Below are 142,976 nucleotides of genomic sequence, written 5' to 3' on the forward strand. Positions count from 1 at the left end.
ATCTAAATCTACAATATTGTTTAAAAATATGAGCTGCAATAAATAAACAGCAGAATTAACTTGAACAGAAGGAACACTTGAGTACTGTAATGAGTCATAGTAAAGTTATTTATTGAACCTTTTAAGGCTTAAATTTTATCAGATAGCCAAAAACAATCAAAAATTTCCCAGTATTACAAAGAAAATGTACATACAGTAAATACTGACACCCAAAAAATATTGTTCCATGCCATATTCCAGCTTTCATATGTTGAACAATAAGTAAATATAGTAATTATCGTGGCAGGTCTAGGGCAAAGTATATTTGCTCACTACTGTACTTAAGCATTTGTGTTGCCAAGAAAACCGGACTGTTACACGTTTCTCTGGCATGGGCCCAGAACTCACACGCTGCTTATCTTAATGAAAATGACATTTATCTGGCTTTATGTACTGAGTCAGAGTCCAGTTTAACTATGCTACAGCTTCTACTGTTACTGCTGCAGCACCAAAAAGAGTCATAGGCATGTTTTTACATACAAGTGTAAAACTGTGGCCGGTCAGTCAAAGGTTTTATAATATGAAGTTTAAAACTGTAAAAAGTAGGTATGACTGACCAGTGAAAAGGTAATCTTCAAAAATACGGGGGGCTCATACGATTAACCAATATATTAAAACTAATCATTTTGTATTTTATGAATATTTTAAGAATATGTTCAAAACCAGGGGCGGTCAAAACTTTTTTCACTGAGGGCCACATATTGTATAATATAATTAATGATTCAGATTATTGGACCGGGCCACCACATCTTTAGTAAAATTTAAACATGTAAGACCTCTATCACATTGCAGAGTTTGATATTGAGGATATGATGGTAGAATTTTAAATAAGCAGTAATAAGTAACCCTTAATATCATTTGGGCCAATCCAGCAGGACAGAATTTGGTCTGTAGGCCACATATGCCCCCAGCTATAGTATGAAATTAATTTTATAAATATTATATATTATATAAATTATATATTATACAAATATCCGCAGGGTGGCTGGGCGATCCCTTAGAGATAGGGTGAGGAGCTCAGTCACATAGGAGGAGCTCGGAGTAGAGCCGCTGCTCCTCCACATTGAGAGGAGCCAGTTGCGGTGGCTTGGGCATCTGTTCCGGATGCCTCCTGGGCGCCTCCCTCGGGAGGTGTTCCGGGCATGTCCCATCAGGAGGAGGCTCCGCGGAAGACCCAGGACACGCTGGAGGGACTATGTCTCTTGGCTGGCCTGGAAATGCCTCGGGGTCCCCCCGGAGGAGCTGGAGGACATGTCTGGGGTGAAGGCAGTCTGGCAGTCCCTGCTCAGATTGCTGCCCCCGTGACCCGGCCCCGGGTAAGCGGAAGAAAATGGGTGGATGGAAATATTATTTAAAGATATTGTATGCAACCACTCAATTTGGTCTTACTCGGTCCTGTAGGTCATCTCCAGTACTTAACATTTAGGAGATTGTGTCAAACCAGGTTGGGCTGTTGTTTTTTTCATTACACTACTAGAGTGGCATACCTTTTTCACTGTTTATCCAACTATTCATGCAAGGCAGACATAAATCCAGAGCAGACTGGATAAATATGGGATAGAGTGGACATTAGTAGGTGTTTTAGTGCTATGAAGTGTGTAACTAACCTTGACTGACAGAAGTCTCTGCACTGCTGATCTGCATCAGCCACACAGAGGCAGCGGGGAGACTCAACAGTTTCCCTTCGAATTCGCTGTGAGGCTTGGTAAATGGACATCCCATATGGAACTGTACGTCTGAGGAAAAACAAAGAGAATATACTAGTGAGTAGGTAGACTGCACAAGTAAAATATGCTTTAGTGCCATGTTTGTCCCTGACCACATGCAGGTGTTTCATTAGGCGAATTTCAACAACAGATGGAGGAGGTTTGGATTAGCAGTAAAAGTGAAATATGTGGAAATATAAGCTAGTTCATGTCCTGTAGGTAAAACTGTAAAAATGGGGTTCAACTGTGTCATTGTAAATCAGTGGCTCTACGAATAATGTCTTGTTTTGATGTTTAGCTGCAGACAAGTCAAGACTGAGCTATGCAATGTACTGAGGTCATGGCCGCTGTTGTGTCTGGGTCAAAAGTACAGGAATACATAATATTATCATGTGTAGTATGACATTAAAATTGTGCTAAAGTTAGATATGAAAGCAGTGAAACACTAATGTAGTTTGTGTTCCTGGTCATTGGTGTTTATATATTATATTTTAAGAGGTTTTCCATTACAAATACATGAATACTTATTTGAACTTATAGTCCATTATAATTTAATTGGGCAACAACAATACTTTTTGTGCTGCTCTCAAGTTTGGATAAACTGAAATGGTTGTGTCAGGAAGAGGCTCTCTAGTGTCAAAGTGTAACTCAGATTACTGACTGTGACTTGTGATCTACATACTGTCAATTTGGCATATTTTGATTTGGATAAATATAATTATTCTGCTACCTTGGCAAAATTACATCTACACATATTATAAACCTATGAAATATAGAAATATTTAGAAATATCTAGAAATATTAAATCATTGTGAAATACTGATGCTATGCTCTTGATTGATCTTTTGTAACTTGTATATTCCACAAGAGATGGAAGATGAAGCAAAAGTGGCAGGGCTAAATCTAGTCAAAGCACTCACAGAAGTGCTTTGTACAGACTATTGATCCTACTGTGCTTTTGGGTTTCAACTAAATGAAAACCATGGCTTTCACCTTTGAAGACAGACAATAACAAATCCCTGTTTGTTCATAAGTCAGGTCACTCAGGTCATCAGATAATACCGACTTCTGATGGAAAACAATGTGGCCATTAAGGGGTTGTACTTCTGTTGTTACTCACGGCTTTAATACTTGAGCACCAGTGGTATAGTGTTACACTATACATACAGTATATGAGGATGTTGTGGTGTGGTGCACGACCATTTGCTTTATTTTAGCACTGGATCATTTTCTTACACATACAAAGAGAAACTGAAAAAAAAAAAAAAAAAAACCCAAAAAACCCTAAAAATTCATTTGACACATATAAGAAGTCTGCTATTGGCAATTACAAATTTTCTGTTCTGTGATAGACACAGCACTAAAAGATACATAATATAAAATATACTGAGTTAAAAATGGACTTGGTTATCTGAATGAGATCAATTACATATTCAGTACAGGAAATTCTGTTTGTACATAACTACTACAAACAGTACAACATCAGATCATCAGATCCTCTCCTTGCATCACCAAACTGATACAATAGTATTTAGTAGTTATAATTTCTCAGTGTTTGGACTCTGTCTGTATTGTTGTATCATTCAATAGTCTAGATCAGGGATGGGCAAACTACGGCCCGGGGGCCATATGCGGCCCTTTAAACCTTTTAATCCGGCCCGCCGAACTTGAATAAATAATAATAATAAACCTTGTTAATGTTTTATTTTTCCTGCATTTCCGGCGTTTCCCAGTAGATGGCGCACTACATATACATTGAGGTGCGGCGGCTTCTGTTGACCGCAATGCTTTATGGGAAAGTATTGACAGGAGTCATTTTCAGGCGGCATATTCGGACCATGAATGAGGTAGAAGTGTTAAAGACATAAGACAGCACTAATTTTAATATTAATGTGTACAAATTAAACTTCAGTGCTGCACTATGCCATCTGTAGAAACATGATAAACAGACCAATTAGATTGCAATTACTTTGTGTGACAGTGTCTTGTGCATCACATGTTAACTCCTGTTATGTGGTTCATTCAGAGCTGCGAACACCTGTGATGTTTGCTAATGAAAGGGCCGTACGAGCCAGTGCCAAACCCAACATATTCCAAAATGGCCGTCCATTCCAATTAATGCACTTAGCTCAATGGCGCATGATGATCCTAGATTAGCCTAGCATGGCTAGGTACTTCCGGCAGCTGTGGGCCGACCGAGCATGCGCAGTAGTGCTCCTTTCTCCCGCGGGCACACGCGAATGCACGCACGGTGCGCGGGCTCGTGTGTCATGTGATCGCTTTGACGAATCAGAGCGAGAGGAGCTAAAGCGGAGCAGAGCGTAGCCGAAGCTAACCAATATAAACTGTTTTTTTAAGACAAGTGAAGGATTTTGAGCTGAGAAAGTTTATGATCTAAAAATAGGTAAAAATCGCCAATAAATCCGATATTTTTGAAAGCTGTAGATGACCTGTCAGACGAACACGAGGATTTTTTCTGCTGAAGTTCCAGTGAGTGACACGTCAACTGGAGGCAGCTACAAGCAGCAATACTGTATCCACCTATGGTGGATACAGTATTGCGACCTTATGCAGCCATTCAAACTGACCCACAGAACTTGACCAAATTATAATAAATAAACCGTACTGCTGTTTTATCTTTCTTGCATTTCATTACATTGTATTAGGAAGTTCTGAAGGTTTGGTTGAACTGCGCGTTAGCATCATTATGTGACGTGTACGCGCTCTGTCTAAGTGCTCGGGACACATGTTTGTCTTTGGTGTACAGTGGGGCAGACCTCATTTCACTTTTCATGAGTTCTGGAACTTACATGTCTAAAAGTTGCAGCGCGTGGTGCAGAATACGTCCTACATGAGAGTAAATACGAGCGCAATGGAGTCGGGCTCTGAACACGTCATGTCCCGTCTTCTGTCCGGCCCTTCAGTTAAATTTTAGAACCCTATGTGGCCCCCGAGCCAAAAAGTTTGCCCACCCCTGGTCTAGATGGTTTAGGTTGGTTTTTTTGGAGAATCTCTGTCAATACGGGAACTTATAAAAACAATCCTAGCCACTGTTGCATGGTATGTAACATGTGAGCCCTACGCTACTGTGTATCCAACCACAAACATCAACCACCACTTCTGATTGAGTTATATTACATTTCAAACTTTTATACATATGCAGTGTGAAAAATCAATAATATTCAAGTCCTTGTAAAGAAAAAAAAAAAGCCAGAGTGTCTAAACTTGCCGTTACAAGGCGTGTTGTTTACCCGTAACAGCTAGCAGCAGTTTTGGCACAAGAAAACAGGCAATGCAGAAACTATGTAACAGCGTCTCTCTGCCAATGATTGTAATATGCGGTTAGAAGTGCCAAAGCATGGTGCTGTCAATCAAACTAAAAAGGTGTCAAAAATGTATTTGAAAACCTTCAGCCAGTAAATGATGTTCATTCCAGACACATTAAGGTTGTGCACCATAAAACCTGCGACTGAATGTACACTTTGCTCTGTGTGAACAAGGATTAATCATCACCTTTTCATATTCTAAAAAATGCAATAAATTCACACATCAGCACATAAAAGATGACACTTATTATTACTGATGACACAGTTATTTTTTTTTAAATAGGGGAAAGCCATACAAATTTCTGTATACCTGTTTAGCCTGCAAGTTGAATCTGTTATAGCGTGCCCCAGAGAAAATGTGTTGAAGGAAAAAGTACTTTAATCAATAGCTAGACTCAATTATTTCCAGTCTATATATTTTTATTAGTATTAAATGCCAGATATGTAAAGAGTGGGCACAAATAGTCTTCCATAAAAACCATAATGATTAATGTAACCAACTCCAACAGCTATGCACAATGGACAGCAACAACAAAAGAAGAAATAGTCTGAGGGTCAACAGTCAAATGCATATGTTACAGAGATTCTTTTCTCTTAGAAGTTTCTAGTCTGTCAAAATCTCTCCAGTGCTCCCATCTGCCTCTGCATGCTCAGATAAAATGTACATATGACAGCTGTGTAATATTTGATTGATGATATGTCTTATATTTTCTTTTGAAGTTTTCAGTCTGCTTTCAGTGGTCACACTAGCCCAAGTACAACTTGACCCCTGCGCTTTAACCCCTCAGGCTCTGTGTCTTTTGCACTGGACCTGCTGTTACTTGAACCCTGACAGTGTGTTGCGCCTCGGGGAGCTACTTTGAGGGCGTGACTATAATGTACTTATCTTGAAACCAAAGACCCACCTCTTAATTTGCACAACCAAGATGCCAGGGTGATTTGTCAAAAGCTGTAATTGGCACTCTTGCATTCCAACTTAAACAAAGAACAGCATTGCAACCTGTTGACAGTTTACTCATGTGGAAAGTGATAGTAATAACATAGTAGTATACTTACTCTGGAGTGTTCACCCAGATGATATCAAGATGGCAGTAGTAAACACATTCACGGTCCATATAAGAATAGCAGGTGCAGCGTTTGACTCTTGGCTTTGCATCCTTTATCTGAGACATACCAAAATCTTTAGATCCCCCAAATCCTGTAGGCCTATCATCTGGGATCGCCCCTACATTGACCTCAGGGATGATCTGGCTGTGGGACATCCAAGCACCTTTGAGTGGACAAGACAAGTTAGAAAAGCAAAGAATTAGCAGATCGCATATCAATAGTCCTCAACCTACCTTGTAAAATTAGAAAGAGCAGTATCTTGAGTAGCATCTTTGAAGGGGTCCTTGTGATGTTAAATAATAATCCCATGCTTTTCCTGAATTAGTCTCCTACAAGTATCGTGCAAGACTCCACTGACTTGGCTGTCTGCTTGTAACCCATCTCCTGCTATTATTCCTTAGGCAAAAATTGTAATTGTCCTCACCAAATTCAGTTCAAATGGTCTTGTGTCATAAATGTCAAATAGCAGAGGCTTTATAAGTTAGTAAAAAAAGAACAGATGCAAAAAATGTCTTAGTTAAAATAGTATCCTGGGAGGAGATATGAAGGGATGCTTCTTCAAACTCACTCTGTTTGCACTAAGGAGATGAAAGGTTCAGGATTTTTGGGGGAAGTCTAAAGTCCACGCCCACACACACTCCCTATGTAAAACACTGCCCCTGACACAGCCTCACACAGCAGCAGTTGTGTCTATAGTGATGGATGACATCGCTGCTCAGGTTGCGCAACAGCAGGAGACCCCTTCAAACCACAAGTGTTATGTTGAGTTAGTACCAGAGTCAAGCTTAAGTCAGTGGAAAAAAGCATAGGTTTGACAATGGCATATCTTCATATTCAAATGCGAATAAGTTAGTGTTTGCTCTCAAGACAGAAGTACGTTTTTGTCAGCATCATCAATTTATTATGTCTTTGTGTCACTCAGGTATTCAGTAAATCATTACACTGGATCATAACTGACAACAAGAATGCTTTTGGTCAGCTTTTCACAATAAAAGCACTGTACCCTATATAAGCTACAATTATATAAATAATCACAATAAAATAAAATAAAATAAAAAGGTTGTGCACCCTACTTATTAACAAAACTTTACATACACTATACTGTAATGGCGAATCAAGCCATAGAAACCTATTACATAAGATAGCCCCCTATAGCCCCCCTTGGGCTGTAGTTTCTGGTTTAGAAATACCAATATCACTAACACCGGAGCTAAAAGGCATATCATTATTCCTTTTAGCACTGAGTGCTTTGCATAAGTTTCTAGGAAAACATGATCACAGCAATTCCTTCATTGCCTTGGTCCACATTTGTCAGGCACAGTTTCATGACAATCAACAGAGGGCGCACTTGTGTTGAGTGTTTTGCTTTAGGTTAAAACTTCATCTTAAGTCTTTCCATTACCCAGGTTCAACTAATGATCATGAACAATGAAATGTGATGATCAAGATGATTTTCTAGATATGCTTTTTACATCTGAACAATTGTATTTTTCCACTTTTTCCATTTACACCTCACAGTGAAAAATACTAGATATTTATACATTTTGAAAATGTATAAAAAAGTGGAAAAGGTGGTACTGCATATTCCACAAAACAATTTAATACAAGATGTGCTACACTGATTTACTAAAATGTTTACCTTTCAGATTTATCTGAAATCTGATGCAAACAGCAGTTTCTCCAAATGGCATTTCAAAATGGCAGCAGCAGGTGAAGTGTAGTTTAATTTATTAGTCATCTTTGGCAGACAGAACCAGAAACTGTTAAAAAATGTCTGACTGAGCACTGAACACTTTACCTGATTACTTTCATGAGTGTATACACTGTTTTTACAGACTAAGAAAGGGGCATGATTGAGATGAATGAGAGCCATTACTGTCTAATTTACTACTACAATAAAGTATAAAGTATTAAGGTATATTGCAGTATTAAAATGTCAAAACAGTAAGGATGGGCTTCGACTGTATTGACAGAGTTAAAAACTAAAACAGAGGAAAAAACAGTGCTTCTCACAGCTTTGACTTCAATCTTTGAATCAATTATTTTTCTTCATCATACATCTGATATGTCAAAAGTATACTTTATATCTAGACTACCTTTGTGATTAAGCATCATACTGTCCCATTCTTTGTTATGGTGTAAAGCAAAAGTCTGCGTTTAAGCCATGGTCTAAGAGTGTTTAGTGCTTTGTGTGGAAAATGTACAGCCTGTATGGTATTGTGAGTTACATTTCAGATATAGTGCTTGGAATTACAGTATATTATGCTTTGCACATTTGACAAGCTTCATAAAGAGCTACTGTTGGACAAACTACTCACACTGATGCTAAAGAGTGGTAAATACATTTGGGACTGCTGGAAAAAAGGTTGCCACTTTTTCGACCACCACAAATTACTAACTGGCACACATCCCCAAGGACACAATTTCATAATATATTGACCAATGGCAATGGCAAAAATGACTGTGATTTTATGGAATGAATAAAATCACCTTTATGATACAGAAGAATAACAGTATGTTGACATGTTGTTAATATGTACGAGCTTTAGACATGTTAGCCTTCAGATTGCTCAGTTCCTCAGGGCAGTGCTTCTGAAAGTGCAACAAAATCATGAGGCAGGAATGTTTCTAAAAACAGTCAAAGTCAATGATGACAGATAAGACATACTAAATCACTCAACAGCTAACAGAATGACAGGCCGGGTGCTGCACTACCACATCAATTTAAAGAAGCATACAAGTTTATTATATTATTTAAAATTTAATTAAATCATTACCAAATTAGATTTAAGTGGTGATGAAGACTAGGTGCATTCCTGGCAATCTCGGTGGTCTTAGCACACTGTTAAGGAACAGATTAGAACTGGATTGTGGTTTGAAGAAAAAAAGTCAAAGAGTGAAAATCACTTCCAGACATCCAATCTCTACAAATCTTTGACTCAATTACACTTGGTTTTATGTGATAATTGTGGTGTGGAGGGTGAGTCCAGAAGTGCAGGTTGATATGTTTTGCTGGCAGCACATTTTATGAGAGTTACTTTACAGCTTTGTTTAAATCAGTGTACTGAAAACAAACCATCTTCATGAAGCATCCAAAACTAATTTCCTCTTTCTTTTCCTTTTTCCTGCAGCATTCATTACATTGATATTATGCCAGAAAGCAATGTAAAGTACCTCTCGTACATCAAGAACTATTTTTACTACATACATCAGGAGTCCTGCACCCGGTCTCTTTGCGCTTACTGAGTTATGCCTGATATGCCTCTCCATCCTAAATCTGCCTGACTTTTAACTGCCCTCTGGTCCCTTCCCAAATTCCCCTAAGGCAAAGCTTTGGTGCCATACCCCAAATCACTGGCACATTCTCTGAGCTGGGAAACCGAGAGAATTCCTGATAAATGAAGACCATATTCTGTTTTTTTTTTCCTGACCAGAGTTGGGAGATAATTACAAACTTCACGGTGTGTGGGTTTTCGCTGACACTTGATGCATCCTCACATCCGGCACTTTTGTTAAGACCTTGTTATAAGATCTGAATTATTATTTAGTAGAAACAAAGAAGCTGTTCTGGATAAAATTTGAATTGTAGCATTACATTTTTATGCCTCGGTTTAGCATTGACTTGGTGGAAATAGGATAAAAGAGCTTAACATTTCATGGTGTAAATAAATGTTCTTATAGAATGCACTTGTGTGTGTATAAAATGAATTTGTTGGACATGCCTGTTGCCTGTATATTTATTTAGTGTCTAGTGCAACCAATAAAAATCACTATTGGAAGTTAAAGCAGCCATACCATGTGTACTTCCTTTTCTGTAAAGGACAAAACACAAAAAGCGGCAAATACAAAAAGCATAAAAGCTAGAAAAGTCTAGTTTAGTGTTTGGGGATATTTAACAACAAAGTTACAAATTTTACTACTCATTTTAACCCCTTATACACAAAATACAGGACACAGCATGCGGTAGTACATGAAGTGTTGGTTATAGCAGGTGATCTACAGTCCTGGTGTAAAGATGACTTAGCCAAGAGACATGTGCAAAGGTCATCTTAAGTAGGCTACCATTTTTATTGTTTTTCTTGGCCTCCTGTACTGTTTTATCAGAAAACACTTTTGTGGTCCAAAGCCTGGTGATTTGCAGACCTATTACGCTTAGTGTGGCCCAGAGTTTAAGCGGAAAGAAAGAAACAACAAACAGGTGGCATTAACATCTCAGGAGCCCTGCCCAAATAAGCCTGCAGACATGGAGACAGTGAACCATGTAAAATGTTTGACTCACGTCAAAAGGGTGAGAAAATGAAGAAAATGCAGTGAAGAGAAGAAGGGCACTTTGATGAGATGTTGCCAGAAAACAAGATGTTTTTATTTCATTCATATTCAAAGTAGCTAGGCACTTCACAGGGCTGTGGAGGATTTGATCACCAGACATTTAACAATCACAAAGTTACCGGTTCTCCCTAATTTTTTTACTTTCTCTTCTCCATCCAAGAAAGGGGAGAATTATAACAAAATATACAATATATTTATGTGCATTTACACATTTGGGGCTGCAAGTATCCATCTGACATGATTAGTTTGCTAATTGATTATAGTGATTATTCTTTTGATTATCAGCTTGTTGTTTAGCATGCAAAAGGCGTGAATATGCCAATTTTACAAAATTTGATTCAGATGAAATTAAAGTAATGCCAATTGATAATATTTACAGGCAATAGGTTTTTCATCAAAAATACAAAATGTACACATTTCCTGTGTCATGTGTATGTAATTACTGCTCTGTGAGGGTTATAAAGCCTCTTTTGTCACATGGTATTGGAGTCCATGCATACACTAGATAACATACTCTAGATATCAGCTATTCAATTGCTAGATGATAATATCAATAATTTTATGATTAACTTGCTTCAGTCCTAAAAAACAGAAGATGTAAGCCCTTCAGATCAGCAGAGCAGAGGTGGTTAATGTAACAAGGTTTAAAGAGAAAAAGCTATACATTTTTAATGAAATGGGGTGGTAGTACTATTTGAGCTTTGGCAACAGCAGGAATAAATAATCATTTCTATAAAGTTTTTTACACTGAAGGCTATGAAGAAGAATTCTTTCTTTCTGACCGTCTAGACACAAGGGTCATTTGTTGGACACCAGCTGTTCAGATCTGAGGACAGAGTTGAGGAAAAGGTGGTACTGATCTACTCTTCCAGATGTATTTTCCACATTATATTTTACATTTAGCTTACAAATTATGTTTTCACTTTTTGTATATAGAATCAAAATCAAAATCCAAAAACAACAACATAAATGAGAGGATAGTGTAACCCAATAATTTTTTGATTTTTTTGGTAAGATACCTATGGAAGCCCATTTCCGCCAGTACATTTAAAAAATAAAAGCTTCACAGGAAGTCATAATTATAAGTTTAAAAGTCATAATTATGAGTTTAAACGTCATAATAACAAGTTTTAAAGTTATAATTATGAGTTTTAAACCTGTAATTATGACTTTAAAACTCATAATTACAAGTGTTAAAGTCATATTAATGAGTTTTAAAGTCATACTTATAAGTTTTAAACTAATAATTACGTTTTAATATTAGGTTTTAAAGTGACTTTAAAATTGTAATTATGACTTTCTGTAAGGCTTTTATTTTTTTATTTACTGGCGGAAATGGGCTTCCGAACCTGAGCAGCACTGATGACATTAACCTTCAGATGATTTCATGACCTACAAATGTACAAGTAGAAGACAATAAATGCAACATGAAACAGATTCCTGGCAGTTTCTGTGCTCTGAAGAGCTCTAAAACGTGTTTGAAATGAATGATTAATTTTGAATTTGTGTGCAATTTCATGTTTGGTTTTATAGGGATAGGGTGGGGGTGGGGGTTGTTGGGGTTGTCAGGTGTTTGTGGAGGTGAGGGGCTGGGTCAGATCTGGTCTTGAGGTGTTGTTCAGTCAGCGGATTTGTCCTACACTTCTGCTCCTGTCTGCTCCTCCTCATTGAGCCTTTGAGCTGCTCACTGCTGAAGAGCTCCTCTGCGTCCATCAGATAGACCCAGGGGGTCTATTAGAATCTAAATCTGGATCGTGCCCCCGCTTATGCTGTGTAGATACAGTGTACAGTTATATAGATATCTATTTTTTCTTTTAAAAAGAAGCATTTCTGGAACAAAATTATTCCCTGATAGTGGGAAAGATGGACTGGTGTGGGTAGTGTTGTGTTTTAGTTTTTGTTTTCCTCGAGTGATACAGAAAAGAGGGAGCCGCTGTCTGTGTGAATATTCATGTACTGTAGCATACATCATGTATGCATGCATGCCAACATACATGAACATTGAACATGAACATTCTGTGAGGACCCTGGAGGGTCCTGGGGGGTTGTGGCCCCGCTCTTATATTAGAAGGGCCTCAGAGGGCCTGGCAGGGTCTGTAGATGTCTCGTTTAGATGCTGCGGAGGACGTGTGGTTTTACCACAGGAGGAGAAAGTAGGATCCAAGGTAAAACTAGATTTTACCCTATAGTGTGTACATTCCATACACAAGATGAGTACAACCATACACCTTTTAGTTAATAATCAATAATAACAAAAAAACAGCAAAAGACCTCTTGGCAATGCCTAATCTCATATGATCTCAGAAGCTAAGCAGGGTTAGTCCTGGTTAGCACATGGATGGGAGCTGGGTATATCAGGTGCTGAAAGGTTAAGTTTGGACTAAGGCAGATGCATTTACCTCAACACAGGACTTCAGTGCCACCAAGTGGACATTGCTGTAGCATCAAAAGTACACTATCTTTAAATGTGTGAGTCAAGGTAAACGCATGCCTTTGTCCATTTGGATCTAATAGAAAATCAAAGTGTTACCATTATATTCGAGCATTTCCACAGAGCAAAGCCATGTAAAGTGCACTTGTGAAAGTCTCTAGTAAATTGGTTAATATGGCTCCTGATTCATTCATCAATTCAGCCTATTATTTGCAATCAAAAAGTAAAACCAAGGAAGTAAAATCAAGTCTAGTAATTTTTAAATGACATTTGCTGTTTTATTTGTGGGCCATGAGGCACATTCTGTAACTGAACTGAAGATACAACACTGTACTCTCACATATTCACTTGTGTGGTGAAAAGATTTGTACATGAAACACTACAAGTGTTTTGATATATCTTCAATAACATGTCCTTTCTTAGTCTAACCTTTTTTATTTAATGCTCACTAACCACTCTTCATAATTTAGCCCATCCTCTAACTAAAGTAACCATTGTGACAGTTTCTGAGGCTGTTGTTCTATTGTTCGCTTCATCTACAGAAATGTCATTCAAGTTTGGCAGTCAAAGTCACTTTGAGGATAAAGATGGTATAGAAGAGTAAATTATAAAAATGCAATAGAGATGTCAAAGATGTTTTGAACAGAAATAACAGTTTGCCCAAGCTGAAACCACATTCTTAATAAAATTTGCTGAGATTTTTTTGGATCATGACTGTTAAGTTGGCAACAGTACTTTTAGGTGACTTCTAAAGCAAAGCAATGTGAATGCGTTAAGTACTACAACAATATTATTTGAAATTATTTGAATACAGAAAATTGACTTACAGTTCAAACAACGCAGCAGAGAACACCTAATCTACTTTGAAAATAGATGATTGAATCCTTCTAGAATCACAAGCTATATAAAAATAAAAAGTGCTCAAGCTCCACACAGACACATATCAACACTAGAAAAGCACTCAGAGAGCGCAGACCTCCGCCAAGGACTACCCCCATTTTTTATATAAATTGCGATAAAATCAGTCTTCTGGATCAGATCCGGATCAGCCTTTGGAATATGAAAGAGGATCCCATTGTCCATCCCTGAGTCAAAATTCATGGGGTTTGGTCAATAATTAACCGAGATATTGAGAAACAAATTTTTTGGCCCCATTTACCACAATGTTAACTAAAAATTCAAAATGATCCAGAATCCAGGATTTCTTCCGGATCACCCCCAAAATGAAATCAGTTCTTCCTTTTCACATTTCCAACAAATCCTGAAAATTTCATCAAAATCAGTCCATAACTTTTTGAGTTATGTTGCTAACAGTCAAACAAACAAACAAACAGACAAACGCCAGCAAAAACATAACCTCCTTGGCGGAGGTAATAACACATCCATCATGTGTAAATGCAGACAGAGTGCAATGACTGGCAAAGATGGCTTTATTTCTCTAAAGTTTTGTTTAGCTGGAAAACAAGATCATAAATCAGTGGCTCCAAATAATTCCACCTCACCCTGTCTACCACCTTATCTAAACATTGTGAAATTCACTTGTTTGACTGTACATGGGTTAACATTGTTAATTCAAAATTTATGGTAGGCTACACTTCATTTTTTATGGACAGGTGTTAACTGATGGTCCTTTTTTACCCTTGTAAGCTGGCAGAGGTTGTTCAAGAGTGGATTGATTCGTTTTAGCTCAACTGTCTTAAAATATTTGACCCAGTTCAGTGCCAGTTTGTCAATAAAAAACAATGACTTTTACACATTTTACAACATTTATTTGGATGTTTTCATAAATCAAGTGGTACAGCACAAGAAAATGTTCAAGACGCTCCAATGTAAACACAAGTGTCTTATAAGACGTCAAGTATGCAGTGGAAAATGGAGGTGATGCAACATTATCTGTGGTGGCACCCAAAGGTGACATGTGACAGTTCATTCAGTCAATCAATGGTACAGCTGAAGACATAAAATATACATTCATTTTCACATTACATTAACATCTTAAGTGTGCAATGATGTAAACAACATAAATGACCAAATGACCAATACAAGTCAACCACAACAATTTTCATAAATATAACTATGATATATAAAAATTGGAAAAATATGCATTTACATTTGTAGCAAACATTACACGGTCTTCAATAAATAGAAAGAGATCGGCTGTAGGCAAAATACAGTTTCAGAGACTACAATTCAAGCTGTTCAAAGATGAAAAGCCCTTGTAACAAAAACTGTAAAACCAACCATTGCACTGGGACTTTTGAAAATCATTACATAACTGCAGCAAATGACGTTTACTGCGCCTCATTTTGAAATTTATTTTAAAGCACGAGGCCCCAAAGAAAGTAGAGCAACAACAAATAATGTACATTTTAACACATACATTCCCACATTCAAAACTCCACTAAAACAGCTACAGTTGCTTTGGATGATGAATGAAATGCTGTTACAATGTTGAATGCCACAATTAGGTACTTATGGTGAAAGAAGTTATAGCAGTAGAAGTATTGAAGCTTATTAGTACATTAGTTCAATAGAATATACATTAGTAGCATACACAGAGAGAAGACTGAGAGCAAAAGCTTTGTACTCTGGGTTTGATGTTTCCTGTACATGACCCGTTAACTAAGCATCTATTGTTAAGTGAATGTTTTATGATGTTATTTCTTGGTTGTTATTATTATTATTATAGCTGCTTGTCCTTTGAAGTTGTGACCTTTAGAAGGCAGTGGAGACTACTGACTGGTTTAGACTGCTGTACAACAGTTACAATGTGTTAGTATCATACAGATTACACAAAAAGCAAGCATAGTTTCAAGCTGTACCAAGTAACCTCTTTGTGATGCTATAGGCATGGGAGAACTAATGCATTATTATTAGTACTACTAATGTCAGCCACAAATCCTACATTTATCACCAACCTTCACAATAAGGTAAAGCCTCTACTACTTTACTTCAGATTTGCTCAGTCTATTATCTAAACATAAAATATTTATATTTATGAAGGAATAAAGAAACAAGACTTAAAGAAGGATTAATACTATAGTAAGTTAAAAACATAAGGAGACAAAAAAGAATCCTGCAACCTATAAGTATTTATTGGAATAATATATTTACCATACACCAATCAAAACAGATCTATTTGTCTTAACATAGCTGTAAATGTGCTGCCGTCCCATGCCTATAGAGCACAATAAACCAAAGAGATTACTTTGAGACAAAGTGCACATTTTTAGTTTTGCCAATATGCTTACTACTTAGAGGTGCTTTGGAGGACTGTGGCTCTTTAGCCGCTCTTTTTATGGCAGTTTTGGTAGGCTGACCCCCTGCCTCTCCTCTCTGCCAGTCCTTCTCTACCCTCTTTGCAGTGAGGACCTCTCTCTTACTGGCAGCAAAAGCATGTTTCTCAGCACTTGTGGCTTTAAACCCAGCAGGCTCCTTCTTCACATCCGTCTCGGAGTTGGCCCGCACACGGCTCCTCCTCACAGGTGCCCTCTTATCAGTGCCACCATCTTGGGATGGTTTCCGTGCATTGCCGGCTGCCTGCATGTGTCTGAGATGGCTCTTTGCTGCAGATGGGCTGACAGGAGTTTGAGGTCCACCAGGACTTCTGCCTTCAGTGGAGTTAGTGCGTGTCTCACTGCTGCTTCTCTTGATGGGCGCCCCAGGTCTGGCTTTTCTCTCCATTAACGGGCTGAGTCTGGAGTGGCGCTGGTAGACATAGGCAGAGCAGGTACCATTACACAAAGGATATCGGATGTGGCAATGAGGGCACACAGGCAACCGTGACGCAGTGGCGGGAGATGGTGGGTTGTTGACAGGAGTGAATGGGAATCCTCTCTGGTTATGACGAACACCTTTTGGAGAGTTTAACCGGGATGAAGGTGCAGTGTGGGGTCTGGGCAGGTGAGCCAGGGTAGCAGAGGGGAACCCCTGAGGTCTCTGCCTTGTTCCAGGAGGACGACTACTTTCCACTTGTACTGTTTGGATTTGAAGCCACTCTAGCTGCAGCAGCCTCTCTAGATACTTCTCTAAAGGCCCCACAGGTTTTGGTCGAGGTGCACCACGACCCTCTGTGTGAATGAAGACTGCAAGCTGTCTTAAGCTCCAGCTGTTAAATGGAGGAGGCAGGAAATCTGGGTAGCTGTAGTTTGTTTTGTCATAGTCATCTTCTTCGTCATCTGTTTCGGACCCTCTTGGTCCCGGGAAGTCTGGAGGTAAGTCGAGGGTGTTGATGACTTCAGCGCGGAGATTGAGATGAGGAGGGGTGCAGGGAGTACAGGGGGATGGCAGTATAGGGAGCCTTTCCGAATCAGAAAGATCACTGGCGCTGTCTGTGTCGTCCTCCTTCTGGTTGTAATGTCGCTGAAGGGCCTCTGGGGTGGGGACAGGAGAGTGAGTGAGAGGGTGTGCTGGCATCTGACGTAGGCCTGGAGAAATTGGTGAAAGGGGCAAGGACAGGGCACGTCGATTCTTCCCCATCGCCCCACATTTCTGGTTCATATCGATGCTGCATTGGGACAAACGCTGGATTTCTCGCTTTTCCTCTTTTCTGTGAGACGATGAGTGCTTTCGGAGTTGTGGTTTTATAACTCCTTCATCTTCAGGGCTACGAGGGGAGGGAGAGCATTACCAGTAGAAGACATACTACAGGTCTAATAAAAGAGGTCAGGGAGTATGCCTGCACAATATAGTAAATATCACTGACATACATAGCTGAATGTGCTTTTTAGATATGCAACATCTTTGCCACAAACAACCTTTTGTTTAACTATGTATGTGGCATTTGATAGACATGGTCAGACATGCTTGGGATGTTGTATTTATTATAATTACCCTATTATGCAGGCTTCATAAAGTAATACTTAAGTGTGTAATGTACCTTGACAGCTTGTTTGTGTTCTTTGAGGCTCCAGACTTGAGCTTCACACCCTTGGAGTGTGCACCCTGTAAAACAATTACGTGGAAAATTAGCTCTCCTTTTACAGTAACAGTATAACCTACTGGAGGCCTTAATTACACACAGAAATAATGTACCTTTTGCACTGGTGCCACTGGGTCCTTTTCCTGACCTGGTCCTGGGAGGCCGTTTTTCACTGTCGATGCTTTCTTCACCTTGTTGCCTTTCTTTGAACTGTTGATACAGGACAATACAACATCAGCAACATTTGCTTTTAATACAGGACGTGATGTAACACTGCTTCTTCACTCACCTGGTTACTGGCCCCGCATTTTCAGTATTTTTCACCCGGATCTTATCTTTGGAAACAGCGCGTTTGAGGGTCGTGCCTGCTGTGCGCTCCTGCATGATGGGGCCCATGATGCAGGTCGCCAGCTTGGATGTTGTTGCGGAATCCAGTACAAATGAAAGGGACTGTAGCTAAAGAACCCAACCTACATCTCGGATCGGATACTCTATTCTCATAATTAGGCTAAACACAACCATTTCCCCTAAAGTGCTGCAATGCATCATGCGCAGATACAGAGTCAGGTGGATTCCCGCTGCAGGATGGATGGATAGACGCGTCTCGTCGCTCAGTCGCCGATGTCTTGCTTCGACACCTCTTTTCGTCTCGTGTTAATGCTGCGGTTTTAGTAAATGAGCCGGTAACACCAAACCTGTATGTTCCCTCCCGGTGACATCCTGCTCGCGATTAAAAATGCACGACAGGGAGCAGCAAACCGCGCATACGCTTTGTTTGGCCCTCTGTCAGATAGCTTTGTTTACCTGCAGCTGAGTGGCTGACTGCTGGCCACATGACAGCAACTATGAATCATGGGAGTTGTTGTCCAGATAAAAGAAACAGACCCAAAACCGCAACATACCGATGTACCAGAAGGATGTGGTTAAAGATTTTTAAACATCAAACACTAAAATGATAATTCTAAAAGGTAAACATTTTCAACGAAAGCTTGTAAGTGCACAGTGAGAGAGTTTGTCTCTAAAATTCCTCTATTTCCCATGTCGCTTTTGCAAAATTCAGTTCCGCGTTAGCTCTCCACTGCCAGTGTCCATTTTTGTAGATCTACAATTCAACATACTTAGAACATGAATGTGTTTTCTCTGCACATGTTTCTTATGAATCGGGTTACGTGAACGAGAACATCGGTAGACGCACGATGGCGCACAGACGCACTGCACAGACACATACAATACAACTTCTTTAAATGGAGGACCGAGCTCAGAGTGTACCTTTGACTTAGATGATACTGTCGCATGATCACATTGCGGGTGAGGCTTGCTAACATGATGCTCATTGACATTTTTCTTGTTCAAACGTTGACGCGATTGTTTGTATAGAGATACACTATATGCAGCCAGGCACGTACTCGCCTGGGGAGTGCACGCCCACATTTTGTGCTTTCACTATATTAACAAATCCATTAGTAGCATAACTGTTAATTGTAATTCTTTACTCATTTCTAAAATCTATACATTATATGTATTACTTTAGTTGTATTTATATATTTTAATGTTTTACAGGTGAGAAGCGCAGCAGCACCTGACAGTCTAACATGCATAAAGACTGGTTTATTGGACACCAAAGAATTTCCCCCTCAAAATCTGAGCAGCAGGACTTGTCAAGTTCCTCCAGCACTGCCCCCAGACCCAGCATGACGATCAACTTGACTCAAATGCTACGTGCAGAAAAACCCAATGCTGAGAGAACACCAGTGCCAATACGTCCCCCAAGCAGAACCACTGTGCCAAGGAAACATGACCCTCACCTCAGCCTTTCCTGTGAACCCACGCCAAAACCTATCATCCGCCGGTCACACTCTCTGCCTCCCTCCTCTGAGAAGAAGACACAGTGTAAAAATGTAGGCGTGAGGTTTGTTGACTCTTTGGGCCTTGATTTGGAAGATGTTCGACTTTTTAAAAAGGGAGATGACCCCTCGGTACCCCCTCATGTAACTTTTAGGTTACTTATGGGTGCTGAGTTGGCAGATGGAAAGCATTTAGAAATCTCCTTACCATATTTAAAACCAGTGTTTGATCAGCAACCGGGTGACGATCCACATTTTCTCCATCGCCTAGAACAGCAGAAAGTCTGTTTAGATAGAGTAATGTGTTTTGAACTTGGCATTATTGGGGATGCTCAGGTTCTCAACTTAAACTTTGAGAAAGAAGTCATTGCTCGCTATTCATTTACTGAGTGGAAAAGCAGCACTGAAACTCAGGCGACTTGGGTGTCATCTATCACCAAAATGTTAGAACGAGGGGGGCAGTTAAGTTGTGATACATTTCGCTTCCACTTGCCTGTTCCTCCGTTCCTTCAGCCTGGTGCTGTGTTGGAGTTTGCCCTCCGATACAAAGTCTGCGGTCGTGAATACTGGGACAACAATAATGGGAAGAATTACAAATTAGTTTGTGAGAATTATAAACTGTCAGTGCCCCGAGAGTGTGAGGATAGCATGGTACACTTCATTTAAGATGCTGATTGAAGTAGCAAAACAAAAAAGCACTATCTTAGCGCACTTTAAGGCCAAAAATTTAATGACTGTTTCCTTCATATTTTTTATAATTGAATTGTAGCACATGATTATTATGCCTTCATTTGTTTGATGTTTTTATATTGCTGCCATTTTGCACTAAATGTGATCAGCCACTACTATACTCATTTAAGCTCAGTTTCTCACCAAAAGGGCCCTGAACAGTGACAGTAAAATCAAGCTTAAATGCAATAATTGAATCTGTGGCACTCAAACCATATTTCACAGTGTTAATATGCCTAATACATTGTTATTCGTGTTCACATTTGCTTAAAATAAAACTTAATAACACATTACAGTTTGTGTCTTGATTCTATTTACGCATGCTTTTCTTGCAAATAAAAAGCTTACCATGATGCTTGTCTCTCCAACAGCACAGTGCTTACTGCGTGTAATAAATCATAGTAATAACGTAAAACAGCCTTCAGTTTCCAACAATACTCAACAAAGACTGCTACTGCTGCTAACCAGCACCATGCATCTATTCAAATAACACACGGACAGCTCTGTGAAATCTTTTGGCCTTTTGGGGAATCGCGCTCGTTCCGTAGGAGTTTTTCGCGCTAAATCGCAGCTGCCCAATCAGAGCCGTTCACTTGTAGCGGTACCGCTGCTACACCGAACAAAATGCGCTGATTACAAGTGTTTCCTTTTGGATTACTTTCCTTTTGTAAGTAGAAAAGGTTAAGGCATCTAATAACCGAAATACTATTTTACAGTTTTAGAAAGCTATACCAACATATAACTGCTGATATAAAGAGTTACTGTTTACTTGCGCATTAGCAGCTGTCATTTGATATCAACGTATCAGACAAGCTAAAGCTAAAGCTAGCATTTTTAAACAAAGGAATTAGCGTTATGTGAATAGTTTACTGTTAATTTTCAAATATAATTGTAGCCTAAACAATGTATACACGTTTTACACAAAATGTATAATTTCTGCTGCGGTTGATGATGCTCTCTCATTCATAATGATTACTTTTCTGTTTAATTAGTTAACAACTAGCTTAGGTAAAGTCAGCTAATTTCTGTCTTGCTTATTCTGCATAAATTAGCATGTTTGGTTGCTCTTTATAATAGGCAAAAGACTTAAATAGGCAAAAGACTCTAAAGTGAAGGCACATCATTTCAAAAGATGTCACTCAGCCAAAGCAATCGGGTATGTAAATTAATGTACCAATGGTTGAATTATGACAGTAATGCAACCACTGTGTAGCATCTTTCTTGTATGTTTGTGTTTTGTTTTGTGTAACAGTTAGAAACGATCCTTGAAGTTGCTGCTCAAACCTTGCATATCCAGACACTTAATGGTTACCTACAAAGGGATTTTGATAAAGGCATCACCATACAATGTTCTCAACAGATTCTTAACAAACTAGATAAATTTATTTGCAAGGTGAGATTAGTTAATGAAATTAATTGAATAAAGGTATTGAAATGACTGTATTGACATATGGTATTCAAAATACAAAACTAATTTCTACAGAGTTTAGAACAGGGCAATTCTCCAGCTGCCAGTTTGGGTTTTACTGTTATTTACAAATGTGGCAAAAACCTGAAACTACCTGGAGGCCAAGGACTGTCTGCACTAATAGCAAATGGATTGGTTAAAAAGATAAGTATTTATGTATCTATCCTATTGTTCTAATAACAAAAGAATAGTACATCTACATTTGCTATTTTTGTTTTCTGTTATGCACATGTTGCAGTGGTTTGAGAAGTGCCGACAGTTGTGGGTTCTTGGTGGTTCTTTGAGGGATGAGCTCTTGTTAAATCTAGCAGAGGACTTCTTTGATGCTTTAATGGTAAGCTCATATGAATTAAAGTGTATAATATTACAGTAATATGTTTTGTTAATATTTCCTATTATGTTTCCTTTATTTCTCGTTTTGTAGGAGGTTCATGATTCGGGAAATACAGGTATGAATAAGTTGCTACATGTGGTATATTCTATCTACTCAGTAAGTTTAGATTCATTATTTAGAAAAAAATATGAACATTACTAGAAAAAAAGTATTGGTTGTCTATGTAATAACTACACATATGCGAATCTTCATCGGACAGGAGCCGTTACAGTTACAGAGTCCTTTCTCTATCCCATTGGTCACATCGCTGTTGACCCCCGAATCTACATCCTGATTCAGAAAGAGGTTAGAAATGTGTTATTAACTACAACTTTGTGAAGATGAAATTTAGATGTTGTGTGTGAATCTATGTGTATTGTCCCATTTGACTATAATTCAGTATATGAATATATTAAATACACATTTGTCCAAAGGCAATACATAAGTTCAACCTAATTTTGAACAAAATCCCAATTGAACTGAGGAAAGATGGGAAGATTCTGCGGTCACAGGAGGCGGCAGATGTCATGTATATGATTAACTAATCATTTTAAAGATACTGTTACTATAGAGGAATGCTATTAACATGATAATCTTCATTCTCTTTGGGTTGTACAGGTCCAAACTGGCCAGTAGGATATTAGATGGTGGTGGTAAGTTGTCAAGCTCCATTTTTTATGTTTTGTTTTTTTAATGCATGGAAATCTTTATTATTATTATTTTTTTTTAAATAATGGCCACAGTCCTGAAATTGGTCCTGTAACACACTGTAGTGGTGATTAAAGGTTAACATGAAACTTGCAAGACTTTGTGATATCTGAACTCAGAAACTAAAAGTGGTTAAAGGCAATGGAAAGTAGTCTAAGAAACCTCATGAGAAAAATATCTTTGAAACACTGAATTGGAATGGTTTTGTTTCAGATTATGACTTCCAGACCACTCTGATGGAGGCTTTGTGCCGAATGGCCACATGTGAACAGAGGAAGCAGCTAGCAGATCACTGGTTCACCATGGAGCACGTGTCTGCAGCATTTGTCAAAATCAGAGACAGCGAGTTTGAGACGGTATTTAGATGTCTTTAGGTTATATTTTTTAAGAGCAAAGTTGCATTGTATCTTCTAATTGATTTCAGGATTGTCGTAAGTTTCTCAACATGGTCAATGGAATAAAAGGAGACAAAAGAAGGTGAATGGACTGTAATGCAAATATGATTAGATTTGCAAATATTGTCAAATTCAACAGCTGTAATTTACTCAGTTTTGGTCTTTTCTAAGTGTTTTCTCATACCCATGTTTGGAAGTATATCTGGACAAAAATGAGGTTAGCATGGCATCTATGTTTTTTTTTAGGTGTTTATTGCACCTTTTAAAATGATAATTTTTCTGTCTTAAAATAAGTTTTAATAAGTTAATGTTCCATTTGTCCATTATTCTGTTATTAGCTGTTGATGCCAGCTGATGAGAAGCTGGAGGAATTCTGGATTGATTTCAACACTGGCAGCCACAGCATCTCCTTCTACTTCTCTTTGCCCGATGAAGACACACAGGTGCAACAATATTGAAGCATTTTGCAAAATAAGTTAGTTACACTTAGAATTTCTTCATATTTAGGAAGGACAGTGGGAAATTATGTGTATAAATGAGAATGAAGTCAACAGTTACACTGTCAAAGGTAATGAAGAAAATGGCGGATACATTTGTTTAGAAATTATTTAGACTGTTGTTGTTTTGTTTTTGTTTAGAAGAGGGCAAGAGGAGGGTGCTGGAGCTGGACCTGTCTGAGGTGGTGGTCATGGGCTCTGTAGAGGGGTCCTCTCTTACTATTCACTTCAGCTGTGGTCTAGAAATCCTGCCTGTGGTTCAGAATGTTTTTGGCCACAATAAAAACACGGTAGGTCAACAAAACATGTGCACACTGTCTACCGTAGTAGCCGTACTAGTTGGGAAGAGATTCATCTCCAATTTCTTTCTCCTGAGCAAAAAGAGAAGATCTCAGAAAAATAAAAGAAGAAAAAAAAAAGTATACAAAAATAATAAAACTATTGGTTGGTATGATGTGAACCAATACTTTATTTATAGAGTTAAATTGAATTGAAAAAATACAACATTTTGGGGGGGTTGTGTCTGAGTAAACCTTGACCCTCACTTTGTTTACTGATCAGGTCTGGGTTAGTCAAACGTCCACGTGCTTTAGTTTACAGTTGTAGCCCCATTTGACCTCAGATGTCTTTAGTAATAGATCACTGTCTCCAAAATTAAAATATTTGAAAAGGTGTGAATAGACATGTGATATCAAGCCAGAATGCATTTAGTAAGTCATCAATCACTCAGCCTATGTAAGTATTCCTTGTGTAATGAAATTCATAACATATTTGTGTTGGTGCCAGGTCTGCCTCGTGTGAGTTTGTATGATCCAAGGGGCGGGTTCTAGGCTTGTTTGAACATGTGCTGTTTGTCTCAGGCTTTTGTAGGGAAGACAGGAACGTCTGTGGTGAAGACAACCGTTAAAGTGCTTATGGAGAACAGTGCCACCTCTCAGGTAAACAATGTAACAGTGGGCCCTTATACAGTATTTACAATAAAAAATAAAAGCTTACTTGTGTCATAACTTTTGAGTGTCAAAGTATATAATTATAATGAATCCTTTGCTCTCTCAGATTATCCCTGAAAGCCAGATGTCCCTTAGGGAAAGTGACAAAAATGTTGCTCCCATCAAGGTAAACTGCACTCATAACAAATAATAAATTACTAAATAGTGGGTATATATCATGCCACAAAATATAAACAAAAGGGCTGAAGTATTGATACCACAGTTACATTACAAGCAATACAAACCATTGTAGTTAATATGACAAACACACTGCAATAACAAATTTATATTATGCAACTGCAGCTCCCCATATGCAGTTAAGATTATGGCCAGAAGATGGCAGTGTAAGAAAAGGAAAACCAGCTGTTGTCAACAGTTTTATCAAAGTGTAGAAAAATAATTTGATTGAATTTCTTACCTATTGTAAATTGAATAATCTGAAAAAAAAAAAAGTTATTTATACGCCATGCAATAACATGTAGATGGTGCATACACATGCTAACAATGAATGTTACTTTTGACAAATGTTGTTTGTGACAGATGAAAACTCCAGCCAAAAGGAGGCTATCTGAGTCGATCACCTACATCAGCAGCAGTGGAGGTGGCAGTGCCAGGTCTGTCTCTACTGTTCTGCCTGCAGGTGTGTAACTTTGGAGCTGTTAAATATATCATTCATTATTGTGCTTTACCTTAAAAATTATATTTATATGTATATGTTTAAAGGCAGATGTAAAGGGAAGACCTCTCTGGAGATGGTCTGCTCTGTTGAAAGACCAGGACCTAATTACTTTGCTGAATTGAAAACAACAGCAAAGACTAACTCCACCCCTATCACTGCCAGAAGAGACAGTGGAACCCAACAGGTTTTCTAATCAATTATTTTTTACACCGCCAGGCTAAAGTTATCATGCAATTCTTCAATATATGTTTCTGTTAATATTGTAATTTTCAGAAGTATTGAGACTAACAATCATGAAAAGCACACATTTATGTATTGGCCACTTTTTTGTTTTTATGGATTATAATGTGGAGAACAAATGATATAATCCTCTTCTATTTGTGAACATCTTGATAGCAACAGATTTTACTCTTTACTGTCTTGTTTGTGTTTATTCTAAAGAACATATCTTTAACAAAGGCAAGAAGTACAGTTTTATCAGGACCAAGTGAAGACAAGCCTCCTCTGGGTGTGTGATCTGTCTATAATAAACTTTAAACCAACAATAAAATTTTCATATTAATTTAATCTTTTTTCTTTCTCTTACAGACAGTACTTTTGTGCCTGACTCACAGCCCACAACTGGCAGAAACATGTAAGTATTATGAAATGTCTGTAATGTATGCAGATGTATTCAATCCGTGTGAATAGGAACTCTCAGTCTTCTGGTGTTTCATTTTAGTTCATCAAAGTGGCACAAATATTCTGTCTCTGATATGCTGATGATGCCAACACAGAAAATGTGCTCCCTGCCAATATCTGGTAAGAACATAAAACAATTAAACATTATTGGACATGACTATGATGTTTTGGTAAGCAAACACAAAAATTACAAAACATTATTTTTCTGACTGAAACTATATAGTAATCTGTAATGATTAAAACAAAAAAAAACAAATTAAATGTCCAAATATTGTTTATGACTAATACAGAAATAATAACTAGACAATGGAAAAGGTGCAGGCGGTAGAAAACTAGACAAAGCCTGTACACTTACTCCCAAATTTTATTTAATGAGTGACAACATTTCTATCAATACATCTTCCTCAGGTCTTCCTCACGGTTCTCTCCGTGTGCCACTGTCATATACATTCAGCCCGCTGATTGGCTGTCATATCCAAGAATGAGCCACAGGAAGTGTACACAATATAAACTGTACACGAGGCAACCATTACCCAGGTCTAAGAAGTACAAAAAAAAACAACTCATGTTTGAAAAACTGTCTTTGATATATGCAAACAATGTAAAGGCGCAGCTACTTATACTTACAAGCTGATGACCTAGAGCAGGGGTCTCCAGCCTGTAGCTCGGGAGCTACCAGTAGCTCTCCACCTCCTTCCATTTCGGAATTATACATATTGCCCTGAATAACTCAAATTTGATTGATTAAATATGCCTAATTTGCTTTGTAAATGTATAGTTTTGATGGCTCATTTTGTACACTGATAACTGGATAATGGGTTATGTTTTATAGAAGTCTTAACTGTACCTCATCTTTGGCTTACCATGGCTCTTATATTTACAACATTTCTGGCGACCGCTAAAATGAGTAACTCTCTGGCATTGATAGCATATCACATATAGCATGATAGCATATCACAAGACGAGTGTCTCCAATGCACAAAAGTCAAACTGCTCAAACGGGAAGACATTGAAAACATCCTAAGAAAGCACTGGTACATTGTAAATACAGATCCATCATTGCAAAATATATTAGATTTAGACTTAGACAAACTTTACTGACTTTATTGAAGGGAAATTATTTGTACAGAGTAGTTCACTTATCACAATATATAATAAAGAGAAAAAAATATTAATGGTTATAATAAATTCTAAGAAGTAGTAAAAAAGATAGCAAGAGACAGGTGTGAAATAAGACATAATTATGCAAATGTATATGTACAAGTCAATAGAAAAAAAAAAGAGGTCATAGGAAGACAATGATATGATTATTGACAGGACATAGGGTTATCTGTTACATAAGGGTGAGTTCAATTCAAGGAGGCTCCATCTAGCACAGAAGACTAAAGATCTGAACAAGGAGCAACATTAGAAAAGGGGACCTAAGAAATCCTGTAGTTGCTCAGATGTACTGGGATAGAACAGGTGAAGAAGAAGAGGGGATATCAACAGGCTATCAAAAGTTTTTATATTTATTCCCTAAAAATGCTGGCCCCTGGTTGCTTGAATCAGAAATATGAAATTAATCACTTCTTAAAAATTTGTATTTATTTTTATATATATTGTATTTACTTTCCTGATGACAACTATTGAGTGTGGTATTATGTACAGTTTATATCGTGTGTACACCTCCCGTGGCTCATTTGCCAACCAATCAGTGGGCAGAAGGTATTAATGGGGGTGGCACACAGAGAGAACCATGTCCTGAGGAAGATTTAATGATCTCATTAAATACAGTTTGGGAGTAAGTGTTCAGGCTTTGTCTCATTTTCTTTGTCCACTGTAGTGGCTAATGTCAGTGATGTGTGCAGACCTACACTTCTTGTGTTAAAAGTGAAGACTAAACCTATAAACAAACTCAAATTAGATTTAAATTGCTCAACTAAATGTGTAATACATTAAATAGAATACAACTAAATTATTGTAAGTTTATTTTGATATCAATAATATTATCACATTTTGCAATAATATGTAATAGATATAATAGCAATAGTACTAGTAATAGTTTAAATCTTTTTTAATCTTTCAGTATCTCCACCAAGTTCAGCCCAAAAGCAGGCGTGCCCCTCTTCTGCACAACAGACATCTGCTTCATCCTCTGGCCCACTCCACCCTAAGCATCTCCATGCCAAGCTCACCAAGCGCCTGCAGCAAGTGCTGCATGAGAGGAACCAAGACGCCCCTTCTCAAAACGCCGTGGCCCAAAAAAGAAAAATGTCTGACACCAAAGAGGACTGGCAAATCAAGAATCCGACTGATGAGTGTGTGGGACTTGCTCTTAAAGAGAAAAAGTCTCAGAGAAACAGCAAAGCCAAAGCAAAGGGTAAAATCAAGCCCCAAATGGAGGAAGAGGGTGTTGTGAAAGCTCTAGGGAAGGCTGCAGAAGAGAAGATGTCCATCTCAGTCAAAAGTGCTGCTGTTTTGAGTAAAGAAAAGGTACAATATTACACAATACAAATATGGGGGGTACATCTTTGACACATAAATCTTTTTCCCAGAGAGATGAGGAGGTCACTGGTAACATGGTGAAGCACATCTCCAGTTATTATGAAGGCAATTCGCTGATCAAATTGAAGGGAAACAAAATCAACCAGTGTCTAATACCACCACTTATTGACAGGTAATTGCATTAATTACAGAAAGTTATTGCATACTACAGACAATATAACAATGAATTTGTGTTTTCTTAAAGACCTTTTTTCAACATGAAGTGGCACACGTCAATGGTAAGTGAGTTTATTTATTTGTATGAAAATGAGACAATGTAAAAGGTAAATATTTTGTTTTTGTTTCAGGGAAATGTCAGAACTTTGGCCAAGTCAAACAGCAAACACAGCAAAGAAAACAACAAGTCTACAAGACAAAGGTAACATTTTAAGTGAATCATTTACTTTTTTTCTGAAACTAAACTTTTCTCTTGTTGTTCAGAAAAGATGTTTTTGCCTTCAGCGTTGATACACCACAAAGTATTGGGGTAAACAGTAATACTGATTTTAAAAAAATTTGTATTCATCTTGTTTAGGCATAACTGAAATCTTTTATTACAGAGAAACAAAGCCATCACATCCTCTACATGCATCAGGTATGTGTTACATAAATGGTATAGTTTTTGCATTTTGTTTGATAAGCTTCACTTGTTTCTATTTTGTACAGAAGTGTCACAGATGAAGAGTCAAGACTTCCCAGCACAAAGAAAAAGGAACAGCCACCCCCCAAAGTATTCTCCTCTATATAAGTCTAATTTGATTTGGTGCATAATCCTGAAACTATCAACAACAGCAAAAAAGATTTCTGTAAATGTGATATTTCTTTTTTAGGCCAAGCGCTACGTGAAGAAGCATCTGTTCAGTGACACTGACACTGACCGCGGCACCACAGATGTTAGCTGGCTAAGAGAGTCCAGCAGAAAACCCAAACCCAAAGTGACCAAGTACCCCCGAGCTGCTCCTGCTAAAAGTAAAGTGGTACCTGCTCTACCATCATGTGAGTGTTAAGTCACAAACCACACAATTATCCCATCCTCAAATGTGTATAACTTCTTTTTTATTCCAACTATTCACCGGATTTACCTACAGCTTCCCCTGTACCTTTAAAAGACAAAACTAATGTGAAATCAATAAAGGTAAAATCTGTTCAAAAATCTGTCAAACTGCAGTTTTCAAAGTGACCATTGGTAGTCACTGTTCTATAATAGAAGGCTGTGGCCAAACCGCAGCAGAAAAAGGAGAAAGCTGCTCCAGCTGTGAGAGAAGCTCCAGCTCCCATCAGGAGGCCCTTTAGAGCAGCAGCCCACACCTCTAAACACTACAAGGAGACAGACAGCGACGAGAGCCAATCAGAGTCTGAGCTTTTCAAGGCAAAGCTTTTTTATTAGTAATTTTATAGTACTAGTAGTTAATTATGAGGTTCAAATAGTGCAAATATTAAAATACAGTTCATACATCTATTTTTCAGGTCATAAAATCAGATAAACCCAACGAAATTCAAGAAACAAACAAGAAAATGAAACAGCAATCTAGAAGCTATGTTGAGCCTGAGAGCAACAACAGCAGCCAGTCAGAATCTGAGGAGGAGCAACCATCTTTTTCAAAGGTAGAAAGGATTTGTCAAATGGGCTTATATTCAAAATTACTTGATTTGCATTGCCTTGTGATTACAAATAACCTGCATATTTATTAGATTATTTTGTAAAAAAAAATGTGAAAGAGTTTACTTTCAGTTGTAATAAAATAAATATAAAATGTTTGCACAAAACCTTTATCGTTAACTCCATACATTATTTTTGTGTGTGTGTGGAGAAGCAACACACCAACACTATTGGCAATTGTTCATTTCACAAGTGTTTTACAGACATTACAAGACTTATTGACTGCATAACCTATTGTCCACTCAGCTTTTTAAAAATAAAGACTAGGACAAAGTCCATTAGCATTAACCTGTCTAACTTATCTACTGTGACTTGAAAGATGTGCAAAGGTCAATAGTTAGTTATAAATGTATTAATACTTGCAGGTGTCATCAGCATTCCTTGGGGGTCTGATGCTAATTGTAGGCACTGCTCTGACGGCTCTGTTTTACTAGTTGGACTTTGTTTTAACACAGACCACAAAGAAATTTTAACTTGGAATTACAGATGATTTTGATTTGAGCTGTTAAAACAGTCCCTATCAAATAATATTACAGTTAGCCATTCTCGTTCTCCCTTTTTTGTTGAAAAACAACACTTTTGTTTTCTTTTAATGCCTTATTCTAAACTTGAGTAAAACTAGTATGAAGGCAGTTGTCCAGGGAGGAATATTTGAACTGAGGGTTGATGAAAGAGAAAATGGGGAACACTGTGTGGTTGATGTTGGTGATCACCAGCTGGTCCAGAGGGGTGAGCTACGACTGTGTGCATGTGAACATTTTGTCGAAGTTTGTTGCCCCTTTGCCGCACACTTTGGGTTTGAATGGCGGCTGGATCTCTCGGTTCTGGAGGAGGTCCCAGTTGATGAGTCGGAAGAAGGTGTGCTTCCGAATGTCCTGCTCATCAGTCCTTTACAAAGATTTACTGCTTCATGGAAAAGAGCCCTGGGATACCACACAGTGGACTCCACAATGGACCTGAACAGGTCATCTTCATTTTCTCCAACCAATGGAGACTCTCCTACCAGCATTTCATAGAGAAGCACTCCATATGCCCACCAGTCTAATGACTGTCCATATGGCTGGTATTTAATGATCTCTGGAACAATGTAGTCCTGGTACCACAGAAGGTGCACGTAGTTTCTCTGCATATTCTCCTTGCATATGCCAAACTCTACAGTCTTGATGTGTCCCTTGGAGTCGAGCATCACATTGTCTAACTTGAGATCTCTTTAGATGATCTCTTTACTGTGAAGGAAAAAGAGACCAAGGGCAGTCTCTGCTGCATAAAACACTGCTCCTTAAACTTGCCAACTTGTTGTATATGGTACGTCAAATCTCCACCATTTACATATTCCATAACAAAGTACAGACAATCCACTGTCTGAAAGTACAAGTGTAGGTATGAGAGGAAGGGCGGTTTGTCCTGGAGGGCTAGCACCCTCTTCTCCAGCACTCAACATCATTCTCCTGTATCACCACGTCTTTCTTCAGACTCTTTATGGCATACAACTCCTCTGTGCCCTTCTTCTCTGCCAACATAACTTTGCCAAGCACAGTAAGGAAGGAGAAGTCACTGAGTTGGACTTGGTTCATGATGGCAGAGGGCAACTGGACGGTGGAGTCAGTCTTTCCTGGGCTCATCTTGACTTTCTCAAATTTTTGCCTAAGTTGCTCATTTCCATCAACTTCCTGTGAGATTGGAACATTGTAATACTCGCCCTCCTCCTGGGACAATAACTTATACCAGCCACAGACTGGAGACTTCAAGAGCTCTGAGACTCCAAAAGCCAGGGATGCCATAAAGTCATTCCTGGTGCCACGGTCCCAGTCCCACATTTCGACAGTCTGCAGTCCTTATTTGATGGCTTCAGTTCAGAAGTGAATGTCTCGTTCCATCTCTGGTTGAGGCTGGAGGGGATGGTTTTGGTCTTCTGCTTTGTCTCATTTTTGGGGTCTGGTATGAGTTTGAGTTTAACATATGGATCTGAAAGTCCATTAGGGTCCATGGGAATGAGGTTCTTGCCCTCGCCAATTGTGATCTGCATTTTATGATCACTGACCTCCACCTTCAGGAAGATTCTGCCTCTCCTCTCAATGTGGTTGGTCCCACACATATTGGGCACATTGGTCATACACTTTTTGTGTTCATTCATATCACAGGAGTCACACTTCATCCCTTGGTGACCACACAGCAGCGACCCACAGTGGTCACAGAATGTGGCGCTGCCATAGATGTGCATCTTGAACTTGTGCTTTGCTCGAAGGTCATCTGTGTCAGGCCCCTCATCTGCCCCCGGGCAGCAGAATATGACAAGTTCATGGCACTGCTGGTGGACCACAAAACCACCACCACTCTGACCTGCAGCTGTTGGTACGAAGGCAGTGGAGAGTTGACTACAGTCACTGTCCCTGTGACTGAGGGTTTTTTCTGGCTCCGCGTACAGTGTGCTCTACAGCATCACAAACACACACTGATCCAGTACCACTTCAGCTTCATATCTGAACATAAAGTTGCAATGTTCTATATGTTCCTAATGGTGGAATATTTTGACGTTATCATGACACAATAATTAATGCATACAATAGCAAAATATTGTCTGAAAATTGCCTGCCTGTGATCAATTTAAGTGTTTATGGTTCTGTTTAGCTAGTTTATCACTGTAATTTTTTGTGAGATACAGTACAAATCAGATCACTTATTGTAGTTCCAGCTCAGCTCTAGTTCAGATTAAAGTCTAACAAAGCTTCAGAACAGAGCCTACAGTTAACATCGCACAAAGAAATCATGATTTGTATAAGTATCGCACTGTTGATGACATCAGCTGCAAAGTATTAATAGTGCTAATCTGAGCAATGACTGTGGTGTTATATTTTTGCATATCATTTTATTTTGTGTTTCAGCCAAACTATGTTGTAGACGAGATACCAAAACAAGAGAAGAAATTAAATGTGAGATCAGAACAAGCAAAGAAAAAACTAAATGAGGAAAATAAGTATCACAAAGCTTCGATAAAGTCATGTGAAAAGGTGAGCCTATTTTTGTAAGTTGTTTTGAGCATACTGTGTTCAATGTAAATGTTAAATATTGTTCTCAGCAGCAAAGTTTTATGAAAGGACTTTTAACTACAGGCTTTGCCTGTTTGTTGCTAGCATTGTGGGCACTGATTTAACTTTTCTTCTTGTATTCTCCACTAAAGCCTGTAAATGTTCTTAAAGAAAATGCCAATAACTCGACCCAGAAGAATAGAGCCCCAGTGAAAGAACATAGTGGGACATTGAAGGAGCCCTGGGCCCAACGCCAGGTCCTGTCCCCACCCCCTTCTTTTATTGAGAGGATGAGATGTAAGGCCAGTCACACAAATCACTGTTAGGTCAAACTCAGTCATTTTATTGTCCACAATATAAAAAAACTACTTATAATTACTGATGATCTGTATTTCAAATTTGATAAATATTCAAATAGTTTTGTTGCTGACCATTTTTTATATAGAAATGAGAAGAAATTTATTTTATGATGACCATAAAAATGTATATTGATTGGAGATTAGCTCTATAAACCTGAGAGTTAATGTTTGAGTAGAACTAGCCATATTACATATAGGTTTCTAAATTAGCCTTATGGTACTATTCAGAATCAGGTTTCAGAAGAAACTGGGTTTCTTGTTATCTAAATGGCTGTATTCACCTCTCACCTTTAAACTGGATATGTATCATGTATATATTGACCCCTGTGTCCACCAGCTGTTTGAGCATCTGTGCTTATTTTCATTTGTTGCAGCTGCAGAGCGGTCAGGCCCAAGCTTTGATTTGCCCTGTTCCCCAGTTTTGAGCCTGCAGGGGTCCCCTCTCACCGTGTCCCCAAACCCTTATGCCCCATCCCCCCTCATGCCCACCCTGTTGCTGCCCAAACTGCGCTCCACAGTTATCAGTGCAGAACCGTTCACAACGCCGTCTTTCTACAATGCAGAGAAGAGGAGCACCACGGGAATACAGTCCAGCAAGTCTGTGACCTCACTCTCCTCACTCAACCACAGTGGCCACAGCAAAGCCTGTGGAGCCATTAGAACCAAAGCAGTCCAGGTAAAACTACATACTTTAGATTACTTTGTGGTCTCATTTCCAACTCATGAATAGGAAAATACCAGTATTTTTAACATTACAGTTAAATAATAACACAATAATAACACATTCTATATTGTTAAGATCCTGGGTTTACAACATGTTTTTATTGACTAGGGGACTGCATAATATATATATTTTTTTGCTGCTTTTCAGTCCAGCCAACATGCAGAAATTACTTTTATTAAGCAGATTTAGCTTGTGTTCATATTTACACAAACACCACATTAAAATTGGTGTCTAAATCCAGAGTCTAAAACTGGAATTATACCTGAACTAGATCAGGACTAAATCAGGAGTAGAACAAGACCAAACCAAAGTCTGTATCCGAAATAATCCAACTTCAAACCAGGACCAAACAAGTACAAGTAATGTTAAACTTTTAAAATATTATGATAATAATTACATAAAAGACTCATTTGAATTTCATTTTACCACTTAGATTAGATTGATTAGATTAGAATTGGCCTCGGTCAAAAAGAGTATCTACTCCATCTTAAAAACCTGTGTCACATTCATATATGACTGTAGAAAGTTAGCAGATACTAGATAGATATAAATGAGATGGATATTATAGTAGATGCGAACAGATACTATCCTTATATTTTATTTCTGCATCTTTTTTTTTTGTTACACACCCTCTCTGTGGTATATTGTCAACTATTACCTTGGTTCCTAACATGTGCCAGATAAAAACGTAGATTTCTACCAAGTGGAATGTATAACGTCTGACAGCACAGTGTGAATAATGGCCACAAGAATGAGCTGTGAATCACTGGATGACTGAAGCCTTCAGAGCAGTAACCTGGAAACTGAGGAGTACAGGCCCATGACCCAAACAGAGCCGGTCGAAATTCCCACACCAGACGAGATTTCACGAAAGTTTCTGCTGCTAAGCTGTAATTATGTATTAGACACATTCTCTGAGGAAAACAAAAAGTTGATTTTGAGTGATTGAAATGACCTACATAAGTCAGACGTGTCTTTTAATAGCTTCTCCATTTTTTTCAGCAGAGCGTAATATTGCATTATGGAAAGCTTTTACCCTTTTATCATTCACTATTACTAAAACTTGTGTGGCCATTACTTAACAAACCCGTCATAACCCATTTTTCTGTTTTATATTTCTAGAGTCCGGTGCAGCCGGATGTGTTTTCTCAGTCTCCTCTGTCTCTGTCGCGGCCCTTAATGACATCCACTCTGGTCAATCAGGACCAGGCCACACTGCCCTCTCTACCCCCCTCAGTGCCCCCCTCTCTGCCTCCCTCCCCGCTCCCAGAGGTGCATAGCAGCAGAGGCTCTCAGCACAGCTTGACTAAAATGTCTCCTGTCTCTGAGGTCTCTCTAAATTTTCAGTCCAGTAAGTCATCATTTACAGGCAAGGTTGTGGAGAAAGCCAGTGTCACTTTGAGGACAGAGGTATGTTGGATAGTAATTACTTCAAACTAACTGTAACTACACTAATTTACACCACCAATAAAGTCTAAAGTTATTGTGGTAAAAGAAGACAACTTTAGGTCACAGTATGTGACCTAAAGTTGTGTATGAAATGTAATTACAAAGTTTGTACTTGAGGTAGGTAGGAGAATTGTAATAAGTGTAGTGTAAAATAAATGAAAAAAAAGAACAAAGCCAGTACTGCTCAAATAGCTATGTTTAACTAGATTAATTCTAACTAGATTAATTCACATGATTTATAAAAAGCTTTAGTTTTGTACTAAGAAATTTGCAAATTCATTGTTGTAAAAGAATAGAACAAACCCATTAACAGATTTGATGGTTTTGAAAGACCATGATTGCTAGACAAATTTCACCTTAAAAATAAGACCCAGACAGCCATCTACAACACAGCACAACTGTTTACTAAGCAGTAATGGAAAGCAATTTACAACAAACAAGCTTCTAATAATACATACATATGTGACACCTCTGTTAGTCTTATTCCCAAAAAGTGTTGTTTTTATCAATTCATAAATGTAACTCAGCATGTTTCTTCTTTAATTGAATATTTGTTTGTCTTAAATTAATAAAATGTGTAACTTCAGAAAACACCATTAAGGAATGAAAGCCTCACCTCTATGGAGGATGTGGCATCAGGTAATACTTATAAATAAACTTTCTTCTGGTAAATAGTAGCTTATGCAGTTGCTAAACATAGCATTTGTGCCACAGGTCCCAGTCGTAAGAGACACAAGTCATACTCCTCGTCCAATAACTCAGATGAAGAAGACAAAGAACAGATGAAGAAAAGCAAAATGAGAACACAGCACTCTCCTCGAATGAAACCTAGGAAACTCTTTAAATCTGGTCAGTCTTTTCACCTTATTATGACCTTATTTTCACCTAGTTATTTTCCCATTCACTGCAGTGTTATCAGGTCAAGTTCCTTAAAGGTTTTATATGTAATGTTTCTGGTTGAGGGTCCGCCACCTGCTTGCTCCATGAAGCTGTTTAACTTAGCCTGGAAGTTCCAGAGTTGCCAGCTGTGGCATCAAATGTTTCTATCTCCAAGGACATAAACAGGTGACATCACAGATCAGTGTAAACGGGGGTGACCTGACTCACAATAAGAAAGCATGTTTATGTTTGTTTTTAACAACAAAATGCCTGCAATGAAATTAAGTAATTGTAATAGGTAAATTTAATACCATACTGTGGAACATTCCAGGCAAAGCAATAACATATTTATGGAGACAAGCAAGTAGCAGAAAAGTGGCATAGTGTACCATAAAATACAGTATTGTTGTAATCATAAGTATTCTTTTTGTTTAGTTTTTTAATAGTACATTGCCTCTTCAACCATCATCATTATCATAACATAATCACATACACATAAAATAATATATATTTTCACTTTTCCAGCATGTAAAGCTCAAGATCTGACAGAGAGCTGGAAAGACCAAAGCACCATAGAAGAGGCCAGCAGAATGAGCAAGCCTAAAGCTGCAAAGAAGAAGTCAGCAGAGGGAAACGTCAGTGTTAAAAAGAAAAGCGAGACATACATTCATGAAGACACAGGTAAACAAACTCAGACTTAAATACTCATTGTTGAGAACATTTGTTGAAACATTTTTGACTAAGGCTGTGTCTTGTTGTGTTCTAGTTTCAGCTGAGCACGGTGTGAGCCAGGTTCTGTCCTCCTCCTGCACAGTGGTCAGTGGACACTGGGATGCAGATGTGGAGGATGGCGAAATGGATGAGGATTTGGACACACCCGGACTGAACCCACGAGAAATGTGCCGAGAGTTCTCCTGCAAACTTCAGCAGAAGTTTAAGGTAGGACACTGGGCTGGTACAATGGGAAGCAATAATATGAATGCAAGTGAGAAACAGGAAACATATTAATGTAAACTGTAAATGTAAAAGTTACCATGTATTTGTGCATCTTATACACTATGAATTTTAGTACAATTTATTCTGTAAAAATGACCAGTCAGTGCCTATACCACCAACTATGGACCACTGATGACTTGCTGACTTGTGTTGGACACTCCGTTTACTTGAAGATCCAAATAGAAAGTGTTGTGGAACCACCAGACAAACTTTTTATTATAAATCATAAATCAAATGTTTTGCACTAGTCTCAGCTCTTTGATCCTGTTGTTCTTCCTGTTTTCACATGTGTTTTCTTCAGAGTCGATTCAAGATGGTGGAGGTTTACAACAAACACTCTTTGAAGACGGTCCAGCAGCAGATTTCAACAATCAATTCTGAGGTTGCCAAGCACAGGTTTGTCCCAGTCAATATTTAACAGTGTTTGTCTCTGTGTTTGTCTCTGCTCCTTCTTTGCTGTAATGTCCCTGTCTGTTTTTAGGGCGCAGGGGCTGGAGCAGGTGCAGAGGGTTCTTTTGGAGGAGGTCCATACACTGGAGCAGAACGACACTGTGCTGAAAAACATGGAGAACGACCTCACTGTGGGTCCTTCCGCCTGACACTGACTCACATGTCTCGTACAGCCCAAACACATGGCACAGATAAGCACACATATGGGAGACTTGCATAATAGTGATTTCAGGATTATTTGGTTACCAATATTTGGTCATCAATAATCGGGATTATAATCATATAATCATAAGAACTAAAAATAATATTTGTGGGATTTTAAGTAGTAAACCTAAATGCAAACTGCTCTTTATCTGTCATTTTAACTTCACATTTACTAGGGGCGTGGTAGTCAATTAGATAATGTGAATGACAGCAAAATAAGATTTTCACTGTTGTGACCAGAGCAGACATGACTAAAGAGGGTTTTCAGTGACTCACAGAAAAGTAGATTGTAGATTCAGCCTGTACATAGACTGGTGTAAATTACAGTATATTTCGTCATGGTAAAATTTTAATTTTAATTAAATTCAGGATTCATAATAAATTGAATCTGCCTGGCTTTTGAATTGACTTGTTTGTCTGCAAAAGGCTAATAAAATACTATTGTGAGACCTCCGATGTCAGGTCAGGCGAGGATTTAATACAAGTAAAGCTAAAGTAACAGCATTCTCTTTGTTTATGCTCATTTGTTTATATAATCTTTGGGAAACTGTGTATTTGATCACGATCTCCATTTTCAGATGCACTGGAACAAGCAGACCGTGGCCTTCTGCTCTTTACAGAAACATGAGAAAAGAAGGTAAACTTGGATGTGGTTCAGTCTGTTGGAGCACAGTGTCAGGGCAGGTCCCACTGACAGTGAACTCAAACACTCTGTCGAAGCATGAATAGAACTCTTGTAAAACATGGATTCAAGGAATTAGCTGAAAAATGTACTTCTCCTCAACAAAAGAGTTCAGCATCCACTGGTAGCTGCTATTTTGGGGGAAGGATGTGGCTCATACTTATTCTTATGACAGGGAAATTAACAGAATATTTAGTTTAGTAGTTAGTGTTTGTGTTCCCACTACAGATCATTAAGTATCTCAGTCTATACCACATCAAATATATGCTCCACATCTTTTTTTATTTTTTTAATAGTTTTGCCTCAGAAATGCTGTTCTTTGAGGGCCCCCTAAGACATATTGGTAAAGGTAATATATGGCTATTTAAAATGTTAACATTAACTTCGACTTGAAGGTACATTATGTAACTTTTCTGATTGGAGGGTGTACGACCTGCTTGTCTCCATAGCAATGTTACTTTTTTGCCTGTAGTGCTCCACTGTATAGCATTAAACCCATCTATATCCATGAGGACAAGCAGGTGAAGCTTCTATACAGTAGCTCAGGTGAGCTGGTCAGATCTGTGAAGAGGCGAGTCCACTCACAGTGAGAATCCATGTTATTTTAACTATTTTAACAGTAAAACTCTGGTAATTGAATAAATGCAAGATATACATGTTTAATGCTTTGCTGTCACTGTGGAAGATGCTAGGTGAAAACAATGTACACATGTGGTGTACTCTCCTCCAGAAAAGTTACATAGTGTGCCTTTACTCTCACAGTTTTTTAGGATTTTAATGAATTAATTAATTTGGCTTGAGACTCAGTTGGATATAGATGATGCAAAAACCCACATACCGATGCTAAAGAAGTTAAAGTTTTGCGTTAGTCAGTCAGATTTTATATTTGATGTTACTTGGTGAATGATAGTTTGATAAAATGTTTATGCGAATGTCTAATCAAGAAATAATAAATTAATTAATTAAATAAACCCATTGAACACTCACATATAATTTAATAAGAAGAACTATAAATAATAAAATATAACCCAAACTCCCCAGACCATAAGTGCTCAAGGACTGTAGCTTTTCCCTCCTGATTTGAGCTCTGACTCATGGACAGTGAGTCACAAGTCTGTTCATCTGTTCAGTATTGTCCTGTCAGCTCCCTCTATCACTGTTTGTGTCTTCACATTTGTCTGGTTTATCTGCTACTTATGTAAAGTTGGACCTCGGGGAAGTTTCTTGGCCTTTTTATCATGTTGTTCACTTGCAGAAGCCTGCCTGTTGTGTAAAAGTCCAGAAGTGTGAAAAAGAAAAAAAAAGAAAAGTCATTTTAATCTTATGGATTTTTGTATTAAGACTGAACTTTTAGGCTTGGCATGATAATTATTATATTGACTTATATATATATATGTGAACAATAAGTACAAGTATAAACAATATTTTTTCAGACTCATTAATCGCGTGCAGCTTTTCTTTGCACTAATAGGGCATTTGTTGTAGAATTAGGCCTGTGTAATAACATTTGAGCTGCAGTTGCTTGAATAATTAACATCTATGATATAGTATACATAGTATGTGCAGTGGGGCGCCAGTGGCAAAAAAACTGTTGTTGTGTCCTTAGGCAAGACACTTCACCCACATTGCCTATTATAAAAGAGGTGTGAGCGTGAGTGATGGTGGTGGTCGGAGGGGCCAATGGCGCAGATTGGCAGCCTCGCTTCCGTCAGTCTGCCCCAGGGCGGCTGTGGCCACAGTAGTAGCTTACCACCACTGAGTGTGAAGTGATTGAATAATGAACTGTAAAGCACTTTGGGTATCTTGAAAGACGCTATATAAATGCTATCAATCAATATCAATCATAGTAGAACTAACTACTTAAATGTTTTATTGGGCTATTTATCAGTAGTTTAAATGCGTTTCAATGTTGTGATGTTTTTCACATTATTGTGACAGACCTATAAACAATTACATCACGTATTTCTCAATTGCTAGAGTTTTAGTTTTGACATACTAAATTTCTTCTTCAAAATCTGATTGGTTTGTCGTTTCGATGTAAATTGAATACAATGGCCCATTTTGAAATGTACTGGAGAAATATGCACACATTTTTCTCATATTTTGTGTCCCTGTATTATGTGTGTTATGTGTGTGTGTTATGTGTGACTTTAACTTCACTTGATCTGTTTTTTTTTTAACCTTGTACAAAGAATGCATTTCCATTTTTTGGGGCTTGCATTGTGATCTTGCTTTTCATTTCTTCTTTTCAGAAACGATGTTCTGAGAAAAACACTGCAGAACGTGTGTCACAGCCTGGAGTACGAGGAGCGAGTTTTCACATCCCAGGTCTGGTCTGGCGCTTCACACTTACAGCCTCTTATAAACGTGTTGCCTACATGGTAATAATAGTCTTGCAATTAGCTCTTGAGACTTGCACTCTAAAACTGAGTCTTTATAAATATCCTACAACATCAACACCTCTGATGTGACGTTTCCCCCTTAAAGGCTCAACAATTTTGGGCACATTTCTGGCATTACAATTAGATTTGCAGTTCATGTTTTAGTAGTAGGAGTCTGTTCACATTTTAAACAAACACAAATACTAAAATAGGAACTGACTAGACTAATACATTTCTAATACTAATCACATTTGAGAACAAAGGTATGGATTTTTATGCAGAATATGATTTTTGTTTGTGGAAGAAATTATAGTACTTATAGTACTAATTACAGCCTTTTCGATTTCCTAATTGCGTCCATTCAAATTGCGATTTCAACTTGATTTCGATTTATCTTGCAGCTCTTGTTATTAGCTATAGGACGTGATTCTTATCTAATGGTTTATTATTATGTCTGAGTTCTGTTCAACTGGAGCCTGAGTTCTGCATTGTCACCGCTGCTGTGTGTTTTCAGATGTGTCTCATAAGGAAAGACATGAAGTCAGCTCAGGACAGACTGCTCACTGAAATGGTAAATATCTTTTATACATTTCAACACATTATATGCGTCATTCAAATGTCAAGATTTTTTTTTTTTTATAACTTTAGAATACAATTTTAGATGTGGCCATTTTGTTTGGCCATATGGTATTTAATGATCCAGTAATGTATGAATCAAGATGTAGCAGGTTGATTGTAGTCATAGTAGTCAAAAAAATTGCACTTCCTAAATTACACTTTAGGAAGTCATCACTGCAGTCATTTCCAACCAGAGGTGCAAGGACCAGAATGATCACATTTATAAAAATGTTTGTAGTAATTTAAAGCAATAAAATAACATAGCAATAATAATAAAAGTTTAATAGTAATAAATGACTATTTCCTAGTGAACAAATTACTATTACTAAAGGATCCCCAGTACACATCTTATGGGGTACTCAGAGTGTGGGACCAAGGTGTAAAAATAGTATGTTTTTGCAGTTGAACAGTTTTAAAGATCCTACTGTACTGTACTGTACTGTACTGTACTGTACTGTACTGTACTGTACTGTGCTTACATTTGTTTTTGTAATACATTATTATTGTTATAGCCAGTTAACAATTATATTACCTTTTGTAATTTTCTGAGCCTATCATTTACACAGTTTTCTATTTCCTGTTTATAGCACGAGAGAGAGATACAGAGCATCAAGAGAGGTCTACACGCCCTGTTTTTTCCTGATGCAACCAGGTTTTAACGTGAAAAATCCCTTTGAGCTTCTCCCCTCCAAGGTTTAGTAAGGCCATGTCCTTGCAATGACACAACTGATGGTCTGCCTCAAATATGCAGTTTTTATTTGAAAAGAATTATCTGGTATTTTTACGAAGTATTCACACAATCTTTCATGTTTTAATGTTCGGATTTTATTACATATTTTGGTTGCTCTGGTTTCGTGTTATCTTGATAATACAACAAATATGTGTTACTGCAAGTAAAAGTGAGGATTCTAATGGCCTGTTCTGTGACTTGAATATAGTTTATTCATATATTTATGCAAATAGGTTATGAGAGAGCTAATAAATTTAATCTGTAATAGTGTTTCCTATGTTTGCATTTTAATTGAGAGTTTTAAGAAAGAGACACAATTCTTACAAAAGATCTTGTATTTTGAAGACAAGTGGTGCTTACAAAGGTATTCTCTTTTCAGTAAGGACATTGACTTTGTCCCAATCATTGACATACTGTATGTACAGTTCATATCAAACCCTGTCCCCATCAGACTGCACAGTTCTCACAGTCCCAGTGACACATTATTCAGGTAAAAAAAGTGAAGCTGGTCACATGCACAACTTCGTCGACTACACGGATCACGCCGCCTCGTCAAAGGAGTCCATGAAATAGTACAAAATGAACAACACTGACAACACTGTATCCCTCTGCCACAGAGGCAGATGCTCCTTCAGTCCATTGAGTGGCAGCTTTAAGTGGTCTCCAGGACACTCTGCCACAAAACCTCCTCCTCTTCCTCAGACCCTGCCTCCTTATGGTACAGCGGCTAAGGGCACTAGAGGAATGCTAAAGACACCGAAGACAAGGAGGCTCCAGGCTCTTTGAACTGTCAGCTCTGAGCAGCCTTCCACAGCCTCAGAAAACCTCTAAGACCTGCATTTCTTCACAGAAGAAAGCTCTGCATTCACGGTCGGTGGAACCTGCAACAGAAAAATACAAATATATTATGTTAGCATGTTGTAAATGCAGCATACCCTTCACAGCATACAGTTATAACCTCAGCGGTTGTTCTATTTATAGAACTGTGCTCATAACATTAAGAGCCGCTTTTCTCATGTGCTCTTGATCATTGTTCCATGTCATTGTGGACCTCTTGCCTACCGCTCAGGCTTAGCCAAGGACGCTAGCATTCTATAATCTTTCTTTGTTCAGCTGAAGGAGATCTCCTAAGGACACCCTCTACCACCCCCATCCTCCTCTCTAGCGCCACTCCCATCTATGTTTAGCTACACGCTGCTCTTAGACTAGAAGAGGGAGCTAAAAATAACTCTCTGTAGCCAAGAATAGATCATGCAAACATGCCATTGAACACATAAACACTGCTGTCCAGTCCGCTGACCTGGTTAGATGTTTGCTGGATGCGTGCACTTCCATCTCCGTGCTTTTGAATTCGTTCAGCTCTTTTCTGATTGCCGCCTGCAGAAAAGAGGAACAGAGCTTTAGTGAATGATACTACACAAAACAAAACACAGTCAAGTGAAGATGATAGTCAGTTTATGGGTGAGTTTGAGGCTCAATTTGTGGATTAGGCAAATAAAAGTACAGTTGGGGTCAAAAGTCAAAATTTTCCCTGAGGCCCTACAGTCATCCTTCATATTGTTTCCTCATACACTGGGCCTTACTTAACAGCTTCATACTTGTTCAGTAATATTGGGTAGAGACTGACCTTATCAGCTGCTGAGAGCCGGGTCCAGGGCTTGTCTGCTCTCCGGTCGTAGTCCTGAGCTTTGGCCACTTCCACATAGTCACTAAAACGGATTAAAATCTTTCTGTCTCGCAGTTCGTCCACTGTCGGCCGCTGGTTTAACTGCAGAAAAAATGAAATTAATTAGTGTAAACATTCACCATATGATTTGTCATAGTTATTTCCAAAAATTGTATCATGGTACCTTTCTATTTAGTCTCTGTTTAATCTCCCGTCTCTCCTCTTGTTCTGTCTGGTCGTTCCTCTCTGAAATCACATAAGAACAATTTGTGAGAATCAGAAATTCAGCTATACAACATTACATTTCCACTGTGTCTATAACTATTAACATGTTAAAGTCCAATTTATTTGAGTGTGGATTCATGTGGCTTTAAGAATTGAAGGTCTCAAAACAATCTGTCATACAGTTTTAATGTCCTATAGTTCACCTCAATGCTGTGAACAGTGCGCACCCATGCGTACTCCAGCTTTTGAATTATGCACCATATTAGCCACCATAGTAAAGGCAAAGTAGCACAATTTAAACTCCATACACTTCTTCTGTTGCAATATCAGTAAAATGTAAGTTAGCAAAATGTATTATTACTCACGTTTGAGGATGTTCCGACTCTCCAGCTCCTCCACATTTGGTCTCTGGCTCAGCCGCCTGCGGAGAAACACCAGAACCACGTTTTGAACCATTTTGGACTCTTGGAGGTCCCACTTCTTCTATAGCCTGAGTAGTACTTCTTTCCTAATTGTACGCGTCCGGCAAAGGAATCTCCTATGTCTCCACCTCGCATCCAAAGCGCGGCTGTGATACTTAGGCAGAGGCACTCCCCACATCTGGATAGTTTAGCAAAGAACTAATCTCTTCTGTTTTAAGGCACGTCCTCGATGTAAAGGCATTACAGAAGAAACAGTCCCCTGCTCCCAGATCCTCTCTCTGCCGCTGCTCTAGCTTTTTACTACGAGTCCTGCGCTCCGGGAGCTTTTGAAGCGGGTCGTGAGGATGGGCTGCCCTAGTCTCCCTGGTTACTGCATACATAATGAGCACTGGGTGGAGCTAGAGAGGCATCCCCAGCCCCTGCCTGCCTTTCTGCTGCTCTGTCTACACTGGGCTACTAGCACACTCGCTCACACGACTGTGAGGTAAGAGCTCTGCATTAGGCTGCAAGTCACGCTTTCTCAGGATTTCAGCCATTTTGGTAAATAACTGAGCCACTTTGGCAAAGAGAGTATCTTATAAGAACAGTAGCATAAAATATATATCAAATGATAATAATTATGAAACCACCCCAGTTCAAAATGTAGCCTATACACATATTCTTCAGTTTTAAATAGCATATAGTAGGGCACTTTATCAAATTTAAAATTGCTAATTAAAATGTAAATGATTACTTCATTCAATTGCAGAAATATAACTCTGATCTACTTAGACTTTATAACATAAGTGTCACAAAACATTACTATACTAGGTCTGTACTGTCTGCCCATCTTTATTTTCAAGTAAGTTATTTTTGAAACAATCGTGATTTTAATTTTGTGTCAGACTATAATTTTTAGAATTTGCAGTATTACTTGAACATTAAGCTTTGACTAAACACATTTTATATAGAAATTATATCAAAGCCCAATGTACATTTGTTCAATTATGATCCAAATGGGCTACAAATATGGCTTTTCTAATATTGTTCTTTCCCTGTGGAGACATTACCATCCCACACATTTCTTCCATCTTGTCACTTGTTGCCACTTTAATGAGGTTACCATGGCAGCGCTGCCTTGAAGCTGAGAAAGACTTATTTACAGCCTAAAATAAGATGGGCCTATGTTTTTTGCCATTTACACTGGATGGGTGTTAAGTCAATTTTAGGCTACTTTAACAATACAGTATAGTCAAAAATGTCATATAATTGTTAAGTATTAGGGAACAACTTGAAATTATGTAACTCATGTCAAAGTGACACTCGGCCTTGAAGCTAGTTACCTTCTTCTCTTGAATCGTGATGTTACCATCTATTTATCCTTCTAATCACTATTCTTTAGTCTATATTATAGGTAGGCTTTTGTGTAAATAATACAAAGTAGCACAAAGTATATTGTAAGGCTGTTTTAAAATTACATTTAATTACTTCTTCCACTGGCATAAATATAGACTTAGACATAAACTTTGATCCACAAGGGAAATTATTTGGACACAGTAGCTCACACATTATAATATAATAACGAGTAAAGAGTAAAAATATAAATGTAATAATACATTCTAAATAAGGAGCACAAAAGATAGCAAAAAGATATATGTGATATATAGCTAAAATTAAAGGTGAATGATGTAACATTCCTGGTGGAGGGTTTGCCACCTGCTTGTTTCCATAGAGATGTTATTGCTTTGACTGGAAAACTATGTCAGTAAAGTATCTCCATTGAGACAATCAGGTAAGGTACTCACAAAAAGAAAGCATACTGGTATTTTACAGAAATAAAAACACCAGTAACTAAAAGCAAATACATGGTGCTGTGCAACTATTCATCAGCACATAATGTTCAGAGAGATTTAAGTCAGTGTTATTTGTCTGTGCTTTTTGTTTACAAAAAGTCCTGGCACACCTCCACTTCCCGTACCCCTTTACAACCCTAAATAACATTTGTTTTAAGTCTGTCCAGTTGCATCCTGTTCAAAGCACTCTAAAGGACCCCCAAACCCAAAGTGTCTCTTGTGTGAACTGGACTTAAAATGAATAATAAATGCAGGTGCGCGGGCTGTCCCGGAGCACACCTATGAAGGGCAGAATGTCACATCACAGCAGGTCCTCTCTGCGCCTTCATCCTAACAGTGCAATGGACACTTTATAGTTGTGTCCTTGGACAGCTTCAAAGTTAGGTCACACTCACAGGACTGGACACGTGCCAATAACATGATACAGATGATGATAGATCAGTGAGAATGTATCAAGATAAGAAATGTGTGATCCAGCTTTTTCAGTTGTGATACCGATTCCAATACTACGGAGAAACCGATACTAGTGCAGCAGTTAAAAACATTTTAACATTTATTTCCTTAAAACTAAAATAAAATAAGACAAAACTGATCCAAATGTGTTATGGAGCTGTTATTTCTCTCTCAAGTAACTACAGAACAGCTTTAGAAATAAAAGTTCAAACATTCTGAGACTTTCTGAGACGACTACACCCAGTAATTAATCTTATTACATCGATTTACGTGTCCAGCCAGGATATCGGCTGAACCGATATTTTGAAGCTGACATCCGATTCAGCAAATTTCATCACTGATCCCATCCCTAATTAAGATAATTAAGATTTTAAGATTTCAATATTTCACAAACATAGAGTATACAGCATAGAGTGTATGATTTGCACTGTCATTGGTGCCACTTGATATAAACGTAAAGGCACTACATAGTCTATATGTGTATAGTATAATGTAGTATGTATTTAAGCAGTGGTTCTTAACCTGTGGTACAAGTACGAATGGTGGTACACAATCTCCATCTTGTAGTATGTGGATTCTTTTGTAGTTCTAGTAGAAACCTGGATTAGTCCTGTTATAAACTTGCTGCAGATCTGGTGGTATTATGAAATCCACATATTTTTGTAGGTGGTACTACTCAATGGTCTATAGTCAATTGCTGTACAGCAGGGATCTTCAACCTGTAGCTCCGGAGCTACTAGTAGCTTTACACCGCCTTCCAAGTAGCTCACCATGGGATTTCTGAATTATACATATTGCGCTGAATAACTAAAATCTGATTGATTCAATGCCTATTTTCTTTGTAAATGTATAGTTTAGATACCTAATTTTGTTCACTGATAACTAGATAATGGGTCATGTTTTATAGACATCTAATTTTACCTCTTTTTCAGCTCACCATGGCTCTTATATTTACTACATTTCTGGTGACCGCTAAAATTAGTAGCTCTCTGGCATTTTCATTTTACAAAATGTAGTTCACAGGAGGAAAAAGGTTAGAGATCCCTGCTGTGCAGTATATTTGTCCTATAACAAATGCTACTCAATAATATGGCTTCATTTACACGTTTCCAATAGTAGCCTATAGTCCATGACACTGATTATTCACTTCTATAGCCACAGTTGCCTTGAGGCTGATTGACACAGAAATGGCTATCAGTCTGCTCCAATGGTCTCTCCAATCACCAATACACATATTAGCAATATGATAATCTTGCCTAAGGACACAATGAGTATGCAATGTTAGTAATGGGCATTTAACAGGCAACCTTGTAGACGCTGTTTAAATCCAGACTCAAAACATTTCTGTTTAACTGTGCATATAACTGAAAGGTTTTCAATCCGCACTCCTCTCTCCAATTTATGTCTCTCTTTTTTAATTTTAATCTTCATGATTATTTATGTTTTGATTTGTTTTTATTATGATTTTAATGTATTTCTTATTCTGTAAAGCACTTTGAATTACTTTGTGTACGAATTGTGCTATACAAATAAACTTGCCTTGCCTTGCCTTGCCTTGCCTTGTGTTCAGTAGGAGATATCTATACCAGCTGAACTACTGCAATGAACAATTAAGAACGTATTAAAGAATTAGTAGTATAGGCCTCCAGCAGGAGATCTTACATTGTGTTTTCTAATTAGAGATTTGTTCATTTTATTACCCCTCTTTAAATCAACCTATATTTTTCAGTCTAGGGTAACAAAACTGTTTACTGGAATTTATGGCTGGTGCTATTTTTAGCCACTCCTAACATTGTGTGTAATGACTCACTGACAAATAGGTCTTTGTTAATTAGCACATACGACTGGACATCCAAGAATACTGTAAGTAATTACTTGGTGGTGGTCTCCAGTGTATTTATGGTAAATATGAGAAATCTAAAAATACATGCAACTAAAATAAACCATAATTTCTATTTGCAGATTTTACTCATCACTACACAGAAGGAGGATAATTGGGTGATAGGAATTTCACAAGGGTCCATTTGAAGTGGTCACATATTTGTGAGGGGGGAAACCCCAAATTTCCACAAGAAAAAGGGGAATTCTTAGAGGAATATGAGAATGCTTCTAAAATCATTGGATTTATTGTGATCTATCTATTCTACAGTATTTTTTCTCCTGGCATACACTGGGCTTGCTGGCTTTTGATGTTCAAAAGATAGGCGTAATGCAGGGTTTGTTTGTGGTACATATTTTCAAGACCTGAGATCTCTAGTGAATTTAACCTTCATGTCTTGGGTTTGTCGTTTAATGTTATGAGATATTTTGTTACATCTGTAATACAGTAGAATGTTATTGTGAGATGTACTCTTACTTGAAATGGGCTGTCAAAAATAATTGTAATAATTAATACAAAAAAACTGTAGAGAAAACATTTGAAAAAGTACAGTATTGATACATTGCCTGATAAATCCTGATGATATCTCTTTTTATACAGGCAGATATCACCCTCGGTCGCGCCTCAAGCCCGGTCAAACCCAGATTTATTATTTTTTTCTCTAGATTAAGAAAGTTTAGTGCCTCGCTCATGAATTCTACAGAAATCTGTGATGTTTTTTCATTCCCTGTGAGATTTCTTTCCCTTTATTTTTTTTTTTTCTGATACAACAGACAGTGCTCGTCCCTGATTGGCTAATCCACCTCTCAATCAGGGCCGTCTGAAAATGGGGAGATTTACTGGTTACCAGACTCACATTTCATAAGGTATAGAAGAAGTGTGTATTCTGGATCTTAGGCAAATTGATACATAAACAATATTATGAATAGTTTTATAGTCTTGATTGATATCAGACATAAGACCTACTACTATTTTATGTTGAAAATTCCACATGATTTTATTCTATCAAAGGATTTTATTTATCTATTTAATTTTTATTTTGACTGTGGTATTGACATTTGTATTGAGTAATGAGCCTTATCCTTTAATAATATTTTAGTATTGGGACAGCACTACTTGTAACATTGATTTCCCTTGTATTCTTAGTCCTGTTTCGAAGTATTGACAGTGAAAAGCCTTGCCTCTCAGTGAAGCCCCCTTTTGATCATCTGAGATCAAGTTTGTCACGTTCAAAGCTCAGTTTGTATGAAGCACTATCAGCAGGTACGTTTGACAAACCAACACAAAGCTAAGTGTGTCCTGTAGTGTTGACTGTTGCCTTTTAAACTGATGAAACAGAAAATCACTGTCAAAGCTCTGGTGGATTCAGTGATCTGTGTTATTGACCAGCGTTACCGTAGCAACAGCACTGGTCTCTTTCTCCCTAGTAACACACTAATGGGGATCTCACTATCACAAAGAGACCGGGGCGTCCTTATAAGAGCTGCTATTTAGAGAATAGGTTTCTTCAGTGGGTGGCACAGACAATAGGTCCACGTGACATTACAATCCCTGTGTTCCAATGGTAGCAATACTATTTTAAAATCTATTCCAAAGAACAGAAATTTTTACAAAGAAAATAATTTTTAGAGAAGACAGAATTTGAACTCTCCAAATGCAGATGTTTTGACCAGGTTTTTGGATTCACATATTGGTACAAACTTAGAGCTAATCACATAAACAAAAGCAACATCTTAATTAAACAGATTTATTATATTTTTGCTATAGCTTCAAAAAGTGGTGACATTGGTCAGTTAGTTTCAAGTTCGTAATTCAGCCCCTAATAATAATAACAATAATAAAACAAATCTGGTTTAAAATAGATGTTTGGATGTTTCTTTTAAAAATAGCAGATTGCCCTTATAACAAGCCCATACCCTCCATCCGAGACAATCAAATTCTAAAATATAACTGCAACCATTAGTGCCCATTACAGCCTCATTATCCCTGCTCTGCTACATAGGATCATTTGTGGTACTCGGCACTAAAAGTTGACTCACTGCACTATTTCACTCGCTCATCACTTCCCCACATCCGTACTGGGTGTGTAAGGTATCCCCAGAATACCAGGAGGATGACGCATTAGGGTGTCTACATAAAAAAAAAAAACTAAACAAAGCCCTGACAGAAAGTAGCACAAAAAGATGAAAAGTGGCGTGTGGGCGTGCGGATGCTCGCCTTGTTCCTCTTTTGTTTTAGCTGCCATTTGCTCAAAGACACCATCAACGGATTTTCTGGAGATTTCTTTCAGTCTATTGTCAGTGGTGATTATTTCTGCTGGTTTAAATCCCGACAACACATTTGCAGAGAGAGAGGGAGTGCTTATGTGTGCATTATTGAACAGGCTAAAATTAGAAACAGTACAGCTCCACCGGGCAGCAGCCAACAGCCAGGAACTAAAGATAGAAAAGGTCATCTGTCAGAGCCTCAATGGAGTGATGAGTTATCATTATCAAATTGACTTTCTGCTTGATTGGTGCTCCATTGTAACAGTGGGGCATCGTTGCTATAGTCACTCATAAACTCAGAAAACTGCTATTGAATTCATGCTGGGAGCCATGCAGTAACTGCACAAGCATAAATTGATAGATTGTTTTGTCATTTAGCACCAATGCCCCTAGGAATTGAGCTCTGTTCGGCTCACTGTCCGCCTACACGCCATGGCTATTTTTAGACCGGGTTTCCCTCTAAAATGGTGCAGTGTGCCAGTAATGCGCTGTACATGAACATGAAAAAGCAATATCTGGATTCACTGGAACACAGGACCTCTCTATCCTCAGGGGCTGATCTGGTCCACAAAGGTTTTCCATTGAATTATTGGCTGGGTGTGCTCAAATATAGCAATCATGCATATGTATGACTACTGGTTAGGGGTGTAACTATTAAAATTTTTGTCCAATGATGGAGTGTGTACATGAGAAAATCATTGATCAATATGCTCTGACAGTTATGAGTATGAGGTAGTTCGTATTAATATCCAAGGAATAAAAACTCATTAAAGTTAATGTCACAATTCTTGGAAAATGTATAATTGAAATTGTTCTTTTTAGTCACGGAATAACACTTTTTATATCTGGATGGATTAAAATAGATGGATGTTCACTGCTATTTTTAGCTTCACTGTACACTACATTCTTGCATTTGTTTCTATGGCAACATGATACTGTACATAGTGTCTTCTTTTCATTAGAAAACACCAGAGAGAGAAAAGTTTGCTTGTTTCCTCATGTTTGTTATAAAGATGATAAACAATTATTACATAATTATTTATTTACCAATTTGCCACAGATCATAACAAAGCATACACTGGGGGCATATTATATTACTATTATCATTCAATAATTGATGAACTGAACAATCATTTAAATTCTTGGATGTACAGTCTGTATTTATCATTGGTACTTTTGCCTTATACTAGAGGGGAAAATATTGTTGTCTTGTTTTTCTGCACCATGATAAGATTTGAGCTGTAGAGGGTTGAATGAATAACTTGATGATGACTCATTATAGATGTAAACATTTCATTCTGTTATTAATTTATTGTAGTTCAGGTTTTTCACTCATACTGTATATATGCAATATTTTGGGGGGTAATCCTGTTCAAGGGTTATTGTGTCAGTGGCATACATTCATTTTGATATTATGCTATAATTGTTATAATAATATAATTCATCATCTATATTTCCTTCAGCAATTTATTGCAGTTCGGATTTTTTTGTGGCAGGCCTGGTTAGAGTGGTGGTTTGAACTCCATTTGCCTATTGCATACTGTTGTTCTGTCCTTGAGCAAGACACTTCAACACCTTGTCTCAGTATGTAGTGTGTGTGTGTGAGAGAGGATTAGAGGGACTGATGGTACGGACTGGCGTCATCAATCCATCAATCTACACCAGGGCAACTGTGGCTAGAGTAATAGCGTAAAAGTGAAAAAAATGTGCATTTTCTGTTTCAGCAGAGTATGAAATTAGTAATGCACTAAATTCTAAAACAATTTTGAGCTTCTTTTAAAAACAACATGCATTACTATTATTATTATCATCATTATTATTATCATCAGTATGCATATATTAATAAGTATTTTTATTCTATTAAACCACAAAGAGGAGAAATAGCACGTACATAAGGTCTGTCTATAAACCGCTGCAGCCTCTTACATAAGCCGACATCAGGCTCCATCGCACTTATATGCAAAGTGTTTGTCACACCCATATTTCCTCCTGCGTGAGAATATGACACCTTTCTATTCTTCCCTAGAACTCTAAAAATAGCTTTGGTGCATAGTATCTTCAACAAATACCTCGAAGAATGAACTGTGATCAGCAAAGGAGAGGAGGATAATGGTACAGCAGTAGGTTATGCAACAGTGTGGTGAGCCCCTGTTTGGGACAATGGTGTGAAAGAGCTGAGGTCCTGTGACACACTCAGACTGGGCTGTCTGGACACAGAGTTTTTCCATTGGTCGAGAAAACAGACTGTCTTTCTGTGTCTTGTACGGAGGCTTCCTGGAATTTGTGTCCTCATAAAACTTGTTGCACTTAAGAAGCTTTGAGACCTAGTTGTACTATTCTCACAGGGAATGATGTCAAAAGTACACGCTTGGTATTGGAGGGTATTTTCCAGTAATATGGAGAAACTTCCAGCACTAAACTGACCATTTATTTTAAGAAAAGCTTCTTGGTTCTTAGCTCAACACCTCTGGGAAAATGACTCCCTATCCATGGAGTTAAGACTTTGAACATTGTCACGAAATATATTATACAACAATTTAAATTTAGTTTTATCTGAAAGTTAATTGACATATTTTTAAATATCTCAAACTATAGCCTACAATGCAATATTGTCCACTAATTAGCTGAACACATAGATTAGAGTTTTGAAGGATTTTCAGAATGGAACAGGTAGATCACAATAAAGTTAGTAGTAAATTGTATAGTTATTTTAAATCTAATTGACAATGAGCTCTATAAAACTGTATATTTAAATATGGCATCATTATCATCTGCCATCACGTTAAATTGTATGTTTTTCATACTTTATTCTTAGTGTATGAAAAAAGATATTTAGGTAATGTCAGGGTGAGTACATGCTTTTTTCAGATTGCTTGAATACCAAAAAAAAACAAACCCACAAAGGTAAAGTCAGTACAAATCTATGTTATTGTAATGTTTAGTCTTTTAACATACTGGCCCAATTTAAAGTATTGCCACCACAGTAATAGCTATATTAGTCCTAGTTTGGAGAGAGATAAGGGGTTTTATTGATTGTACTTGATAAGTGTTACACCAGAGCTGGCATAATGTTCTTGACTGTTCTACCAGAGCTCAGAGCAGTGGCAGACTGTGCAGCATAAATCAACTATGATAATCTCCTCACCCACCTCCTCCTACCGTGAACGCTTATGCAACTTTGATGGAAATTAGAATAAAGCTGAACCTTCTACTAGAAAATCTTGTAAGAAAAATTAAGTATAGTCTGTGGACAATGTGTACTTAAAGGTTCACTAAACTTTTGAAGTAAGAGTCTTTCATCTGCTTGTCTTGTGAAGATGCTGTTACTTTGGAATATTTCAAAGTATGGCACTAAACTTCTGTCTTCATGGAGACAAGCAAGAGACACCAAAAAGCCATGTTACAGGAAAGGTCTGTGGAGAGGTGACCCCACACACAATAAGAATACATGTTTTTAAGGTCATTTCTTGAAACAAAGAATCTGTAATTGAAAACATGTAAGATTGATACGTAACTCATAGAGTGTATATATAAATGGACGTAGCTAATGTGCTAGCCACTGCATTCTAAATAGTAAGTTAGCATGGGGGCCCTTCCCTGGCTCCACTTGACTTAAATTGGAATACTGTGTAAAATGTTCATATTAACCCACTCCACATGATCCTCGGGTTTTTATTTCGCTATTTTGTCTGTTAACAAATTCCTACTCCTAACATGGAGCTTGGCTCTAAATTCGTGCTTGTAACAGTTAGTAGCTTCGTGACCTTCATTTGAGCGGAGCCGAACACTATGGGTGACGTCACACTTGCTTACTTGGCTTCTTTATACAGTATATAGTTTAATTTCATACTCTGGCATGCAATAGCAGACACCTTTCTAGTTCAGTTGCATAGTGCCCCTTAAATATGGCCAATTACAAATGGCAATTTTACCTTTTTTGAAAGTGTGTGTGACAAAAATTCCTAGTTTGTACATGACGTCGGCAGAGTAAGTTTCAACTAATTTATCAGTTTCAATATAACAGCCAAATTTACCACTAATATAGTAACAATTACTACTACTCCCACTTCCGACTTCCTTATTGGACTATGTGGGTTTTTCACTCTCCAAACCCACGGATGGACACATGGTGAATACTAGAACTTACTTGGCAAGCTTCATCTCGATCTGTTGGCGTATTTCTTGGCGTTCTTGGTCGCTACGTGCAGGGAAAATGTTCCTGTCCTCCAATTCCTGTTTGCTGGGTCGGTTTCGTAGTTTCACAGCCAGTAGCTCCTTCCTTAACCTGCGAGGAAGTGTGCCTGCACCAAACATGAGAAAAGTTTAGCTGCAAATAGGAGACTTGTGATAGATGTGTGAAGACTCAAAGCTGCTCATAGCACCAAGAATTTGCAGAATATACAAACTTACACTCAAAACAAAAACAAGAAGTCCATTTGTAGCAGTGCAAATACATCAGAAAGTCATATGTTTCATGCTACATCACTGATTATTAGATCTAGGTGCACAGCATTAAAATGAACAGTTAATGTTGTAAGTATTAGTAACACTTTTTAGAGTGTCAGAACTGAAAACTGTGAAATTTGTTTTGGGATAGAGAATAGGATTGTGAGTAAACAGTACTGCTTTTATAGTAAAAGAAGGCTTAATTCTGTTAACTAGACAACTTTTTAGAATGAATACATTTCATCCAAGCATCTTTTTAAATATCTTTCTGAACAGATGGGCTAAGTACAATGCAGTCCTAGCTGTTTACAGTAAGAAGTATCTGTTATTAAGTTAGTATATTGAACTACTTAAGTGCAACTTAAAGTGAACTTAAGTGAAAACTGTTGCTTGTCATATATTGCATCATATGAGTCAGGTGACAATTGAAAAAGCTACTTGAATGAGTAGGCTTATTATTCACTCTGAAAACTGTCCACTTGAAGGATCCTGCCTTGACAACTGAGGCAGGATTAACAAAGGGTTTAATAACATTCTCAATAGTTTTAGTTTGATATTAACGATTGACCAGTGATAATTATCAGTGTTTACAAAATTGAGAGTTGTAGGTACATTTCCACTCTTATATAGGGCAGCTAGAACCATATGGTATTAATCCACATAATAGTTTATTTTTACAAATTTCACAGTCAAAATAGTTTACTTTGCATTTTTCTTTATCAAGAGAACACTTCACAAATATGCAGTAAACTGAAACCCCTGAATACAAACCAGAGATGACGGACTCGTTCCAGCTGTCCAAGTCAAAGGGCAGGCCTGAGGTGATGGAGAAGCAATGGTCCAGCCGAACGTTCTCCTTGTTCTCCTCCGCCTCCTTCTTGGGCCAGTCCGACCCCCCAATACAGCCTCCGCCCATAGGCCCCGAGTGCTGGTTCTCAGAGCTGCAGGAGCGGGACAGCCGGCCGTCCGAGCACCACAGACTCTGTTCACATCCCTCATGGACACTGGGGAGGTAAAAATTATTTGATAAATATTATACTAGCCTAACATTTCAAAATTATAGGTTGAAGATACTGATGATTTATGATTTATTTTGAACATGCATAGAAAAAATTTATCATGAGAAAATAATGAAGGCAATAACATCATCTGATGCTGGTGATCACATACGCCATAAAGAAACCCAACAAATAATGATTCATAAAGTTATATCTAAATAAATACATACATGTTCAAAAAGGAATGGGTCGAAGTATACACGGACTTAGTCCCACCCTTTTCCCCAGTGTTCAATAACAACTGATATCAGTTGATGCATTGTTATTTTATGTAAACCTTTTTCATGCAATATTATTACATTTTTTGCTTTAGAAAACCTCTAAATCTTTGTTTTTATAATTAGTTTTAATACACATTCCTTTAATTACTGGCAAACTGTTCCATAGTCATATTCCACATACCATACCACTAAAGCTTTTTTTAGTTGACCACATGCTCACGGATTTAAAGTAAATTTTGCTTCATATTATGAACCCTTTCCCTCTCAATAAAACTTTGTGGGCAGTAATAAGGCTATGATTTCCTCATTCCTGGTTATGTATTGGCATTCCTGTAGTAATCTATTATTACTAAATGAATTCTAATAATAACCCAGACACCATTTAACTAACTTTGTAATCTGCCTCAGCAGTTCAGTGTTTCTATAACATGATTTTCTGTGTTTTGCCTCACCTCTCTTGTCTGTTCTTAGAGGCAAATGCTCTTTGCAGTTCCTCCATGATGCAGCTAGGGGGCATGGGAGGGTGGATCATGTTGAGGTGTGGGGAGCCTGAGGGGTTGCCAAGGGGCCCTCTTAATGGCAGGGGCATCGTCACCATGGTTTCAGGGGGCCGGGGTGGTGGCTCTTTGGGCTGGAGGTAGGAGTTTGGCAAGTGTGTGGGCAGCGACATAGGGCCAGGGTCTGTTAAAAAAGAGATTTAATATGAAATTCAGAAATGCTTTAAAATAAGTGAAGTCGATAACTGAATGAGGCCCACCTTCCCCTGAGCTGTGCTGGGACACTAGTTTGGGAGGTACTTGTGGAGGTGATATTCCTGTTGTTACTTCCTGCTCTGCTGGATCCTCTCCAGGCTCGGCCCCATCTTGAAGCCCATCAGAGAGCTCTCCCACTGGGTGCAGCTCGTCACCCCGGGCCTCCTCTGGGAGAGCCATGTTCTCCTCCACACAGCCTCCATCCTGCAGTGGACTGCTCACTGCAACAGGCATAGAGCAAGTACTGAGACAAAGAGTACAGTAAGGCCTAACATGTTTAGCCTGATATAAAAGAATGGTGATGATGTAAACAACTATACAATTTGGCCAGACAAAATATCTAACAGTGGCATTTTGCGTAGTTTTCAGCTCAGCTTCCACTCATGAATTTGTTTCTCTAATATTGTTGGTGTTTACAGTTTTTAGTTAAGTTTAAGATGCACTTGGTGAAGGAAAATCAGCTGTGTTACATGCACAATTGCCCCACAATCCTGATGTGATATGGTCCAGCTCTAAAGAGCATTACTGTGGTAGAGAGGAGTGGGGAATGTCAGTCCAACATAAACACATATACTACTTCTGGTCTAAAACCATCTGGAAACATGACAAAGCCATTGTTTCATCACAGACCCACAGTTACAGTAACAGATTATTTTCATACCCTTTTGTGCCACCTCCTCCGATTATCAGCGCAGCAAGCTGTTGCTGCCTATTATATAATATAGTTTGTCATAAACAATATGAAATATACTCTGAATAAATAAGTAAAGCCACAATATTTTTCTCAGAATCAAATAAAAGCATGTTTTTCATTTTGATTGTTTTTGTACCGAAAAGATCACACTTTGTGTGAGTGGGCTTGCCTCTCCAAAAACCTGACTCTTATTTAACCTCAGCCTGCTTGTTTCCATGGAAATGTCGTTCCTTTAGCTATAATATTCCATAGTATGTCATAAACTTATGTCCATGGAAAATGTTCAGAAGTATGGTTTTAACTTTCATACAGGTGACATGCCACCTCCAGAAAGCTACATACTGTGCCTTTAAGAGTAATGAAAATGGGCTTTTTCTAAAGCCGTAAAAATACTATATTTTAAATCTTATTCAGCGCCACTGTTGCACTGCCTGTTTACACTACTGTATGCGAGGAGTACATTTTATTCTCTTGTCTCTGCTGCCCTCTATTGGTCACAGAGCAGAGCATCTTTGCCAGTCGTCAATTTAGTCTCAGTTAATATTATACAGTAATATATATATAATGTGTGCATCATAATATTTTGCATTAACACCACTTTAAACACACTTCACACACTCTATTTCTGCTTTGTTTTGTTTGTCTTGTTTAACTTTGACTGTACCTGGAGAGAGATGGTTCTCATCAGGTCCTAGATACTCCACACTGCTTACTGTGAGGTTAGCACCCAGAGGACCCCCAAAGCCCCCGAGCAGGACCGTCCCATCTGAGCAGCAGCCCTGGGTCGGCGAGGAGGAGTCATGGCACAGAAGACTGCTGGATAATGCTACATCTGTAAGAGAGGAGATGGTCAGTGTCTATTAACTACACATGCATAGCTAGCTCAGCAGTCAGTACAATGCGATTAGAACACACAGCTAATCGAATCATGGGCTGTGTCAGAAACTACGCCCCATTTACAAAGTGGTCAATTATATTATAGTGATGAGGCCACTTGGAGCAGTGGTTTCACATACCACCACCTGGGATACTGGTCTTTAAATGCATTTACACATCTAGGCCTGACACTACTATAAAACCAGATTATATGAACTTTTTACTGTTGTGCAATATAAATACATGCCCTTTTTTTTATTTGTTTACACAAAAGTTATGAAGAAAATGCTCATATAACAACATAGTATATATGGTGTAACTTCCTTTTGAATAGGAAGAGTAAAGACACTGACAAGATAAGAACAAATTGAAGTATTATTGAAATGTATGCATTTTTATAAGATACTCAGACAGTCATGAGGTGAAATATATGGCATAATTTTCCATTCTGCATGAGGCTATAGCAGACCTATTAAGTCATTATTGATGCATAGGACATCTTGTACTCTATAATCTACCTCTTTATTAGCATCAATACAAACACTCCTGCAGGATCTGTCTGTTTTATTCACTCACTGCTAGCTTCTTCAGCTCATTGCTTATTCGTTATAGCACAATGAATTGGTGGATGATTCACACAGCCCACAGAATGACACAGGAAATGAACATTCTTTTCATTTGGTGTAAAATAGTCTTTACTGGGGGACAGAGTATCTCATTTATGTGACTGGGGATCCGGAAGGTTCCCAGGAAACCGAAGGGAGCATGAGTCAAGAAACATTTGCCAAGGTATAATCATGGTGCCGAAACAGGCGCTAATACTGTATCAAGTTCCCATAACAAATTAATGAATTACAAGTTAATGATAGGTGTTTAATACTGGCATCCAGTTAAGCTGTTAGAGAATTAATTTGAAGTCTTTGTAATAGTTTTAAAAGGGGGAAATTAGCTCAGTGACGTATTGCTGGAGTTTTCTGTTGTTAATTCAAGTTCACGTCCCCTGCACTTCTCCATTCACTTCTGCACTTCTAATTTGCAAATATCACTTAGTGTCATATTACTTTATCTAACCTTAAAGGTTCATTCTATCTCTATTTCTCTCAAACATTTTTAATAGAGGGTTCACCACCTGCGTGTCTCCATAGAGGTGATATTACTTTGCTTTGAATCTTCCACAGTATGGTTTTAAACGTATTAATCTTGCATTTATTCACATGTGTTTCTATTGTTAAAAATAGAAATTAAAACATGCCTTCTTACTGTGAGCAAGCTTTTTAGAAATCTGACCTGTAACTTAGCATGATGGCATCACCTGCTTGTTTCTAAAGTGAGTTATATCATTTTAATACCACACTTTGGAACATTATAAGCAAAGCAATAACATCTTTATGCAGACAAGCAGGCGGCGTATAGTGTGTCTATAAAGGAAATTAAGGCAAGTTGCAAATATTCATATCCACTTTTTTACAGAAATAACAAAACTGGTAAGTCCTGGTGTCATTTGCTTTAAAGTATTCCTTACTCCTTACTGTATGAGATAAATGTGGTCACACCTTTACACTGCATGGGGTCTTGTACTTGTATTTCATACTGACAATGCAAACACATTTTTTTACAGAAAACACATTACCTGTAGAACTCTGTTTGAGCTTTTCGTTTTTCTTTTTTCTCCATTTCCAGGGCTTGAAGAGGCGTCCTAACGTGGCCAGCTTACTGTTTCTTCTGATTGGTGGAGTGTGCACCCCCGTCACCAGGCATCCCGTCCTTAGCACCCTCTGCTGGTCGGCTACCTCCACTGCAACGACAGGTGAAACAACAATGAACTGGTGAAACCACTTGCCACAAATTATGCAAAATGAAATATTAATGTAATGGGGAAGATATTCTATTTAAATAAGCACAAAAGGGAAAGTGAAACGACAATTAGTTGGTGCTGAATAAACCATTATGTACTCCAAACGCAGCGAACAGATTGAATTAAAAAGGCTAATCTGATCAAGGCACTCTGTCACAGCTATTTCTTTCCTGTGAATACTCTCGCCTGGAGGCATATATCGCATATCAAAATGAATTCATCTCAAAGTCCAAATGCGGCACAGAGAAACATGACAGCACAGTGGTGGAAAAGTGTATTATTAGACAAAAGAGACAGAAGAAGAGGAAGATTTCCCAGAAAACAACAGGTGTGGTCCCAGCAGCAGTGATGAAGCAGGCTGCAGAGGGACACTGTCATGTTTTATTTATAATGTGGGTATTTGTGTAAAGTGAACCCCAAAGCAGTAAAAAAAAAAAAATTACAATATGAATTTGACACACTATTAACAAAGCAGAAAAGAGAGATAATTTACCTTGAGAACTGAAAATGTTAGGAAACACATTGAGGTTGCTAATGTTAAAAATGGTGTGAGATGGTGTAATCCCTCATAGGTCTTTTTTGTATAAAAGGTTTGGACATTGTATTTAAAATCAAGACATTTCAGTGCCAACCCAGAAGCCAATTTCAGTTTGATGGTACTGCTCTGAGATACTGGGATTTATACTGCTCAGAATTAGATAAGTCCTGCCATAAGGGAGGAATTTTAAAGTGAAACTGCCCTGAAGTTGTTTACAAGCTTGCCTCATTATGGGCCATTATACCCCATGGTAATTTGTCTGACTCATCTTCACCACTGTTAACTACCTGATTAGGCTATCAAAAGGCTACTCAATGAAATGTTGTAAGTGAAATAATTAGGCTATAATTCTATAAATATTATGTTGTAAGTGCATACTTTTACCACACAGGACAAAATATTAAGCTGCACTAGTTGTAATGGCAGAAGTACTGATAACGATACAGGAAGACAAGAAGCATAACAAGAAGTACTGATACTTGTGGTATCAGTGGAATTATTTCTAGAGGCAAAAGTAATTAGTATCAGTAAAGTGTTGCCTGAAGAGCAAGTAGACTATTTTATGTGGCGATGTAATCCCTCATTTATCCAGGAGGGGTCCATGGTTTGAAATGAGTCATTCAAGCCCAAGGTGTTTTGATTCAGTAAAAATGTACCCCATTACACTAGCACTTTGTGAATTGACAATGATGACCAAATGTCCAAATGGAAGTTGAAACATTCTGATCTTAAAAACAGTGTCCAGATAACTACATATGAAGTATTTTGTGCAAAAATGAATATATACTATAATATATATTTTTACTCTTGTATTCTGAAGTCCTTGAGTAGAGTCCACATCTGTTTAGATTCTGTGGAGCTTTCTGTCAGGGATGTGCTGCCTGTCTGCAGTGATCATAATCCTTTGACAGTGGTATTCAAAGCCACAGACAGCCAAGAGAGTGAACTGTCAATCAAAGCTGTCAGTCACTCCCACTGTCTGCCAGAATATCAATGCAAGCGCAGCGAAAGAACAAATGATACAGTGCAACCATTAGACAAGATGGAGGATTTGTGTGCAATACATTAGAATTGGAATAGCACTTCTAAGTGTTAGCAGATACAGTAAATATTGAGAGACAAGCAATGCGCTGTCTGCAAGATGTCATGGAATTTGTTGTTTTTAATTTATGTATGTTAAAATATGAAGTTTAGTCTATTTCTATTAAAAACATCAAAAATTTGAAAAGAGCTGATTCAAAATTAAAGGAAAAAGTACTGTAATATGATTCAAACCAAGGTGTAAAGGTAATACGTAATATGTTTGAGCATATTTCTGATAAACTTGCCCAGAATCCAGTATACACACTTCTTCAAGAGTCTGGTCACTGATGAATCTTCCTGTTTTCAGATGACTGTGATTGGCAGATGGATTAGGCAAGCACATGCATTGTCCACAGATTTCTGCAGAATTAATGACTGAACTAAAGTTGATTTTATTTGTAAATGATGGGTGACCAAAAATAATCTGTCTGAACGCTCACATTTAATTGGGCAGGTAGCATGATGGAGGATGTGAGGAACACACTGATATAATTCTGGATCTGTCAGATACACCCTTACTTGTCTCACAACGAGGAAATGACAGAACTTAAAAGAAAATCAAATCCAATTCAAAACATTCATTGAGATATCTGACTCACTGTACATGCCCATCTCTTTTTTTTTTTTTTTTTTTCCTATTCAGACGTTTGTCCACATTTTAACAAATCAGGAGCAGCATGCAAACCAACAGGAAATGCACAATAAACAGGATGCATTTGGGAGCTACATGCGTCACCATAACACAAAAAGAGGTTGATATCTTTGTTCAAAAATCCAACCAAAGAGCCTGTGTACAAAGTGAGGGTGTAGGAAGAGGAAAGGCTGAAAGCACGATGTACAGTGATGGAGGAGGGCGGATACTTGAAGACTAAGGATTTTTTCTCTCCTCCAGCACATAAGAACCCCCATGTTTTCCCCAGAGCACACAGACAGGGAGCAGAGAGAGGCTTCAGGGAGTGATTAGAAGAAAGAGCAAGAAACAGTGCTGTGTTATATAGATCTACTGTATACAGGCAATTGCCAAGCGCAAGAGTCAATGTGGACTAAAGACTAAAGACTCTACAATCCAAACGTGGAAACTCATCATTTCTTTAGCTGCATAAATGATTCATAATTTAGACAACTTCTTGAACCATACCACAAAAATGTCAATATTAACTAGGGATGCTCAATACATTGCAATGAAAAATCACTCGTCAGAAAAAATGCAACTTTTTTTCTTTTTTTTTCAAATTTCATATTTAATAGCTTTGTTGTCTCAGTTAATTACACACTATGAGCAATCTGATCTGTAAGTAATGTGATGTGATCTATGCCATTCTGTTTTGTTTTTTTTTTTTTTTTTTTTATTAAAACATATAAGAACTATTATTTTACAGTCTGAAGCATAAATTATATTGGTCTACTGTATAGCATAAATAGCTTCCTGTCTTTTTAAATATTATATAGAATAAAAATGAAATCATTTGCAATCCCACACAAGCTACTGTAAAGGGGTTTCCAAATGCATCTGTGTAGGGGTTTTCTCACGTTTGTGTTGTTGTCCAACTCATAAGCAGAGTGGTATGAAACATTCTTTTAACTATGAGAAGAGAGAAAGAGTAAAGAGAAATAGTCTTTAAAGCCCAGTAAGCCCCCCTTCCTCCCTCCGCTCTGTTTGATGTACGACTTTAAACTTCCTCGAAACCTCCTCTTTTATTTTGTCTGTCTCTTGGAGGAGGCAGCGTGGCAGACGAAGCAGCGCGCAGAATCCGAATCAGGTCAGGCTTAAAACCAAAGGAAGCGCTCTCTGTCGCCACGGAGACACAGAGCCGGGGGGAGGGGGAGGAGAGCCGCCGCCGCTGCTGCTGCTGCTGCTACTGCTACTGCTGTTACCATGACGACTACATCCAGATGCAGCGAGGGGTGAGTGAGAGAGACCCCCCAACCGATCAGCAGCAGCAGCAGCCGGCGACAGTCACCTCTGAGCGGCCAGTGGCAGCAGCTGGTGCATTGTGGGTAATCTGGGAAGGTGGCAAAGACACGGTGGAAGGGGGAAGGAAAAAGGGGGGGGCAGTGAGGAAGAAGGGGGTTTCCAGTGAGAAGAGGAGAGGAGGCGGCGAGGGAGGGGTGATGGGGGGGTTGTTGCTATACGGAAGAGAGAAAAAAGCTCCCGTCCAATCAGAAGGCAGCTATTTATAATGCATATCAAGTAACTCTTCATTTTTCATTGAAGGGTGTTTGGGGAATGACAGGAGGAATCTGGGTGAAAAACACATGGAGATTTGTTGTTACACCACAAATACGAGCGCATGAATGGCCGACCATGTGGCAGAGAGGATGCGCAGGTCTAATTAATATGGTAATTCCAATAGGATTTATTAAAGCCATGTGTCATGCTGTTGCAGGGGACCGCTAATGCATCTCTTCTGCATTTGCTTCCACTGGCACTGTTAGACCAGTCAGGTGGTGCTTTAAAGCCGTTTATAGGATAGAAAATATATTCCCAGTATAGCCAACAGAATAGGACTGTGTAAACATGAGCAATGGGGGCAAATACAGGTCACAAATGCCACATGGTTCTGGTGCAGAGAGAGTGATTTAGGGGAGGACATAAAGGAGGCAATTTCATAATGTGAGTTGGCAACATGAACTCAGTGACCACACCTCATCTACCCAGGCACTGTACAGCCTCTCCCCAGCAGCAAAGGTGATGCTCCAGACAGCACATTTAAGCCAATATTATCAAAAAGACCATATATTAAAGCTGCTGAGCTTAACTCATAGACCGCTGAATAAGCAAATATTCTGGTATTTGGTATTCAGACTGTTATAGATTCTAGCGCTGTAGTTCTGTATTCATTTAGTCAATTCATTTGTATCTTAGTCAACCATATCTTTTATTTATTATTGTTAATAGGATTTATATGGACCACAGGAGAGAGGAGGAAGCATGGAGGGAGTTAGCTGGAGTTTTGGGAGTAACTGGACAATTTGCCTTTTAAATCAGCTGTTAGTAATTCTATGTAGTTGGTTTGGTGCGAGAATTTAATAATTCTGACAGATTTTGCCAGCACCTCACACCACAGCTCCTTCTAGCGCACTTTGTTCAACCACAGCCCTAATATATTCAGTTCAATTTCAGTCATATGTAGGTTACATTCATGCAAGGTCACTACATTGAAGGAAGGAGCCTTATAGTATTAATCAAGGTTTTGGGTAAGCTGAAAACGGTACACACATGCAATCTGACAATGATTTATTGGAAATATAATTAAAATTGTGTATAATATAATTACTGTGTTCAGTAATAACAAAAAAGAGTATCAATACAGGCAGTAGTGGAACATTAAGTGAAAGTAGTACTATAGTTAAGTATAAATTTTAGGTATCTGCACTTTACTTACATTTTAGTAAGTTAATACATTTTAAAGTAAAAATACTTTTTACTTTTACTTTACTAAATTTGAGAGGAGCTCTTTGTACTCCACTACATTGTTGAATAGGACTAAAAAGTAAGTAAAATATTTTTAGTATAGTCTGGGACCTGTTGAAAAGGCCAAGTGGTTTATTTTTTGTTCATAATTTGAGCAAATAAAAATATAGAAATAAAAACAGCTAGGAAAATTCAGCACAGATCTATATCAAAATCACCACATTTGAAGCTTTAGTAGATCTCAAAATCTGCATCTAATACTTGCTTTTTACTTTTTAAGTGCATACATACAACGGGTACTTAGATTTTATCATGTGATACTTTCAAAATTGAGTACTTCTTCCACAACAAAATCCAGTTGTGATTGTAAACAAATTAGTAGTGATAGCAGCAGGGTATCAATTGCACAAATGATCTAAATATTATATTATAATTGTATAGCATTTTAAATGGGCAAACACATTGTTGTGGTAGTGAAAACCACAAAGGATGTTGTCTCTGTCATTGATCAAGAAGACAGTTGTAAGATAATATGAATGGACCACTTACAGTACAAAGGCGTAAGCGTACAGGGCGTAGCTGAATCACTATTTGAGTATTCAATGTGGTCATGAAAGATTAAACCATTCCAGTTTAAATCAATACACTTTCAGAGTACACTGGGCCTTTAAAGTATTTACCTCTAACATCAAGTTTACAAGAAGCTGTTTCCTGATAGAGCCATTACTCTCCCACAAATACACTTGCAATACCACAAAGTACAAATAAAATACTATATGTCCTTGATTTTACAGTAGGCAGTGAAAATGTACTATGCCAAATGATAGTATTGCAAATAACAAATGACAACTAATTCAAACATGGCTGCCAATTATTTTCTAAAAATACCAGCTCATTAGTGCGTACCATCCAGTATTTACAGTTGCTTTCTTGTCTTTAGATCACAATCTGTTATGAAATTCAAAGTATAACAAAATTACTTTTTATATACAGCTTTCAGCCAACTAACTTACATAATTCATAGTAAAGAAATAGATAAAAACATTAATGGAGTTTTTTCTTAACAGTGTGTGGAACTGTGTGGTAAACAAACGGTTAACCAAAACAAGCTTGACAAAAAAGCAGACGAGGTCCTCACTTGCCAGGTTATTAGACTAAAACCAGTTTGCAACCAACCTAAAAAGGCTCTTTCTCTATGATGTGTCCTGAATATTTGACATGTTGGCGAGATATTTGCATTCCAGTATTGAATGCTAAATACAGTAGAGGCTCATATTACAGCTGTCTGGACCTCCCACGCAGTCCTCCAGGTGACCCGCTCTCTGTCCGTCATTAGACCACCTCTTCACCCCTTCACCCCCTGCTGCTCCTCTCTCCTCCTCTCTTTTTCTCAGCTCCTCTCTCCTCCTCTCAGCTCCTCTCTCCTCCTCTCAGCTCCTCTCTCCTCCTCTCAGCTCCTCTCTCCTCCTCTCAGTTCTGCTCTCCTCCTCTTTGCTCTGGGCATGGCAACTGCTCCACCATCTGTGAGAGATTCTCCGCCTAAGGGCCCAAGCGCACCACACTGCAGCGCACGCAGCCCACTGAGTGCAGCCTGTGTGAATGAGAGGGATTAAGAATAGCAGCAGAAGCATAGTAAATCCTGAGCTTTATCAATGGGCTGCATGTTTCAAAAGGTTCAAAAAAAATTGTCGTGACTAGAGGGAGGGAGAAAAAATTATAATGTTGCAGTTGTTCTTCTAGAGATATGCTAAATTAGAATATAGAGTATATTGTATCCAGACTATGATTAAAACTGTTAAAAAGAACACATTGCACTATTTTCTTATCTATCTTACAATGTTGTTTCCTCATCATACCTGGACTTGTGTTTTGTTTCATTCACGCGTTTAACACACAAACCTGCATATTTAGGCTGAGTTCTTCTCTCAAACAGAAAACACTCCACCTTGTGATGTCATGTGGTAATACAGGAAGTGCTCTACTGTGTTTATAAACTCCATACACCTTCACTGGAAACATTTGGATGATTTCAGCCCTGGAATTGCCAATCTCTTCTGAACAAAAGGTTAAAGGTTCTCCTGTTAGCTGTTTTCTTGAACATGACATCATAAGGTGCAAACATATGTGAATGAATGAAACAAAACACAACTCCAGGTACGTTTTTGAGGTGGTAACTGCACTATAACATGGCTGAAACCTGACAAAAATCTATTTTGCATAATATAGGACCTTTAAAAAGAGCTGATTCAAAGTAAAATGAACAGAAATTAATGTAGTCTAAGGATATAATGTGATATTTCTGCCCTTTTGTGGTTCATGTTATGATCCATTCACGTTTTGTATAATATCTGAACCTCAATCATACATTTACAGGTACATTTTAATGTCCTTAAGTGAACATTTTCATGTGGCTGAACTCTCAGAGTTAAACCAGTGTGTGTCTTTCCCGTCAAGGTTTAGATAAGCAAATACAGAGTGTGGTACTGTATGTGGGGAGGACGTCACTAAATGTTTCATTGAGCAGAATGCATTGACACAGTTAATCTGAAGGTGGCAATAAATTATTAAAATCAGTTAAGTTTTAATGGCTGTAGCTACTTTTCTGTCTACATATTTCAGACCTCTAACAGCCGATGTGGTTTTGGTCCTTGGGCTGCGTTTACAATACTACATAACGCGTTGAAACTGGGATTAAACCTGGAATACAACCTGGACTAGACCGTGACTGCACCAGGACCTTTAGAGAACCACACTATGATAACCAGGAAAACGTATCTTGCCCCACTATATATACTGTATAAGCAGCTCTGTGTATTCTCCCTTGTGTACTATCTACATCCAATTATAAAGCATTTATTGTTGGAGAGATTGCATGCTTAACATAGGCCTGTCACGATAACAAATTTTGAAATGTGAAAAGTAAATATACTGTAGATGATAATACTAAAGCTAATTTATGCTACTGACACAATATCCAGGGCAGATTTAAACAACAAAAACTATTCTAAATGTATAATATGTATAATATTGTAATAAATAAATAGCAGAATGAAGCACTACAGTAGTTATTGTAGTTTTCATCTGTAATGAGTCACAGAGGTTATTAATTCAACCTTTTCTATATCTTCATGTATTGCCAAAAAGTAATAAAAATTTTCCAGTAGCAAAAAGAAAATGTACACACAATAAATATTGACTCTAAAAACATATTGTTCTTGCTTTCAGATAATGAACAATAAGTCAATGTAGTAATATATTCACACAAATTATTCACAACTGGAGTTAAAGTTGTGAAAAGTGCTATTAAGTTCATGGTGGTGAATCATTAGGCACGCATAAGCACATTGCACATTGGACCACAATAAACTGTTTCAAATGAAGTAGTTTATCAGGTACAGTGCCTACATTACATTACATTACTACATTAAAATATCTCTGGTTATTTGTAGTTATGTGCAAGATAAAGAATCTATCGCTCCCATGCAACCCAGTACAGTTTTACAAGCACAGCATTAAAACAACTGCAGTGATCCTTCATAAAATACATCCTTTGCACTACTGTGTCTAAATTGAGCTTTTAACTATAGTGATAATTATTTAGAGTTAGTAAAATATGCATATCTATAGTATAGCCTCATTTGCAGTCTATAACAATACGCAGAGACACAATTAGCCTGTAGGTGATTTTAATTTCCATGGGTGTTTTTATGCAGTGGTCTGTAGAGAGAAAGCCAATGGAGGAAAGAGAGGGCATGTCCTTGGTATTTTTCATGTTTGTCCGTTTTAATTTCCCGTGCAACAATGCAGCTAATTAGCCTGAGAGTGAGGCTTCGTTCTTTCAATAAAAGACTAATTTGTGATCATAATTATGGCTCTTTCTAAGGACAAGCAAGCAACTCAATCATTTTGAGAACTTTTGTCACTAGGCCTATTTACTGTGAGATTCATAACTAATAAAGTGGGAAAACTGGAACTTGTCGATACCAAACAATGAAATTAACCAACCTGACCCAGTGAGCTATTGAACATTATACAACAACTACAGAATCAAACACCTCTTACAATTCTGTGTCAATTAAATAACATAATTACCATCATCAACTTAACTACAAATACAATAGTGTTACAGTTACCAGTAAGGTTGTGTCCCCAAGACTTCTAACATTGTAATGTGTGTCAGACAGGGCATCTGGGGTTTAAATCAATGAGGAAATTACTCGAAGCTTGGAGGCAGGTTATAGGCTGAAGTGTTTTCACAAGGGAAAATCTGAAAAGGTATAACCATATATTTTTTTTTTCACAGTACCCATATAGAGGGACATGCAGTAAAAATCAACTGTACTATTTCAAACACTGTATTAAGACAGATGTATATTTCAGTCAGCTTGAGGATCCCAACAAGGACTTAATAAGAAATGAATTGTACTTTTGTTATGATTACTTGTTCCCATCATTTATAAAAGTGAAGAGATGAAAAATACAAAAATAAAATATTCTGAATGAATGGTGCTATTGAGAAAAGTAATGCAAATTTTAATAGTATTGTAATTGTAATACATTAACTGTGAGATCCAGTTCGCTATTTTGGCCAGAGAATTTATAACTTTTTTTTATTTAATGTTGTTGATGTTTTGGAACTATAGCTTCTCAACTAACTCATCTAAATAGCTACCTCACTAGCACTTAAACCTTCTTTGTCCAGTTTAAATGTAAAAACTTGGGGAAAAAATCTCACAAGATAAATACAGCAATAAATGAACAGGATTTTTCCAGACAACTTCATCCATTCCAAAGCCCTTTCCTAGTGATAGAGGTAAAACATTTGACTTTGTGACAATGGACTAAAATGACAACAGTTCAAAATTGCCCAAATGGAGTATGGCTGCGTAAGGCGACATGATTCTGCAAAGGTCGAGTCTCTAAATCATCCCTGTGGTTACAGTGTGAAAGTACAGCGCGAGGTCCACTGGCATCAGGAGAGAGGAGTGATGTCACACGGCTGCCAGCCAATAGGAAGTGCCCAAGGCTCCTGTTTGTTACCATATGTTAGTGTTAAGAATGAGGCTGGTGGGAGGAGGAACACAACAGCAAAGAGGGGAATCTAGTTCACGCTCAGCTTTGCTCTGAAGGATTTAAGAGTCTCAATGAATCTGGTAGCACTAAAATGAGAAGTGAAAAGGAAATCAGCTGCGTGCTACTGTGCATTCAGAAGTTTGTAAAATATAACAAGTAGGGAATCACTCACTATGGAATGCTAAATAACAATATTTCATGCCTTACAAAAATAGTATACAGTGTTATGCAAAGATACTGAATATGTTTAGTTGATAGTATTTTGTTCTTTCAAAAACACTTGTAATGGTGACTATGTGCAAATAAGTCTGTCAAAAATTGATACCCAGGCACTAATCAATACTAAATCTACTAATTTAAAAAAGAAATCAAGTTTAAAACTTTGGTATTATGACTATACTACAAGCAAAATAACCTATACTGTTCCAATAATAAAGTACAGATACACTTGCATCGCATTAGGCTACAACTGTCAGCTCTCTGTCCAACACACTCATTTGACTTCATGCCCATAAATCACACTCTTTTGAGATTACTTTTGCTTTCAAAGTACTCTGAAACTCTCTCACACTCCCTCCCAGAACATATTAAAACTCAGGCACTCCTCTGTATTTGGCCCAGAAAAGAGGGCTCTATCTTTGCCCCTCAGAAGGCTCCTCTCTGTGGAATATGTCCCCTGGCGGACTGGAGATGTCCCCATCTCCTGCACAACAGCTCAGGCCTCCACATGTGTCACTCTGACTGCTCTTCAGACCACTAGTGTTTGTAGACTTAAGGGCGAAGTATAGTTCTGCGTCGACCTATCGTGCAATGCCGCCATGACCTTGTCGCCGTCATTTTTGATTTATGGATTTGCGTCGAGGTCTATGCGTCGCAAAGTTATTCACTATCAAAACACTAGGGGGCTAGGATATATGTCCATTCATATATACAATCTATGCATATGACCCATGGATCTATTAAAATACTGTAACTGGAAAGGATATTGCTAGCTTGTAGCTGCCTCCAGTTGAGATAGTGGCCACTCACTGGAACTTCAGCGGAAAAAATCTCATGGGCTGAGAGAAGATTTTTTTTCATAGAGCGCAATGTAATCACAAACTGCTCGTGTTCGTCTGACAGGGCACCTGCAACTTTCAAAAATGTTGGATTTGTTGGCGATTTTTACCTATTTTTACATCATAAACTTTTTCTCAGCTCAAACCCCTTCAGTTGTCTTAAAAAACACTTTATAATCGTTAGCTGCTCTGCTCTGCTTCGCTCTAGCTCTTCTCGCTCCGATTGGTCAAAGCGATCACATGATACACAAGACCACACTATGTGCGGTTTGCTTGTGTGCTTTCGCGTGTGCCCGTGGGAGAAAAAAGCACTACTGCGCATGCTCGGTCGGCCCACAGCCACTGTAAGTACTTAACCGGGCTAGGCTAATCTGGAATCATGTGCCATTGAGCTCGGCCCATTTACTTGAATGAGCTGCCATTTTGAAACCCCAAGGATTGATATGACCTGCCTATGTATAATCTCTGAAAGGTTTAACATGAATCATCTCCAATGTGATAAAAGCACAGAACAGACTCGCCATTAGCAGAACACCCCTCTGTTAGAAAGATGACACATATTCCACTGAGACGTGTCCTTTTTAAGTCTGACAGAAATTGGACCACTTCAGTGCACAAGGAGTGAGCTGTTTTTTGAGCTTTTAGTTTATGCAAATTAGCCATTAAGTTTTGTTTCTGTAAAACGTAAACAAATATGTGCAAAGCTGCATTAAACACATTATTACTCAATGTATATTAAAAGTAAGGAAAGTGGAGTACAGGGAATGTACGTACAGCGGTGGTAGTAAGGACCAATATTGTCTGCGTCGCTTCCCCTGCTGTCTGCATCGTTTCGACATGTAGTTAGAAAATTTCCTATAGCTGTTTTTATGTGTATATTTTTTGTTTGCCTAGACTATGGATATGTTAAAAATAAACCCCTCTGTCTTTTCAGCTGTTCTCAAACAATAATAATACTTCTACTTTAAATTGCGGTTCAAAATGTAAGGGAGTAGAAAAGGTCTTCCTCTCAAATGTAGTAAAGTAACTGTAAAAATATCCACTTTAAAATGTACTAAATAAAGTACAGATACCTAAAATTTTTACTTAAATAAAGTACTTTACTACTTTTAATTTGTTATGTTCCACCCCTGGTAGTATAGTAGTACTAGTAGCAGAAGTAATAATAGTAGTGGAACAAGAAGCAGCAGCAGATAGTAGCAGCATTAAAAGTCATATATGTTTGATAAAACAATTATCAATGCCAAAGCAACAGAAGAAAATTTGAATAGAACAATGCGTATTCATTCTTTAAACTTGTCCAATGATAAAACAGACACAGACAATCAGTTCACACTTTCTTCAGGACATACTAAAAGATTCATTTTTCTCACTGAGGGCTTTTTATAATTTCATGAGTGGCTATTCAAGACCAAATCACTCCTACTACACCACCACCCTTCTAAAGCACAAAAGACAGGTATCCTTGTCTTTTAAAAGGATTCCCCACAAAAATGTCCAACTTTGAAGCAGCTTGACGCGTCCTTGTTTGCCTTGTAGTTGTTTAATATCACAGCATGCCTATAAATAAATGCATGCTCCTCGAAGTAGACTCCTCTCAAAGTTCATGTTCAGGTGAGTTCAGAGTGGAACTGTCTGCACAAGACTGTGGGTGGATTCTACTAAAATAGCTACAGATACAAAGATAGTTCAATGTATTCTTGTTATTCCAATCTGTGTGTAGGGGGTGAACCACGGATAAAAGCAGAGACATACACAGACTGCACCCACACTGTTGTTTAATGGGCATTTTATATATTGTGATTCTTACAACATTATTGTGAAGGCGGCGTTGTAAAAAGAAAATACCCAGTTACTAATTGATTTTAAAACTTGTATTGATCATAGGTACTCATGCAAACAAGTATCTTTACTGAAAATTTTTTTTAAACAGGACAAAATTTGACCTTTCATGAATAGTTTTAGAAGGGCCTTGATCAATATTAGAACTAGAAAAACTTCTCTCCACCTTGTGATGATACACATGTGGTAATACAGGAAGTGCTCCACTGTGCTTTTAAACTTCATGCATCTTCACTAGAATCACTTGGATGATTTCATCCCTCAAATTGCCAGTCTACTGAAAAAAAAGGAAACGGGTAGCTGTTAACTTGAAAACTACCGCTTCAGGACATCACAAGGTGGAACAGAGCATTTTGAGCTTTGGAGATGTCAACTAATAAAAAATGCTACTATGCTACTAATATGTGTGAATGAAACAAAACACAACTCCACAAAATGGCTTAAAGCTCACATGAGTCAATTTAGTGCAATATAGGATCTTTAAAGACCCTTTTTGTCCTCAATGTGCATTGAAATTAGTATGTAAGTATCAAGACTATTTCTTATTCTTATGGTATCATTAAGTTAGTTTGAAAGCTTTGTATCATGATAATATTAGGAGATGGCAAAAACAGAGGCAGATATCTCAAAGACACAATGCTCCAGCAAGATGCATGATGTCAGTAATTCAGTAAATCAAGTAACAGCATTGCAAGTCATATCCTACTTTCTATACAAGAATGTCTGTACAAAATAGCTGCTTTTTACAAGAAATTCCACATTCACTGTAGCATGAAGTTTTGCCCATCCTACAGCATTTATCACAACAGCAGCTATTGATCAGTGGTTCCAAAAGACTGTGTAATCGACTCTTTGTAAATAATGGAATTGGACTTGGGGCAGACAGAGCAGGACGCCATGATTCTATCTACTGTAGTACAAAGATCAGATAAGCACTCCCTGAGCACCTTTGAAATTGCGCTTCATTCATAAAGTATTTAATATCATTATCATAATTATGATGTGAGTCGTGCACCAAAACAAGGCTTTCTACTTCTTATGACATACTTATGAAGGGTTCGAACAATTAGCAGTTAAATCAATGCCAGCTTCAAGTAATATTTGATCAAAACAAGCTTTTAGGCCTGTCATGATAGTTACTATTGACTTATTATTCAATATATGAAACCTGGAACAATATATTTTTGGGCTCAATATTTATCCTGTGTACAATTTCTTTACGATAGTGCTGAGATTTTGATTATTTTTATTGTAATACCATAAGATTTATATGTTGCAGCTCATGTCTTTTAATGATATTGTTGTTTTTTTTTTAATAAAATAAAAAGATTATACTGTCCTATTATTGTCCTATATCTTTTTATGCAGTTGCACAGCACTTTATTCATACATAGCAAATAGCAATAGCAGATGCAGATGACAGAATTATATTTACCATTGTCCGGCATTTTCTACGTTGAAGGCACTCAAACACATTCACACACATTTATACACCCCGATCTGCCTGTTCAACCAGTGATGTTTTATGTTGAGAATGGGATTTGAACCTCCAATCTTTGGATTAGTGGACAAACACCCTTCAAACCGAGCTACTGTCACCCTTGGGCCCATGAACAGTCAAGACAGACCATTCCTACATAAAGCAGCAAATGCATAAAGACTCCACTCTATAGAAACTGTGCTGACAACTTTGACCATGCACCAGCTCAGGCATACTGTAATTTTAAAAGGAAAAGAAAACTTCTCAAAACTGTCTTATATACTATACTATGCACCAGACCTCTGGCTCTTCGATTTCCTCTCTCTAAAATGTGCAGCTCAATACAAGTGTCCAGACAGGAGCTGGAAGCCAAGCAGAATGTACAGTGGTGAGTGCAAAACTTCTCCTGGGAAACAAAAATATCAGATAAAAATAGCGAGCACCCTTTTTACTTCAAACATCCTTGTCTAAAGTAATGTGCTCTCTTCTCCCAAGTTTAAAGGTGAAATGGATTATTTTTTTTCCCCAGTAAAACATAACATACTTATATTTAATTTTACTTCCTAGTTGGACACAAGCAGCATATATATGATGTTTACAGTAATAATTCCATAACTGTTAAACCAATGTTAACAAAGACCAAAACTTGATTCATTTACTATATACACTAATAATAAATTACAACACCTCTATTTTGTTAAGAGAAAAGAAATAATCCAAAATGCACTCGAACCAATAAGTGACAAGCCCACAAAGAACAATTTACGTCCACAATATTAGACCACTGCAAGAGGGAAACCATCTCATGAATTGGGACAACGCTAAGGTCATGGGCACAGAGAGCCACAAGTACGACTGTTGGATCAGGGAGGCCATCGAGATCTGGACACAGGCAGACCAGACTGTAAATCAAGATGAAGGGGCATACCAACTGTCTCATACCTGGGATACAGTTCTGAAGAAATCGAATTGCAGATGGAGCTGTCGTCCTACTGCTCCAAGTAGGAAATCAGGGCCAAAAATCAGCTGAACAGACATGTCACAACAACATCACGTGATACTCCAGGGCAGCCGAAACTGTCAAAGTTTGAAATTAATAGAGGTCTGCAAATAATCTATTTTGTTAAATGAAGGTTTAAACTGTCAGAAAAAAATGTGTTCCTGGTACATAGGTAAGTATTCTGCTTTAGAACTCAACACTACTTCCTGTAATTTTGTACTTTTCTTCTCTCCACTTAATTTACCACTAGTCCTATCCCACCAACCCCAATTAATTGACTAGAAAAACATGAAAAACCTGTCATATGCCCTTTATGATAGCGCCCTATTGCCTGTGGCTCGTTCTATGACTGTGTAGGGACATGGCTCATTACACTAAATGGGTCTAACCTGATTTGTCATAGATATATGGAGATGCTTAGGCAGACAGATGTGGTTAAGCATGGTCAGATTTGTCATTACACCTTCCATGTAATAACCGTGTCAATAAGGAGCTCATGCGTGTTATTGAGGCCGCAGGGTCAAACACTGCTGCTCAGAAAGTAAAGCTAGAGATATTCTACTGTATTCAATCAATAATGGTAGGATAATATTATTCTGCCAGCTAAGCAACTTTGTTATTTACATTTTACTGTAATGGTTCCCTTTTAGAGGTAGAGCTGCAAGTAAATGTGTGACTAATGATAATAACTCAAGCAGAAATGTTGAAACTGCTCTTTTACTACAAGTATTATTAAAGGTTACTATTTACTTTTATTTATTTTTAACTAAAATGGTTACTATTTCAACCAGGCACTATCTTAATAATAATCATCATCATTCTTAAACTTACATAGCCGATTTATATGCAAAGATCAGACAAACAAACCCAGCTACGGCTAAAATATCTAACACCAAATACAGCTTGGAACTAAATTAATAAAAAAGATGACTGGAATGTTACTTATGTAAGAACTGCATTAATTTACATTCAAAACAAGAGGTTGGTTGCTGATGCTTTAGTAGTTAAAGGTTTCAGATTACGCTATTTTCTGATCTATGTTTTAATGTTATTTCCTCATCAATACATACCCGGAGTTGTGTTTTGTTTTATTGACATGTTTAACACACAAACCCTAGAGTTCTTTTCCCAAATGAAAAACACTCTGTTCCACCTTTGATGTCATGTAGTAATACAGGAAGTGCTCCACTGTGTTTTTAAACTCCATCCGCCTTCACTAGAATTGTTGGGATACTTTCAGTCATTGCATTGTCATTCTCTACTGAACAAAAGGTAAAAGGGAGCTGATAACCTAAAAGTACAACTTGACTTCACAAAATGGAAGAACATTTTGACTGGAAATGTAGATAGACTAATAAAAAAAAAAGGGTTTCTCAAATATGTGTGAATGAAACAATACACGCCATGTACGTTTTTGATGAGGTAACAGTATTATAACATGGCTTAAAGCTTACAAGAATTAATTTTGCATAATGTTTAACAGTGTAATAAGTCTCCAAAGATACTATGATGACTCAATACTTTTAATTTTCATTTTAATTTCTATCATGATTCATAACAGGTTTAGTCTCCTGGAAGTTGAAATTATCACATGACCAATATCACATCATTAACTTGACATCAATTGATTACGACTATACAAGAGTTTATATGTATCCACTTTATGTATCCAGTTTCCCTTCTTGACAGGCTGCGAATGCACAGTGCTTGGGGTCAGACAAAGGCACAAATGACTCACTTCTTCCAGTCATTTGGGGGCTGGGAGCTGTCGGCCTCTATTGGCAGGCCCAACCTCCGTCTACAAAGGATTTTCCCAGCCATAGAGATACGTTACACACCAGCTCCTCTGCCCTGAGCCCAGAGGAGGGGAGCGAGAGAGAGAGAGAGAGTGATTGGTTTTATCTGATAGTGTGACGTGCTTGCGCAAAAACGATGAATCAGTGATGAAGAAGGGAAGTGGCGAGGAGCTCTTCAGTAGGGACCACACACGCATCAGTCTGGCCACAGTTCTTACAGCATTTTAATAGGATTGGAGCACGGCTGTTGGCGTACACGGACATAGGGGATGATTAGATGGAGTGGATTTTGTGCCTGGATATGCACATTGTCCTGTCCTCATTAAAGTGTTATCATTGGACAAGATAAAAACTGGGAAGGGAAATAGAGGAAAAGTGCCAGTCAGTCTCTCTGTGTCTCTTTCTCCTTCTATCTCACTTTCTCTCTTTTTCAATCCCTCAATCGCTTTCTGCTTCCTGTTCTTGCTTTTCTATCTATCGTTCCATATCTCTCCTTCTTTCTCTTTCCCTGTCCTTTTTTCTGTTTCCATCTTCTCTCTACCAATCTCTCTTATTTGTTCTGTCTCTTTCTTTCTCTTCTACATCACTCATTCCCTCTCTCCTTCCATCCCATCCTCACTCTATCTCGCTCTTTTTCTACCTTCTTTCTATTTCTCCTTCTTTCGCTCATTCATCGCTTATCTCTCTCTATCTCTATGCCTTGCTTTACCTCTCTCCATAATCCCTTTTCTTACTTTTTATCCCTTTCTCTATCTTATCTATCTCTCTATCTTTCTCTCTCCATCTGTGTCCATCTCTCTCTCTCCCTCGTGTGTGTCTACTCCCCTCTTTCTCTCTTTTCCTGCATCTATCTCTCACTTTCTACCTTTCCTTTTGTCCCTCTTGCTCTTCCTGTCCCTCTCGCTTTCCCTCTGTCTCTCCTTCTCTTTCTCTCTCTGTCTCTCTTTCTACCCTTCTTTTGGTCCCTCTTTCTCTTCCTTTCCCTCTCTCTTTCCTCCTGTCTCCCCCTCCCTCTATTTTTTGGGTACATAGACAGGAGAGTGTAGTCTATAGGCATCAGTGATCATCTGGGACAGGGCTGATAAAAACTCAGGACACGCGCTGCAGTGGGAGAAGCCTGCCTCTGTCCGTGGTGCTGAAACTCTCTCTCTCTCAGCTCAATGACAAAAGCAATGGAGCGTCTGCCAGTAAAGCTTTATTTAATCACAGCCCAGTGTTTTTGTTGGGATATGACCTGTAGACACATGAAAAACTATTATGTTTGGAAGTGCCTGTGTCGATTTTTTCCAACTATAGTCTAAAAACAAGCTGAAGGAAGGAAAAAAGGTTACACAAATGATTTTTTCATGTGTATTTTCTTTTCTTGTAGTACTGTAACTACATTTAATCTGTAATCAGGGCTTTTTATCAGCAAGACAATAATGACAGTTATAAGAGGATACAGATATGAATCGCTTGTGTTACTATACAAATACTCTGAACAGACTGTCCATGATTTCATACAAAGATATAAATACATTTACTACCAGCACCAAACTTGACATGAAAAAAGATGACCTGAAAACTGATTATTGTTCTAACTACAATAATTCATTTTAGCTTCTTCAAAGATGTATGTTCCTCCTTATTAATCCTGTGGAGTCACAAGATGCGGAAGCCTATCCCAGCTCACAGTGGGTAAAATGCAAACATGCATTCACTCACTGAGGAAAAGGTCATGTGCCTGCTGCCATTGTACATTGCAACCATTACTTAGACAGCTCACACTATTAATACAAATCTAATCTTGAGATGAATGTATTTACATAAAACATCTTAGAGCAGTTTTGAAATCATTTTCACATCATTTTAGTGTCAGTAGATCCCAATTTGAATTTAAAATTCATCACAATAAACTCAAAATCGCAATTACCAAATTACTAATGCAAAAGTGCCATCATCTGCTTCATAAACAACAAAATATCCAGTCTTATTTTGCATTAAAACTGCTAACGATGTAGTTTAGAACTATACAAGCATGTTCTGAAATGCATAATTTGTCAATTCATATTTCAATCTTTTTGTCAATTCCTCCAGCTGTGTTTAAAATAGGAACTTTGAACAGAATCTTATTAAAACATAAATTATAATTGAAATGCTTATCAGAAAACTCACAATTTGATTTTTGTCCAAAATCGTGCCGCCCTAGTACACTAATGTCTTCATACATTAGATTACTATACATTAAAGGTGCACTACAATGGAGATGCTATTGCCTTGCCTGTATTGTTCCACAATATGGTATTAAACTTATATAAGATGCATTTATTAACTTGTGGGTGATTTTAATGCTCAAAAATACATTTAAATCATGCATTCTTACAGTGAGTGGGGTCACCTCTTCACAGATCTCACTTGTAAATTGACCTGGTGGTGTCTCCTGCTTGTTTCTATGGAGACTGAAAAGTTTAATGCCATTCTCTGGAATATAGGAGTTAAAGCAATAACATTTCCATGGAGACAAGAAACTGGCGTGAAGTTACACAGTGCATCTTTAACAGCAAATAAGCACAGAACTACATCACGGGTTAAATTGTATTTCAGTTTTATATTGTCTTATCTTCCCAACTTAGATGCCATTCCAAATATAGTGCTTAATATTAATAATAATTAATAAATATAATATTATATCACACTCTCCTTTCAATACACTACTGTACAGTGTACAGTGTACACCACTAGAATTCCTATGTGTCTGTCCTTTGCTGCAGATGACGAGGAGGAAGGCAGCCTGCATTACAGTGAATGAAAGTGAAAAGGTCCATTTATCTTTAGCCTTGTGCTCTGACATCCCACTTTCAGCTCCAAAATGAAACTCCTCGTTCATTTCCTTTTCATGCTGCTATTCCTCTAGTGATCTGATATGACTATGTATTTCATTTAGTGTCTCCTGAGATGCCTGTGTGGGGCTGTTCCATAAAGCCATAGTGTGAAGTGCCTATGGAGCTGTGGTGGCTTTATAAGGAAGGCATTCTTACTCATGTCAGCTGCGGTTTACACATTAACAATATGGAGGTATACGGTATGGTTTTGCTTAAGTGGGGTTTTACTGTACAAGGCCAAGGTGGATATTGAGATGAGACATTTGAATGGTATGTTTTAGGGGTGTGCAAAAATATCGGAATATTGATATATCGTATCATATTTAATGTGATGATACAGTATCGATATCATGGGCTACTGTATCGATATATCACCAAGAGTATTTTTAGGTGTATTTTACTAAATTATTTTGTTACAGAGCTACAGTTTTGTTGCTTGTGGAGTGAAAGGAAACTCATTTTTGCAACACATTTGATATTTTTACTGTTTTGAGGATTAAAATGTTTGTGTTTCATATGAACTTTGCACAAGAAGTGGTTTAACAAACACTTTTAGTATCACAGCTATGATTTAGCCTTTATTTTTTATTGAACCATATCGAATCAATTTCAAATATATCATATTGAATCGAAAGTGCACTGTATCGAGATATGTATCGTATCGTGGCCTGTGTATCGAGGTATGTATCGTATCGGCAACTTCTTAATGATACCTAGCCCTAGTATGTTTGCTGTGTATGTTGTTCAAAATATAATGAAAGAACCATACACATGACAATAAAAGGCAATTCTGTGAAATAGTAGCAAAAAGTGAAATTTGAATAGTCAAAGGAGACATTGATAAATCTATATTTGATTAGATTTTTGATTATGGTTTTATAAAAGATTGCTGCAGTTTCATAAAATAAATAGGCCATATAATTTGCTGAATTTTGAAGATGCACTCTGTAACTTTACTAGTCTCGGTGACAATGTTACTGATTTTGCCTAGAATGTTACGTATATGGGGTTAAACATTAGCCTGATTCACCAGCCGGTTTCACTTCGTAGAAACCTTCTGACCTCGCAGCCTTAGATTTCGTTCGCTTGACGGTAGGCAGGTACTTTTTTTTTTAACCAGTCACTGCTATTTGGTCGTGACATATGTAATGCACTGTTAATGGGCCTAACTGGTATATTAAGCTTTACCCAAATCCCATAGGAAGAAGGGCAATAACGTCATTCCCCTTGATAAAATTCACCGAACATTCTCTTTGTTCCAGCTTTAAATCCTCGATCTCGGGAATCATTTCCAACACAGAATGTATGGCTCTTTGCTGAGTGGCTGATGTCCGGACTCACACTTCCGGGGTCCTTGCAAACTGTCTAGTGTATTCTGATTGCTGACCTAAGTCGTTGGAGAGAAATGAAATTGAGCGGAGCACTAGGTGGTGCCAGCCTGGATAGTTAAACATATCTATCTCCATGTAAACGAGGAGGTCAAGTTACCAGTCAGATCTGTGAAGAGGCAACCCCACTCACATTGACAAAGAATGTTATTAAAGGTATTTATTTAGCAATTAATAACATCTGCAACTAAAAAAATGCAAGATAAGTTTAATACCATACTGTGGATCATTTTAGGACAGACAAAGCAAACTTCTATGGAGACAAGCAGGTGGCAGAATCTCCACCAAAAAAGTAGCACAGTGCATCTTTAAATGATGATAGTGATTGTGGTTTACATTTCTTGGATCACAGAAAATGTGAAATCAGTCAAAAAATAATCAGTACAGTGTAAGAAAATTTGTGTTTCAATAATTCAGATCTATCATACAAGTTTTACACACAAAAATCTGTTTGTACTTTGGTTTGTTTCCCAAATATTCTGTAGCCCATAAAATTCAACTTTAAAATCTATATATTTTCAACAAGATGCATAGCTCTATTTACAACTACCACCTATGCAATTACAATAAGCTGCGTCATTCTGAGACAAAACTGATGACAAATAACCCACTAAATTTAACACAGACTATGAAAAATGCCGTCTTTGCCCGACTTCTCCCAATTTAAGGCTTGCGTCACTGAAACGGGGCCAGGTTTTGTATCTCTAGTTTCCAAATCCACACTCACCGCCTCTTTGTTAATGGCCTCGTACAGACCATCCATCATCGCACCAGGGCCAGTTAGCAATTAGGACAACTCCTTGGCTGGGGCTCAATATGGCTGCCTCATCATTATCCCTGTTGCCATATTCTTCCTTAGTCCTCCTCCCTTTCCACTACTCTAATTCAACCCCTGAAGACATTTTCCTTACAGACTTCTCCTGTAAAATTGGTCTACTCTCCATCATCATCCAACACAATGCCCCAAAGGAGTATTTAAAAGTTCAGGCGACGTATTGCTATGAGTTTAACCTGAGCTGGTAAAGGCTAAATCTCTCTATTATGTGTGTCCTTTGTGTGTTTGTGTGACAGGTGTGTGAGGCTGGGGTCTTCAGCTGCTGCCGGGGATACTGCTGCCAGAGCCCACCTGTGCTTTTATTTGCCAAGGATTTTGCAGAGTACAGAGCAGCAGGCAGAGCAATGTGATCTGTAGCAGTCGGAGTTAACGTAGATTTGTATGATTAAAGGGAGGGATAGGGGATTTATGGCAAGTTATGTTTTTACATTATTTTTCTATATTAATTCCTTGAACATAACTTACACAGATTTGTCATTCTACACAAAAATAGTATTTTTTTTCTGATCGCAGCTCCAAACCACATGCTTTAGATTGCGCTGTAGATTGATTGTGTCTCTCCATTAAAAAAGACCAAAGTTTATTGTTAAAAATGACTGAATTTCAATTACAACTTCATTAATTGCCCCACTATATAGTTATGAGTATTTCTGGAAATGTGCCCTTCACATTTAACTCGGTGCCATTGGGTTAACCTGTCATATAATGTACAGTACAGAAAACCATCTCCCAGATCTTTAGCTACTTAGCAGGTATTAGGGTAGATAAGTCAGGAATGTTACTAATTGTTAATGTATATGTCAATTAATGCTGAAAATACTCTGAGAATATGTAGTTTATACCAATCGTTGGCAGAATTTTCCCTGGACACTGATAGTAGACACTTTTTTCTGATGACATTTAAAATTTTATTGAGTGAAAACTTGTCATTTTGCAGATTTTTGTGGTACTACATGCCGCACATGTCGAACCACAAATAAAAATGATCAGGTCAACATTTGTGGATTTTCTCTGGTTTGGTTGAATACAATGTAATAATAGAGGAAACTGGCACTTGTCCAAATCTGGGAGTATGATGTCATCACATTCTTGAATCTGAAAACCACAAATAGACCATCTTTCTCCTCCTTTCCAATCTCTCTCCGTTCTTTGTTTGTCCTCTCTCTCCCCCTCTCTCTCTCCTCCAGTGGGACATTGGCGTGATGCAGGCCTGTAGTTTGGCCTGAGTTTTGCTGCTCTGTTTTCTGGGCCCGGCTCAGAGACAGTGCAGCGTCCACACAGGGCTTATCCGCGCTCACTACATCAGCTGTTCCTGCACAGTTGGTGCCACATGGACTCGTGTTACATACTGCTACCAGTTGGCCCATGTTTGGTTTTGGATACAGGCGGTACAGAAAGTGAATGTACAACTAACCACTGCTCTGGATCTTGTTTTTGTGCCCAGTTTTACTCCTCAATTTAAATTTTTGTATATCAGCATAACAAAGCAACATAACAAATGTCCTCCACCAACTAAAGATGAATACAACTTTTAACATGAATTTTAAATATGCTAAAAATGTATACAATATAGGACTTAAGTCAAGCAGTTTTTTCTGTCAAATATTATCAACAACATTGATATAAAAACATAAATTACAGATCTATTTGCAATTATAATGCTTGTACTTCCAAAAGCACAACAGTTGGGGTTCCTATTTACAGGCCACACATAATATCAGAGTAACATTTACTTTTAAAACAAACCAACAGCTACTGTGCTGAAATATTTGTGTGGCCAAACCTTCTTGTCAAAGCCAGATTTTTGTCATTGTGTCCTTAGGCAAGGCACTTCAGTCTTCAGCCTAGTATGAGAGTGGTGTGTGCACCTCTCAAAGTAAAAACTTGCAGTGACTGTATCATATCCACAGAAGAACTTCCATTTGTGATTCTCACTGTTGATATATTTTTCCCCAGACCAAAAAGCTGGTTCAACATAAAAGATCAGAGGGAGAAGAGATATGAAGCCCGGTATGAACTGTAAAGGAACATCAAAAGAGTAATAGAGGCTCTCTCCCAAAGATCTGTAACATTACTCAGCATGAGGCCCAAACTACAGGAGGAACATCACCAACGGGAGCAAAGTGAGTGGTGCTCTTGACGGACTCTCAACTACTTTTACATGGAGTTCACACTTCCACATAATCATCAAAACCAGGACTAAACTTGGACTAAACCTGGACTAGACCAGGAACAAACCAGGAACGACCCAGGACCCAATACAAATGTGAATACAGCCATGGAAACTTTTTCAACTTCTCATTAAGGCTGTAAGAAATGGCAAAAAATGTATATAACTATTTTGTTTCCTTGTATGGATAGGTTTCTGAAACATTCTTCACAAACTAGTAGTTATTATGAATCAATTGTTCATACTTTTTTAAGACTAATTAGTCTGCAGTTATTATAAAGTGTCATTATTAGTATGGTGAATCATTCACTGGAGTCTTGTAGCGTTCTTCACAGAGGCCCTATTCACAGATACAGCACCTGCTCACAGACAGTGCAAGTGTCAGACATATTTACAGACGCCGCTGTAATTGAGACTGGGAATAAAATGACTTTGAACAGCCTTATACTCGCCTCGACACATGAATTAAACTGACTGCATTCATAAATCTATTCACTATTTCAATGCAGGCTGATAAACTGTAGAAAGATGGAAAAAGGTGAGAATAAATAGTGTGGGCTGCTGGGAGTTCAAAGGTTAAAAGATGATTGCTGAAGAAAGACTACTCAAGAGCTGGTAAATAGCTCCAACAAATAGCAGTTTTCCTATATCCCACTTTTTATGGCGCACTTCAACGCCTCATCAGAGACTGTCCAGGTCCTTGTAGAGGTCAAGCACGTTAGCCACGGGTCACTAAATCAGCCCCCACTGGTGTAACACTGGATTGTGTTTGTACATTGTGTGGCAGTTTTGTTCACACTTGTTCAGACAACAAAACATTTTACACTAGATTCAAATATTAAAATGCTGACCAACTTTGGGATGTGAGAACTATGAACATTTATCAAGCCAGTTCATGACTTCTATTGTGCAAAAATGTACTTTTAAAAATTTTTAACAGTAGTATAATTGTTTTCCCTTAACATTTACTCACCCAAAGTTGTATTTGGGGGGATTTGTGCATGTTTGAGCAATCTTTAATCACTTAATACTGTATAATAATAAAGTATTGCATTTTAAAATGCTTTTTTAGACATCTAAAGCACTTTACAGTCCATTCTTGATTCACTCCTCACTCGGTGGTGGTAAGGCTGGGTACCATTTGATTTTTTTCAATACAAGTATTTTAACTATGCCTGCTTTTCGATACCAGCTCCTGAACGGTTATTTTTTTGGTGCCATTTTATTTGTTTATATTTTTATATATAATTTAATGGCCAGTATTATGAAGGAAAATACTTTTCAATGCTTGAATTATGTTATAACTATATTAATTCATATTTTAAAATATAGTAGTTTAGCTCATGCAAATGAACCAGAGCACACAGCTGATCCACACATGGACTCACACGTGCTTAAGTTTCGTTTTTGTTTTGTTTTTGTTTTTGCCTCAAACAGAACTTTACATTAAAGGCAGCACTCGGAGCACATGTTTTTTGTTTTGATAAGTAACTTTACGCTTTTGCTGCGTGGTTACCTGGATGGAGGGAGATTATAGTTCAGAAATCCCTTGGCGAGCTACTTGGAAGGTGGAAAGCTACTGGTAGCTCCCGATCTACAGGTTGGAAACCCCTGCACTAGAGCCACTACTACCCCACTGTGGCATTGGTATTCCCAGCTATCTCCCATCCAAGTTCTAACCTGGTCCAACTATGCCTGCTTAGCTTCAGGGACTAGACAAAACCAAGCATTCAAATTCAGTAATTATCTGCTCCATGCAAGGGAAAAACTATAACTCAAGAAATATCAACAGAAATGAATCACAGTGGTTAGTGTAGGTTGTGGGTTTGATGCCCTGGCCACCAAAATCTCTCTTGGAGTTTGGCTGTCATCTTTGTATGCATCTCTGTCTACCTGATCCCACACTTTAGTCCAAATAATACATATAATAAATGTACTGTATTAACAAAAGCATGTTAGTTTTAGCACTTCCTCTTGATAGATTCATGTGGACCTTGTCTGTATATTCTTTTTTTCATTTTAAACAAACCACTGCTGATTGGGGAGGCGGTTATGTAAGGCCAGCTGTCTGACTCAGTCCCCTGTATCTCCTCACAGCAGCCTCAAAGAGAGAGAGAGACAGAGAGAGCTATATGTAAGACATGGTTCAGGTGAGTCATAGAATCATTCAGTGCTGCTGCTCTCCCTAAGTGTGTGTATGTGTGATGTGTGGATTGGGAGAGATAAGCTACACTGAAACCTGTCATAGTGGCAGATACCTCTGATTTCTGATCTAATAGGATAGTCCTGCTGACGGTTGAGGAAATGTGGAAAATACCCAGCAAATAAAAATACTTATATTTTAGACAGTAAGTAATTCCTGAAATGTGTCACAATATGGACATTTGGAACTTGGTATCAAAATTATCATAAAAAAGGGAAAAAAAAGAGACTAGAATAGAATGACATTTTCAGTACAAATGAAGAGTACTTTCTTTAGAGGTGCACTGGGTAAATTTCATGGGGAGAGTCTGCCACCTGCTTGTCTCTGTGAAGATGTTATGATGTTGTCTGGAATATTATGTTTTATTTATGTATATTTTATTCTTCAACATATTTTGAAAAGCATGCATTTTTACTGTGAGTGTGGTTATCTCTCCATAGATCTGGCCTGTAACTTAGCTTGGTGACTTCACTTGCTTGTTTACTGAAACAGACAAGCCTGATACCATATTGTGGCACAATCCAGGCAAAGCAATACCATCTCCATAGAAACCTTTAATATTATGTGATTCCTATAAAGGTCTTGGCAAAGTGCCCTGTATAGACTATGTATTACTGTATGTGGGGGCAGGGTGCTCCATCAGAAATCTTGCCAAGGGCGTCAACAGAGCTCAGGTTGGGATTGCAGGCACCAGGAAGAACCCTCAGTAACCAAAAGAAGAATCCAACCCTCAACCTCAAGATACAAGACCAGTCAACCATCTCTCCACCATGCTTCATTAAACAGTTTTTACAATGTCAATGTTTCCAGTGTCTGAGAACTTTACTGTGGAATCAAATATCCTTGTGTATACTTTACTGTGTCATTCGTCACACAATTGAACTATATTTCCTCAATAAATCAAATCTACAGCAGCAGTTCCAAATACAGATACCGGCCCCGTCACTGCCCTCAGACCCTATTTTTGTTTACATCACAGTTTTCTTTGGGACGAAGGTGCACGTGAGGGACTGGACGGGACAGTGCTGACCGCTCCAAGGTGCCCTCTCCACACCATTACCTGGGCTGACTCTGCTCTGAACTGAAACTCACAGCCACACTCACTATTCAACTGCAGCCAATGTAAAGAGTTGTTTTGTGGTGGTTTTGTACTTTTGACTTTACATCAGATGCCCATCCCAAGATATCTCTATAATATTTATTCTTTACTAGCATCATTATCTAAATCCAATTGATCATTGTTCTTCACAATGAGAGAGCAATGACTGAATGAAAATGATAAAAGATACACCTAAAGAGGATACTTAAGTACAAGTTGTGACTTCCTGCACAGCACAAAGTATAAAAAAGAGGGATTTGAGAAAATATTATGAAGGCAAGATCCAAAACATCTTATATCATCATATGTTTGGGCATTTTGCAAACCTATTCCACTGAGTGTTTATTCAATATCCCTTGTCATCTGCTCTGTCAAAATACACCACTGTATAATACCAGTAATACATCTGACCAAAAAGCATTATCTTCTCAAATAGCTATAGCAAAGTTCCTGCCCAATATGGATTTATTTTATACTGATAAAAAAGGCTTTGGATCTTCCGATAGCCGATATAACAGCCAATATATTTAGTGATGTAAACATTCACTGTAAATCCTCAGCTGATTATAAAATTTAGGTTTGGCTCTATTGGATTTTACATTGGGTTTATTAAAGCTACATTTAGTGTTATTCTGCCTCTTTACAGTCATATTTAAAGACAGTTGTAAGTAAACTAATTTAAAAATAATGTGTGTAAATGCAGACCATTCACACTTCTATTCTCAGCTCATCTACATATCAATGCATATCCAGAAACAACCACGATAGTCACTTCACAGTAGGCCAATGTAAGAGAAAGAACGAAAAGTAGCTTCAAAACCAACACATTTACAACACTCACTCGTTCGTCAGTATCGTGGATCCGACACAAGAACATGTGAATCACGGGATGTGACTTTGGGGGTGCATTCAGGGGCAGTACAGCATCACAGTCATAGACAAATTACTCATCTGATAAATACTGATGCAGCGCCACATATTAGGACATTTATCTCTCTGTAAATAGGATTAAATCGACGTAATATATAGAGTCTAAGCTTTATAACATGCCCACATGGACTATCAGCCAATATCGGTTAGATTTAGGCCGTTAGCCGATTTGTCTCCAAGTGCCCATATCGGCTGATAATATTTGCCAGCCCATATATCAGTCGGGCCCTAGTACACATTTTTGTTGTTCATGTTTGGAGTAAATTGTAGCTTTATTAAACCATACTATACTTTTGTTTACATTTGAAGTTTTACAGAATTTTGAAAATATTAGCAAACCTAGTGGGGGGGGGGGGGGGCATTAGGCTGGAAAGAAATGAACACCTGAGACTGATCCTATTTTAACTCATATCTTAACTTCAAATCATGCTGCTAATTTAAAAATAAAGATTTTATATCATGGGGACCTGTAACATTATACTATACTTTTGCTCTTTGTTATTATAATATATTATGATATGTGAGCTATTGTGTCCATATAATTTCCCTTGTGAATCAATAAAGTTTGCTTAAGTCTATGCCTAAGTCTGTTCTTCCCATAAAGATGGAAAATCAGCATGAATTGAGTATATATCACAGACAAATAAGCTATCAGACAACAATAAAAATCTACTGTCCCATTCAACCATGCATAGAACAGAGTCTTGTCCTCAGTGGTGTAGACTGTGACTGTCTCTATTGACTTTCGAGCTGAGAGGAGCCTGAGCAGTGTCTGGCTGTGCAGCTGCAGGACCCAGGGCGGAGGGGAAAAAGACACTCTTTGCCAAAGTAATCTGTTGGCAGCGACTTATGTCCCAGACGCTAGCGCAGTGATGAGCTACAGGGGGGTGTATGTGTGGATCATGGAAGGGGGCTGTGTACTTAAGGTCACTAGACACTGACATTGTCCTTGCACTGACAAATGTATGTACAGTGCTTTTCATTGACGGCATAAATCAGCAGCCCTGACAGTGTGACAGCAGCACTGGTAAATATAGAGTCTTTTAGTGCTGGTAAACAACAAACTGTGCATCATTTGGCAGTCAAAGATTGCAGTGTCGATTAAAAGCATTTTAACATAATGGAACACTTTTTGTAGTTTGTAGATAAAAGCTAAATGATTATGCCCCTCCAAGTTTGGTGACAATCAATAATCCAGCCTTGTGTAACCCAATACCAGGGTATATTGACATTTGTAATATCGTAATGCTATTGAAATAGGCAAAATGCATACACAATATTTTGAAATCTAATTTTTTATTTTTCCACACAATTGAAATAAGTCAATATGGAGAGATTAGGCCTATTATGATAATTGATATATTGATTTATCATTCAGTACATGAAAGCTGGAGCAATATATTTTGGGGTTCTATATCTATCGTGCATACTATTTCTTCACAAACTTTGGGAGATTTGGGGAATTTTTGCTGTAATACAATAAGATTTGAGTTGACTAAGTGTTATTTATTTGTTGCAGCTAATGGCTTTTAATGATTTAATTTTCTGACATTATCATGCATTGTTGTTATTGAGTTAATTGGATAAATTAATTTCAGTATTATTTTTCTGGAGCAATATATCATGCTGCAAAATTTGTTATCGTGACAGGCCTTTTCACCAATAGCATTCTATGAATAAACCAATGCTTTAACAGCTGCCTACCAAAGAGGTGGATGGATGCCATGAGATAGCATTGTTTAGATCCACACTATTGTTTGTTTTGGAAAATACAATGATACAGCATGACGTATCTGTGCTTCTTTGGACTGCTTTTAAATCCATGACACTCTTCACAATTGTGGAAATGGTTCTGTTGATTCTAACAAGCAGCTCAAACAAGCAGGGCTGCAGCTGTCAGCAGAATATTATCCACAGGCTGAGAGATATGTGTGATGTCATAACACTAATTGAAACTATATTTCAGATGCACTGTGCTCATATAATTTATTGCATCTATAATTTTTTTGTTCAATTCTCCTTGTGGCTACAGCACAGCCATTGCTTAAAGATGCATTACACAACTTCTCTTGTCTCCATGGTGATGTTATTACTATTATTAAAACACTTATCTATCTTTCATTGATTGATTGATTGCAATGATTCAGCTGCAGGAATATTGAATGTTTAAAATACCTTGAAAACAACTCATTCTTACTGTGAGAGGGCTTGTTTATTCAAAGACGGCATCACCTGCTACTCTCGTGGTAATAAATATATTGAATGGCACACTATGGAACATTGAATCTTAAGCAATAACCATGGTGACACACCCTCCACCAGAAATGTTACACACTGCACCTTTAAGTGTCATCCAGAGTGCTGTTTATCCAGGTGTTTGTCAGAGTTGACCTGGCATGGCATTATCACAGCCAGTTAAGTGTGAATGAAATCCTGCAGGAGGTCAGCGTCAAACCAGGCTCCAATTAAAAGGTGTCCTGGGATGGTCAGTGGGCACAGACAGCACAGGTGCAGTTTGGGACAGGTGCAAGGCTGCCTCATTAGTGCCCAGTTGAAAGGTGAATGACGGGGTGTGTTTTTGTGAATCAGTCATAGGAGCGTGTGCAACTCAACATGTGGGAGTTACAAATGACTGTCCAGGCCCACGCAACTCACCATAAATAGTGTCTGTTATGCAGGAGTCAAAGAAAAGCAGAACTAAACTAGAATAGATGAAATGGGAATGGGGAATACCTTCAAAACGGGATAAAACCAAAATACAGAAATTCAAGATTTACCCACGTAACCAAATGGAGAGACAGATACACCATTGCCAAAAATCCCACTTTCCCAGTTCTGTGTGTTCTGAAAACTAGAAAATCTTAAGAACTATATCACAAAAGCTAATTGTTAGTGGGAATGAGACAAGCTCAAAAGGTGCATTAGACATGAACAAATTTCTCAAAACGGCCCCAAATGGAGGGCATAAGGACTTAGTAATATGGAATACTAAAATGTATGTTTTCCCCCAATAATGGTTATTGGAAAATATTTTGGCAGTCCAACAGTGCTAAAACTGTACTGCACTTAAATTAGTTGTAGCAGTCAAATGTGAATGGAGTGTAAATTTACCCAAAAGTATACAAAAATAAACTCTCATTTGGGAGATTGCAAAACAAGCTTGCAGCATTCTGGTATCAAATATACCTCATATTAAAGTTTTGCATATAGTCAAAACAGCATTCACAACATTAATGATAATTCAATATATTGCCCATGTCTTCTGGACTATTACATTCAACAACATAGTGAAAACTATCACTGATAATTGATACTGGTATTTCACAACAGCATCACCAGCCTTGAGTATGAGATGTAACAAGTGCATTTGTGTGTGAGCTCACTGGAGTGCCACAAACAGGAATGCTCCCTGGTGCTCAGCCTGGTATTATTAATGAAACATCACTTTATTATTTCATAGGCACAGGTTGAGTAACAGTGAAGGCTACAACAACAACAACACAGCTGCAGATGTAACACAGACCAAGTATTGGACTCTGGTGAATAATGCAGAGGTGAGCTGAATCCAGGGGGTCAGAGGGTGCACCTTTAGACAACATCACGGAGGGAGAGGGACATTGATTATGACAGTGATGGGGGAGAGGAGAGAGGGAGAGGAGCTGTCAATACGAATAAGTTTCAGGCGATATATGAAGTGAACACAACTGAAACTACAGGGAAAAAACCATAAAGAGAGTGCCAGGGTGGAGTAAAATTATAGAGACTAAACTGTGAATGAAAAATAACGGATGAAATATAGTAGTGAATATAGTGAAATATCAAGTAAAGGCAAGTAAAAAGAAGAATGTGTAGGAGAAAATGTAAACCAATAATATATGAGAAAGTAAAACTGGATTAACTAGGATTTAAAATTCAAAATGACAACTGAACAAGGATTACATTGGTATTACCATTGGATTAAACCAGGAGTAAATGCTTGCAGGTCTAAAGGGTGGCTAGATAGTCAATATATAATCTCAATTACAAATCGCAACTAAGCATGATTCTTAAGGGAAAGGAAAATGTGGATAAGTTGATGAAATAGCCAAATAATCATCATAACAGAGAACTGACATTGACCTAACCAAGACTTCATTGCATGACTAAACTACAGAACCAGCCTACATATATCTTATCTTAAACCATGACTAAGATATGACTCCATCAGGTGCAGTCTACATGCAGCATCAGGACCAATTCAGCCATAAACCAGGTCTAAACTAGGATCATGAGTCAAAACCTATGTGTCTCCAATAACGAGGCTATTACGATGTGTTCTGATCCGATAACACAACAAATGCGTTTAAGATGGCATTATGGACCACACATGCACGCGGATTGTGCGATGATAAATAAACCCCAGAAGAAGGCTTATGCACAAGGCAACAGCTACACCCTGCAAGTGTCACACTTTGTCAATTCCACATGAAATGGCCCGGTATCAACACGCTCATTCTAAAACCCTGCCTACTGTAGCCTATGTGCAACCATAACAACCAAGCGAGCTACAACAGAGTCTGAAATAAAACCACGCAACATGGACTGATACACGCCTTGAAATGGCACATTAATTTTCAATTTGCAGCGTTACAGCCTTGTATTTCACGTCCAGCGCTGAGACCATATGCGCTAATTATCCCTTGGTGTCATGGTATCCCACCGGGCAGAGCGGTGATGCTTTTTGGGAACAGCTGCACCGCCAGCAGCCAGCGCAGCAGACATAGGTCTAATGCACAGTATACATACAGAATACGCTCCTACCTGCGCCGTGGACCAGTTCTATCTCCGATTCGGTGAGAATGTTTGGGTCACTTTGAGATCTGCCTCGTTGCAGACAGCCGTCTAGTCCATCCGATGTAGCCATGAGGAGACGGGCAGCCAGCGCGCAGGAATCCCAAATAATTTAAAGATCACGAAGCCAACCGGAGGCAGGCAAGGTCAGGAGGAAGGCGGCGAGTGAGGAGAGGTGTAATTCGCTCTGACAACAGCCGCTTTGAGCATCTACCGGAGAGCCATGGCTGAGACCAGATTCACTGTGTGTATGTGCGTGGAGCGTGCAGTACAGTGCGTGCGCGTGCGTCTGGGCTGTGCGCGCAGAGATGTGTGGATGTGGGAGGGGTGCCATGGCCCCGATGATGCATGCCCGCACCCGTCCAGCAACACTTGAAGATGATCAACCAGTACCATCCCAATATAAATAGGCCTATGGCCCTTTTGAATTGTAGGTCTAATGGTTGTCATTAGGCTTACAGAATAATAGCACAGGTGGACCACATCAGTGGTTTACATCGGCTATGCCTTTCACTTGTTCCAGCTGAGGGACTGGATTTTCCATAAAACTAAATGTAAATGGTCACATTTTCTTGTATGGCGTTAATTGCAGAGGCTATGGTTAATTGTGGGTCAAGTCCTTCAACCTTTATGACTTACTTGTGTAGTGTGAACAAATAGTATATTAAAATAGCAAATGAAATGTGAATATTATTTAATTCATAATTCGTCATAAACGAGTATGCTTTTCTTTGCGTATAGATGTCTATTTATATATTCAAATTTGTAAACATTTAAAGCTTTCTGACATTTCAGTTAGAGTCTATACATTTTCTGAGATCTTTTTTTTTTCCCATAAAACAAAGCAGGTTCATTTTGTTGCCTTAGAAATCTAAATTGTAGACGCTCATTGGTCGGTTGTCTCATGACGCAAAGACGCGGAAGTGGTTTTACGCACCGCCTTCTGAGCCAAGATGGTGGCGCGCAGGTACTGCGCTCTGTCTCTGCTAGTCATTCTTTATAGTTTATCGTTGTTAATTGTTATAAATGCACAAACAACAATACCGACTTCTAGTAATCCTAATCTTTCGGCGGATACGGAACCAGAAACTCCCGAAACACCTCCGGGGACGCCAGTAGAGCAGGAGAAACAATGGGAACCTACCGAGGTGAAGGAAACCACCCCTGAAGAAGATGCTGCTGTCCCCGCAGAGAGTGCTCTTCCGCCTGAGACAACAGCCAGCTCCACCGGGGTTCACCAGAAAGAGGATTTTCAAGAGGAGCTGGTGATCAGGCCTCTTCATTCTGGAGATATTTACGCCAGCTTCCAGTTTAGCACGCTCTGGGAAACTGACTTCATGAACGGAAAGAAAGGTGAGGAGCAGGTTCACAACAGGAAGCAGCGAGAAAAGCTTCACTCTGATTATGTTTAATGTTTTACTTTGAATGTCACCTACTGAGGTTTAACCCTCCGCTTAGTCACATAGGCCTACATGCAGCACTTTATGTGGGGGCTAATAATAGGAGAGTTCAGAAACTTAATTGCTGTAGAAATGTATTACTCAGATGTAGAGTCATTTAAAGTCATTATTATTATTATTAATCAATTTTAATAATCATTTATTCTGACTGTGAGCTGGGTTGCTTCTCCATAGATGTGAACTGTAATTAAGCCATCTTCCATGTCTCCACTCTCCATCTATGGAAACAGATAATTTTAATAATGCCATACTGAGGAACATTGTAGGCAATGCACACTTCTTCATGGAGACATGCAGGTCCCATGCCCTATGCCAGAAAAGATGCATAGTGCCACTTTAAACTAAGGCTGTAGTCCTTTTGTTTAGTTGATTAAACGATCAATGGTGCATTAGTTGACCAACATTTGTCTTTGTTGATTAATCATTTTATTTAGATAGAGTGAATTACCTGAAGATTTGGGAATGAGTCCTGTGTTTAATCATCCTTTTTGATGGAAATACACTTTTCTCTAGGACATTACTGTGTATAAATAGTTGTTTTTTGCATGAACTCGCATATATTTAGTATTATGTGTGTAGTTACATGATCAGATCATAGACATAATGCATTTTCTATAGCTTTATTTTTAGCTGATTGATCACGAATCAGCATGGCATGTCTTTAGTCAACCAAGAATTTAGTAGATGACATCGCTACTTCAAGCATAAGATCTCCACTACTGCTACTGCTAAGGAGCACAGTTGCTTATCACTTGTTTAGTACTGTTGTCTCTGTATTTTCCAGTGTCCCATTACCGTCTGTTCCCTAAGTCTTTGGGGCAGGTCATCTCTAAGTTCTCTGTGCGCGAACTCCACATCTCCTTCACTCAGGGTTACTGGAGGACCATACAGTGGGGACAGCCCTTCCTCCCTGCTCCTCCTGGTGCCGAGCTCTGGGTCTGGTTTCAGGACACGGTTACAGAGTAAGTACTGCCCTCTGCTGGCTAAGGCATGCTGTTCATCATGATAAACTGGAATATGTTGCTGTAAAATATGTGATATTATTAGAGTGCATTACAGCAGAATTTAGAATTGTATCATTGGCATTTCAACCTCACCAAAGCTTGATTCACAGGTTAAATAACAACAAAACATAAAATCAAGTATGTAGTTTGTAGCAGTAATGCCTCACCCAAGTTTAATGTTCTGCATAGGTTTTCTTCTCATGCATTGGTTTCCCCTCTTGATTAACTTTATAGTAGAGTTCCAATTTCCATTAGACTTTCCTGGTTAGATAACTCCAACACATAAAAAAAGGTTAATACAGTAATTCACCTCAAAACTGTTTTTTATGATTCCCTGTTCTGTGTTTTTACTTCAGTGTGGATAGCACTTGGAAGGAGCTGACTAATGTTTTATCTGGGATCTTCTGTGCATCTCTGAACTTCATTGACTCCACAAACACAGTCCAGCCCAGTGCTTCCTTCAAACCTCTGGGTATAGGCAATGGTAAAGTCATTTATTTGTTTCTTTCACATATTATTAGGCATGTATTTTCTTTACAACTGTGATTTAATGTTTTGTTTTACTCCATCAGTGACAGATCACCGGTTCCTTCGCTATGCCACCCTCCCACGAGAAATAGTTTGCACTGAAAATCTCACACCCTGGAAGAAACTACTGCCATGTGGATCCAAGGTACATCTGTGAATAAAATATAACGTAGTATGTTTTGGTGTTTTTCAAATTCACAAATATTACAAGGATCATAGAATTATTTTTGATGCATGCCACTTTCTTCTTCACATCATTCCTAATCTGTATATGCTTCATAAAGTTTGACATTGCCTTAAGCGTTTGTGGCTTAATTAAATAGTTTACCATACAAATGGCTCATTACAATTAACATTTTTAGATTATTGAATAACTTTGCATAGTGTCATCAAACCTCATACTATTTTCAGTTAGCCTAATGTTAAATCAGTGGACATTTTATGATGCAAAAATACTAAACTCAGCATTCCTTCAGAAGTACTCTAGTGTGATTTATTACTGTTTTTACATATTATTATTAACCTGTGAACTTGAACCTTATTAGGATCTTCCATGGCTTTGTTTTGGCTAATGCACGCTTGTACACAATCATGGCGGATTTAGCTCATAACTCATTTTTTTATAATTTAACTTTGAGCTCTGCTAACAGTTGCCACAACAGAGAAGTAAAACTGTACTGTAAGAAATAGCCTCCAGCGCTCTTCTTAACTACCTTAGCATACTCTGAATGTAGTTTGTATCTTAAAATTTAAATTAGTTTATTAAGAAGCTGTTTTCTTCTCCAGGCAGGTTTGGCGGTCCTGATGAAGTCGGAGAAGCTCTTCCACAGCAGTTTCCACTCGGAGGCAGTGCACATTCGGCCAGTGTGTGGAGACGCTCAGTGTAAAACCACGTCTTGGGAGCTCAGGCAGACACTTGATGTGGTGTTCGACCTGCACACCTCTGGACAGGGCAAAAGAGGTCAGTCTCGGTGGATTTTCAGTTCCCACTTCCGGTAATGCAGATTACTTTTATGTCCTTGGGAAAGATGCTATTTTTTTACCTTATCTGATCATTATGGGCACATGCCATCCTTGAAGTTAAGTTATGGGTAAATTTAGGTTAAGGTTGGGCAAGTAGTTGTTGCAGAATCAGTCTCAAGTAATGAATGCAAGTCAGTGTAATGGTCCCAAAAGCATGAAAACACCAACACCAAAGAATGCATTACTGTGTATGGATAAATAGTAAATGGCTTTTAGTGTCCAATAGCTGTAGAAATGTGCTATATCAAGGATCACTGATTTGTCAGATAATAGGTTTTAATCAAGAAATCCATGTCTGTCAGTTTTAATATTTTGGGCTAGACAAAAAAGGACCTGTGGCGCTATTGTGCAATTAATGTTAGTTCCTGATGAAATAAAAGTTGCCTGTCAAACTCTGGCAGCTTTATTCTTGTCACATCACTAAAAAGGCACAGCCAGAAGTGTCAGTTCATGTAAAATCAGAGAACTGAGATCAAAGAACACAGAAATAATGGGTTCTAGGTCAGTTTTTTTACAATTTTATTTTGTACCTTTTATTTTCGCTCTGTTATAATGTATTCATTAGTTGTTTTCAAAAGAATAGAATAGCTTTTGTTTTTGGGGTTAGCTTTTGGTAGTTAAACCTTTTATCAGATTCAACTGTTTTTGATTTGTGATATTTAGGGTTTAAAGTTGTTATTGTCTTTATAATCAAAGCTGTCTTCTTGCAGAGTGGTCTTTGTTCAAGATGTTTGCAAGGACTCTGACGGATGCCTGCCCTCTGGCTTCCACCAGCAAAATATATGTGGACATCACAGACAATCCTGAGGTCTGACTTCTTTTCCATAATGTGTAATAAAAATATGTACTCTTTTTGTGATTTGCTATATATGAATATCATTTTCTTTTTAGGGGGAGCAGTTTGAGCTAACACCGGCCACCCCTCTCCTGAGCCAGGCCGCGGTGCTGGGAGACAGGCGCACTTTTTCTGTGTATGACCTGACTCAAACCTCCACCTTTGGCACCATGCGAACTTTTAACCTGCAGATTAAATGGAAAAGCTCTGAAGGTAAATATTATTATTATTCATATTTGAATAGTATTCATAGTTAAGGTGGCTCAGGCATCTGTTCCGGATGCCTCCTGGGTGCCTCCCTCGGGAGATATTCCAGGCATGTCCCACCAGAGGAGGCCCCAGGGAAGATCCAGGACACGCTGAAGGGACTATGTCTCTCGGCTGGCTTGGGAATGCCTCGGGGTTCCCCTGGAGGAGCTGGAGGACGTGTCTGGGGTGAAGGAAGTCTGGGAGTCTCTGCTTAGACTGCTGCCCCCGCGACCCGGCCCCGGATAAGCGGAAGAAAATGGATGGATGGATTATTCATATTATTATACAAATGCCATGGTTTCAAGCTAACCTACGGTAATAGCTGCTACACAAAAACATAAAAAAAAACATTGTTTTTCCTTCCTTTTTGTAAAGCTGTCTGTGTATCTGTGTTATTCACCTTATTCTGGAAGTTGCTGTGGGTGCTGCCATCATGATTCGGGTTGTATTATTTTATATAGGGCTGCTGATAAAGCTGCTTTAAAGACCCCAGAGAATCAGTGCAGTGTTTTCTTGTTGGTGCACATGAAAATTGAAGACTTTACATAAATTAACTGACTTTATGTAATAAAAGATGCTCCACTTATCCAAATAGCCTCTTCAATATCTGTGCTTACTTTATTACAGAGTTAATTACAAAGTTGTTTAATGAATACGTTTTGGTTTTGCTGTTTTAGTTAATGAGTTGTTAACATTCTTAGTTTTCTTTTCCGATGATTTTTTCCATTCTCTACAAAATCGTCATCACCTAAATAATGCAAACTAATGTGTAATAATATTAACTTCAACAAAATCTTCAAAATGCACATAATATATAGTCCCTAATGTTTTTTTGTGTTCTCTTTAGGGGACATGCTGCGCCCCCTGCTCCATGCTGAGAGGTATGTAGCGGGGTACGGGCTGCAGACAGGAGAGATCCACACCCTCATGTATAACCAGCACCCTTACCGCTCCTTCCCTGTGCTGCTGCTGGACTCTGTGCCCTGGTACCTGCGCCTCTACATCCACACACTCACAGTCACCAGCAAAAGCAAGGACAACAAGCCCAGTGAGTCTAAACACACAACCAAGACTTAAGAGACGTATTGTGAGTTTGTTTTTGGTTTCGTGTTGTCAAAGAGCAGTAACTTGTATGAATTGCAAGCTTTTAACATTATATTACCAAAATAATTGTGTTTTGCTAATTATGACCACATATAATATTATTGCAATTGCTTTTACACTTGCTCATATATAAGATTTGTGGTGACCTAAACTATATTTGTGACTTGTTACAGTAAAATTATATAACACATAAATATCCACCAGTAGAAATCTGTTTAATCCAACCTAATTTATTATAATGGATTATCAAAGTATGCAAAGTAAGTATCACACAATTAATCTGTAGCATTTTTACTTGTATGTGAATTTGTCTTCTTCTAGGTTACATCCACTACCAGCCATCTAAAGACCGCGTTCGGCCTCACCTTCTGGAGATGTTAGTGCAGCTTCCTCCTAATTCTGTCACAGAGGTTACTGTGCAGTTTGAGAGGGCTCTGCTCAAATGGACTGAGTACACGCCAGACCCAAACCACGGATTCTATGTCGGGTATGACACTGAAATCATCACTAAAGATTTTGAAATATCCAAACACTTATTGAAAGATTCACCTTGTACATGACACGTGTTGAACAGTAGATGGTGCTATGGGATTGAGAGAGAGATTTTGCATCATAGTCATTACCTTAAATTTTCTTCTGCAATAATTGTATATAATTTTTACAAGAATTTATGTGTCACAAATATGCGACAAACCGTTTTGATCAAGATGTAAGCCAAAATAGCGGCTGATTTCCCCGAAAGCCGGTTAGGGTGTTTTAACTTGAAATTCAGGTAATAATGGGCTATCATTGCATTGTGTAAGATTTCCTACGTGTACTAGATTGTGTATGCAATACATAGGGCTAACGCACAACTCACCAAAACATCTAGGTTCCCTGAAATTCTTGTTTGTTTTTAGTTTTATTTGACTTTGTTCCTTTGTTCCTTTTGGGTTTGGTCTTTGTTAAAAACGGTCATAGCATCATAGGCACTGATGCCACTCGAGACCTAGAGTTTTTTCTACACTCTACACACTGCGGCTCTCTGGTGGTGCTAAATGGAATAGTCACCACATTCTATCTACTCATTATTATTGTTCTAATGTTTATTTTTTTATTTAAAAAAAATTCCAATAGGTCCTCAGTTGTCAGCGCTCTCGTACCAAGTATCGTTGCAATGGACACAAACAACACTTGGGACCGCCCTCTTTTCAGCAGCTTGTGAGTACTAGTTTATCCACTTTTCATAGTTTCATCTGATTACATAAAATGACTCCACCAAATTTACTTTTCGTGCTGTAGTTTTCCCACCAAAGAAGAGTCCAGTTACTTCATCCGGGTTTATACTGAGCCATTATTGGTGAACCTGCCCACTCCAGACTTTAGCATGCCCTACAATGTCATCTGCCTTACCTGCACAGTAGTGGCTGTGGGCTACGGCTCTCTCTACAACCTTCTCACACGCAACTTTCAGATCGAAGAACCAAGCCCAGGACTGGCAAAGAGGATAGCTAACGTCATCAGAAAAATGAGGGGTGTGCCACCACTATGAGCCAGGATGGCAACTCCAGATGGTACTGTTTATAACGGATTATTGGTGCAACACTGGTGAATAGTGATATTTAGGGATGGACTAAATCCTGTGTGAATGTTTTGAGTGAAGTTTGAAGTGTTGAAAATGAATGCATTAAACCAGTAAAGTAATGAATCAGCTAGTTTCAGCACACCCCAATTAAGATTTAGAGAAGCTAAATACTAATCCTAGCAGTCAGTATTCTGAAACTATTATTTGATATACGCATTTACCACTAGCGAACCAGCTGCTTATCTGGTTGTTCACCAGCTCTTGTTTACTCTATTTTATTTTTGCCAATACATCTCTACTGTTATTTTGAACATCTTTCATTAGTTTTTGATATTCAGTCCTTAGCTCTATAGAACTGGGCTACCAAAAGTGACCTGTTGCTATGCTTTTTGAGACGATCATTTGAAATATGTTGTTTAATGTCAGATTGTGAAATTAACTTGGGAATTTTTGACAAGAAAAAATATTATATATTGGGGGGGTGCAGAAACTGGATTTATTGAATTTCCTGGTGAAATGAATTGCCTTGAATGAATGTGAGAGTGAATGGTTGTCTGTCAGTGTTTTTTTGTTTTTGTTTTTTGTTTTGCTTTTCTTCTATGGTGACCCAAATTAAAATAAAAGGAAAACATTTTTATTTTGAATATTGCCTTATATTATCAATGGTGCATTGTATTAAATAGGTCAACCATTTGGCTCAGAAAGCAGGTGTGCAACATTCTGGCAATGCTAATTATTCACACCCAGGTACTTGGATTCAGAATTTCCTTGTTGTCTAGACATGAAAAGAAGACAGTATTTCTCTTGTATTAAACAATTCATTTTTTGATATATTAACAGTTGCCTGTGTTTTACAAAACTGTCTGCTTCAAGACTTAAATTAAGTTCTGAAAATATACTGCAAGCTAAAACAGGATTCAATTAATTCACAAATCAATTGAAGTTACAAATTGGAATGAGCAAAACACTCCAAAAGTTGTGAAACTAACTAAATACCTTGAGTTTTTGCCATCTCAACTCAAAAGCCAACCAATTTATTTATTTAATAGGAGTGTTTATTTGTACAAGTGAATCTTTGAATCTTTTATGTAACGGCTGAGCTGGCCTTTTACCAAATGATTTTTTTGTTTTATTTTTTTTGGCACTGATTTTGGAGTTGTGCTTGAAATGAAAACACTGCGCTGTACACATCTAAGTAAAAATGCATTAACTATTAGCTCCACAAATAGTTTTAATCAACAGAAATAGCCTGCAAACTCATTTAAAATTTAAATTAAGGAAAGGAACAAAAGTGGATTTTCTCCACATTTTACCCATTTCTTTTAAGAGTGCATGTTATTTGTAACAGAAAATTTGTTCCACTGTGAATGTTTGAAAGACACATGTTAACTGATACATAATAAATAATAATGAATTTATGTATGCATCTACTAATTGTTAAATACTGTATCTTATCTCTTTTAATGACTTCATGAGCCTTAGGGCAACGCTAGAGATCAGTTTGTTCTATATGAGTGCTCACATTTGAGAGTAAACAAACCAGGCCCTGAGAGGACACACTGCTCTCTGTCTGGGTTCAGTGAGGAATGAAAACATTGCTCATAGAAATGTGCTGATCAACAACAAAAACATGGAGATTAAGTAACAAGAACATAGTATTCAGTTTAGAAGGCGTATCACTGGAAATGTATCTAATTGATTTGGTTTTGATTTTGGGTTAGTCCCAGATTATGCAAGGACAAAAAGTACATGTTACGCAGTTTCATACTCACTCAAATGCATGCATTCTTTATTACAAATTCAAACTAATATTCTTTCTACATTAAATATAAACTCAATTGCAAGCCAAGTAATATTTTGAATACATCATTTACAGCTAAATGAAATGCATACAATTTCTAACAACAAAAATCCTCCATGTATGTTAAAAATTAATTGCTTACTACAAGAGGCACAATACAGTACAGTGGAAAATACTTTGTTTTCTATTTGTTACCAACAAAATATTCTGTGACAGTTGACAATTACGTCAATAACATTGATGACACTGGTTGTACAATACTGTGAGTCAAGTCAAGGTTAACCTTGCTTGGATATACAATAGAGAGGACACTAAGACGGATCATATGGGGTGTGGTAGTGGGTTGGGTGGGTGTGGTGAGTTTAACACGGCTGGATTTCAGTACAGGCGTGACCACAGGACGTCCTGCAGCACTTTTGTTGCCCGGGACACTGGCCATCATGGTGACAGTATTCTGCGCACATCTGAGTGGGTTGAGGCAGGGGGCATCGACCACGCTTCACTGGCAACAAAAACATAAACGATAGAGGAAATAAAGCATTAGACATTGTATGAGGCAATAAATAGCAGTAAGGTGATAAAAATTCATCCCTGTAAAAAAAATATTCTTTTTAGGTAATCTTGTCATATTCTGATTCCGAGCCTTTCTGTTTAAGACCTTAACAAATGTTCAGTCTGTTGTCGATCGGACCATCCCTCCAAACAGAAACTTTAGTTCTTATATTTACCGCAAAAGATTTAGGTAATTTGTTTGTTCAGAGGGTTCAGAAACAGCTTCACTTTGATGGTTTGTATGGCTTTTCATACTGACTTTATATGATGTTTTATGTTATTTTGTTCTCATGTATCATCATGGACTTTTGTTTAGTCAATATTTTGTGTGTATGGATTACTCTGTTTAAATGTCCTGTTGTGCCTGAGCCTAGAACCAGCCCAAAATGCTTATGTGTATTATTTATTTGATCAAGCACCAGAGTTGATTGTATGTTTTATAAATGTATCATGATCTTCTTTATTCCTCACCCTTGTACGGCTCCATGCACTCATGTCCACAGCCGTTGGAGCAGCACTTCAGGTCCCTCTCACACTCATTGTCTGAGGAGCAGTACTCTGCACATACACCCATGCCCCAGGTCCTCTGCGGGCACACGCCAGCCTTCACTGCACACACAGACTCTTTATAATATCACAGCAGGACATTTTGGATATTGTACAAAGTGCCCAAAGTTAATACTGCTTTGTTGCAGAACATATTGTAACACTGTGAAGGAGGAAGGCAAGTTAGGCCTACTTGTGGTCTCTAGTCTGTGGACTTTTGAAATAACTAATTTTTTTTTACTAATTTGAATGTTGTAATTTAGATTTTCTAATTTGAATCTTAAAACACAAACACATTTTTACAACATCATAACATCATCTTAATTTAAAAAAATCAAAATTACTTATTTTTAAAGTTCATCTGGAAACAACAAGTTTAGAGACCCTTTATTGCCGCTTGCGGGTGTAATTTATCGTCACAGTTGCAAATAGAGTTGGCCTGGAGACTTCCAGTGTTCTGTGGCAGTTAGGTGAAATACTTGGTCCGCACTCATAAACATCAGATATTGAGAGATTTGCGCTCATCCACGTGAGGATTTATGGATTTTCTGTGTACTGTAATCACGTGTCATCAGAGCAGCTCCTGAATACAGTGTTTCTCCTGTCAGTTAAACCTCCCAGCCCAGTTTACATGCATGACTGCAAAACAGCGTTAATTTGTGGATGATACATCCATTTGTTTGGATTAATCGCATGCATTAACACGTTAACATTGACAGATTACTACCAGATGTGTTCTTGATATTATCCACATGTAGGCTAAGTAAATTATAAACTACCAAACAAAGTAGCCTAGTGTTATCACTCACCTATCCACTTGTCCTTGGGTTTTGAGGCCTGTCCTGAGTTTAGATTCACAAACACATAAAGTATCAGAGCCAGGGCACAGATAACAGAGCAGTGCTTGTCCATGTTGACTGTAGCAAGCTGGAATGTACTGAGACCCTAGTAAACACTGCTGTATGTACAAAACCTGCAGCCCCAGCACTGGCCCAGGGTCCTACTGCCCTACAATTATTCATGGTTTCAGCCTCTTTTTATGGGTGACATTTTGAAGACTTCTGGCTATTTAAAAGTTATGATAGGTTGTTATAAATATTAGATTGCTCTTGATTTCTGTTTTAATTTGCAATTATTCTGAAACATGTGGACACTATTGTTAAAGGACCATTATTATGGTATTTTTTGATCTGTTATAATGTTGTTTCCTCATGAAAAACATACCTGGAGTTTTGTTTTGTTTCATTCATACACGCTGAACACACAAACCCTGCATTTTTAGGCTGAGTTCTTCTTTCAGACAAAAATACTCTGTTCTACCTTGGGATGTCATGTGGTCATACAAGAAGTGCTCCACTGTGTTTTTAACAATGCACCACCCTTCACCAGAATCATTTTGATAATTTCAGCCCTGGAATTGCCAATCTCTATTGAACAAAGGGTAAAAGGTAGCTATAGCCTACTTGAAAACTACCGATTCATGACAACACAAGGTGGAATAGAGCATTTTGAGCTTTGAAGATGCAGATAGACTTATAAATCAGGATTACAAGAGTCAAATTTGCATAATACAGGACCCTTTATGGGTCACTAGAGAAAAATAGCTTTTGTGGATTCAAAGTTTGAATAGTTGACTGCACATTATCTCACCCTATGTGGTACAACTAAAAAGCCATATTTGGTCACTGGACATTTGAATGTATTAACTGTTGCAACTACCTTCGATCTAACACAACAACAAACATTCTGTTGAAGTTTGACATCTTTATTAAACAATCAAACTGAAAACAGAGCAGGACAAAAAGCACAGGACATGCATCAATGACATGTAACTGTAACTGTTACTGTAGCCATTTCAGGCATTTGCACAATTTTCTCGCAAAGCCATTGTATCAAGGGTGAGTCTTTTGACAAGCAGGCCTATACGATTAAATAGTTAAAATAAGAGCTATGCAAGTACTTAATTCATGATTCAGGAGATTAACCCTTTTAATGGCTGAGCTGAATACTGTAATTTATTTGCCTTTTTGCAATGCTCAGGGCTTGTGCACTGGTACCCACAGCCGCTGCAGCAATATTGTAGTTCCTGTCACAATGGCTATCTGAGGAGCATGTATCATCACACTCGAAGAAATGAGGGATCAGATCAGGGCACATTCCTGGTTTGGACTCTGAAGAGAAACAGCAGAAAAAAACAGTCAGTGTCTTTAAATAACTGTCAGCTATATAAAGTGGTATTATAGCATTATAAAATAGATTCCAGTGTTGTGCAAGTTTCACTTTTTATGAACTAGTTCAAAGTTCAGTTCACACATGTTCAAAGTGAACAGTTCACGTTCATAGTTCACAATTTTAATTTAGAACTAGTTCAAAGTTCAGGTCATTTTATTTTTAGGTGAGATATGTAAATGAAAGGTTGCACTTATTTTTCAAACTGACTTCCAGTTTACAACAACTTACAACAACAACAATACTACAAGATATTAACCATAAGCACTATAGAACCACATCAGCCCGTTTGACATTATAATGTGTTTAATTCAGCTTTGTCACATTTGTTTATGTTTTACAGAAATAAAACTTAAAGCCGCATGAATAATTTGCATAAATTGTTAACGCTGGAAAAAAAAAAAAAAAAGCATATTTTTCCTTGTGCGCTAATGCATCAGCTTCTGTTGGACTAAAGGACATGACTACATGTGTTCTTTCTGTGACAGAGGGATGTCACAGCAACTTTTGGATGCGTAATTTGAAGAATGCATTGAAAGTGAATGAGGGTGGCTCGACTGCTCACGCGAGATGCGCGTGGAGCAGCACGTCCTGTGCACGTAGATTTCAGAAAACAGGATCCATCCTATTTTTTTTGACGCTCTACGCGAACATAGGCGCATATCCCCGTCAAAATACACAGAGAGTATGGATCTATTGTTGTATTTGTGCACTTACCATCAGCACATCGTGCTCCGTGGGCAGATCTGTATCGTGTGAAAGAGCCCAGCTGCACAAACACTGTTAATTAGTGCTCTGAAATTTACTTCTGAAATCCCGGCTTTCTCATTGAGAAACACAAGAGCCAGTACATTCCGCTAGAACTGCCGGTGGAGCCACCTTCACGTTGACGCTTGGCTGTGGTTTCGCCAAGTGCGAGCAGATGGTCACAACATCATCAAAACATAAATTCAATGGGACAGTCAGTCAAACAAACTGAAGATTGTATTACTTGTTATAACTGGGTCCTGACAGGTTTTTCCACAGCCGTTGGAGCAGCATTTCAAGATGTCATCACAGTCTTGGTCGGAGGTGCAGGAACTGACACAGATCCCAAAACCGTCCGCACTAGGACATTCTCCTCATTTGAGTTTAATCAAACCTGTTGTCAATTTCAAAGAAGTTACTACAAACAGACTCCACGTTTGTCCAAAGACACTAGAAACAGAACCTTTGAATAAGTCACTTATAACACTTGGAAATGTTCTTGGCCTATTTTTCATTAAAGCATTTACTAGCTTTATGGTGCACAAGGCAACTGTCTAGTGGAGGGTACAACATCTCCATGGAGATCTTGGCCTGTTTTAATTCGGCCCTCCTGCAAGTTTTTGTAACAATAATTATAGTGTAGTGTAATAAAAACAGCTTATATTTAACAGAAATCTGCTTATGATCATTTACCTAATGCCTAGATTCAAATATAATTCTCAGGGGGGAAAATAATTGCTCTTTTCTGCTGTTTCACAGTAGAGCATTAAACTTATTTCTCCATGGAGACCCCTCCAAATTAAATGACAGTGTTTTGTTTTTCAATAAAACAGTATTTGAATAAACACAAGATAGATAGGTTTAATGCCAAACTGTGGAAGAATCCAGACCTAATAGTGATCACATCCCTCTGTTCTCTTTCTCGGTTTAAACTTACAGGTGTAGTATTCAAAGTGACTGACCTTCCACAGCAGAGAGCAGAGTCGCAAAGGCCAGGGCCACAGTCAGGAGGCAGAGGGCAGAGCACTTCATGTTGTTCACAACAGACAGACACACACATGTGAAACTCATGTACAGCTTCTATTTATTCACCTGAAGTACAGCATCAGCCGATGCTGGGTCCTTGTGCCCGCCCTGCATTATACAGGAGCATAATGGGACTTTGGGCTTGGATTTGAAAATAATACTAATAGTAATGACATTAATTTACCCTTATGAAAGTTGACTGATTGATGAACTGATTCATCTGAAATCTGATCAAGATCGTATTTCTTTCTCACCTTCAATAGTAATTATGGCAATGGGGCTATTTCTGGCATATTTATATTGTATGTTCATTAGTATGCATTGTCCCTTTAAAGAAATAAATCTAAATCTAAAAAAAAATCTATCTTAAGCAGTGACATTTGGTGTGTTTGTTTTTGGAGGCAAATAGTTTTGTATTAATGTGGTATTAAACATTGAAACCTAACTCAAACTGACTAATCACATTAAAGCTGCCATTTGTAAGTTTATTCTTTTATTTTTATTACTATTCTTTTTTTTTTTACCAGTAGATGTCAGATTTGAAACCTGTTCCCCCTCCCCTCACTTGGCCTTTGTTCAGGTTGTGCTTTCTGGTTTTCTTGTGCTTTCTGTCAAGCTATCTCACTATCAGACTGTGTTAAAGTAGATAACTTCTAATGATGTCACGTGAGAATACGACAGGTCAGCCAATCTCATTACAAATAGTAGCTTTAAAGAGTTGAATAAAAATGAATAAAATGAATAAAATATCAAACTGTTCAAACTAGCACAACAAGAGAGAGCTGTGTCATCTTTATTTAACAAATAAACACAACAGAAAGTTGGAGCCCAGGGCATGCATCAACATGTTAATACAAAAATAACTAACCTGAGAGAGAGAGAGAGAGAGAGAGAGAGAGAGAGAGACAGAGAGAGACAGAGAGAGAGAGAGAGAGAGAGAGACAGAGATACATATATAACAGTGCAGTGCTTTGTGATGATTATTATCCTTTCACTTTTTCCTGGTTGCCATGTTCAGGGCTCTTACACTCGTAGCCACAGCCGCTGTAGCAGCATTTGAGGTTCTTGTCACATTCGCTGTCGTCAGAGCATTGATCATCACATGTAGTGAAATGGGGGATTGGAGCAGGACAAGATCCTGGTTTGGTTCCTGTGGAGATAAAAACAGAAATAACAGTATTAAAGGTGCACTGTGATTTTTCTGGTGGAGATTCGGCCAAACTCTTAGCTTCCCATAGATGTTATTGATTCATTCATAAAATAAAAATAATAAAATATGCCCTTTGATGGTTGTTGTTACTGTTTTGATCATGTTTTACATAGTGTATTACATAGCAATCCCAGATGACCAAAACAAACACAGAAGGGTGTCTTACTTATGACTGGCTTTTGACAGGTTTGTCCATAGCCGTTGGAGCAGCATTTCAGGTCCTCCTTACAGTCTTGGTCAGAAGTGCATGAATGGATGCAGATCGCAAAGCCGTCTGGAGCAGGGCACAATCCTGGTTTGGGCTTAGGCACTGTGGACATTTAAGAAGTTACAATTAAAATTGTGATTTTACCACAGATTGGCAGCCTTGCCAATATAGTGTTTATCGTTAAAAAGAACATGATCAACTCAAAAAATGTATGATGGTATAAAAGATTGTATGTACAGTATGTTGAATGTATGTTAGTTATATAACAAACTAACTTCATTATTATTTTTCAAACAATTAATTCAACTGAAATCAGAATATGATCCGGTGCTTGTATTGTGAAAGAGTATCACTGAACAGTCAATTATCCCTGAGTCATTTTAAATGGCAGGTCAACTAAACAAACACTGAAGGATGTATTACCCTTGACTGGCTCCTGACAGGTTCGCCCACAGGCGTTGGAGCAGCATTTCAAGTTCCTCTCACAGTCTTGGTCAGAGTTGCATGTATTGATACAGATCCCAAAGCCGTCTGCTCTAGGACACGATCCTGGTTTGGGTTTAGGCACTTCTGTGGACATTTAAGAAGTTAAGAAGAAGAAGTTCATTAAGAAAGCACTAAAATATATCTAAAAATATTCTTAGTCACCAGAAAAAGTAATTTATACAAAGATGCGAGGCAAGGATAATGTAGGATTTGATCACTCTAATTTACTGAGAAACCACAAGCAATACTTTAAAAACAACATCCACATATATTCTTGAGGGTCATGTTACCTCTGAGTGGTTCTTTACACAGGTGCCCACAGCCGGTGTAGCAACACTTCAAGTTCCTCTCACAATCTCTGTCTGTGGAGCACTGCTCCCAGCAAAGACCAAGCCGACCATCAGTGTTCATAATGCTCACTGGACAATGTCTATCTTTCTCTGAAGCCACTAAATTGTCATTATATAATTGAATAGATTTAATGTGCTCATCTTTTAGGTAGAGGGTTCACCATCTGATTGTGTCCATGGAGATGTTACTGTCTTTTTTTATGTTTTACAATAAACTGAATAACTGCAATATATACAAATGTTCCAGTTCAATGCATTTGTGATAAGTAAGTAAATGTAGTAAATGTTACCATAACAAGCAAGTTCATACAACCAGTTGATATTGTGGCCAAATGACACCATATGAAACTACGCAAGGTAAGAGAATTGTGACTATACAACATAGACATTCTACGTTTTCCATTTAAAAGTATATTCAAAGTGACTGACCTTTCAGAGCGGAGAGCAAAGGCACAAAGGCCACAGCCAAGAGGCAGAGGACAGAGCACTTCATGTTGTTCACCACAGACACAGACACGTTAAACTGAGGTACGAGCTTCTATTTATCCACCTAAAGTACAGCCTCAGCATTGAGCTTATATTATGTCATAGTGCATTAAACATGAGCACACTGGGACTTCTTTGGGTGTGAATCAGGCACAATGGCGTTAGAATTCCAGTTGTGGATGGGCCAGATCAATGGTGGGTTGGCCTTAAATTAAAAATGTCATCAGATCCCTGTTTAACCTAATAAAATGACTAATATATTCTTATATAATCTGTGCATAATAGAGATTTTAATAGCTTCATGCTCATTTAAATATTTTGTTGCATTATAAAAACTTTTAGTGCATAGTAGAGTTGGGTGGTAATACGGTATTACGGTATATTACAGTGTATTGATATATCTAAATTTGTTTTGCTCAGCACAAATGAATGTGTGGTTGTATTTTCAATTTAATGCTATCATGATTTAAAACTAATAGAATGTTTCTTGGGGAGATGACGTTCAATTAGTTTCATTCCGCTTTCATGTGACGCTCATAAGGGAGACCAAGACGAGATAGCATGTCCGGCTGCAAGCGAGTTGGTCCCCCCCAAAAATACTAGTACTTCTGTAATTTGGCAGCATTTTGGCTTCAGGCACACATTTCTTTACGTTTCACAGAAATAAAACTTAAAACTGCGCTGCTAATTTGCATGAACTGTAAGCGCTGATAAAAACAGCTAGTTTCTTGTGCTGCTGATGCGGTTCAGCTTCTGTCAGACTTAAGAACACGACTCAGTGGAATATATGTTTTTTTCAGTTGAATATATATATATTTTTTGAGTCTGTTCTGTGCGTGTGTCACATTGGAGACAGTTAATTTTTTAAGTTTTCAAAGATGATGGGCCTGGCTCCATTGCATGCGTATTTCGCCCTACCTTAGCGTAAAAACTGCAACTTTTTGACGCATAACTTTTAAAATGCATGGAAAGTGAATGAGGGTGGCGCACGTATGGAGCAGCACGTCATGCGCACGTAGATCTTTTTCTAACGTCGTTCGGTGTTTCACTATGGGAATCGCCTCAGGCGTGACCATCCACGGAAGCTCCAATGGCACCATGTCTCTCTTTGACAGACAGGATGACTGTATCTCGGGCTCCGCCCCCTCTACTGATACGGTCAGCCTCTTCCTAATGCAATCATTCTCGCATTCTTCCCGTGTGGAAACCACAACTTAAGATCCCTCAGCGTTACGGGTTAGTTAGCTAGCTTCTGTTTAACAGTTCACAAACGAGCCGTAAAAGATATCCTTGACGAGCGCAGTTGCAGGCTTTGGCTCGTCTGCTGGGTAAGGCAGTGACTGCGATAAAGGCGAGCTACTCTTTTTCTGCTATTAGTACAACCGGTCAGTCGGCATTTGATTGCATATTGTCCCGGTACTTTATATTTGACTTTGATAGTTAACATTAATTTGTTAATCTGTGTTTTCTTCGGCTACCTTGTCAAGGCGGGCCTTGAGAGCGGTTGACATTAATTTGTTGAGCAGTTCAGCAGCAGTGCGTGGTTCTGCTAACGTATCACGGCGAGCAGAATCTTCCAGAAGCTAACAGCCCGGCTAAAATGCCGAGCTCTGGTTTTCACGGTCGTATCGCAAATTGCGGCTAGACTAGCACTGCACTTATTCTGGTCTTTCTCTCTGTCTCAGGCATTATGTTGACATCTACCCCCGCCAAAGGGGAGGATCTGAAGTCCAAGGAGGCTTCGTCCTGTCTGTGCCCCGCGTTGTGTTGGGGCCGCCATATTGGGCAAGGACCCTCATCCGATGTGCATAGCTTGCATGAGGAGACTCAGAGTGGCGGTGGCTAACTCCCAGGACCCTTGCCTGATGGAGGCCACCCCTAAATCCACAGCCACCACCCAGCCTGCACAAGCGGCTAAGAGCTGGGCAGACATCTTGGATGATGATGCCACTGATATGATATATTGCTTGAGGACCTCCTTGACATGGACCCAGGCAGTGAGGATGCAGAGGGCCATGATACTGCTTCTGACTTCCTTGAGGCTGTGGATATGGAAGATGTGGAGGAAGACTCCACATTTCCGTCAGCCCAGTTCAGACCCCCCAGTGTGTCCGATGCTACCTACCCTGTGGACAGCAACCTGTACGAAGTGCGCAAACGTGCTGCTGCCAGGCTTAATGTGCCCTGGCCCACAGTTTTGGACACAGACAGTGTGGAGAGGCACCTGTATGATGGCAAGTGGCTCCCATCAGCCCAGCCGCCTCCCAAACAGCTCCTACCTGCTGTACCTGCATGCATGAAGGAGATAAGGTGCTTCTGGGATAACCCGCTCAAGAGCAAACTTCCAGTTCAGGGCTGGGATGAAAGAGCTGGGGCTGGCTGAACTCTCAGCGGTGGAGTCCTTAGTGGCATACCACCTGCATCCTAATCACCGTGCCATCTCAGCTTCAAGTAATATTTCCCTGCCTAATAAAATGGAGAGGGTCACATCCTCCATCTTTCAGTGCATGTACAAATAGGCAGCACAGAATTGCATGTGTGCTCAATACTGTGACTTTATTGTCTGGTTACCAGGGGGAAATACTTGAGGAAATGGGCCAGCAATTGGACCCAGGTACACCAAAAGTGAGCCTTTGGGATGAAGTCTGTGTGGTGAATGACCTCATCCTACGCTCTGCGCGTGGAGATGTCCAAGGCTGTGGCAATGTGATGGGGCTCGCTGTCACAGGTAAAAGGGGTCTATGGCTTAACCACTCAGGTCTGAAGGATATGCAGAAGGCAAGGGTCATGGATGCAGCCTATGATCCAACCAAGGGTTTGTTTGGTCCAGGGAAAAGATGAAGGAGACTAGCACCTGCCGTAAACAGGAAGAACAGGAAGAGGAAGAGGGTGAAGCTTTCAATCTATGTCTGCCTCGCAAACAGCCTTCTCATCCAGTGCAAGCCCAGAGAGCTGCCCCCACTGGTCCAACAGGCCCCAGGGTGTTCAGGACACCCACCAGTCCACAGAAATCAGCGGTCAGGCAATCCCAAACCATGGGGCAAACAGTCCTATGCTGCAGCGGCTAAAACCCGCTCCTCGAACCCTGGGGATGGAAAGAAAAGGTGCACAGCCTAGCAGTATGTCCTCTCTCTGTCCTCCCTCCTTTAAAAAGGAGGAAAATGGTGTTGAGCCCCGACCCCAATTCAGAGGTCCTGGTTAGTTTGCTAGGCGCCCTCATGTTCTTTCTCCCCTCGCATGTTGCTGGGGATGAGTCAGGGGTCACAAAGTCACAAAGCATTCTTTTCAAAAATAAAGCTTTCACACTCGCATCCAGGCCATGGGCTAAGGGTGAGCTGTCTTTCACAAAAAAGAAATCAATTCAGTTTTTCTCAGGCGGGCGTCACTACTCATGGTAGGGGAGTGGCGCTATTGGGGATTTTCATGGGGCCACTCACTTCTCAGCTGGAGCAGTGACGAGCATGCGCAGTGCACCCATGGATTCTATCCATCATTGCACGGGGATACAGGCTTCAATTTGCTATGAAACCACCCACTTTCAACGGGGTGTTGGTCTCAGTGGCCAGAGGAGATACAGTTCGTGTCCTAGACGATGAGATCACATCTCTGTTAAACAAACAAGCAATACGACCTGTACTAAACAACAACTGTCAGCGAGGTTTTTACTCTCGCTATTTCCTGGTCCCAAAGTCCCTACGGCCCATACTCGTACGGAGGTTCAAGTTCAGGATGCTGACTCACAAAGTGCTCTGTCGCTCAATACACAAAGAGGATTGGTTCACCACAATCGATCTCTTGGACACGTATTTTCATATTTCTGTGCACCCAACGCACAGGAAATTTCTCCATTTTGCTCACGGGGGGACGGTGTACAAGTACCAGGTCATTCCCTTCGGGCTGTCGCTGGCATCGAGATGTGCCAAATGTGTGGAGGCTCTGCTACGGGCCAGCGGGATCAGAATATTCTCTTACATAGACGATTATCTGGTGTGCTCTGACTCACGGGAGCGTGCGGTGAGAGACACTATGATGGTGCTCAATCATCTCACTGCCCTGGGTTTCAGTATAAACCGTCTAAAGAGACAGCTAGAACCCAAACAACACACAGAATATCTGGGGTTGTGCATAAACTCCATTTTACATCGTGTGACTCTCACAGCAGAGAAAATGCTCTCTCTCGCCCGGTGCCTCGCATTGTTTCATCAGGGCACGACGATCACGTTCAGGACATGCTTTCGCCTTGCTGGTCTCATGGCGTCACTCATTTCTGTAATCTATTTGGGTCTATTAATGATGAGAGATTTCCAGCGCTGGCTCACAGCGCTACACTTGTGTCCCAAACGACACCTTCATCACAAGGTGAAGGTGGATTCACGCTGCGTTATGGCGCTCTGCCCATGGCGGAATGCGCGCGCCTTGGTGGGACCACCCTGTCCGGCAGGACAGTCAACGGTATTTGGGCCCCACATTTGGCCCAAATGCATATCAGTGTAGGCCTACTGGAACTGTGGGCTGTGTTTCTTGCCCTGAAACACTTCCTACATTTTCTCCAGGGTCAACACGTACTGGTGAAAACAGAGAATGCGACCGTGGTCACATACATCAATCGCCAGGGGGGGCACCCGCTCACTGCGGCTGCACAGATTAGCGCAGATGATAATTATGTGGAACAGCCGGCTCCTATCTCTCAGAGCGACGCATATTCCAGGTGTCCTCAACAGAGGGGCCAACTTGTTGTCACGAGGGAACCCCCTGTACGGGGAGTGGGTTCTCCATCCACAGGTGGTGGAGCAGCTATGGCAGAGATACAATCAAGCCACCATAGATCTCTTCGCCTCGCAGGAAAACGCAAAGTGTCTGCTGTTCTTCTCCTTAGCAGACACAAATGCCCTTCTCGGGTTGGACGCACTCGCCCATCCGTGGCCAGACGTCTTGCTCTATGCGTTTCCTCCAATCAGTCTGATATCCCCCACCCTATCGCGGGTGAGGGAACAGAGGCTCTCCCTCATCCTGGTCGCCCCACGATGGTTGTCCAAACCTTGAATGGTGGAGATAATGCAGCTTCTCTGGGGAGCCTTGGTCTCTCCCAGTGATGAGAGACCTCATATCTCAGGCGGGCGGGGAAATTTACCATTCCCACCCGGACTGGCTGGCGCTCTGGGCCTGGCCTGTGAGAGGTGTAATTTGACCACTGCTGGTCTCCCTGCACAAGTTATTGACACTATTCAGTGTGTCAGAGCTGCTTCCACTCGCTCTTACAACTGTAAGTGGCATGTGTCTGAAGAGTGGTGTGAGACCAGACAGGTTGTTTCTTTCCAATGTTCTGTGTCTGATGTTCTGTGCTTTCTACAGCAATTGGTGGACAAGCGTAAAGCTTTCTCCACTATCAAGGTCTGGATGTGGATTTTGGAGATAAAACAGTGGGTCAACATGCCCTGGTCTGTCGTTTTATGAAAGGCACACGTCGAAAACTTCCAGTGGTTAAACCCCTGGTTCCCCTGTGGGATCTTTCAATTGTGCTGGATGCCCTTTGTGTCCATCCTTTTGAACCCTTGGAGGCTGTGTCTTTGAAACATGCAACTTTGAAGGCAGTTTTGCTGTTTGCTTTGACATCTGCAAAGCGTGTAAATGAACTGCAAGCCTTATAGGTTAGCCCCACATGTTTGCAGTTTGCTCCCGGGCTGTCCAAGGTGCGCTTGCGCTCCAACCCAGCTTTTGTGCCCAAGGTGGATACGGCCTATAGCTGTTCTACTTTAGAACTTGTAGCCTTTCATCCTCCGCCTTTCTCCTCTTCTGAGGAGCGACGACTTCATACTCTGTGCCCCGTCCGAGCATTGCGAGTGTATGTTGACAGAACAGCTGGCCTTAGAAAGGCATATCAGTTGTTTATGTCATGGGCTTCTCCTCATTTGGGCAAGCCGGTGTCCAGTCAGAGACTTTCTCACTGGATTGTTGAAGCCATCTCCTTGACTTACACTTGCAGGGGCATGGTACCTCCGCAGGGGTTGAGGGCACACTCCACCAGGAGTGTAGCTACTGCATGGGCCCTGTTCAGAGGTGTGTCCATCCAGGATATATGCGCTGCACCCAGCTGGGTATCACCGCATACCTTTGTGCAGTTTTATAGACTGGATGTCTCTGGCCCTTCTTTGGCAGAGGCGGTCCTGGAGCCAAGGGTGTCTGGCTCCGTTTAGGGTCACTGTCTGGCACCGCAGTGACCCACTGCTTCAGGAGCTTTGTTTGCAATCCGGGAGTGGGCCATATCTCCCATAGTGAAACACCGAACGACGTTAGAAAAGAACTCAAGGTTACTTAACGTAACCTCGGTTCTTTGATAACAGAGTGAGGTGTTTCACCTTCATTGCCCTCCTTGCAAAGTGGTAAGAAATCGCTTTAGAATGACTGCATTAGGAAGAGGCTGACTGGATCAGTAGAGGGGGCGGAGCCCAAGATACAGTCATCCTGTCTGTCAAATACAGACATGGTGCCATTGGAGCTTCTGTGGATGGTCACGACTGAGGCGATTCCCATAGTGAAACACCTCACTCTATCAAAGTATTGGGGTTACATTAAGTAACCTTGAGATTTCAGAAAATAGGATCCATCCTATTTTTTGACACTCTACGTGAGCGTAGGCACGTATCCCCATCAAAATACATAGAGAACAAGAATCTTTGGTTGTATTTGTGCGTTTACCATCAGCACAATGTGCACCTGGGGCAGTTCTGTGTCATATGAAAGAGCCCAGGTCCAGAAAGACTGTTAATAAATGCTTTAAAATGTACTAATCCTTATGTTTGCCGTAGTCAGCCTGTACAGAAGGTAAATACAAGCCTGTTCAGATGTTAGTTTCATGGTAGACCTAATATAAGTGGCTAAATGCACCCAGTCAAGTTTGATCATCTTTACCATTGACAAACACAGAGGCACTGCTGCGCGTTTGCGTCCCGCTGCAGCTGTCGGTGGAGCTGCTCTTGCATTGACACGCGACTGTGGTTTTGCGAGGTTAAGCGCATAAACGCGGAAAAGCGCTATATAAATAAAGACTTACTTATTACTATATTACTATAGTTATTATAACTATATAGTGATCACACCCGTCTGTGGAGCTGACCAGCAAAATAGGGGGACAACGAAATAGGCCCACATAAGACAAAAAAAAAAACAAAAAACATATATATATATATATATATATATATATATATATATACATATATATATATATATATTTCAGAATGTTTACACGCCAACTGCCATGCAACCATTTTTTAAGAGCTAGACAGCTTTTTTTTGCACAAGAGCGAGATACAAGCTCCACTAAGAGACCTCAAAGACCATGCTGAAACAAAGAGACACAAGGCTAACTGTCTCCTGAATATGAATGTTAGCATTAGGTTGTTCGCTTGGCCAACAAGCTTTGGAGAGGGTAACATCATGAATGATCAGAAGAAAAGGGAACTTCAAATCGCAACATAAGTGGCCTGCCACACGTCAATCAATGCTGTGAATGACCTGTCTGATATAACAGAAGAAGAATTTGGAGAATTCAAAATGCACTGCACTAAGTGCACAGCCATCATAAAATCAGTGCTGGCCCCTCACTTTAGATGTGAGCTAAAAAGCGATATAGGTGAGTCCCCATTCTCCCTCTACTTGGATGAGACCACCAATATATTTGTCAATAAACTGCTGTGCATATGCATTAAATATCCATCAATTAAACATGGCAAATTCATCAGCTGGTACCTGGGATTAGTTGAACTGACTAGCGCAAACGCCAGGGTCATCACAGACGTGATACTTACCTTCATGCAAGAGTATGGCCTAAACATTAAAAACATGGTAAGGATGGAGCGAGAGTTATGGTAGAAAAAAAATCACGCTGTGTACACTTTCAAAGAAATACTGCCCTATCTAAAATGTATAAAGTATGTTTGGCATTCACTGGATATAGTGGCAAATAAGGCCATGGATCAACTCCTGAGCCATGTCGACTTTATGATAAGGGAAACCTACAACCTACAGTCGCTCAGCCAAGAGTCAATCTGACTACAAAATTCTATACAAAACTCTAAATGATGGCATGTGCCCACTGAAATTACAGTCACCATGCACCACTCGTTGATTTGGTGTAGCTGACTGTATCGACAGAATTTTGCAACAGCGGGATGCGCTGAAGCTGCACTTCAGTGTTGCAGCCAGTGCGGAACACTGCTACACGGCAAGGCTGCTGAGCAAAATGTACAGTGATCAAGCAAACAGACTTTACGTGTACTTCCTTTGGCCAATCTTGGGGGAAATAAAAACAGTGAATAAGGTCTTTAAACTCTGAGTGTCATTCAGGATCTTGAGAGACTTTACTTGTCCACTCTGAAGAGAATTGCAAAGCCCAGTGTTTTTAGAGTGAACGGCAACTGTCACCTCAGAGAACTCAATCTAATATCAACCAGCATATGCCTCTCCTCTCAACGTGCAGTCTTGGGCACCACATTTCAAGATGAGCTCAGCGTGAGCGCACTGAGCACTGAAAAAAGGAAATAATCTCTGAGAGGTGCTTTGCTTTTATCAAAGAACTGTTGGACCAATATCAAATGCATTTAACCGAATCGCTGGCTATGCTGCGGAAAATGGATTTGATCTGCCCTAAGCCAGTAATGTCCACCATAAACAGACCAAGGGTCAGAGAGTTGCTGATGGAGCTTTTTACATGCTCCATTGACATCTTGGACTGTCAGTGGAGAAATGTTGCATCAGCTGGCTTCTCAAGTGACCAGGATAATTACAGGTTTTGGATGGAGACTGAAACTTTCAAAGACGCTGGGGGAAATTCATGTTTTAAAGAACTTACTGGGTGCCATCAGATTGCTGTCTCTGCTAATACTCAGTGCCCACATAGAGAGAACATTTTCCCAAGTGGCACTCTTGAAAGATAACGCGAGGAACCGTATGGGACTTTGCATTCTGGATATTGTACAAAGTGCCCAAATTTAATATTGCTTTGTTGCAGAACATACTGTAACATTGTGAAGGGGGAAGGCAAGTTAGACCGACTAGTGGTCTCAAACGATAAAAAAAAAATGTCAGGTTTATCAGACTTTTGAAAAATGATTAAAAGTCTAATTTTAATGTTGTAATTTAGATTTTTTTTAATTTGAATTTTAACACAAACACATTTTTACAACAGCATAGCATCAGCTTAATTTCACAAATCTAAATTAAGTCCAGCTAAACAACAGGTTTAGTACGGTTAAAGACCCTTTATTACCGCTTGCGGGTGTAACTGGCTCTTATCGTCACAGTTGCAAATAGAGTTGGCCTGGAGACTTCCAGTGTTCTGTGGCAGTTAGGTGAAATACTTGGTCCGCACTCATAAACATCAGATATTGAGAGATTTGCGCTCATCCACATGAGGATTTATGGATTTTCTGTGTACTGTAATCACGTGTCATCAGAGCAGCTCCTGAATACAGTGTTTCTCCTGTCAGTTAAACCTTCCAGCCCAGTTTACATGCATGACTGCAAAACAGCGTTAATTTGTGGATGATACATCCATTTGTTTGGATTAATCGCATGCATTAACACGTTAACGTTGACAGCTCATACTGTTACTGTTACCAGATTACAGACCTTGTGATTTAAGTAAATAATCAAGTCCAACATAGTTGGATCTTACTACTGGATGTGTTCTTGATATTATCCACATATAGGCTAACTATATGAAACTCAATCTAAAAGCATGCAAACTAATCAAGCACTGGCGCAGGGTTCTACTGAACCCTACAATTGTTCATGGTTTCAGCCTCTTGTTATAGGTGACATTTTGAAGACTTCTGGCTATTTAAAAGATACAATAGGTTGTGATAAATATTTCATTGCTCTTCATTTCTATCTTAAAGGTTGTATAGAGGATTTTCCAAGGAACGAGAAATCCAGCGACTGTTTGTCCTTTTTCAAATGTTGCGCATGCGTGAAACCACCCCCCCCTGCCCTACAGCTCCCTACGTAGAAACGCCTCCGGCCTCCTCCTTGCGCCAGAAACAGGTTTGTTTACAGCCGGTGCGCTGCACATGACTTGTAAACAACTAACTACAGTGTTGGTTAGGCAAGGCGGAGAAGTGAGGAGCGGGGGGAGCGGGTGCGCAGACATTTTGTGCGCGGACGAGAAGTGAGGAGCAGGAGAGGAGAGAGGAGAGGGGAGCGGTGCGCGGAGATTCCGTGCCCGGAGAAGTGAGGAGCAGGGGGAAGATGAACTTGCTACAACGCGCAGCAGCAAGCGGACTCTTTCTTTGCACTGAAAATTACGTTTTCAGACATTTTCCCCTTGTCTTCTTCTTTCAGCAATCTCAAAAACGTACTTTCTTTTGCGGCTAACTGCTCCTGGATTCTTGTCGCCATTGCAACAAACTTTGTGCTAACTGCGAGGAAGATATAGGTCAAAAAAAGCTGCTAAGAACTGTTGCGTTGGTGGAGTAAACAGCGTCTGTGCGGCTTGCGTCTGTGGACTGCGTGACAGGCGTACGTAAACCACGTACCGGCGGCGCGCAGGCAAGTCAGTTACGCTAGAAACGTAGGGAGATTGATTGACAGCCTGTCAGCTAACAGATAACGAGGCAGGGTCGTTATCTATTGGCAAATGTTTAGCCCCACCACGTCCAGAGTTGATGAATTTTTATTCTCTTTTTTTTGGTCATCATAATTACAAGGCTACTGCATCTCTATAATGCTATCATTGACAATTTGAAACAAAAAAAAATCCTCCATACAACCTTTAACTTTTCATTATGCTGAAACATATGGATACTATTCTTAAAGAACCAGATTTACGCTATTTTTTTAATCTATGTTATAATGTTGTTTCCTCATGAAAAACATACCTGGAGTTTTGTTTTGTTTCATTCATACACGCTGAACACACAAACCCTGCATTTTTAGGCTGAGTTCTTCTTTCAGACAAAAATACTCTGTTCTACCTTGGGATGTCATGTGGTCATACAAGAAGTGCTCCACTGTGTTTTTAACAATGCACCACCCTTCACCAGAATCATTTTGCCCTAGAATTGCCAATCTCTATTGAACAAAGGGTAAAAGGTAGCTATAGCCTACACAAGATGGAATAGAGCATTTTGAGCTTTGAAGATGCAGATACACTAATGAATCAGATTTACTCACAAGAGTCAAATTTGCATAATACAGTACTTTTAAATATGGGTCACTTAAGAAAAATAAAACTAGGTTTTGAGGATTCAAAGTTTGAATAGTTGACTGCACATTATCTCACCCTATGTGGTACAACTAAAAAGCCATATTTGGTCACTGGACATTTGAATGTATTAACTGTTGCAACTACCTTCGATCTAACACAACAACAAACATCCTGTTGAAGTTTGACATCTTTATTAAACAATCAAACTGAAAACAGAGCAGGACAAAAAGCACAGGACATGCATCAACAACATGTAACTATAACTGTTACTGTAGCCATTTCAGGCATTTGCACAATTTTTTCACAATTTTCTCAGCAAAGGTGAGTCTTTTGACAAGCAGGCCTATACGAATAAATAGTTAAAATAAGAGCTATGCAAGTACTTAATTCATGATTCAGGAGATTAACCCTTTTAATGACTGAGCTGATTATTGCAATTTATTTGCCTTTTTGCAATGCTCAGGGCTTGTGCACTGGTACCCACAGCCGCTGTAGCAACATTGTAGTTCCTGTCACAATGGCTATCTGAGGAGCATGTATCATCACACTCGAAGATATGAGGGATCAGATCAGGGCACGTTCCTGGTTTGGACTCTGAAGAGAAACTGTAGAAAAAACAGTGTCAGTGTTTTGTTAAGTTTGCTTTAAATAACTGTAGGCTATATAAAGTGGTTTAGTATTATAAAATAGATTCCATACCACACCCATATTCAGTGACTGCCCATCAATATTATTTCCAAAACATAAATTCAGTTGAAATCAAATAATGATCAGGTATTCTGATTGTATTGGGACAGTCAGTCAAACAAACTGAAGATTGTATTACTTGTTATAACTGGGTCCTGACAGGTTTTTCCACAGCCGTTGGAGCAGCATTTCAAGATGTCATCACAGTCTTGGTCGGAGGTGCAGGAACTGACACAGATCCCAAAACCGTCCGCACTAGGACATTCTCCTCATTTGAGTTTAATCACACCTGTTGTGGATTTCAAAGAAGTTACTACAGACAGACTCCACTTTTGTCCAAAGACACTAGAAACAGAACCTTTGAATGAGTCACTTATAACACTTGGAAATTGTCTTGATCTGTTTTTCATTAAAGCATTTATTAGCTAAATGGTGCACAATGCAACCATCTAGTGGAGGGAACAACTCCATGGAGATCTTGGCCTGTTTTAATTTGGCCCTCTTGCAAGTTTTGGTTACAATAATTATAGCATAGTAATAGAAAACAGCTTATATTTAACAGAAATGTGCATATGAGCAAATGCCTGGATTCAAATATAATTCTCTGGGAGAAAAATAATTGCTGCATAACCTAGAATATTTCACAGAAGAGCATTAAACTCATCTCTCTATGGAGAGCTCTCCAAATTAAATAAAATGACAGATTTTTGTTTTTCTGTAAAACAGTATTTGAATAAACACAAGATGTACAGGTTTAATACATGCATCACGAATTCCGGACTTCCGCTCATCGTGCAATGCATACTGCAAAGGATCCTCCGAAAAAGTGAGCATCAAACCGCCATGTTTGAACCAGAAACAAAAGTGATATGGTTCAAAAGACTTGAAAAGATCGCATCCCATGCTCACTTATTTCAGAAAATCCTTCCCAGTATGCATTGTGCAATGACCGGAAGTCCGAAATTTGTGATGCATGTATCCCAAACTGTGGAAGAATCCAGACCTAATAGTGATCACATCCCTCTGTTCTCTTTCTCGGTTTAAACTTACAGGTGTAGTATTCAAAGTGACTGACCTTCCACAGCAGAGAGCAGAGTCACAAAGGCCAGGGCCACAGTCAGGAGGCAGAGGGCAGAGCACTTCATGTTGTTCACAAGCAGACACAGACACACACACATGTGAAACTCATGTACAGCTTCTATTTATTCACCTGAAGTACAGCATCAGCCGATGCTGGGTCCTTGTGCCCGCCCTGCATTATACAGGAGCATAATGGAACTTTGAAATTAATACTAATAGTAATGACATTAATTTACTCCTATTTCTTTCTCACCTTCCACCTCCCTGTGGTATTAAACCCTGAAACCTAACTCTAGCTGACTAACCACATTAAAACTTCCATCTGTAAGTTTTTTCCTTTTTTTGTTTTTTTACCAGTAGATGTCAAATTTGAAATCTATTTCCCCATCCCCTCACCTGGCCTTTGTTCAGTTTGTGCTTTCTAGTTTTCTTCTGTCAAGCTATCACACTATCACCATCTGATGATGTTATGTGAGAATATAGTTATATAATTATAATATATATATATAGTTATATAATTACAAAGGATAGATTTAAAGACTTAAATGATTAAAATATGAAACTGTTCAAACTAGCACAACAAGAGAGGGGTGTGTCATCTTATGACTTATGTTTATTTAACAAATAAACACAACAGAAGAGTTGGATCACAGGGAATGCAACAACATTTTAATGCAAAAATAACTAGGCTGACAAACAGGTTTATTTATGGCAACTGCACAATGTCTTTGCAAAGTCAGAAAAGAGATGGAGTTTAATAGTCATATATATATATATATATATATAGAGAGAGAGAGAGAGAGAGAGAGAGACAGAGATACATATATAACAGTGCAGTGCTTTGTGATGATTATTATCCTTTCACATTTTCCTGGTTGCCATGTTCAGGGCTCTTACACTCGTAGCCACAGCCGCTGTAGCAGCATTTGAGGTTCTTGTCACATTCGCTGTCGTCAGAGCATTGATCATCACATGTAGTGAAATGGGGGATTGGAGCAGGACAAGATCCTGGTTTGGTTCCTGTGGAGATAAAAACAGAAATAACAGTATTAAAGGTGCACTGTGATTTTTCTGGTGGAGATTCGGCCAAACTCTTAGCTTCCCATAGATGTTATTGATTCATTCATAAAATAAAAATAATAAAATATGCCCTTTGGTGGTTGTTGTTACTGTTTTGATCATGTTTTACATAGTGTATTACATAGCAATCCCAGATGACCAAAACAAACACAGAAGGGTGTCTTACTTATGACTGGCTTTTGACAGGTTTGTCCACAGCCATTGGAGCAGCATTTCAGGTCCTCCTTACAGTCTTGGTCAGAAGTGCATGAATGGATGCAGATCGCAAAGCCGTCTGGAGCAGGGCACAATCCTCGTTTGGGTTTAGGCACTGTGGACATTTAAGAAGTTACAATTAAAATTGTGATTTGGTCACAGATTGGCAGCCTTGCCAATATAGTGTTTATCATTAAAAAGAACATGATCAACTCAAAAAAATGTATGATGGTATAAAAGATTGTATGTACAGAATGTTGAATGTATGTTAGTTTTATAACAAACCAACTTCATTATTATTTTTCAAACAATTAATTCAACTGAAATCAGAATATGATCCGGTGCTTGTATTGTGAAAGAGTATCACTGAACAGTCAATTATCCCTGAGTCATTTTAAATGGCAGGTCAACTAAACAAACACTGAAGGGTGTATTACCCTTGACTGGCTCCTGACAGGTTCGCCCACAGGCGTTGGAGCAGCATTTCAAGTTCCTCTCACAGTCTTGGTCAGAGTTGCATGTATTGATACAGATCCCAAAGCCGTCTGCTCTAGGACACGATCCTGGTTTGGGTTTAGGCACTTCTGTGGACATTTAAGAAGTTAAGAAGAAGAAGTTCATTAAGAAAGCACTCAAATATATTTAAAAAATATTCTTAGTAACCACAAAAAAGTAATTTATACAAAGAGGTGAGGAATGTAGGATAAAAGGATAATGTAGGACTTGATCACTCTCCTTTACTAAGAAACCACAAGCAATAATTTAAAAACAACATCCTCATATATTCCAGGGGGACATGTTACCTCTAAGTTGCTCGTAACACAGGTGCCCACAGCCGGTGTAGCAACACTTCAAGTTCCCCTCACAGTCCTTGTCTGTGGAGCACTGCTCCAGGCAAAGACCAAGCCGACCATCAGTGTTCATAGCACTCACTGGACAAGGTCTATCGTTCTCTGAAGCCACTAAAAACACAATTTTAATGAGAGAAAATGTCATTATATAATTGAATAGCTTTAAGGTGCTCATCTTTTAGGTAGAGGGTTCACCATCTGATTGTCTCCATGGAGATGCTCTTATCTTATAAATTGAATAATGCAATATATACAAATGTTCCAGTTCAATGCATTTGTGATGTAGTAAATCTTACCAAAACAAACAAGTTGATACAACCAGTTGACATTGTGGAAAAATGACACCATATGAAGCTATGTGAGGTCATAGAATTGTGACTATACAACATAGACATTCTACTTTTTCCATTTAAAAGTATATTCAAAGTGACTGACCTTTCAGAGCGGAGAGCAAAGGCACAAAGGCCACAGCCAAGAGGCAGAGGACAGAGCACTTCATGTTGTTCACCACAGACACAGACACGTTAAACTGAGGTACGAGCTTCTATTTATCCACCTAAAGTACAGCCTCAGCATTGAGCTCATATTACACCGTAGTGCCCGCCCTGCATTAAACATGAGCATACAGGGACTTCTTTGGGTGTGGATAAGGTACAACGTCATTAGGATTCCAGTTGTGGATGGGCCACATCAATTGTGGGTGGGCCTTAAATTAAAAACGTCATCAAATCCCTGTTTAACTTAATACGATGACTGACTAATATACTGTTATTAGTGCTGTCATGCGATAAAAAAAATTGAGAGATTAATTAATTATGATCTGTAATTAATTAATCTAATTAATCTCTTTTTAATCTCACCTAAAAATTGCTGAGAAAAGCCTTCAATTTGAGGTATTTTCATTTAAATTCATTATTACATTATTGTGGCAGATCAAAAGACTGATATAGATTAAAAAAAGTGACTTTATAAAGTCATTTATTGTTTAACAAATCTCTCCAATTTGGCTGTTGAGCCCAAGTCTCCATGAATAAGAAACTGTTTGCTGTAAAGTAACAAAGACGAGGAAATCTGAACATAATAACTTTTGTCTACTTAAAGACAATAAAAAGTCCAGTCTTTCCTTAACCATATTAAAAATATTATTGGTAGAGAAATGCTTTATATATGAGATCACTGGTTTTAGTCCTTGTTTTAGTCCTGGTTTAGTCCTGGTTTAGTCCTGGTTTAGACCTGGTTTAGACCTGGTTTAGTCCTAGTTTAGTCCTGGAATGGGTTAGTCCTGGTGTTAGTTCTGGTTTAGTCCTGGTTTTAGTTCTGGTTTTAGTTCTGGTTTAGTCCTGGTTTTAGTTCTGGTTTTAGTTCTGGTTTAGTCCTAGTTTAGTCCTGGTTTAGTCCTGGACTGGGTTAGTCCCGGTTTTAGTCTTGGTGTTAGTTCTGGTTTAGAGGCGAACAGGAGGAAGCGCGGTTTACGCAGTGTATGCGAGAAAACATAAGTGGCGCACGGGAGCACGTCGGTGTCCGCGCAGTGTCTACGGAAGGAAACGTGGTCCGCGCGTTCTCAGGTTAATGACGATGATGAAGGTGTGTGTTTGTGTGTGTTTGTGTGTGTTTGTGTGCGTGTCCCCTCGTGTCACAGGTCACTATAGGTCCTATAGTCTCATAGGCTCATGAGCCTATGCAGGTTGTTTTCACCAGTGACATTTAAGTTGTAGGCGATTTTATATTTGTTATTTTCTTTTATATTTCACATCGGGAGAATAATTTCCAAGACACGAATGTGTTTTTACCTGTGCACTGCTGACTCTGTTCTCCTGGCTCTTCGACCTCGTCCATTGTGTGACTGACGCCGCCAACGTTAACATGACGTTTACATCGCTCTTACTGCGCGCGTTTTGTGTGGGTTTCCGGCAATGAGTGGAATTACCGAAATAAAAAAAATTATAAATGTGTTTTTTTTGTGTGTGTGTGTGTTGTTGTCCCAACAACAAATAAAAAAAGGTTTTATAATAAAGCAACTCGCATACAGAAACAGTAAAGTTAGAGATTAAAAATGAGATTAACGCGATTAAAAACATAACGCGCTAAATATCACTGTAATTAATTAATCGCAATTAACGCGATAATTTGACACCCCTAACTGTTATATTATCTGTGCATAATAGAGATTTGAATAGCTTCATGCTCATTTAAATATTTTGTTGCACCAGGTCAGTCCGTATGAAATCAGCCGTTTTCAAGGAATCTCCCCTATGAGTCATCTCAGATTTGTCTGAAATAATTTTTAAAAAATTCTAAAATCACCAAATGAAAGAATCTCAAATTTTAGCTCAATCCCATGAGTTGTTCCTAAATTATGGCCCGTTGAAATTTTTTTGGAAGCCTTAATTTATAAGCATGTTTGAGAGACCATAACTTCATAAAAAATAGAGCTAAGAAGCTGAAAATGTGTATTATTGTAGATTCTTGGTCATAGATTCAGAATCTGTTGTGGTATCTTTATTAAGAGGGGCGCTGTGGGCCCCCAAATCTCACATTTGGTTTCCGCTTAATTTATTATTTTTTTTTTTTTTCAATTTTTGAGGTCCAAGATCTATTTACTCCAAGCAGATATTTACAAACTAACTGCTGAACTTGAATATTTGAAAGAAGGCCCATTTCTGACAACAATCTCACACTTTTCTGGCGTGGATGGTGTAGAGCCCCAAATATGATCACAGACCAAATGTGATCTTTTTGACCCCTTCTTTGGATCCTCGGTTCCCCATGTGGGCACAGTTTGAAGTTGACGAAAGTAATTTTTTTTATCAGAGAAATTTTGGCATATTTTGATTAGTTTAAAGTAATAAAAATATCTACTATTAACTTCCTTCATTTCAAATGGAATTTTTGAAAATGAGCTCTCACGGGTCATTTTTGGTGGAGATTAGGTACTTTTCCACCAGCGAGTAAGTTTCAATTACCTTTAATAGACTTAAACACTAACTGCTTGTTATAAGGGAAGACAACTGGAGATTATTTGTGGTACGTTGCTTGGAAAAGTGTCATTAATCTTATGAGAAAATTTAACTATTAACTCTGTACAAAATTATGAAAAAAGGTTTGTTTGCATTATTTATTTTATTTTTATTTGAGGAAGATAATTTGTTATCTCACAAAGAAACTGCTTTTCATGGTGAATAAGTAAAGCAACAAAAGTTAAGATAGTATTCATGGAAACTGATCAAAGGCAAATTACAACTGGAATACTCATGGCCTGTTAAATCACAAAGTCTCTGATTTTATAACCATGGCTTTCAGTACCACCATATGTATATTATTTTTGCACAAAAATATTACAAGAAGGCAGTAAAATTAACAAGGAAATATTTGATACTGACATAAAAGTTACCAAAATACAGTAATCTGGTCTGTTGTTTGTTCAACTGCTAGAAATTACATTTTGAAAATTCAGTGTGAAAAAAAACCTCAGCAGAAAATACCAACATACTGGAAAAATCTGCCCATTTTGGTCCCTTTGCCACTTACATGTAGATCAGGGGTACTCACACTTTCTCAGCATGTGAGCTACTTACAAAATGACCAAGTCAAAATGATCTACCTAATTCAAAGCCAAGCAAACTGCACTGAAACACTCTGTGCCCCTTTTTTGGACCCTCACCCACAGTTTGAGAACCCCTTCTTTAAGAGAAATTCCTCTGGCACTTTAAACAAAACTGTGAAAAAAGTGAAGGAAGATTTTTAAACCTGTTTTTTTAAAGTTCCAAACTGGAGTTGCATTCTTTTCTGGTTTTGCAGTGATATTTACCAGCCTCTGCATATTTACCAAACCAAACACACATCGTGACAAACACAGATGCATTTGTGTCGCAGTAGGTCTGTTCTGTAGGTCTGCTCTATGCTGTAGACCTGCTTTGTGCCAACACTGTAACACAAATTTAGACTCGTTTTTGCTTCACATTTCGTCTTGTTCTTCTAATCAGCGCGCACTGCGAAAGGGGCTTGTTTTCGCTGTACGCAGGAAGGAGCGAGAGCGTGAAAAGGCAAGGGGCGGCGTGCTGACCTGAGGCAGATGGACAGGTAGGATGTTTAGGAAGTTTAACCTGCCCTGTGATGCACGCGGGTACACGAGGGCACACGCTGTTGCAGACGAGCCGTGCATAGGGAGCGTGTGTGTTTGTGATGTGCCGTAGAGTCTCTGCGGGTTTCAAATGAGCGCACAGGCTGCACTGAGACGCCCCACACGCTCCTGCACCCCGCTACAAGTTTATTGCCAACAGCAGCGGCCGTAATGAAATATGATCGCACTTGTTGAGTGTCAGACCTTGAGTGAGAGACAAGACCGAGTCCAAACGCGAGTCCGAGACGAGTACTAAGACACGGCGATTTACCCACACGACCTTGGCGATCGACTGGTAGATCGCGATCGACGTATTGAGCACCCTGATGTAGATCATCTGTATTGGTAGCTTGCACCATAAGTGTTCCTAACTACTAATGAACTTTGGAAGTAATGTTTGGATTCTGTCATAATCTGCAGTGTCAAGGTGATAATTTTGTGCTCTTCTTCCCTGAACGTCTGGTACCATAATACAACAGATTATGTGCTGACACGTTACCCTGCATGGTTCTGCTGATGTTCAGGAGGACAGATGAGGGTTCCGTCATTTCGATTTATGAATCTCACATAGACATCACCATGTTCACCTGAACGCTTTCAAATATTCCCAATGAACCACCTGATGTCATAAATACATGTATTGTATTGACCTGGCTGGTACAGAGAGATATCTGGCACAATCTCGTTTTGTATTTCAGATACTGAAACTTCATTACATAAATTATCTTGAGATATTCTCCTCATTTCTAATTTACCATTTGACACCGGAATGAAACTGTGGTGTGATCTAGTACCATTCACAGTCTTTGCCTTGCAGTAGCACTCTTCTAGTTTTGAAGTAAGTTCATGGTTTGTAATGTATTTAGAGCTAGTAAAGAAAAACTTTACATTCTTTATGTTTTGAGAAGCCCGCTCAAACATCTGGAATGCAGTCAATATTTGATTCCTGTCAGTTGTCTGAAGACTGCTCCTTGCAGCCGAGCCTTTTACTGTGCCACCAAAACCATCACAAGCAATGTAACACAAACAATCTCCAATTGTCTTCCCTTATAACAAGCAGTTAGTGTTTAAGTCTATTAAAGGTAACTGAAACTTACTTGCAGGTGAAAAAGTACCTAAGCTCCACCAAAAATGACCCGTGAGATCTCATTTTCAAAATGTCCATTTGAAATGGATTAAGTTAATAGTAGATGTTTTTTATTGTTTTTATTTAAAACTAATCAAAAAATATGCCAAAGTTTCTTTGGTTAAAATTTTCATATTATCAACATCTAACTGTGCCCACAAGGAAAACCGAGGATCCAAAGAAGGGGTCAAAAAGATCACATTTGTTCTGTGACCATATTTGGGGCTCTACACCATCCACATGAAAGCCCAGAAAAGTGTGAGATTGTGGTCCTTCTCTCACATATTCAGGTTCAATGGTTAGTTTGTAAATATCTGCTTGGAGTAAATAGATCTTGGACCTCAAAAATTGCAACAAAAAAATAAATAAAAATGTATAACAAATTCGGAATCTATGAACAAGAATTTACAATAATACAAATTTTCATCTTCCTAGCTCTATTTTTTTATGAAGTTATGGTCTCTCAAACATGCTTATAAATTAAGGCTTCAAAAAAAAGTGAGCATGGCCCCAAAATTTCAACAGGCCATAACCCAGGAACGACTCAAGAGACTGAGCTAAAATTTGAGATTCTTTCATTTGGTAATTTTAGAAATTTTTGGAAATTATTTCAGCCAAATCTGAGACAGCTCATAGGGGAGGGTGGCTAATTTCATATGAACTGACACCACAGTAAAAACTTTTCAGAGCACTTCATGTTGTTCACCACAGACACAGACACGTTAAACTGAGGTACGAGCTTCTATTTATCCACCTAAAGTACAGCCTCAGCATTGAGCTCATATTACGTCATAGTGCCCTCCCTGCATTAAACATGAGCATACCAGGACTTCTTTGGGTGTGAATCAGGCACAATGGCGTTAGAATTCCAATTGTGGATGGGCCACACCAATTGTGGGTGGGCCTTAAGTTAAAAATGTCATCAAATCTCTGTTTAACCTAATAAAATGACTGACTAATATATTCTTATATTATCTGTGCATAATAGAGATTTTAATAGCTTCATGCCCATTTAAATATTTTGTTGCATTATAAAAACTTTCGGTGCATAGAATGGACCTATCTGCGACCTATCGCTCTCCTTGGTTCTGACCAAAAAAAGAGTACTTATAGTATTATAAGGAATGCCAGAAACAGTCCGTTTGGTCACTATTGACTGAAATATATCTATCAAAGCACAATGCACAGCCAGGCTCAAAGTTTACGCAGCAGCACAACCTGTTCCACCATTCACCCCAGCCCCAACAACCAGCCCAACCTGATACACCGGCAGTGTTACCAGATTGGGCGGGTGCCTGCCCAGTTGGGCTTCTTTTGACTACATCAGGTGGGGAGGGAAAGCCTTAGGCGGGCAGATAATATCTGGGGTACTTTCAACAAGTTTGGGTGGTTTTTTGTTTTCACACCATCATACATTTCATTCAATAAATACATCAATGTAATTTAAGGCTGGTGCTACAACCTGGTACAATGCATCTTTCCTGTTAAGGTTAATGTAAATTCTGCACTGTCTCTGTCTTATTAAATAAAATAACTCATGTAAAAGCATGGATTGCACATGTCCTGTAGGATCCGTCCAAGGCATGGTGCAAGTACTGCAAGAGCAAGATACAAGCTCAACTAAGAGACCTCAAAGATCATGCTGAAACAAGTAAGTAAGTCTTTATTTATATAGCGCTTTCACAGACATTTTCTGTCCCCAAAGATGCTTTACACAGCATCATTCATTCAGCATTCATTCATTCACTCTATACCCTGGTGATGGTAAGCTACTATTGTAGCCACAGCTGCCCTGGGGCACACTGACAGAGGCGAGGCTGCCATGTCACTCTGTCTCCTGAATATGAATGTTAGCATTAGGTTGTTCGCTTGGCCAACAAGCTTTGGAGAGGGTAACATCATGAATGATCAGAAGAAAAGGGAACTTCAAATCGCAACATAAGTGGCCTGCCACACGTCAATCAATGCTGTGAATGACCTGTCTGATATAACAGAAGAAGAATTTGGAGAATTCAAAATGCACCGCACAGAGTGAACACCCATTGTATTGGAACTGTTTGTGTTGTTGTTTTCTTCCGGCCTGCTGGGGGGCGCTAGTTGTGATTTTGGTGATATATTTAGCCAGTAGGTGACAAGAAGTAAAACTACTAGCTTGAAAATGTCAGTCAGTCCATGAGGTGTTTTGCGGTTAGATCTGAAACCATCCTCTCATTTCCAGCCCTTTGAGTGGCAATATGAGTAAGTGTTTACATTAAAAATGAATGTTGACAAGTGCATTTGTAGCATTTTGTTGAAGTTTGTAGCATTTTATATTTTATATATATATTTTATATTTGAGATTTGAGTTCCAGTAGTGGTATTTGAGTTGTGTGTATTACTTCTCAGCTAACATTGGCCATTTAATTGTCTATATAATGTAACTTTGATGTACATTGTTGATTTTACAACTTTCTGAATACCCTTTTGTATTTTGTTACAGTTTTACACTTTTTTGCATTAAATCCTGGTCAAAGACAACACCTGCCTGTTCCTTGGAGGAAGTGATGCAAGAGAGAGTTTTAGCTGGCTGTGAATCTCAATTAGGACAAGGGGTCACGTTGAGTGTAACAGTACACCCATCATAAAATCAGTGCTGGTCCTTCACTTTAGATGTGAGCTAAAAAGCGATATAGGTGAGTCCCCATTCTCCCTCTACTTGGATGAGACCACCAATATATTTGTCAATAAACTGCTGTGCATATGCATTAATTATTGATTAATTAAACATGGCAAATTCATCAGCTGGTACCTGGGATTAGTTGAACTGACTAGCGCAAACGCCAGGGTCATCACAGACGTGATACTTACCTTCATGCAAGAGTATGGCCTAAACATTAAAAACATGGTAGGGATTGTCACAGATGAAAGCCCAGAAAAGTGTGAGATTGTTGTCAGAAATGGTCCTTCTCTCACATATTCAGGTTCAATGGTTAGTTTGTAAATATCTGCTTGGAGTAAATAGATCTTGGACCTCAAAAATTGCAAAAAAAATAAAAATAAAAATTTATAACAAATTCGGAATCTATGAACAAGAATTTACAATAATAAAAATTTTCATCTTCCTAGCTCTATTTTTTATGAAGTTATGGTCTCTCAAACATGCTTATAAATTAAGGCTTCAAAAAAAGTGAGCATGGCCCCAAAATTTCAACAGGCCATAACCCAGGAACGACTCAAGAGACTGAGCTAAAATTTGAGATTCTTTCATTTGGTAATTTTAGAAATTTTTGGAAATTATTTCAGCCAAATCTGTGACAGCTTATAGGGGAGGGTGGCTAATTTCATATGAACTGACACCACAGTAAAAACTTTCGGTGCATAGAACGGACCTATCTGCGATCGCTCTCCTTGGTTCTGACCAAAGAAGAGCACGTATAGTATTATAAGGAATGCCAGAAACAGGCATTTTGGTCACTATTAGCTGAACTATATCTATCAAAGCACAACGCACAGCCAAGCGCAAAGTTTATGCAGCAGCACAACCTGTTCCACTGCTCACCCCCAGCCCCAACAACCAGCTTAACCTGATCAAACGACAGTGTTACCAGATTGGGCGGGTGCCTGCCCAATTGGGCTTCTTTTGACTACGTCGGGTGGGGAGGGAAAGCCTTAGGCGGGCAGATAATATCTGGGCTACTTTCAACAAGTATAGGTGTTTTTTGTTTTCACACCATCATACATTTCATTCAATAAATACATCAATATATAGTCTTAAATTGTTCCAATTTAAGACTATATAGCGATGACATCCGGCTGCAGAGCTGGCCAGCAAGATGGGGGACAGCCAAACAGGCCCACATAAGATTAAAAAAACCTTATACATTTCAGAATGTTTACATGCAAACTGCCATGCTACCATTTTTTAAAAGCTAGACAGCATTTTTTGCCAATATCTATAGAACAAAAGGGAAAAGGTAGCTATAGCCTACTTGAAAACTACCGATTCATGACAACACAAGGTGGAATAGAGAATTTTGAGCTTTGAAGATGCAGATACACTAATGAATCAGATTTACTCACAAGAGTCAAATTTGCATAATACAGTACTTTTAAATATGGGTCACTTAAGAAAAATAAAACTAGGTTTTGTGGATTCAAAGTTTGAATAGTTGACTGCACATTATCTCACCCTATGTGGTACAACTAAAAAGCCATATTTGGTCACTGGACATTTGAATGTATTAACTGTTGCAACTACCTTCGATCTAACACAACAACAAACATTCTGTTGAAGTTTGACATCTTTATTAAACAATCAAACTGAAAACAGAGCAGGACAAAAAGCACAGGACATGCATCAACAACATGTAACTGTAACTGTTACTATAAACATTTCAGGTATTTGCACAATTTTTTCACAATTTTCTCAGCAAAGGTGAGTCTTTTGACAAGCAGGCCTATACGAATAAACAGTTAAAATAAGAGCTATGCAAGTACTTAATTCATGATTCAGGAGATTAACCCTTTTAATGACTGAGCTGATTATTGCAATTTATTTGCCTTTTTGCAATGCTCAGGGCTTGTGCACTGGTACCCACAGCCGCTGTAGCAACATTGTAGTTCCTGTCACAATGGCTATCTGAGGAGCATGTATCATCACACTCGAAGATATGAGGGATCAGATCAGGGCACATTCCTGGTTTGGACTCTGAAGAGAAACTGTAGAAAAAACAGTGTCAGTGTTTTGTTAAGTTTGCTTTAAATAACTGTAGGCTATATAAAGTGGTTTAGTATTATAAAATAGATTCCATACCACACCCATATTCAGTGACTGCCCATCAATATTATTTCCAAAACATAAATTCAGTTGAAATCAAATAATGATCAGGTATTCTGATTGTATTGGGACAGTCAGTCAAACAAACTGAAGATTGTATTACTTGTTATAACTGGGTCCTGACAGGTTTTTCCACAGCCGTTGGAGCAGCATTTCAAGATGTCATCACAGTCTTGGTCGGAGGTGCAGGAACTGACACAGATCCCAAAACCGTCTGCACTAGGACATTCTCCTCATTTGAGTTTAATCAAACCTTTTGTCGATTTCAAAGAAGTTACTACAGACAGACTCCACATTTGTCCAAAGACACAAGTCGCAAAGGCCAGGGCCACAATCAGGAGGCAGAGGGCAGAGCACTTCATGTTGTTCACAGGAGACACAGACGCACACACGTGAAACTCATGTACAGCTTCTATCTATTCACCTGAAGTACAGCATCAGCCGATGCTGGGTCCTTGTGCCCGCCCTGCATTATACAGGAGCAAAATGGGACTTTGGGCTTGGATTTGAAAATAATACTAATAGTAATGACATTAATTTACTCTTATGAAAGTTGATTGATTGATGAATTTATTAATCTGAAATTTGATCAAGATTTTATTTCTGTCTCACCTTCAATAGTAATTATGGCAATGTGGCTATTTCTGGCATATTTACATTTATGTTGATTAGTATGCATTGTCCCTTTAAAAAATAAAAAAAATCTAAATCTAAAAAAAAAAAACTAATTAGTGACACTTGGTTTGTTTGTTTTTGGATGCAAATAGTTTTGTATTACTGTGGTATTAAACCCTAAAACCTAACTCCAGCTGACTAACCACATTAAAGCTGTTATTTGTAAGTTTATTTATTTATTTATTTTTTTTGTTTTTTTTACCATTAGATGTTAGTTTTGAAACCTGTTCCCCCCTCCCCTCACCTGGCCTTTGTTCAGGTTGTGCTTTCTGGTCTTCATGCTTTCTGTCAAGCTATCTCACTATGAGACTGCGTTAAAGTAGATAACATCTAATGATGTTAAGTGAGAATACAGCAGGTCAGCCAATATAATTACAAAGGGTAGCTTTAAAGAGTTAAATGATTCAAATATGAAACTGTTCAAAATAGCACAACAAGAGAGAGGTTTGTCATCTTTATTTAACAAATAAATTCAACAGAAAGTTGGATTCTTTGTGATGATTACTATTCTCCCATATTTCCATGGTTGCCATGTTCAGGGCTCTTACACTCATAGCCACAGCCGCTGTAGCAGCATTTGAAGTTCTTGTCACATTCGCTGTCGTCAGAGCATTGATCAAGACACTTAAACACATGGGGGATTGGAGCAGGACAGGATCCTGGTTTGGTTCCTGTGGAGATAAAAAACAGAAATAACAGTATTAAAGGTGCACTGTGATTTTTCTGGTGGAGGGTCGGCCACATCCTTATCTCTGTGGAGATGTTATTGATTCATTCATTGAAAATATGCCCTTTGGTGGTTGTTGTTACTGTTTTGATCATGTTTTACATAATGCATTATATAGTAATCCCAGACGACTGAAACAAACATTAAAGGGTGTATTACTTTTGACTGGCTTCTGACAGGTTCGTCCACAGCGGTTGGAGCAGCATTTCAGGTTGTCCTTACAGTCTTGGTCAGATTTGCAGGTATGGGTACAGTCCACAAAACCCTTTGGTTTAGGACACGATCCTGGTTTGGGTTTAGGCACTTCTGTGGACACTTATGAAGTTAAGAAGAAGAAGAAGAAGAAGTTCATTAAGAAAGCAAATATTTCTAAAAAATATTTAAAAAATATATCTAAAAATATTCTTAGTAACAAGAAAAAAATAATGTATACAAAGAGGTGAGGCAAGGATAACAAAGGATTTGATCACTTAAATTTACTGAGAAACCACAAGCAATACTTTAAAAACAACATCCACATATATTCTTGAGGGTCATGTTACCTCTGAGTGGTTCTTGACACAGGCGATCACAGCCGCTGTAGCAACACTTCAAGTTCCCCTCACAATCTCTGTCTGTGGAGCACTGCTCCCGGCAAAGACCGAGCGGAACATCAACGTTCAGAAAGCTCACTGGACAACGTCCATCTTTCTCTGAAGCCACTAGAAACATATTTTAATGAGAAAAAATTGTCATTATATAAGTGAATAGCTTTAAGGTGCTCATCTTTTAGGTAGAGGGTTCACGATTTGATTGTCTCCATGGAGATGTTACTGTCTTTTTTATGTTTTGCAATAAATTTAATAAATGCAATATATACAAATGTTCCAGTTCAATGCATTTGTGATGTAGTAAATCTTACCAAAACAAACAAGTTGATACAACCAGTTGACATTGTGGAAAAATGACACCATATGAAGCTATGTGAGGTTATAGAATTGTGACTATACAACATAGACATTCTACGTTTTCCATTTAAAAGTATATTCAAAGTGACTGACCTTTCAGAGCGGAGAGCAAAGGCACAAAGGCCACAGCCAAGAGGCAGAGGACAGAGCACTTCATGTTGTTCACCACAGACACAGACACGTTAAACTGAGGTACGAGCTTCTATTTATCCACCTAAAGTACAGCCTCAGCATTGAGCTCATATTACGTCATAGTGCCCTCCCTGCATTAAACATGAGCATACCAGGACTTCTTTGGGTGTGAATCAGGCACAATGGCGTTAGAATTCCAATTGTGGATGGGCCACACCAATTGTGGGTGGGCCTTAAGTTAAAAATGTCATCAAATCCCTGTTTAACCTAATAAAATGACTGACTAATATATTCTTATATTATCTGTGCATAATAGAGATTTGAATAGCTTCATGCCCATTTAAATATTTTGTTGCGTTATAAAAACTTTCGGTGCATAGAATGGACCTATCTGCGACCTATCGCTCTCCTTGGTTCTGACCAAAAAAGAGTACTTATAGTATTATAAGGAATGCCAGAAACAGTCCGTTTGGTCACTATTGACTGAAATATATCTATCAAAGCACAATGCACAGCCAGGCTCAAAGTTTACGCAGCAGCACAACCTGTTCCACCATTCACCCCCAGCCCCAACAACCAGCCCAACCTGATACACCGGCAGTGTTACCAGATTGGGCGGGGTGCCTGCCCAGTTGGGCTTCTTTTGACTACATCAGGTGGGGAGGGAAAGCCTTAGGCGGGCAGATAATATCTGGGGTACTTTCAACAAGTTTGGGTGGTTTTTGTTTTCACACCATCATACATTTCATTCAATAAATACATCAATGTAATTTAAGGCTGGTGCTACAACCTGGTACAATGCATCTTTCCTGTTAAGGTTAATGTAAATTCTGCACTGTCTCTGTCTTATTAAATAAAATAACTCATGTAAAAGCATGGATTGCACATGTCCTGTAGGATCCGTCCAAGGCATGGTGCAAGTACTGCAAGAGCAAGATACAAGCTCAACTAAGAGACCTCAAAGATCATGCTGAAACAAGTAAGTAAGTCTTTATTTATATAGCGCTTTCACAGACATTTTCTGTCCCCAAAGATGCTTTACACAGCATCATTCATTCAGCATTCATTCATTCACTCTATACCCTGGTGATGGTAAGCTACTATTGTAGCCACAGCTGCCCTGGGGCACACTGACAGAGGCGAGGCTGCCATGTCACTCTGTCTCCTGAATATGAATGTTAGCATTAGGTTGTTCGCTTGGCCAACAAGCTTTGGAGAGGGTAACATCATGAATGATCAGAAGAAAAGGGAACTTCAAATCGCAACATAAGTGGCCTGCCACACGTCAATCAATGCTGTGAATGACCTGTCTGATATAACAGAAGAAGAATTTGGAGAATTCAAAATGCACCGCACAGAGTGAACACCCATCATAAAATCAGTGCTGGCCCCTCACTTTAGATGTGAGCTAAAAAGCGATATAGGTGAGTCCCCATTCTCCCTCTACTTGGATGAGACCACCAATATATTTGTCAATAAACTGCTGTGCATATGCATTAATTATTGATTAATTAAACATGGCAAATTCATCAGCTGGTACCTGGGATTAGTTGAACTGACTAGCGCAAACGCCAGGGTCATCACAGACGTGATACTTACCTTCATGCAAGAGTATGGCCTAAACATTAAAAACATGGTAAGGATGGAGCGAGAGTTATGGTAGAAAAAAAATCACGCTGTGTACACTTTCAAAGAAATACTGCCCTATCTAAAATTTATAAAGTATGTTTGGCATTCACTGGATATAGTGGCAAATAAGGCCATGGATCAACTCCTGAGCCATGTCGACTTTATGATAAGGGAAACCTACAACCTACAGTCGCTCAGCCAAGAGACAATCTGACTACATAATTCTCTACAAAACACTTACTGATGGATTGTGCCCACTGAAATTACAGTCACCATGCACTACTCATTGGTTTGGTGTAGCTGACTGTATCGACAGAATTTTACAACAGCGGGATGCGCTGAAGCTGCACTTCAGTGTTGCAGCCAGTGCGGAACAGTGCTACACGGCAAGGCTGCTGAGCAAAATGTACAGTGATCAAGCAAACAGACTTTACATGCACTTCTTTTAGCCAGTCTTGGGGGAAATAAAAACAGTGAATAAGCTCTTTCAACTGGAGAGAGGCAACTCTACAGGTGTCTTTCAGTATCTTGAGAGACTTTACTTGTCCACTCTGCAGAGAATCGCAAAGCCCAGTGTTTTTAGAGTGAACGGCAACTGTCACCTCAGAGAACTCAATCTAATATCAACCAGCATATGCCTCTCCCCTCAACGTGCAGTCTTGGGCACCACATCTCAAGATGAGGTCAGCGTGAGCGCACTGAGCACTGAAAAAAGGAAATAATCTCTGAGAGGTGCTTTGCTTTTATCAAAGAACTGTTGGTGCAATATCAAATGCATTTAACCGAATCGCTGGCTATGCTGCGGAAAATGGAGCTGCTCTTCCCTACGTCAGTGATGTCCACCATAAACAGACCAAGGGTCAGAGAGTTGCTGATGGAGCTTTTTACATGCTCCATTGACATCTTGGACTGTCAGTGGAGAAATGTTGCATCAGCTGGCTTCTCAAGTGACCAGGATAATTACAGGTTTTGGATGGAGACTGAAACTTTCAAAGACGCTGGGGGAAATTCATGTTTTAAAGAACTTGTACTGGGTGCCATCAGATTGCTGTCTCTGCTAATACTCAGTGCCCACATAGAGAGAACATTTTCCCAAGTGGCACTCTTGAAAGATAATGCAAGGAACCGTATGAGACTTTCCATTTTG

At 38.8% G+C, this 142,976-nt stretch overlaps 9 protein-coding genes, 1 long non-coding RNA gene and 1 pseudogene across 11 annotated transcripts; 4 read left to right on the forward strand and 7 right to left on the reverse strand.

Moving 5' to 3' along the window:
• Positions 1–14,716: 14,716 nt before the first annotated feature.
• fam217ba (family with sequence similarity 217 member Ba) lies at positions 14,717–18,639 on the reverse strand. Its single transcript, XM_020930149.2, has 4 exons — positions 18,149–18,639; positions 17,973–18,069; positions 17,818–17,882; positions 14,717–17,544 (listed from the first exon to the last, which is right to left on the reverse strand). The coding sequence occupies exons 1-4, from the start codon at positions 18,253–18,255 to the stop codon at positions 16,143–16,145; spliced, it is 1,671 nt and encodes a 556-aa protein (XP_020785808.2). The 5' UTR covers positions 18,256–18,639; the 3' UTR covers positions 14,717–16,142.
• A 321-nt stretch (positions 18,640–18,960) lies between these two features.
• On the forward strand, positions 18,961–20,711 carry ppp1r3da (protein phosphatase 1, regulatory subunit 3Da). The gene is made up of 2 exons (XM_020929960.2): positions 18,961–19,167; positions 19,420–20,711. Exon 2 carries the CDS (start codon positions 19,452–19,454, stop codon positions 20,367–20,369), a length of 918 nt encoding a protein of 305 aa, XP_020785619.2. The 5' UTR covers positions 18,961–19,167; positions 19,420–19,451; the 3' UTR covers positions 20,370–20,711.
• A 338-nt stretch (positions 20,712–21,049) lies between these two features.
• Positions 21,050–43,231, forward strand: sycp2 (synaptonemal complex protein 2). The gene is made up of 46 exons (XM_055165920.1): positions 21,050–21,099; positions 21,510–21,588; positions 21,685–21,825; positions 21,916–22,044; positions 22,130–22,263; positions 22,492–22,579; positions 22,708–22,802; positions 22,892–22,926; positions 23,195–23,337; positions 23,406–23,458; positions 23,548–23,593; positions 23,715–23,819; positions 23,884–23,944; positions 24,015–24,163; positions 24,734–24,811; positions 24,930–25,002; positions 25,401–25,502; positions 25,586–25,725; positions 25,983–26,049; positions 26,130–26,175; positions 26,263–26,342; positions 28,291–28,697; positions 28,760–28,881; positions 28,954–28,987; positions 29,057–29,127; positions 29,190–29,235; positions 29,309–29,343; positions 29,418–29,478; positions 29,579–29,744; positions 29,837–29,883; positions 29,956–30,117; positions 30,216–30,353; positions 33,291–33,416; positions 33,587–33,731; positions 34,168–34,469; positions 35,640–35,927; positions 36,554–36,605; positions 36,681–36,815; positions 37,371–37,526; positions 37,612–37,784; positions 38,143–38,237; positions 38,323–38,422; positions 39,074–39,132; positions 41,430–41,505; positions 42,073–42,129; positions 42,764–43,231. The coding sequence occupies exons 2-46, from the start codon at positions 21,565–21,567 to the stop codon at positions 42,833–42,835; spliced, it is 4,914 nt and encodes a 1,637-aa protein (XP_055021895.1). The 5' UTR covers positions 21,050–21,099; positions 21,510–21,564; the 3' UTR covers positions 42,836–43,231.
• A 5-nt stretch (positions 43,232–43,236) lies between these two features.
• On the reverse strand, positions 43,237–95,226 carry phactr3a (phosphatase and actin regulator 3a). Its single transcript, XM_055166458.1, has 12 exons — positions 95,124–95,226; positions 61,328–61,492; positions 59,486–59,653; positions 58,133–58,348; positions 57,828–58,056; positions 56,868–57,100; positions 55,798–55,951; positions 45,163–45,218; positions 44,757–44,818; positions 44,534–44,674; positions 44,207–44,283; positions 43,237–43,787 (listed from the first exon to the last, which is right to left on the reverse strand). The coding sequence occupies exons 1-12, from the start codon at positions 95,224–95,226 to the stop codon at positions 43,772–43,774; spliced, it is 1,620 nt and encodes a 539-aa protein (XP_055022433.1). The 3' UTR covers positions 43,237–43,771.
• An 874-nt stretch (positions 95,227–96,100) lies between these two features.
• Positions 96,101–104,338, forward strand: pigt (phosphatidylinositol glycan anchor biosynthesis, class T). Its single transcript, XM_020929551.2, has 11 exons — positions 96,101–96,506; positions 97,398–97,575; positions 97,974–98,101; positions 98,190–98,290; positions 98,932–99,106; positions 99,879–99,976; positions 100,060–100,216; positions 101,100–101,300; positions 101,678–101,843; positions 102,473–102,556; positions 102,638–104,338. The coding sequence occupies exons 1-11, from the start codon at positions 96,107–96,109 to the stop codon at positions 102,885–102,887; spliced, it is 1,938 nt and encodes a 645-aa protein (XP_020785210.1). The 5' UTR covers positions 96,101–96,106; the 3' UTR covers positions 102,888–104,338.
• A 745-nt stretch (positions 104,339–105,083) lies between these two features.
• Positions 105,084–109,827, reverse strand: LOC110165000 (whey acidic protein-like). The gene is made up of 6 exons (XM_055165921.1): positions 109,758–109,827; positions 109,040–109,165; positions 107,843–107,990; positions 106,629–106,756; positions 105,745–105,882; positions 105,084–105,223 (listed from the first exon to the last, which is right to left on the reverse strand). The coding sequence occupies exons 1-6, from the start codon at positions 109,825–109,827 to the stop codon at positions 105,084–105,086; spliced, it is 750 nt and encodes a 249-aa protein (XP_055021896.1).
• Positions 109,828–110,697: 870 nt separating this feature from the next.
• LOC110164770 (WAP four-disulfide core domain protein 2-like) lies at positions 110,698–112,601 on the reverse strand. The gene is made up of 4 exons (XM_020929886.2): positions 112,505–112,601; positions 111,663–111,809; positions 111,198–111,341; positions 110,698–110,971 (listed from the first exon to the last, which is right to left on the reverse strand). The coding sequence occupies exons 1-4, from the start codon at positions 112,566–112,568 to the stop codon at positions 110,805–110,807; spliced, it is 522 nt and encodes a 173-aa protein (XP_020785545.1). The 5' UTR covers positions 112,569–112,601; the 3' UTR covers positions 110,698–110,804.
• Positions 112,602–115,398: 2,797 nt separating this feature from the next.
• LOC110154491 (uncharacterized) lies at positions 115,399–117,749 on the forward strand (annotated as a pseudogene).
• Positions 117,750–123,938: 6,189 nt separating this feature from the next.
• LOC110164771 (uncharacterized) lies at positions 123,939–125,601 on the reverse strand. Of its 2 annotated transcripts, none has more exons than XR_008633736.1 (3): positions 125,527–125,601; positions 124,591–124,740; positions 123,939–124,369 (listed from the first exon to the last, which is right to left on the reverse strand). It is a non-coding gene; the product is annotated as an uncharacterized LOC110164771 (long non-coding RNA). The 2 variants fall into 2 exon arrangements; XR_008633737.1 differs by having other exon boundaries at positions 124,323–124,358.
• Positions 125,602–126,126: 525 nt separating this feature from the next.
• On the reverse strand, positions 126,127–128,192 carry LOC110156291 (whey acidic protein-like). The gene is made up of 5 exons (XM_055166218.1): positions 128,093–128,192; positions 127,610–127,768; positions 127,244–127,390; positions 126,778–126,921; positions 126,127–126,551 (listed from the first exon to the last, which is right to left on the reverse strand). Exons 1-5 carry the CDS (start codon positions 128,154–128,156, stop codon positions 126,385–126,387), a joined length of 681 nt encoding a protein of 226 aa, XP_055022193.1. The 5' UTR covers positions 128,157–128,192; the 3' UTR covers positions 126,127–126,384.
• Positions 128,193–138,888: 10,696 nt separating this feature from the next.
• Positions 138,889–140,272, reverse strand: LOC129412389 (WAP four-disulfide core domain protein 2-like). The gene is made up of 4 exons (XM_055166145.1): positions 140,162–140,272; positions 139,664–139,822; positions 139,281–139,436; positions 138,889–139,065 (listed from the first exon to the last, which is right to left on the reverse strand). Exons 1-4 carry the CDS (start codon positions 140,223–140,225, stop codon positions 138,899–138,901), a joined length of 546 nt encoding a protein of 181 aa, XP_055022120.1. The 5' UTR covers positions 140,226–140,272; the 3' UTR covers positions 138,889–138,898.
• Between the last annotated feature and the right edge of the window lie 2,704 nt (positions 140,273–142,976).

The sequence above is a fragment of the Boleophthalmus pectinirostris genome, unplaced genomic scaffold, assembly GCF_026225935.1.
Source record: "Boleophthalmus pectinirostris isolate CB_2022bp ecotype Guang Dong unplaced genomic scaffold, ASM2622593v1 HiC_scaffold_8, whole genome shotgun sequence".
Classification (NCBI taxonomy): Eukaryota; Metazoa; Chordata; class Actinopteri; order Gobiiformes; family Gobiidae; genus Boleophthalmus; species Boleophthalmus pectinirostris.

Excerpts from the sequence above, each read along its gene's own strand:
- LOC110165000 (XM_055165921.1), bottom strand. The coding sequence starts at position 109,827 with ATGAAGTGCTCTGCCCTCTGCCTCCTGACTGTGGCCCTGGCCTTTGCG. Across the intron at positions 106,757-107,842 it reads GCCCTGAGCATTGCAAAAAG|TACATTCCAGCTTGCTACAG; the intron begins GCAAATAAATTA and ends CTAGGGTCTCAG. Across the intron at positions 105,224-105,744 it reads GTGCATGGAGCCGTACAAGG|TGAAGCGTGGTCGATGCCCC; the intron begins GTGAGGAATAAA and ends TTTTGTTGCCAG.
- sycp2 (XM_055165920.1), top strand. The coding sequence starts at position 21,565 with ATGTCACTCAGCCAAAGCAATCGG. Across the intron at positions 23,459-23,547 it reads ATAAAAGGAGACAAAAGAAG|TGTTTTCTCATACCCATGTT; the intron begins GTGAATGGACTG and ends GTCTTTTCTAAG. Across the intron at positions 41,506-42,072 it reads AGCGAGTTTTCACATCCCAG|ATGTGTCTCATAAGGAAAGA; the intron begins GTCTGGTCTGGC and ends GTGTGTTTTCAG.
- pigt (XM_020929551.2), top strand. The coding sequence starts at position 96,107 with ATGGTGGCGCGCAGGTACTGCGCTCTGTCTCTGCTAGTCATTCTTTAT. Across the intron at positions 98,291-98,931 it reads TACTGCCATGTGGATCCAAG|GCAGGTTTGGCGGTCCTGAT; the intron begins GTACATCTGTGA and ends TTTCTTCTCCAG. Across the intron at positions 99,107-99,878 it reads CTCTGGACAGGGCAAAAGAG|AGTGGTCTTTGTTCAAGATG; the intron begins GTCAGTCTCGGT and ends GTCTTCTTGCAG.
- LOC110164770 (XM_020929886.2), bottom strand. The coding sequence starts at position 112,568 with ATGAAGTGCTCTGTCCTCTGCCTCTTGGCTGTGGCCTTTGTGCCTTTG. Across the intron at positions 111,810-112,504 it reads TTTGCTCTCCGCTCTGAAAG|AAGTGCCTAAACCCAAACCA; the intron begins GTCAGTCACTTT and ends AAATGTCCACAG. Across the intron at positions 111,342-111,662 it reads CTGTCAGGAGCCAGTCAAGG|TGCCTAAGCCCAAACCAGGA; the intron begins GTAATACATCCT and ends AAATGTCCACAG.
- ppp1r3da (XM_020929960.2), top strand. The coding sequence starts at position 19,452 with ATGCATAAAGACTGGTTTATTGGACACCAAAGAATTTCCCCCTCAAAA.
- LOC129412389 (XM_055166145.1), bottom strand. The coding sequence starts at position 140,225 with ATGAAGTGCTCTGTCCTCTGCCTCTTGGCTGTGGCCTTTGTGCCTTTG. Across the intron at positions 139,823-140,161 it reads TTTGCTCTCCGCTCTGAAAG|TGGCTTCAGAGAAAGATGGA; the intron begins GTCAGTCACTTT and ends ATATGTTTCTAG. Across the intron at positions 139,066-139,280 it reads CTGTCAGAAGCCAGTCAAAA|GAACCAAACCAGGATCCTGT; the intron begins GTAATACACCCT and ends TTATCTCCACAG.
- phactr3a (XM_055166458.1), bottom strand. The coding sequence starts at position 95,226 with ATGGCTACATCGGATGGACTAGACGGCTGTCTGCAACGAGGCAGATCT. Across the intron at positions 59,654-61,327 it reads GCTCAAACAGAGTTCTACAG|ATGTAGCATTATCCAGCAGT; the intron begins GTAATGTGTTTT and ends CCTCTCTTACAG. Across the intron at positions 45,219-55,797 it reads ATCGAGATGAAGCTTGCCAA|GCGGCTGAGCCAGAGACCAA; the intron begins GTAAGTTCTAGT and ends GTTTCTCCGCAG.
- fam217ba (XM_020930149.2), bottom strand. The coding sequence starts at position 18,255 with ATGGGCCCCATCATGCAGGAGCGCACAGCAGGCACGACCCTCAAACGC. Across the intron at positions 17,883-17,972 it reads CAGTGGCACCAGTGCAAAAG|GGTGCACACTCCAAGGGTGT; the intron begins GTACATTATTTC and ends ATTGTTTTACAG. Across the intron at positions 17,545-17,817 it reads AACACAAACAAGCTGTCAAG|CCCTGAAGATGAAGGAGTTA; the intron begins GTACATTACACA and ends CTCCCCTCGTAG.
- LOC110156291 (XM_055166218.1), bottom strand. The coding sequence starts at position 128,156 with ATGAAGTGCTCTGTCCTCTGCCTCTTGGCTGTGGCCTTTGTGCCTTTG. Across the intron at positions 127,769-128,092 it reads TTTGCTCTCCGCTCTGAAAG|TGGCTTCAGAGAACGATAGA; the intron begins GTCAGTCACTTT and ends TTGTGTTTTTAG. Across the intron at positions 126,552-126,777 it reads CTGTCAAAAGCCAGTCATAA|GAACCAAACCAGGATCTTGT; the intron begins GTAAGACACCCT and ends TTATCTCCACAG.